The sequence below is a fragment of the Amblyomma maculatum genome, chromosome 8 (assembly GCF_055883805.1).
Source record: "Amblyomma maculatum isolate TAMU_Amacu chromosome 8, ASM5588380v1, whole genome shotgun sequence".
NCBI classification, from domain to species: Eukaryota; Metazoa; Arthropoda; class Arachnida; order Ixodida; family Ixodidae; genus Amblyomma; species Amblyomma maculatum.
In genome coordinates, this window is record NC_139351.1 from 11,763,535 (window position 1) to 11,907,713 (window position 144,179).

At 46.3% G+C, this 144,179-nt stretch overlaps 1 protein-coding gene and 1 long non-coding RNA gene across 2 annotated transcripts; both read right to left on the bottom strand.

Annotated features, from left to right (window-relative positions):
* Positions 1–45,853: 45,853 nt before the first annotated feature.
* Positions 45,854–87,454, bottom strand: LOC146180544 (chitinase-3-like protein 1). The gene is made up of 9 exons (XM_084577771.1): positions 87,409–87,454; positions 86,969–86,992; positions 86,621–86,779; positions 80,564–80,781; positions 78,101–78,195; positions 72,407–72,518; positions 57,044–57,205; positions 55,726–55,839; positions 45,854–46,057 (listed from the first exon to the last, which is right to left on the bottom strand). Exons 1-9 carry the CDS (start codon positions 87,452–87,454, stop codon positions 45,854–45,856), a joined length of 1,134 nt encoding a protein of 377 aa, XP_084433897.1.
* Positions 87,455–123,840: 36,386 nt separating this feature from the next.
* Positions 123,841–132,980, bottom strand: LOC146180545 (uncharacterized). Its single transcript, XR_014700091.1, has 4 exons — positions 132,876–132,980; positions 131,103–131,218; positions 127,962–128,140; positions 123,841–123,945 (listed from the first exon to the last, which is right to left on the bottom strand). It is a non-coding gene; the product is annotated as an uncharacterized LOC146180545 (long non-coding RNA).
* Between the last annotated feature and the right edge of the window lie 11,199 nt (positions 132,981–144,179).

Here is a 144,179-nt window from a genome sequence, read left to right on the forward strand (position 1 = left end):
CCCTCCGCTTTGGTAGTTTCCAAGAGGCGCTCCCAGAACCGATCCCCTTGGTAGAAGCTGTTAGGGTACTGGGAGTCCTCTTTCAAGAAGGAGGCGTATCCCCGGCCACTTGGACCCTGGCTATCGACAAAGCCAACAGGGTTTTCTCAAATGCTGCGCGTTTTGACTTGGCAACGGCCACCAAAGTCGCAGTGATTAAGAACAGCGCGCTTGCCTTCGCGCTCTACGTAGCCAGGGTGGCAGTGATGCCAAGACGCACGGCAGGGAGACTTTCCTCCCTAGTAGGTACCTTCCTCTGGGGAGGACAGACGGCCCTAGTGGCGCGACATCTTGTGCAACTTCCCCGTAATAGGGGAGGCCTCGGAATACCATGTGTCCAAACGGTTGCGCGGACTGTGCTGACCAAGCTAGTCGTGAGCCTTTTGGACAAAGCAGATTACCCAGGACGGCCCCTACTCTTATACTGGCTGAGCACTGCGAGGAGGGCCTTCACTCCTCAAAGACATTTGGGACCACGAGCGGAAACGCCGCACCCCATCTACCAAGCGGCCGCCAGGTTCCAGGAAACACTTAATGTAGAGCTGCCAGAGGTAAACGTAGAGGAGGTGCCTCCAACAGAAATAAGTGCCCTCATGGCGTGCACTCGCCTCAGCGCAGAAGAGGCGGAGCGAACCGATGCTAGAAGATGGAGAACATGGGCCACGAGCACAATGCCAGATCAAGTCAAAGACTTTGAGTGGCGACGGCGGTGGGGCGTGCTCCCGACTCGGGATCGTCTCTATCGATGGGGGGTTGTCCCCAACAGTCAGTGCCCGCAGTGCGGAGCACCGGAGATAGGCGATCATTTTGCTTTTGAGTATCGCGTATCAAAAGTTATGTGGCACCTAGTCTACCGTATGTTTTCGGTGCGGGGAAAACAACCGCGGGGTGCATTTGCGCGGCTTGTCGTGGCATGCACCTTTTTCCTGTGGAAAAAGGTGCAGGTCCTGTGGAAGCGCCGCTGCCTGGCGGAAGCATGCAGGCAGCCGGCGCGAGCCATGTACCCGGCGCTGCAGAGCCTGTGCCTTCTGCTCTGGGAATACCTGTCAGAGCGGCTCGAAGTAGACGGGGAGGCGCGGTTTCTGCAGCGCTGGCACACACGGTTCTTTGTTGTGAGACCAAATGGGCTAACCATGCCGACATTGTTGTATTGATGCCACAAGTAGTGTGCATTGGATCATAACATGTATGCATGTACATCCCCCCCCCCTTTTTTCTTTCCCCTTCTAGTGCATTGGGATGGAGAGAGTTGAGTTGTACTCTCTTTATTTTTGTATCTTTTGTATCCCTTTTTGTACCAATTGATATAAATTGTATGAAAGGGCAAGCAGACTCTGATATGGGGATAAGACTGTTAACGTAAAGTGATTTACAACATCTGTATTGTATCGACACATTATTCTGTATTCTTTACATAAGTGTATGTATTGATGGGTCCATATTGTCAATGTACTGTGCTTTTATGAATTTGGAAGTCAATAAACTTCTCTTTGTGTAGGCGACCTACCAGCCATACGCATCAGCGATTTAGTTGCAGTTCGCAGGCTTTTAGCTGATGAGGAACTAGAGACCGCTGTTCCCAAATGGCGAGCGTGGGCAGCTTGTCGGCTGTTAAATGAAGTGCGAAATTTTTACTGGCTTAGGCGCTGGGGCGTCCTCCCCACGAGACAGCGCTTTGCCAGATGGGGTATTGTACCCAATGACCAGTGTGCCAACTGCGGTGCTCCCGAGAGCCTCTCGCATTTATTTTTGAATGTGTAGTTGCGAGAACAATGTGGCGGCTCGCATAAAGGACGTTTAACTTGCGGATGAACTCCGGCGTCAAGCGCCGCCGCATCCCTTTTGAACACCATGTGTTCACTGTGGTTATTTTTGTGATCTAGCATTGCAGAAGCCATGCTCAGGCGCGCCGCACTCCCACCCAGCAACGTACCCAGCCTTGCAGAGGCTGCGCCTCGTCATCTGGAAGTATGTCTGGACAGTTAGAAACTGACGGCGAGGCGCGGTTTCTGCGGCGCTGACACACGCGCTTCTATGTTAGTACGGGGCAGCAGACTTGAGATACCTGTCGTACTTTATTAGACCCCCCTCCACGCCACCTTGTTTGCCTCTCTCTGGGCAATCTTGTTTTTAAGTTTATTATGTATAAGATACTGTTTTGTATAGGGCTTTGTTCTGTGAATAATGTGCGCTTTTTTATGTATGTATGTATGTATGTATGTATGTATGTATGTATGTATGTATGTATGTATGTATGTATGTATGTATGTATGTATGTATTATGTATGTATGTATGTATGTATGTATGTATGTATGTATGTATGTAAGTACAGCCTTTATCAAAAGTTTACAGCCCAGGGGGCCTACTTCTGAGATAGACTATGTGGCTCATAATGTATTCTCAGATTTACATACTTGCTGAAGGCAAGAAGATTTTTCGTTCCACCCTCTCCAATGGCTAGGACTTCCACAATTATTACAGAAGTCATATTATACGGCTTAAAGGCAAACCCTCTGGGCTGTAAACTTTTGATAAAGGCTGTATGTATGTATGTATGTATGTATGTATGTATGTATGTATGTATGTATGTATGTATGTATGTATGTATGTATGTATGTATGTATGTATGTATGTATGTATGTATGTATGTATGTATGTATGTATGTATGTATGTATGTATGTATGTATGTTTGTGAATGGCCGGTTAAGGTCTGGAAGCCGCAGGCGTGCAGTATCCGCGATGGCTGCAGACAGTGAACGGAATGATCCCTGCTCGGCTTCTGTCCATGACCAGCGGGCACCCTTCCGGAGGAGCTGATGGAGGGGTCGCGCCAGGTCAGCGCAGTTCGGGATGAAGTGGCGGTAGAATCCCACCATGCCCAAGAAACGCTGGAGGCTCTTTATGTTGGTTGGTGGGGGGAGCTGCAGAATGGCTTGAAGCTTCTCTTCATCCGGGCGAACTGTGCCCTGTTCCACAATGAACCCAAGAAGGTTGATTGTGCTTGTCACCAACTGAACCTTGCCGGGGTTAATGGTGATGCCCGCCTTCTGCATTCGTTGAAGGACATTCGTTAGATGAAGGAGGTGCTCTTCTAAGCTTTCTGAGAACACTACTACGTCATCCATGTAGGCCATAGCGTAGTTAAATTTAGCGTCTCCGAGCACAATATCAATTACCCGTTGAAAAGTAGCAGGTAAATTGCACAACCCAAAAGGCAATCGCACAAATTCGAACAGTCCCCGGTGGCAAGTGAAAGCCGTCTTCTCAATGTCGCAGCGATCAATCGGGATTTGCAGAAATCCCCTACTGAAGTCAAGAGTTGTAAAAAATATTGCTGACCCAAGTGAGTACATGACAGAGTCAACAGACGGGAAATGGTAAGAGTCTCGCACTGTCACAGCATTCAGACGTCGATAATCGACACACAACCGTGCTGTTCCATCCTTCTTAGGCGCGAGAACAACAGGAAACGCCCAGGGGCTTTTTGATGGTCTCACCGCACCGGTAGCCACCATTTCGTCGAGGGCCCCATCCAGCAGCGCTCGCTTTTGGACACTCAATGGCCTTGGATTGAATCTGATAGGACGAGCATCGCCGGTGTCGATCCTGTGGGTTAGTACGTTGACCTTCCCCGGAGCCTCCGTGAACATTGCTGCAAAGGGCCTGAGCATTGTCTCGATTCTGCTTTTTTCCGCTGGTGACCCCGTGAAGGAATTCAAAACGGTTAGAATACCACTTCCTGTGATATTGGCCGAATAGCCGTTCATGGCAAGCAACTGTGACTGTGGCTCAGCGGCCTTGGTCTTGAACTGAAATGCTTCTGTACCGGTGCTGTACCGGTAGGTTCCCTTACTGAGATCCATCACGATTCCTGCCTTCACTATGAAGTTACGGCCTAGTATGACTGGCCAGGATAGCCCGGGAAGGTGTTAGAAACGCTGTCTAATCTTTCGACCATTTAAAGTTACTGTTAGGCAGGCTGCTGAGGTTGCGGGTACTATGTGAGTCAACGCCATACGAAGGTTAGTGTTTACACTCCACAACCGGACGCGTTTTGTCTCACAGGAATTCTTCACCTGATCGCCGAAGACTAACACCGTAGACCCTGTGTCTAAAAGGGCTGGAAGTTCCCGTCCGGCCATTTTGACCAAGACCAGCGGGGTCTTGTCTGGGTGGCTTTCCTCAAAAGAAGTTGACGGGAGTGCACTCACCGAGTGTTTGTAGGGTTTCTCGGGGTCTGCCTCAACCATCATCATCATCATCATCAGCCTTATTATACCCACTGCAGGGCGAAGGCCTCTCCCATATTTCTCCACTTAACCCGGTTCTGTGCTAGCTGCATCCACTTGACCCCTGCGAACTTCTTAATCTCATCCGCCCACCTAACTTTCTGCCGCCCCCTGCTACGCTTTCCTTGCCTTGGAATCCAGTTTGTTACCCTCAGCGACCATCGGTTATCCTCTCTTCGCACTACATGCCCTGCCCATGTCCATTTATTCTTCTTAATTTCCACTAGAATGTCGGTAACTTGAGTTATTTCTCTGACCCAATCTGCACGCTTCCTATCTCTTAATGTTACCCCTACCATTTTACGTTCCATAGTCCTCTGGGTTGTCCTCAACTTAAGTAGAACTCTCTTGGTTAGCCTCCACGTTTCAGCCCATAGGTGAGTACAGGCAAGACGCAACTGTTGTATACTTTCCTCTTGAGTGATACCGGTAAGCTGCTAGTCATAATCTGCGAGTGCTTGCCAAATGCGCTCCATCCCAATCTTATTCTTCTTGTTATTTCGTTTTCATGGTCTGGATCTGCGGTTACTACCTGTCCTAAGTAGACATTTTCGCCTACTACTTCCAGTATTTCGCTACCTAATGTAAACTCATGCACCTCAAGCACCTCATGCATAGCAGGTGGTGATGATGGCACCTGGGTCGAAGGCCCCTGGGTCCGTTCAGGCCGGAAAGGTAGCGACAGGATCAGCTCTCCCGGTGGTTGGCCACATCTGTGCGGCCCGGCCGCTGGATGGTGTGATGACCAAAACACCCTCCTCTGCGTTGTCCTGAATCTGCGAGTCGTAGGACAAGTTGTGCCCGGGGGCGACACCCACTTCTCGCCTGATGGCGACGTCGTTGCACCTGAAGGTGAATCACACGTTGCACCCGGTGGTGACACCCACGTTGCACCCGGTAGTGACACCCACGTTGCACCCGGTGGTGACACCCACGTTGCACCCATAGGTGACACCCACGTTGCACCCGTAGGTGACGTCAACGTTGCACCCGGTGGTGACACCCACGCTGCACCCGTATGTGACGTCAACGTTGCACCTGGTGGTGACGTCAACATTGCACCCGGTGGTGACACCCACGCTGCACCCGTAGGTGACGTCCACGCTGCGCCCGCTGGCGACACCCACGCTACGCCCGGTGGCGACACCCACGCTGCAGGAGATCTCCGGGATTTGCGCGCTCCGACGTGGGGTGTCCCAACTGCTGCCACAAAAGGGGTACCAGCGCCTGCGTATGGCAAGAAGACACGGAGCCCCGTCTGACCTGTCACCCCGTGAAATCGGCTCGTCACCTGAGTAGACGCATCAGGGCTTGTGATTCCGTGCAAGTCGCCAGCCCCCGTACGGCAGCCTGGCGTCTCCAGGCTGCGTGCTGCCGATGATCCAGGTCACGCACAGGACGGCTCAAGGCAAGTCTCTGCAGGGAGAGGGGGTTTGTACTGGAGCTCCGCCAGGAAAGATGCCTCGATGCGGGATGCTTCTCTAGCCATGTCATCGAAGTCCGCGAACTGGCGACGCCGGAGATATGGCTGGTACCTTAGATGGCACCGATGTATAGCATGAGCCACCTTCTCTGGTTCCGGAACTGCAGGATCTGCCCGCTCATGCAGCTCTTGAAAACTGCGCAAAAACTCTAGCAAACCCTCGTTTTCGCCTTGCGTCCTGGTGTAAAGCTCGTCTTTCATACGGATGTTATACTCAGGCGGCAAAATCTCTTCTCGAAAACGGTCTATAAAATCCTGCTTTATTGTGAACGGCCGCTGTCTACGCCTCCAGGTTGCTGCGAAACCTATCAAAGCTACGGGAAGCACACGCGTGACCAGAGCGCTGTCCGAAATTGTCATTTCCATCTGATAATCGTCGATTTCATAAAGAAAATAGCAAACAGATTTCTTGTCGACGTATCCTTCAAACCTTGGCACGGCCAAATTCAGCCGCAGCTGATTATCGCGATACAAGGGAGTGGGCGTTAACGAAACTGCCTCGCTTCCTACCATTTCTCTGAAATGTGCCTTTGATTCAAGTAGCTCGAACAGGAGGCCAAGATTTCTGCTACAAATGTCCGACGGTTCGCTTTTCCTGTCTTCTGATTGCTCATGCCCGCAACCCGCATGTGTGGAAGGCCGAACTGCCTCCGTTAAGTGGGCGCTTGCACCCGGCAAGTCCGACATCGCTACGCACGAAACTGCATGAACCTCAAATTGCTACACTCGCGGGGCAAGCCAAAGCTCGAGCAGAAAGCATGTTGGGCGCCAAATGAAGGCTCCGCCTTCTAGAATACGGGTCCGCGAGCGATGGTCTAGCCCGTCAAGTGAAAAAACATGTCTTTCTTAAAAACACCGGTTTATTCCGGATCAACAGAAAAGTAATAAATATAAAAGAAACAGCATTGGTCAAAACTGCGCTGGAAACATGCCGTCGAAGTGCGCGACAATAGACTATGCAGAATAAAACGGAACATTGGTCAAGGCTTCACCGCTACAACACAAAACACACTGTGGCGCGGATAGGGCGCGTACAAAGCGTTGATTACGGTACAAAAGCATAGCTACTCGCGTGGCAGCACTCACGCTAACACTCCTAAGGCTTTCTTGTAGGCGCCGCTTCCGTCTTTGCCTCGCAGGACTCCGCTCCGTCGTCCGTGTAGTACATCCCACCGGCTTGGGACGCTGCCACGCCGCCGTTCTGTGGCCGGCCTCCCGGCGAAAAAGCCTCGAACCATGCTTCCGACGCGCTTATCTACCCTCTGTCTCGCACCGATAACATGCCGCCCCCACTCCGGGCAGCTCGCTCATGCGTACTCGCGCTGCCCGGGCGGACACCAACACAAACAGAAAAAAGCGCGCGCGGTTTGAAACGCTAAAAGGGGCTGTGGGGCCCCACAGTATGTATGTATGTATGTATGTATGTATGTATGTATGTATGTATGTATGTATGTATGTATGTATGTATGTATGTATGTATGTATGTATGTATGTATGTATGTATGTATGTATGTATGTATGTATGTATGTATGTATGTATGTATGTGTGTGTGTGTGTATGTATGTATGCATGCATGCATGCACGTACGTATGTATGTATGTATGTATGTATGTATGTATGTATGTATGTATGTATGTATGTATGTATGTATGTATGTATGTATGTATGTATGTATGTATGTATGTATGTATGTATGTACACACCAAATTGTCGTTGTGCGCCGAAGTGAGAACCTTCGAGTTGCAACTCGCGGCGGGTCAGTATCCGCATGGCGACAAGCTGGAGACGACGCTCGCTCCAAATGTGGTCTGCAAATCTGGAGGCTCTACTTAACACCGCACGCCTACTACACTCGGCGGTTTCCGCCCTCGTACTCAGGAGTAAGGCGGCCCCCAGTCTGGTGTTGCGGTAGCAAGACGCCCTGACTCCGCGAGGCCGCAACGCCTGAATACAGGCCGCGCTACGAAAGCGCCTTAGGCGGACGACAGAAGCTTTCCAGCACAGAGAGCTGTGCATTTTCGAGCGCGTCAGCTCCACATAAGAAGGTGCGAAAGGCACCAGACGGCACCACTGTGGACGGCACCGAGAGGGACTTCTCGGATGACGGGCCGTAGTCATCATGGCGCCGCCTCTCAGGCTGAACGGTCACAGAGGCCGCAACCTCCTCCTTCTTCTCACCTGTCTGGCGGGCCACCGCCCCTCACCCCCGGCTGCCAACCACCTTGCCTTCGTCTCTGCAGCTTGCCAATGGTGAACTGTGCGTGGCTGCGAAGTTTGTGTGTGTGTGTTTGACTGCAATTGTGGTTGCACAGCCGCAGGCTCCGCACGGCCCATGTCGCGGCCCGAGCTCTCAGCAATCAGCACTTCATCACCTCCTGGCCGCCCCTACAGAGCTCTTAGCTGAGGCTTCAACACCGAGCATCAACTCCCCGAGCGCCTCCCTTGTGCCCACGCGTTTATAGACTCAGCCCGACGAACTTTTCCATGAGTTTGTTATGCTCTCCTTTGTTCCGTTGTTCCTGCAACATATATATTGCAATCGGGATTCTTTCCCACCTCCTCTCATACTACCTGGACCTGGGTGGACTGGCTTGGTGTTGAAGGTGAAGAACAGCGCCTGCTCGACCAGCAGGTCATCGATGTATTAGGCGCCTAATTATTTCGCCTCAATAAAGTCTTATACTTCTATATATATATATATATATATATATATAGAGAGAGAGAGAGAGACAGATAAATGAAGGGGAAATGAGGGTACTCGTTATAATACATGAAGGAAAGAAGCAAACAGTAGGCGAGGCCAAGGAAAGCATTGGGGATTGTGCTTTATGTGTTTTTTTATTTTTATTTCGGTAATCACATTATTGTAATCTTGTTTAGGGGAAAGATAAACACAAAGTAGAAGGAAAAACAACGTGCCGATGGTGGGGACCGAACCCACGACCTCCGAATATCGAGTCCGGTGCTCTTCCAACTCAGCTGCATCGGCCGCTGTCCCACCTGCTACTTTCTTGGGTATTAATGTTGTCTGTATACGAACCTTGAGAGTGTTCACATATATATGTATATATATATATATATTTTTTCTTCCTCGTATTTTTATGATGGCCTTTTTTCGTTTTGCTTCCTTTACGCGCTAGGCTTTCGCCATATTAATAAACAAAGGGAGGTGCTTTATATTGCGCATTTGCTTCGAGTAGATGTTTTTTTTTTAGAGGAGTGCACCTTCTTGCACTCCCGCCGATGTCCTTTCCTTTCGATCTCGCTTTGATGTTGAGACCTTTTTTTTGTTAACGGACTCTCGGTGTTGGGGCCTGGACGTGATTTTCCTCTCACCAGCATACAGGGCATGTGCTCACTGTACATAAGACATAGATAGGCGTGCAATTGTCGCTACCGTTTTTCTAGATGCCGCTGGACTCCTTTTTTTAACCGCACTACGTGGTCTAATTTTCCGCAAACCATGCCCTATAGCCTTAGTTGCTATCTACAGAGCCTATAAACTATACAGCCCCTCCGTGGTGGTACAGTGGTTGGGGTTCTTGACTATTGCGCACAAGGATACCGGATCATTGCCCGCGGCCACCCAAGCGATTGTCCCGGACGTGGACAAGGACATTTGTCAATATCGATGAGATCCATGGCATGACGATGGGCGTGACTGGAGGGCTGAAGAAGAAGAGGAAGACAACAGCCTGCCTGCCGGAAGAATGAACCTAAATCCTTCAACATATCTGAACACCATTTGTTGAGCAGAATCGACATCCCAACAGTCATCACTCAAACAGTGTCAACTGCAAATAAAGGTCCTTCCCCTATCCCGGAAACCAATCCTGTACTGTGCGAGCTCTGGTCACTTTACCGCCGAAAATTCCATAATCGCTCTGCCACTTTGTCTACCTGCGATGCTTGCTTTCTATCGACTCGGTGTACCTAGTCAATCTTCAGTTATCTGTTCTCCGCATTGCACGCCCTCCCAATTCTCACTTCTTGATTTTATATCATCTTCATCAGCCGGAATATACCCACTGCAAGGCAAAGATCTCTCTCATTTTCCTCAACTTAATCCAGTCCTGCGCTAGCTGCATCCACCTGACACCTGGGACCTTCTTAACCTCTCTCACCCACCTAATTTTCAGCCGCCCCATTCTACGCGTCCTTTCCTCGGAATCTAATTGGCTACTCTTTTAGATCATCGGTTGTCCTCGCATCACACAACAATTTCTGCCAATGCCCATTTCTTCTTCTTAAGTTCGGCTCGAAATTCAGTAACCCGAGTTATTTCTGTAATTGTAATGTTCCTAGATGGAACATTGCACCTACCATTTTCCTTATCATAGTCCTCTACATTGTCTTCAGCTTAAGACAACCCTTTTCGTTGGCCTCCATGTTTCATCCTCGTTGGTGAGTACTGGTGAGATGCCCTGTTATACATTTCCGCTTCAGCGATGCAGGCAATCTGCTAGTCATAATGTGCAAAAAACTTCCAAATGCGCTCCATTCCAATCATATCATGCTAGTTATTTCTCTTTCGTTCTCCAGATCTGCAGTTACTTTCTGTGCCAAGTAGAGATATTTGCCTGCTTCTTCCAGCATATGTTACCTTTTTTTAAGCTGCTAGTCCTTCATCAATCTGTTCAAAATTGCCTTAGTCTTTTGCATATTATTCCTTAGACTTTTACCTTCCTCCTTCTCCTGTCTGGGTCACTAATCTTTCGTTGCAAATGTGATAAGGCAATGTCATAAGTGAATCACATATTACAAAAATAATCCCCATCAACCCTTCTACATAAGCGCTACCATATCATATATTTGAATACGCCTTCTAAAAATAGCACTGGATAGTTGGTGTCTCGTTGCCGAACACATTTGTTAATGGTTCGTTTATTACTTTCTCTACGCAAAGAAATGGTTGCTCTGCTGCCACAATAAATATCTTCCAGTACTTTCACATACGGCTCACCCACACTCTTATCTCCCTATGCCTGCATGACTGCTGAGTTCATTATTAATATAAACAGCGCGAACACGAAGACAAGGGACAAGAAAAAAGAAAGCCACAGTACATGCGCTGACTCACAACTAAGCCTAAGCCGTTTACTCCAAGGCCCAGAAAAACAAACATGAAGAAAACGAAACAGTCACGTGAAACAACCCCTGGGTTCACCTGCTGCATAAAAAATTACTTTAAAAAATCACTTAAAAAAGATACCTCTTTGCTTGAAAGAGCAAGAGACGTCTTGCTGACGCACTTATTGTCCGTTGAAATAAAATACGATTCCACTATCTCTCTCGTTATCTTCTCTTTGTGGCGATATAAAATCTTAACACTGTCAAACATACCAGAAACGTTTTGTCCTTTCCAATTTTCAAGTTATTACAGTGTTCCTGTAGTCTCTTATTAATACACCGTCCGGTTTGTTCTATATAACTGGCTCCACAAGAGAGTGGAAGCCTATACACAACACCTGTCTTGCATCCAACATATGGGTTTCTATGTTTCACCCCACATTCTTGCTTCTTCGCTTCTCTTTCCCTTTGAACAGCCGGGCAGATCCTCTTCATCTTGAGCGGGGCGGTCACTGCGACGTCCACATTATACCTCTTGATACATTTTTGAGGCCATGCAAAATCTAGTGCATATATGGTACCACTACAACCTTCCTCTTCCTCTCACCCATGCTGGGCAGGGATTTCGGTCTGTGCGTTCTTTTAGGGTTCTTCAGTCCCCGGCAACTGGCCTCAATAATAACTGACTCCCGATAACCGGCCTTTGCAATTCTCTTCACTTGTCTTTCAAAACTCTTGCCCATGCCGTGGTAACAAGATTTCTTCAACGCATTTAATAAGCAAGTGTTTATCATTCCATTCTTTACTAATTTGGAATGTCCTGAATGGGAGCCTAGCAACGGCTTCATCGATCTCGGGTTGTATTCCCAACAAACATGATCATCACCGAATTGAATCAAAATATCTAAATACTGTAACCGATCGTCTACTGGTCATTGCAGGAGACTCTGCCGTATAATAGTGTCTGAGATGTGGAGGCAAGCCCGCCATTTCAAGGATTGTCTACGACTTGTGTGTGAGTGCATGCATAGCAAGCAGCGTGCGTGTCGCAAGTACACAGAGTGGAGGGATCTGAGTGAAAGATTGACGGAATTCCTTTGGAAGGTAGTTCTACCTCTGCTTCCACGGAAAAAGAAGATGAACAAAGATCAGCAAGGCAAGGTATTGAATTTCGCAGGTGAAGATATACCTCTAGATATTGATAAGATGCTGAGGCTGGGTCCTAAGCATGCTTTTGAGCCTGGAGTTGATGAGGCTGAACAGGTGACCATGTCACGCTGTATTGCAAATAGAGTTGAAGATTCTGATAGGTCGCGGTGCATCCATGAGTGCTTGGAGGTGCTAGAGCACACAAAAGAAGGATTAAAGGGGAAACGGTGCCCTATTAATTATATTGCTAAATGGATGGCCTCAAGAGACCTCAGAGTTATACTATCAGATAAAGAAGGGTATTTTACTATTTTTTATGAGAATCAGTTTCAAGAAAAAGCCGAGGCTGCTGTTGAGAAGAATTTCAAGAGGTTTCCTATGAAAGCGACCATGATAAAAGAGAGGGCTATGGCTCTTCTAGATGATCTTGGGCTTGAACGGATACGTGAACAGGTGAAACAATGCAAGCAACTACATTTGGAAGTATTTTTTTTCGGGAAAAAACCCATAAACCAGATGTTCCGTTCAGAGCCATCGTATCTGAGAAGAGCACGTGGCAGCACCTGGTGTCCAAATATTTGCTGAAACACCTTTCCTCGTTGACTTTATCAGACCCTCTAAGGCTACCTAACTCTGAAGCCCTTGTCGTCTTCCTCAAAGAACACAACCCAAGAAAATGTGTCGGCTTCAGCATGGATGTCAAGGATTTATATTATAGCCTCCCCCATGACTGCCTCCTTAAGCGTGTACAAATGTGCATTACAGAAGACAATAATGAATGTGACTTCATTGACGCCTCAGGTGTTAGTGTTGAAAGTTTCCTTGAACTTTTGAGGTTCTACCTGGAATCCACCTTCATAGGCTGGAAGAACAAGCTGTATACGCAGAAGGCTGGAGTCTGCATTGGGTCGAGTGTTGCACCGGTCTTGAGTGACATCTTATTGTACGTGGACAGACACCTGAAGGATAACTTGGAGGGCTTACATTATTCCACCTTCAGGTATGTGGACGACTTTTTAGTATTAACAGACCGTGAAGGATTCAATCAACGAATGAATGACATTATGGATGTTTTTACTGAGTGTGGATCCGGCCTGGAATTTACTGTTGAGAAACCAGTGGACGATCGGTTACAGTATTTAGATATTTTGATTCAATTCGGTGATGATCATGTTTGTTGGGAATACAACCCGAGATCGATGAAGCCGTTGCTAGGCTCCAATTCAGGACATTCCAAATTAGTGAATAATGGGATGATAAACACTTGCTTATTAAATGCGTTGAAGAAATCTTGTTACCACGGCATGGGCAAGAGTTTTGAAAGACAAGTGAAGAGAATTGCAAAACCCGGTTATCGGGAGTCAGTTATTATTGAGGCCAGTTGCCGGGTACTGAAGAACATTAAAAGAACGCACAGACTGAAATCCCTGCCCAGCATGGGTGAGAGGAAGAGGAAGGTTGCAGTGGTACCATATGTGCACAAGATTTCGCATGGCCTCAAACATGTAGGCAAGAGGTATAATGTGGACGTCGCACAGACCGCCCCGCTCAAGATGAAGAGGATCTGCCCGGCTGTTCAAAGGGAAAGAGAAGCGAAGAAGCAAGAATGTGGGGTGAAACATAGAAACCCATATATTGGATGCAAGACAGGTGTTGTGTATAGACTTCCACTCTCTTGTGGAGCCAGTTATATAGGACAAACCGGACGGTGTATTAATAAGAGACTACAGGAACACTGTAATAACTTGGAAATTGGAAAGGACAAAACGTTTCTGGTATCCCATTGCCAGTCATGTGAAATAATGAAGAAGGAGAAGAAGAAGTGCACTCCTAAGTTTGACAGTGTTAAGATTTTATATCGCCTCAAAGAGAAGATAACGAGAGAGATAGTGAAATCGTATTTTATTTCAACGGACAATAAATTTGTCAGCAAGACGTCTCTTGCTCTTTCAAGCAAAGAGGGATCTTTCTTAAGTGATTTTTAAAGTAATTTTTTAAGCAGCAGGTGAACCCAGGAGTTGTTTCACGTGACTGTTCCGTTTTCTTCATTTTTTTTTTCTGGGCCTTGGAGTAAACGGCTTAGGCTTAGTTGTGAGTCAGCGCATGTACTGCGGCTTTAGTGTTTCTTGTCCCTTGTCTTCGTGTTCGCGCTGTTTATATTAATAATGAATAAGTACCAACTCGCCCAACAAAGTATCTTGGTATGACTGCTGAGGTTTCGGCTTAGTCTAATGCGCTCTCAAAGTCAACGAAGGCTTTTTATAGGGGCTGGTTATATTCCAGGACCTTTTATATTACCTGGTTGATAGTATGAACCTGATCGATGGTAGACCCGCTCCGAAAACCTGCCTGGTCGTTTGGTTGATTAAAGTCGAAAGTTATGTTCCCCCTTTAGCGGTTGCCTTATTATTTTGTACGTAACGGAAAATAAGTCCTTAATGCACCAGTTCTTATGAATTAAGATAATATTATGATTCCTGCTTGATTACAGTACCTTCGATGTCATCAGGCACCGCGTATGCAGGTTGGCCAGTGTTTCTTGCATGATATCCCCTCCGTACGTCCTTCAACAAGTGTGTACTTTGGCAGAATTTATCTGATATACTGTAGATAGAATACTTGTATTCGTTATGTTTGACCAGCCTAGTTTACTGTTTTAATGTTTGTCAATGCTATATTCTCACGTAGTGGTGACAAGGTCGATGACAGAAATGAAGGGTCGATGATTGCACTGAAGAAACTCTTTATTGGGCTGACTTGCGCCACCAAAAGAACTGAGCAACTCGGCGGCGGCGATAGCAACAAACGTGCTCGCCGATCGTCGAACAAAGAATGCTCGTCACACTCGTCAACGCTAAATTTAAAGGCTGCACAGAACAATATAGATAACGTCGCAAACAGCTGCCAGCACGGGCTGGAACATTGTGGAAAGACACCCGAGTGGCCGGAACCTTCGAGACAGATCTCGGTGCATCCTGCGCTACAAGGAAACTGAAAAAGGTGTGACTCGTGACCTCGAGCATTAACGAGCAAAGATTACGGAACTGATACGCGGTCCAGAATCAGAGTGATAAGCCTGTATGCCGGTGGCTGTTAAATAAACGCAGTTTTGAAGGTTTCGCGGCATTACTCCCCCCTTAAAAAAAACATCGCCTCGATGTTCCAAAACAAAGAATCTTAAACATAAACACTGCAAAGTTTAAACACCGCAGATTCTTTAACGCGCGTAATATGGCTTCAGTCGTACAACATGTACAATTTCTGGGCGTGCGCATCGCCGTTGTGATGCTGACGTTCCGTCGGGAATGACTTCATAGTCCAGTGGTCCGACGCGGCGAATGATTTTGTACGGCCCAAAGTATCGACGCAACAACTTTTCACTTAATCAGCGACGGCGAATTGGTGTCCAAACCCACACTTGGTCTCCTGGATTGTACTCTGGGTGGCGTCGTCGTAAATTGTATCGTCGGCTGTCGGTGCGCTGTTGGTCTTTAATACGCAGCCGTGCGAGTCGTCGGGCTTCCTCTGCACGCTGCAGGTAGGCGGCAACGTCAAGGTTGTCCTCGCTGGTTACGTGCGGCAGCATTGCGTCGAGCGTCGTCGTGGGCTCCCTGCCGTAGACAAGCTTAAACGGGGTCGCTCTGGTTGTCTCCTGGACTGCCGTGTTATACGCGAAGATCACGTACGGCAAGATGGCGTCCCAGGTCTTGTGTTCAGCGTCGACGTACATGGCGATCATGTCCGCGATATTTTTATTCAGGCACTCCGTAAGGCCATTGGTCTGGGGATGGTACGCAGTTGTTCGTCGATGGCTTGTATGACTGTATTCCAGGATGACTTGCGTCAAATTTGCCGTAAACGCCGTTCCCCTGTCCGTGGTGAGCACTTCTGGGCGCCATGTCGCAAGAGAATTTGTTCGACAAAAAATTTGGCGACTTCTGCCGCGGTACCATTTGGTAGTGCTCTTGCTTCGGCGTAACGAATAAGGTAGTCAGTGGCCACGATGATCCACTTGTTACCCATAGACGAAGATGGAAAGGGGCCGAGGAGATCCATCCCAATTTGTTGAAAGGGCAGGATTGGGGGCGGAATCGGGTTTAGTAGTTCTGCTGGTCTGATCGGCGGCGTCTTGCGTCGTTGGCACTCACGACACGTCTTCACGTAGTGGGCAACTTCGGCAGGCAGTCGCGGCCAGTAATACTTCTCCTGGATTCGACGCAACGTGCGCGCAAATCCGAGATGGCCTGCTGTGGGCTCATCGTGCAACGATTGCAGAATTTCCTGCCGGAGGTTTTTAGGCACTACAAGAAGCTGCGCGGTCTTGTTGTGTGCGAAGTTCTTCACTAGGAGGCCATTGCTTAACGCGAACGATGATAAATGTCGCTTGAACACACCAAGAGGGAAAGTGGTCTTTTCTTCTGAGTAGTCGGCTAGCGCTTTCAGCTCAGGGTCTGATCGCTGTTCTGCGAAAATACTGGCGCTTACCGGTCCCAAAAAGGCGTCGTCGTCATCGTCCTTCGGGGGAGTGTCGACGGGAGCGCGTAATAATCAGTCTGCGTCGGAGTGCTTCCGGCCCGACTTATAGACTACAGTCAAGTCAAATTCTTGAAGTCGTAGGCTCCATCTGGCAAGGCGGCCGGAAGGATCTTTCAAATTAGCCAGCCAGCAGAGCGCATGATGGTCGCTAACAACCTTGAATGGTCGACCGTATAGGTATGGACGAAACTTAGAAGTAGCCCAGATGATCTCAAGGCACTCCTTCTCGGTCGTCGAGTAATTGACTTCGGCTTCTGTGAGGGACCTGCTAGCGTAGATGATTACTTTCTCCTGTCCGGCACTCTTCTGGACGAGAATGGCTCTTCGGCCCACATTGCTCGCGTCGGTGTGAATTTCGGTCTAGGCGTTTTCATCAAAGTGGCCAAGTACAGGAGGGTATTGCAGGCAGCGCTTAAGTTCGTCGAAGGCTTCTCCTTGTGGCGCTCCCCATTTAAAAGGTACGTCAGCCTTTGTAAGCGGCGTCAACGGTTCGCCGATCCGCGAAAAGTTTCTGACAAATCGTCGATAATAAGCGCACAGCCCAAGGAATCGGCGCACAGCTTTCTTGTTGGCAGGTGGTGGGAATTGTGCGACTGCAGCTGTTTTCTCCGGGTCTCGGCGAATACCGTCCTTGCTAACGATGTGACCTAGGAACCGGAGTTCTTCGTAGGCGAAGTGACGCTTCTCTGCTTTTAGCGTTAGTCCCGATGACTTGATGGCTTCCAGCACTCTCTGTAGTCGTTTTAGGTGGTCTTCAAAGTTTTACGGGAAGCCAACAACGTCGTCAATGTATTCCGAACAAATTTGCCACTTCAAGCCTGCCAGGACTGTGTCCATTACTCGTGGAAATGTGGCTGGTGCGGAGCAGAGGCAAAATGGCATCACCTTGAACTCAAAAAGACCGTCCGGTGTGATGAATGCGGTCTTCTCGCGATCTCTTTCGTCGACCTCAATTTGCCAATATCCGCTTTTCAGGTCCATCGATGAGAAGTACCTTGCATTACAGAGCCGGTCGAGAGTGTCGTCGAGGCGGGGAAGCGGGTAGACATCCTTTTTCGTTATGCTATTCAAGCGGCGGTAATCAACGCAGAAGCGAAGTGTGCCATCTTTCTTCTTCACCAAAACGACTGGTGCCGCCCAGGGGCTGTTCGATAGCTGTATTACGTCATCACGAAGCATTTCCTCAACTTGATCGCGAATGGTGTGGCGTTCTCGCGGCGAGACACGATAAGGGCTTTGGCGCAGAGGTCGGGCGTGTTCGTCCGTTATTATGCGGTGCTTGGCCAGTGGTGTTTGTCGTATACCTTCGATGATGACGAGTAGCACTTCCTGTAGCTTCGAAGAAGATTTCGAATCTGGTTTTTCCTACTGTGGGTCAATGCTGGGTTGATGTCAAATGTGGGCTGACGGAATTGGTCAGGTGCGTCTTCCAGTGGTTGGTCTTGGAGGACGAAAACGTCTTTGAGGTCCGCTAATTCGTCGAGAGAAGCGATGGTCGTGCCCTTGTTGAGATGCCGGTATTCTTCAGTTAAGTTTTTTACCAGCACATGAGTTTGCCCTCTCTGGAATTTCGCGATGCCTCTTGCGATGCCGACACCTCGTTTCAAGAGCAATTGGATATTTCCTTCGACGATGCCTTCAGCGGTTTCGATGTCTGCGCTACCTACGCTGACTGCGACGCTTGATCGGGGCGGCACGGTCAATTCTTCGTCGAGGGCGTTTAGAGCGACGTGTTGCGTCGAAGGCGTTGTAGCAGGTATGGCATTGTCTGCAGAGAGCTTGATGAGCTTGTATCGGAGGTCGATGATAGCCCTATGTTCAATTAGGAAGTCCATGCCTAAAATCACGTCTCAGGAGCACAGCTGCAAGACCACAAAGTTGGTGGGGTAAGTACGCCTATTCACGGTTATTCTTGTAGTGCATCGTCCCGATGGAGTAATCAGGTTGCCACCTGCGGTGCGAATCAACGGGCCATCCCAAGCGGTGGTAACTTTCCTAAATTGAGAGGCTAACGTTCCACTGGATGACTGAATAGGCAGCTCCGGTGTCTACTAGGGCAGTGGCTCTACGATCGTCGACATCAACTTCAAGGCCACTTATTCGCGTCCTCGCATTACACGTGGGCCTTGGTGTCCGATCTCGGCTCCGTCGTTTCTTCAGGTAATGGCCGGGGCATACCGCTATTATTTCGCTGGGCGGCGGTGTCGGCTTGCACTCTGGTGGTGTTGTCGTCGATGTCGTCGTGTGGGGCGGCAATGAAATAGCTGCGTCGTCGTTAGTGGTAGTCGTCGGCGGAGGATCTTCGTCTTTTCGCCGTTGAGCAACCTCACCTCCAAAGGTTGCTGCCTTTAGTTTCCCCATACTGGAGCTATGCAAATAATGCTTGATAACCTAGACAGGAAAAGTAGAAAGGTAGGCTTAAAAATCAATATGCAGAAGACTAAGGTAATGTTCAACAGCCTCGGGAAGGAACAGCAGTTTACATTAGGTAGCGAAATACTGGAAGTAGTAGGCGAATATGTCTACTTGGGACAAGTAGTAACCGCAGATCTGGACCACGAAAAGGAAATAACAAGAAGAATACGATTGGGATGGAGCGCATTTGGCAAGCACTCGCAGATTATGACTAGCAGCTTACCGGTATCGCTCAAGAGGAAAGTATACAACAGTTGCATCTGAAACGTGGAGGCTAACCAAGAGAGTTCTACTTAAGTTGAAGACAACCCAGAGGGCTATGGAACGAAAAATGGTCGGGGTAACATTAAAAGATAGAAAGCGTGCAGAGTGGGCCAGAGAAATAACTCAAGTTACCGACATTCTAGTAGAAATTAAGAAGAAGAAATGGACATGGGCAGGACATTTAGTACGAAGAGAGGATAACCGATGGTCGCTGAAGGTAGCAAACTGGATTTCAAGGGAAGGAAAGCGTAGCAGGGGGCGGCAGAAAGTTAGGTGCGCGGAGGAGATTAAGAAGTTCGCAGGGGTCAAGTGGATGCAGCTAGCACAGAACCGGGTTAAGTGGAGAAATATGGGAGAGGCCTTCGCCCTGCAGTGGGTATAATCAGGCTGATGATGATGATGATGATGATGACTGGGGCTAGGAGACCGTCCTTGCACGTAACTGCGGCCCGGCGACGCGAATCGGGCATTGTACGGCGATGGGGAGCGTGACAGACGGCTTGGCGACGCAAATCGGGCATTGTACGGCGATGGGGAGCGTGACAGACGCCTTGGCGACGAGTGATCGCCGCTGCGCAGGAAGTCGTTGATTTCCTGTGATCGCTCGCCAGAACGGGGTTGTGGGGCGTCGACAGCGAAACCACGGAGGCCAATCCGCCTGTACGGGCAGTGACGGAGGATGTGTCCTGCCTCACCACAATGGAAACAGCGCGGTCGGTTGTTAGATGTTCTCCAGACGTCGTATTTCATGGGGCTTGGAGATCATTGGTAGACTTGGCGGGCGGGGGCCAAGGGGCGGTTTTCGGAAGCAGGATGGTAGCGACGAGGGCTTGGGAGGTCGCGTCGGGGTGCAGGACGACATATTGCAGCTGCATAGTCCATCGCTGCTGATTAATTCTCTGGAGCCGTCGGAGTCGTCGATTTAGCAACGCCCAGCGCCTGTTGAAATTCTTCACGGACGACGTCCGCGAGCGTCGCCACCTGGGGTTGTTGCGATGATGGCAGCATTCGGCGGAGCTCCTCTCGCACGATTTCCCGGATGAGGTCCCGAAGGTTCTCTCCGCTTGCAGATGCGCTGAGGTAGTGACATGAGTAGTCTGGTTGAAGTGGTCGCTCGTAGTGGCGCATCCGGGTGTCCAACTTCTTCTCGATGGTCGATGCTTCACTTTCAAATTCTTCCACAGTTCTCGGCGGGTTGCGGACAAGCCCCGCAAAAAGCGACTCTTTAACGCCTCGCATTAGGAATTTCACTCTCTCACTTTCGGTCATGTTAGGGTCGGCGCGGCGAAACAGGCGTTTCATCTCCTCTACTTAGACCAGGACGGGCTCATTTGGTAGTTGAATTCTTGATTGGAGGAGGGCCTGAGCTCTTTCTTTTCGGACAGAACTTGTAAAGGCCATCAAGAACTGTGCTTTGAATATCTCCCAATCCTTGAAAGAAGTCTCGTGATTTTCAAATAAAATTCGGGCATGTCATTGAAGAACAAAGTAAACCTGCCTGAGTTTCGCAGCGTCGTTCCAACCGTTGAATTCTGCCACACGGTCGAAGAGGTCCATCCAGCCTCCCGCATCTTCATCCGGTCGTCCATGGAAGCAGGGGAGCTCATGGGGTTGGACGAAAACAATCGGTACTGCAGGCTGGGGCATTGTCAGCGTCGATGCCTTCCGAGATCCAATGGGGTCAGACCGTGTTCGCGTTGTAGGCCTTGAAGTCGGCGGCTGGCTCGGTGACCTGTAGGCTGGTTTTCCAGGGCGACAGGAATAAGGCTGAGGTCTTCGCTTGAAGAATCAAGGACAGCACCTCCACCAGATGTCACGTAGTGGTGACAAGGTCGATGACAGAAATGAAGGGTTGATGATTCCACTGAAGAAACTCTATATTGGACTGACTTGCGCCCCCAAAAGAACTAAGCAACTCGGCGGCGGCGATAGCAACAAACGTGCTCGTCGATCGTCGAACAAAGAATGCTCGTCACACTCGTCAACGCTCAATTTAAAGGGTGTACAGAACAATCTAGATAACGTCGCAAACAGCTACCAGCACGGGCTGGAACATTGTGGAAAGACACCCGAGTGGCCGGAACCTTCGAGACAGATCTCGGTGCATCTTGTGCTACAACGAAACTGATAAAGGTGTGACTCGCGACATCGAGCATTAACAAAGATTACGGAGCTGATACGCGGTCCAGAATCAGAGTGATAAGCCTGTATGCCGGCGGCTGTTAAAAAGCAGTTTTGAAGGTTTCGCGGCAATATCAAGAATGATTATTCCTAGAGTTCGCTGCATGATCATCTGCTTTAGTTCAGCTCTTCGTTTTCCTCCTAGAAAGACGTATTCTTGTTAGATACGAGTAAGGTATTAGGAAGTAGGGATACCTAAAATATGAGCTCCATGCAGTTGTTATTCTCTTATTTATTTCCCTCTTTCGGTACGGATATGAGTTTACAACCGGCTGTAAGTAGATGTTTGCGTTTATAGTTTCAATGTTTGCTGTATATCGGTTTGTTGGTTTCTTCTGAGAGCTTTCAATGCTACTTTGGTTTTATAAATATTTTAGGACACCTATTACTTTGGTTCTAGTCTACATTGTTATGGTAGAGTCATGATCGGTAAGTCCTCTCAGTTAGGACGTGTCTGGTAAAAAGTCATTCCTGCTCAATATTCCCGGTGTATTTACAGCAGGTATACAAGTGAAAAGAGTTGGAAATGAAGTTCCAAAGAAAATAAATAAGGAATGCCAAATTTTACGATGACACTTTTTACTGTGCAGAGCGATCTACTGGCACTAAATGTTTCCGGCAGGCGCCATCCTTGCTTAGGAAACAGCTGCGGCTGAACTGTAGACAGGCTGCTTGAAAGCTTTTTCTAATTTAGGGGTTGTCAAACGCTTGCGTTCAAGTAGCGCCAACAGCCATCAATTAGTACCATGGAATCTTTGTAAGTCCTCTTGGAGATGAACACGTCCTGTTTTTTTTCTTTTGTTTAGTTAGCTATTCGTAAGCAGATAGTCTTCTTCCTTTTGGCGATCAGCTTTTCATTAAACTTTTACCTCTCAGTGATGCTCAAATCTATACACCCAAATAAAATTTAGCTGGGGTTTAGCTTTGGTTAAACCCGGTAGGTTGCGTAAGCAAAGCCGACGTAGCTTCTCTTTCTATTACTTCTTCTACTTCTTCTTTATTTGGGGGTTGCGTACACAGTCACGTGTCAGTTTGCTCAACCATTTTTGCTTATATATCACAGCCTGTTGAAGATGGAACGGGGCAATGGGGTACGTGTCTGCTTCGGCAAGTACTAGTGTTTCGGCGCTGATGGGTCTAACCTGCGAGCAGCGGCGCTTCGCCCTGTTCCCGCCAGCGCTTCCAAATGCCTAGAAAAAAGCGCAGTGACACGTGTACATTTTTCGCTTTTGGTTTAATTTTACTAACAAGGCTAATTCGGCTGCGGCAACTCCGCCTTCAGCTGCCATGCGCACAAGTAGACGAACTCCAGTACTTGTCGTGCTCATGTCGCACCTCCGCAAGCATAATAGCAGATACGGCAGCTAGTGGCGCTTGCAACGGGTTCTAGAACCTACTCAGCTCTTCGCACACGGAACTACGAACCAGATCGCGCAAAGCGTATGCTGCTTGAAAAATACGCAAGAGTCGTAAATCGCGGCACGCTGTTGTACCTTTTCCATTGTGGTAGCCTCGGCAAGGAATTCGTTGTCAGCTGAAGGTAGGTTGCGCACAAGGCCTGCGAATAGCTGCTCTTTTCCGCTACGCATTAACTGTCTCAAGTTTTGTTAGAAGGAAGGATCGGCTCGCCTGTAGAGGCATGTCGTCTTTCATGTACACCTGGACACTCTCGTTCGGCATCTGGAAGCGTGAGTGGAGGGCCCGTTCTGCATGTTTGCGGCAATCTGTGCTAGCCTCCAGCAAATAACGGAATTCTTGTCATGATGTTAAAACTTGCTCGTGGTCTTGGAACCAAGTACGGGTGCCATACTTGAGACTGCAGTAGAAATTCCTTAGGTTGGCAGCATCGCCCCGCTGCTTTAAAGCAGTGACACGTTGAACCTCAACGAACCAGTCCTGCATATCCTCAAAAATATTCTCGTGGAACGACGTGGAAAGAGAGGGTGTAGTTAAAGGCCGGAGCGACGCCGGCGACTTGCTGAGGTGGAGCACTAGGTATCATGACGGTGGCTAATGGCTGAAGCTCAGGAGACAGTCCCTGGAGCCGTCAACTGAAGTGATGCAATGGGGTACCGAAGGGTACACGGCTCGCGCGACGTCTTGTTGATGGTGCCCTTCTCATAGGCAACCAATTTACCCGATGCTTCCACCAGAATCTCACGTACTCGGTATCTCGGGATATCAAGGAGCTTTTACAACAAGGGGTCAGCCCAGCGGGAACGTCAGGAGCAGCACACACGCACAAACGACATTTCATTATCCTTCCATCTAACGTCATGCGCCATCTGGCAATGCTAAGTGGCAATATCAACATTCCAGCACACATTCTGTTTTTATCAGGTTCGTGCGCACCAGTCTGCCTTCTAGAAAATGGGTCCATGAGTCATGGTCCTGTCCGACGAGTGAGAAATCCAGTCTCCTAAAAACATCGGTTTATTCCGGGTAAACGGAAAAGCATTCAATAAAAAGAAACAACATCGGGTGCCACTGCTCTGGAAACGTGCTGTCGAAACACGTGACAATGGAACACCAAGAATAAAGGGAACGAGGTTCAGGACTTTACCACGGCAATCATGTCAATCAAGGCAGACTGAGGTCTCTCTAACCAGGCTACGCTGTCGTATTCCGCCCCTAAATTTCTATATGCACAGGTCTGGTTTGGCGCTTTCTCCTGTCTGCGCATTCTGCGAGGAACCGGAAACAATAGACCATTTCTTGATATTTTGCCGCCGTTTTACCATGATGAGAAAGCGGTACTTAGAGAAGCCGTTACAACAGCTGGGTCTTAATTTGAGCAGCCAAATTTTATTATCGTTCGGTGCCACCATGCTGGGGTACTGCCACAGGTATGTTTTCAACGCCATTCAAAACTTCTTAATAGAAACAAAACGTCTACCTGGCTAATATGCTTTGAAGTTTTAATCTGTACATATAAATTTTACTATTCTCCTACTGCGTGCGTTAGTATTTACTCTTATATATTTTGGTTTATCATATTTACATTTCCTTTTCTATTCCCTAGCATTTATTATTATTATTTTTTTTCCGATGTAGTTATACATCTCAAAATCTAATATCTCTGCACCCCAATTATTGGCCGATCCCCCTGTGTGGGTGTGTGCCATCACATTAGAGGAGAACAACAACAACAACAACACTGCGGAGTGAATACGGTGAGTTATTAGGCCAGAGCGCCAGTGGCGGTACGAGAAATTTGCTCCTCGCGTAGCAGCAACTCACACAAATACGCCTAAGCCATTTCTGCAGGCAAAGTTTCCACCTTCGTCTGACAGGTCTTCGTTTGGTCGTCCGTGAACGTCCTGTTGACCAGTGACGCTCGCTGGCCGCCCCTCGCTGGCCTCGCGCTAGGAAAAAGGCCGCTAGTCTTGCTTTCTATGCTTTGGCTGCCCTTGTTTCGCGCCGATCACCCCCCCCCCCCCCACCCATGTGGCAGTATGCGTTGCTATAGTAATTGTGAATTAAATGGTGCTTACATGCATCTGGCGCGTAATTCATCCCAGGAAAATGAGACATAGCTGCCCGCTCCCTTCAGGTATCTTGAGCAATAAACACAACAGGTACTCGATGAGACTAATATTCCGTAGGGCCTACCAAATCAGCGAGACTGCAAAAGTAGTCTTACTGCATTTCCACGCCTATCAGATTATTGAAACCTATGAGCGCACTAGTGTCACTGGCCCACATGTTTTAGAAGATACCATTGGACCTATAAACCCATAACGTATAAACGCAGTAATCATCAATACCAATAACACCAATATTCCGCCAGACATATAAGACCTGTAGTCTACAAGTACAAGCGAGATTGCAGTGTTCAGTATCAGATGTGTCTGCGTACTTGCGTCGTCAGGGGCTTGATCTATCGCCAACAAAAAGCATCATCTTGGTTTTTACACACAAGTTGATAATGTGGTACCTTTTGACAATTGATGGCCAAGAGATTCCTGACGTGACACACCATAAATTCTTGGTTGTCACTATAGACCGCGACCTTTCATGGTCGAAGCACATCTCTTTGCTCCGAAGAAAACAGTTTTGCACACGTTGTGAGATTTATAGCTGGCAAATCCTGGGGTCCGTCTGAACGTTATTTACTTCGTCTGTACCAGGCGCTTGTGATTGGAAATATAAGATATAGTGCGCCGGTTCTTTCTGGGAAACGACTTAATGCCCTGCCAACAGAGGAAAGCGCTAATGCGCGAACATTTAGGGTGGGCTTGGGTGTGCCCTGCAAGACGTAAATGTGCGGAAAATTTTATGAAGCCCGCGCCTGCACCGCCCGCATTCATGTCCAGCATAAGCCACTGTGGGTATATTTGCGACACTAAGGTAGGCATAATAACCACTCCCTTGGCAACATTTGTAGCTTGCGTCCAGATGCATCTTTTTTGAAAGCTATCAGGATGCAATGAATGGTAATACCTACAAACTACATGCCCCACCAAATTTCGGCAGTGCCATTATGGATAATTCCAAAACCTAACGTGCGTGAACATATTCCAGTTATGCCAAAAAAATTCCACATCGCAAGAGCTGTACTCAAAGAGTTGACAATGTCATATATCTCATCTATGCATAGTGACTGATTACATTTTTTGTCGACGGCTCAGTGTCGACCACCTCTTCAGCAGCAGCGTATGTATGCCTGGAAGCGCGTACAGTCAACGCTTGAGAATTATACATAAAATATCATCCATGGTAACTGAATTGGCAGGCATAAGCGAGGCCATCCGCTACATTGGTCCGCAGAAATCAAATAACTAGACAATATTCTGCGACTCGAAACCTGCACTACAGACTCTAAAAATGTACATGAAACCAAGTACATATGAACAGTTAGTCGGAAACATTGTTGTTCTGCTTGCTGAGGCCTTCCAGCGTGGCCACGCCGTCATGTTTCAACGGATCGCCAGTCAATGCGATATTGCAGGAAATGAAAGTGCTGATGCAGAAGCCAAGCTGGCTCATGAAGACCAACCTTCCATACACATCTCTTTCTCAAGGAATGACGCCGCAGCCTTACTGGTTCATTCAATGCAGTTTGTTATGCATCTACACTGGGACGATGCAAGCCATCAGCAGGACTCCATCTCTCAGATAGCACTTCACGTACCATCTAAAGTTATGCGACGTCAAGGAACTCTGCTCCATTGGTTACGGCTTGGAGTCGTGTACACCAAAGGCTACCTCCACAAGGTCGCAGTTGAAGCAAGCCCGATTGCATGAACTGCAACATTCCAGATACAATTTTTTCTATTATTTGTGAGCGTCCTACCTATAGTGACGCGACGAGGACTTTGGAAAATACTCTCAAGCAGTTGTACAGCAGCCCTCTCTCTGAGGAAAACCCTAGGTGCCAAAGCGAAACAAACGAATAACAGGTGCGAAATTGAGGCCCTGTTCGATTTTTTAAAATGAAACGGGCCTAGGTTCCCGCCTGTGACATTTGCGTGTGCTGTGAAGTGAGCGAGTATCACACGTTCATACGCGCTTGTGCTGAAACGTGTCAGTGCACTTTAAGCTTTTTCTGCTGAAGCGCCTCCTTTGCGACCTTCCGCGTTTGTGCCGATATGTGGGTTCAGTGACAAACGGTGCGTGTCCAAAACATATGTGGTACGTGGCGTTCTATAAGTGTGCATGGTCTCCTCAAGTGCGCGAGTAGCATACGTGTATGTGGTACTTTGAGGTTTTCTGGTCAAGTACATCTTGTGCGTTTTTCCGTGTTTGTGCTGGCATGTGAGAGGGCATTTCTGTCCAAGAAATGTGCGTCTAGTGGCGTTTCACGAGTGTCGTGAAGTGTGTGCATGGACTCCTAAATAACTCAGACCACAAGTGAAACCTCACTGTTTTTTACTTTCTCTTACCCTCTTCTCTAGTGTGTAGTAGCAGGCCGGGGTCACTTTAGCGCTGGCCGACCTATCCACCTTTCTTTTAATTAAATTACTCTCTCTCATATGCATTCAACATATACTCTAGCAGATCTATATAAGACCCATGTCAATAATCTGATGCCCTATCGGTTTTCTACTGAGTTTTTTTTTCACTACACTACAGAATTTTTGTTTGACACAGAGGAAGATTGTAAGTGTCTATTCTGTCCTCCTGGCATTTATTGTTAAAATTAGCAAACTTGCATGTTTCGTAGACACCATATTTGCATTTTTTGTCAGTTGCATAGATCATGCGATAAGAGCTCTTTCGAATATTCTCAAGAACTAGCAAATAATAATTCCAGGACGAAAGTTCCTCTGATATTGACATGTCTCTCCTCTTTAGAACCAGAAATGGAAAATAAGGGGACTCTCTCGTTGCGGGTGTGTTTGTTTAGAGGTTTTAGGTTGAATAAAATTCGTTATGCTCATTTGGAGACGCTATAACAGAACGTCAAGAACTCTCCAGGTCATGTGCTCCGCACCAAGAATCTAGCCCCGGCGAGCTGCTTTCGAAACGCTATATATAATAGGTGATGGTTGCGATAATGCCAAAAGCACCACTCCTCCCCCGCACACACACCTTCGTGCCATATATCTTAGGCGCAATTATAAACACAGCTTTACACCAATGTTCAGGTTTTTGAGAGCATGATTTTCTATGCGGAGAGAACGTCCCTTCTGACTACCTACAGCAAGCAATCAATGACTTCTTTGAAGCCAAGAATACCGAGAAAAACAAAGTAACATCTTTTCGGTCTCGGATTAGGAATATAAAACACAGATGAAACCGCCCGTAAGTTTAGCGCCTCCAATGTATTTTCACAGGAGCACATGGCACTTCACTTCTTGTCCTTTCTTTCACTGAATATAACATGCTGAATTAAAAAAGGCGCCTCTCGAATAGGAAAGGAAAGCGAGGTCTCTGTTTCGTTTAAAAAAGGCTTGCATGTGTTAAACCACCCCAGCACTTTAAGTCTCCACACCAGTGTGGAGAAATTATTGGGCTGCTGGAAAACAGATGACCACAGAATGCGTTGTGTTTTTAAACTTGAATCGCAGCGTGTTTTTTATCCATTTGTTGGTACGTCACATATGTGGGACAAGGTTCCCTAAAGGGTTCGTAAAACGAATACAGTGTGTCTTGTACACTTTAGCGCCTTAGCGTGGCCTCTTTCGAAAGACAGTGAAGACAAACAGGACCTTTTGCAAGACCTCAGACGTCGGGGAGTACATGCAATACGCAAGAGCACACTGTAAATCCGTGTCGGAAGAATTCGCTGAGCAACATTACTTTTGCACGGTGGTTAGATGCAGGTCTGTCCAATGTGAACACCCCTGTTCGCGCTTTTCGTCCGTTGACAGCGTTGTTCATTTTATCAGGGCATACATAGTGTTGTTGCTAGAATAAAGTAGATTATAAAGGGTTAAAAGAAAAAAAGGGTGGCCGATCTATAATTTAAAAAGTGAGCGATGGTGCGGCCTCAATAAATACATGAGTGCGGGTTGTTAGTGAAGAAACCCGCTGCTGCAGGGTGCCCAATTCTCCTTGGCTTCAGCGCCGGTTAAGCCCTTAATCGTGGAAGCGCTTTCTTCTCAAGGTTTCGGCGTTGCAGACCACAATGTTTTCGGCAGCATGGTTGAGGCCCCGTTGCTAAGACGTCATATTTCGTTTCGGATCTCATTTGGGCGCTGCCTTTTCCCTGAATTTTCCTGCTATTTATTGCGTTCAGCTTGCACAGTTTTCTTCAAGCGCGCACAAAGCTGGCGCGCTTTTGTCCCTATCGTTTTGTAGTAAGTCTTACAGCTGCTCTTACCTTGTTTATTCCCACATAATGTGAAACCAGAACTACATGTGACGAGAGTGAAAGATCATAAAGACGCAAACGGCAATTTTCCACTACAAGGGAGGCGGCGGCACCATCTTGCATCATTATGAAAGCGCACCATGCTTGCTTGGGTGCTTTCGAAATGCAGAGCTTTCCTCCAGCGACACCAGATACCCTCAATGCTCCCTTTTTGCTAGAAACTCTGCGTTGACGTCTTTTGCTCCCAAATGTCGTAGGACGCAGTTCTTGCTTTTTATCATGCGCGACCAAACCAAGTAAGCACTATCGTAGCACTATGATCGAACCTGCCTCGTCAAGAGAGGGAGAACAAGGCGCAAGCTTTATGCACGGTTTCAGCGCAAATGAGACTCCGGTTCAGGCGGGGAAATTTTTTAGAACGTGTGGGATACATTTGCACAACACTATGTCGGCACTACATTTCATTGTATCTGATTTTTCCGCACATGGGGGGGGGGGGGGGCAAAATAAAGCGAGCCAACAAAAACGAAAAGAACCAGAGCAAGTGTGACAGATACTGCGCCTTTTCCTTCCTATGAACCAATTATTATTATTATTGCCGCAATACACCCGAAAAAATTAGCTGTGGCTTAGCTCTGGTTAAGCCTGAGTGATTGCGAAAGCAATACCTCCCTAGCTGCGCTTGGCTCTGCTGGTGGTTTGGCATGGCTTCGCCTTTTGTGCAACTAAAGGATTTACTGAGGCCAGTTAAGTATAGCGCCCACAAATCTCTCATTGCTGACAATAAATGTTTTCCAATCCAAAAAATACTCTGGACACAACATGGTTTCTACTGTTTGTTTATTCCAATGAACAGGCTTTGGTGGTCCGTAAAGTAGTGACTCTCGGTCTGAACACTGGCAATTACACAGTCGTTCGAATGTCTATACATCACCAAGTCTAGACTGCTACCCCATTGGGTAGTACCCTCGCTCTGCACTACTCATAGACGATTCTTCGGCATTCAGAGAGTCCATGAAACTACTATCGCTGACTGAACTTGTAGAACGCCACCGGGCTCGCCATTCTACGGCATAGGCGCGTTGCTTAGCCAACCGCTCTTGCCTTTATTCTGTCTCCTCAGCACGGCGCCGGCGTTTGCGCGCAGCACGTCGCTCCAGCGAGGCCTTGTACAATTCCTCAGACATAAGCGGAGCGCGCTTGCGGCGCTCCGTTTATCCTCTCCTAGAGAGCGCCCTCACGCAACGGGCCGAGGAGGCCGTCACGTGGTAGCCGCCGCGCCGAGCGAATGAACGACTACGGCCGAAGAGACGAGTTGGGGCCCCTGCTCTCCTCTGGTCGTGACGTCACGCTGTCACATGGTAGCCGCCGGGCCGAGCGAAGGAACGGTTGGTTGGGGCCCCTGCTCTCCTCTGGTCGTGACGCCACGCTGTCACGCGGTGCGCCGGAGCGAAGGAACGACCTCCACCGATGGCAGAAAAGTGCTAGCAGTATTGCTTTCGCAATAAAAAAAGCACACAAAAAGCCCCGCCGTGGTGGTGCAGTAGTTAAGATGCCGGCTACTATTCCCGAGTACCAAAGTTCGAGCCTAACCGCCGGGGGCTGTGTTTCGAGGGGGCGAAACGGAGGAGCGTCTGGGTGCTGTGCGATGTCAGTGCTCGTTAAAGATCGCCAGGTGGACGAAATTACTGCGTAGCCCTCCACTACGGCTCCGATTTCTCTCTTCCCACTTTCACTCCCACCTTCCTCCCTTCCCTTTACGGCCCGATCCAGGGGTCCACAGAACAAATGTGACAGATACTGTGCGTTTCCTTTCCTGTGAACCAATTATTATGATTATTATTATTATTATTATTATTATTATTGTTATTATTATTATTATTATTATTATTATTATTATTATTATTATTATTATTATTATTATTATTATTATTATTATTATTATTATTATTATTATTATTATTATTATTATTATTATTATTATTATTATTATTATTATTATTATTATTATTATTATTATTATTTAAGCTTAGCAGTGGCCTAACTTGATTGAACCAGAAATTGAAGGTCGAATGATGGCTCTTTATGCTGTGAGTTTGGCATTCGTTTGCGGCATCAGATGACCGGGCGCCGGTTCGAGCGAAGGCTTCTGCAGTGCGCTTCTTGCACTTTCGTTCACGGGTCCGTTCCTGGTTCTTTGAGAGTTGTGATGCCCGTTGTTCTGGAGTTTCCGTATTCCTATTGGCTCGCCATCGCGGTCGGCCTCGAATTCGGTTTCTCTACGAAGTACATCCGCTGTGTAAGTTGATTCTGCCTTTAGTTGTCGAAGGTATTTACAGCATTGCAAGCTTCACTATCCAATGTGCTGAGCCCCTAATCAATGAGAATTATACTAAGTAATCGCGCAATCTTTTCGAATATAGTCCTCACAGAGCACGGTATCCAGCTGCTAGCCACAAGCGACCCTTCGAAGTAGGTATAAAAGCTCACCTTTTGCAAGCTGTAAGAATACGACAGCATGCACTAGCAGGAGGATGCTCGATTCGGCATCCAAGAACCCTGGAATTTTATTTCGTATCCCCTTCAAGCAAGTTGGTACCTTCTTTCAGCTTTGTTGCAGCATGTGTATCATTAACTCACACCACCCATCGACTTATCAGTGCGACTCCATATCATCGGCCAACCACCATTTGGCACATGGCTCAAGGTCAAATGTTGATGCGATTTATGCGGCTCACGTGTCAATACCGATGTCACTGTAGTTTGACTGCGAATGTTCGACCTTGACTTTGGCTAAGATCAAATACCGACGCAGGTAACTCGTCTATTGCTTTGAGTAGAGCTATCTCTGCGCAATTCAGTTCTGTGCGTTTTCTCACTCCGCGCCCTCGAGCTCGATACATGACGGGTGCCAACACCCAAGGGAGCGCTCCAAAACAAATAAATCACGCAATTATGCGGGGAATGCCGAGTGCGAGGACTTTCCCTTCTCGTCTGCCATTGTTAGTCGTGATACCTCGGCGTCCTCGTGTCGAAGCAGCCTATCCGTGCGGCGGTTGCTAGCTCATTGAACTACTGGCCTGTCGAAATAAGGAGTCGGGATTTTAGTGCGAAAGCATATCTTGGCTCATGAGGGACGTGGACAGGATTTTTGAACAGAGCGTGTTCTCATGAACTGTCAATAAATTAAACACAGTGTTGCGACAGAGTTTCTAACACGCGCCAACAGCAACAGAACAGCATCCCTGACCCAATCAAGAAAGCATTACATTATATCGCAGCAAGCGATCACGCCCCGTGTAAGAATGCAACACTATTGCGCTGTGCAGTCAACATTGTCATCTTCATAAGGTTCCATCTTCTGTGCTCCTCAAGTTAACCTAGTTATGTGCGTCATACACATAAGCCATCTGTGCGAAAGCGAGCGAAGTTCACGAGCCTAGTATCGGACGAATTCGCATGCTGCGTGAGCAAACTTTGCAAAGTTTCCCATTTCCGCACGTAAGGCCTAATTGCTCCTTGGCCGCTTTTTTGCAACGTTCTGAGGCTCATCGTCACAATCATTGCCCGGGCATACCAATTGCAGGACAAAGGTCTTTCCGACATGCCTCCTACTATTCTGCTCATGTGACAGCTGTCTAATCGCATTCGCCCGCCATTCTTTGTCCCCTGCCACGCCTGTCTTCCCTTGCAATTCAATTTATTAGCCTTGCGAACATCGGTCATCCTCCCTTTGCATTGCACGAACTGCCCATGCCCGTTTCATCTACTCGAGGTTTTTAACGTTCAGTTAAATAAGCTTCTTAGTCAGCGCTCGCATGCATAAGAAAATGATATAAAATTAACAACCCTTCAAGGGCTATCAAGAGCTCAGAGTGCTGTAAATGTTTTGGAAACTACAGGTTCAAGTCATTTTGCTAGAAACTATTCTTTTTTTTTTTATTACATAAACGTATGCAAAGTGCGAACACGAAACTGCCTTTGCGTGTGAGCCGGGTCATGACTGTGAACTTGGAGATTTTTTCAAGTCTTTTTTCTTTCTTCCTCCAGCCTTCAAATAAGGCCCTGAGAATCCATCTACCAAAAACTTTGCTGAAGAGTTCACTGCAGACACTGCTTTGTGTTGATGAGTTTCGTTTGTATGGTTTAACGTCCAAAAGCTGCTCAGGCTATTAAAGGCGCCTTAAACGACGAGTCCGGAAATTTTGACCACCTGTTATTTAATGTGCATCGACATCGCACAGCACGCGAGAGCCACTCCGATTTTGCCATTTTTTTCTTGTCTGACTTTTTAATCTGTTCGTTTTTACTTTATGATATTTCATTTTGTTTCTTTATTTTCGACTTTTATTTTCTATATTACTTTTTGTTATTTTTGTTTTGTTTTATATTATTCTGTTTATTTACTGTTGTGATTATTCATCAACATTAACTAGTAAATTTTATTGTTTTCAATTGCAATAATTACTATTTATTCTTATTTTTCAGATATCCTAGTATTAGTAATTGGTTTAGTGAAAAGGAAGGAGGACTATATCTCACACTTTCTCTGCTTACACCTGAACCTCACTGTAAGGGATAGTCATACTGCTACACCGCACTAAGATTTGCAGACACAATCATTGCTTCACCTTTAGCGTTTACATTCTACGTCCATGGTTTGGCCTTACCAATATAATATAAAAATGCTTTTGTATTATTAAAAAATTTACTCATTCATTCTTCAAAAAGAAATTGTGTACGTATGAGTACTGTACATGTGAGTATGCAGGGATAGGAGAGTGTAGAATTCTTCGCAACTGCGGACAGTTTGTGCTACGACAAAAGGTGTGTGCGCAAAGGCGTGTGCTGCAGCGCGAGACTAGTGCCACCTTGTGTGCGCGTTGTCTGCTCTATAACCCGGATCATTTCACGCAGTTCATTGTGCTGTGACGTCATCGTGCACGATTAGCACTTTAAATCCCCTTTTACCACCATTTTTCCCAGTAGTAGCATTCCTGGTTCACCTCACCGCTGGCCAGCATCTCCAGGTTTCATTCAATTAAATTGTTTTTAGTCGCTTTCTAATTTCGTCTCTTCACCTGTCGGACATTTTCTCATAATCAATAAAATTACTCTTTGATTCTGAATACGAAAACTATTTAATAAGCATGTAGTTCTTTCACCTCTATATAGGCGTTCGGTCACGTGTGTTTCAAGCACATTTATAGTGTTTCAAGCTGAAATGATTTTAGCCTCCATCATCGGCAAACTTGAGGTGACTTCGAACCAAGACCGAGAGCGACCACCCAGGTGCCGATTCTCCATCGTTCGGGCACCGATTTCTCTTCATCCGGGGACCGAAACCTGAACACCTGGGCAGCAAGTGAGATACAAGACGAGTTGTCTGCTTTGTAAGGCCCCATGCTCTTCCTCACTAAAGTGTGTTCCCTATTGCAAAAACCAGTGCCACTGGGAGCCAGCGCCCCAGCGCCATACCTGATTATGGTCCCAGTATGACGCTGGACACTGGGCGCACTGGGACGCTCCGCGCTGGCGGCACTGTTCGCCCGAAAAAAAAAAAGGCGTGGGATAAAAACTAAAAAGTAAAAAGGAACGAAACAAGTTAGGCACATAAAAAAACCTAAAAAAAAGTAAAACAAAAAAAAATGTGTGCACCAAGCGTGCCTCGAACTAAAGTCCCTAGGTACATACCAATCACTAGCTCAGCACGCTAACCACTCGGCCACGCCGAGAACTGGATTTGCTATAAATATTTTTGCGTTTTATGTCATGACCCGCATTTATAAGGTTGGGACTTCATGTTTCGCAGTCTACAGGCCATTGCTACCGCTCTAACAATTGCAACTTCTTGATCATTTTAGCTTGCTGTCTGCTCTCACGACTTGCAACTAATGTTCTGGGTGCATATGCGCGCTATTTTGTGCACTGGAATCATTATAACATCTGGAGTTTGACATCGCTGGCAAATTTACCAACGCCGGCTCTTGGGTGGTGCTCTGCTACCGTGGGCGTAATTTTCGCTGAACACGGAGCTTTAGTAGAAGCCTTCAAGGAAAAACGTGCGACCAAGCTTCAATACCGGCAAGCGCCGCAGCGATGACCGTAATTGCGTGTGACAACCTTATTTGTATGTAAACATTGCGGGAAGCGTTGCGATGACCGAAGGCTCGGCTGCTTGATACGCAGAGTAAGAAGGAGCGCAAAAGCTTGAGAAACACGCCAAATATTATGCATTACAAGCGCTGTATGTTGTTGCTTTTTCTCTCATGGACCCATCGCTCGGTAAACTACTCTCTTCCTCGTTTTAGTTTTTCTTTCTGCTGTTGATACTGGGCCATGGTGCAGGCTACGCTCGCCTGCGATTGAGCCCGCATTGAACATTTTGGCAGTAATCATTGTGTTAGAGTACCCTTAAGATCAGCTGTGAAGTTGGTTATGCATGGTAGCCCACATTATTCAATTCCAGCTTTAGTAGTGCGTTAATCGTCAGTCTGTCATGAGATCGAGGTGCGGCGATCGTTGTCGCTCTCGAAACGCTCGAAACGACCTATCGAAACATGGAAACTCTAGAAAAAAGATACTGCCTTTGTTTTCTTACAAATGCGCAACGACTTCGCAGCAAAAAGCGCTTGCTTGAACCATATTTTTCATATGCCCCCCGATGGTCGATTGAAAGTACGCTGTTGCCCTTTTGGCCCCTGAGGGATGCTACTCCGGCTGACGCCGCAGGCCGCACCGGCTATACTGGGGCACTGGGACCAGTGCGGCACAGCGCACATACAGCGCTTCTCCCAGTGCATCGCGGATGCCAGCGACACACCCAGCGTCAAAAGTCTAATCCTAGCGTTTTTCTCCCATCGCACCAGTGCAGCCAGTGTTTTCCCGTTACTGCTCCAGTGAATATCGCAGACCTCCAGCGTGCCCAGCAGATCCAGTGCAAAACCAGCGCGAAAATCTTGCTGGTTTCGCACTGGAGACGCTGGGTTTTGCAATAGGGTTGCTGGGCGAGTTGGTGACTGATCATGGTACAAGGAAATAGAAGAGACGGGACAAAAAAGTAGACACAACACGAGCGCTGACTAACAACTGAATGCATTAAAAGCAGGAGCGTATAAATACAATGAGCGACAGATGCGCAGGAGCGAAAAAGAAGGGCCACAACGTCAACACAAAAAAGTCATGCTGATTACTAAGAGTTACGATAGGCCAGCTCGTGGCGCGACAACAAAACAGAAGGTATTCTTGCGCATGAAGCCCTTTTGCGGGCGATGATTAGGGCTTCAAAGATTTCCCTGGTATATTTTTGAGCGTAGCAGTTCAGAACGATGAACTGTTAAAAGACATTAGTTGTGGTTCAGCTCTGATTAACCCAAGTTGAATTGCGAAAGCAATGACTTCCGCCAATGCTTTCTTTAGTCTGCTACATTATTCCCCTATCAAGCCCTATCAGTGTAAGGTACTACGTTATTGGGGGCACTTAAGCTCGTCCTTTAAGACTATGACGCGAGAGCGTAAGCTATCAGATCCCATATAAAATCACGCTTAAACCAACCCGTATGGACGTGCCTGCGTTTCGTAGGGGTAACAAGAAAGCAAACGGTTCTGGCAGGCTGATTCTGATATAACCCTCTCATATGAAAGGAGCGACAAGAGTTTGCAGCTCCTGCTCGTGGCATAGAGTTAACGTGAATTCAAATGTCATGGCAGGCAGATTCCACCGAGGGGAAGTGGCTTTCGATATTTAACCATTGTAATGATGATGAATTTCCATTTGATGTAATGGTGCTGCTTGGCCTCCACTGAATGTGGCGCTATATAATGGCTTCGAATTATTTTTCGAGAGAAAGTATGCACTGGTTTACTGCCACACAAAAAGTGGCTGCAGAAACTCACGACTGACTGGCAAGGGTATTGTTGCGGGAGTTTTACTGTCACGAAGCCAGACTAACACTGGCTGATCATGATGGCTATATATTAACATAGCCATATGCTCTTTAAGTTGTGATTGTGGATTCGTTTTGCGAAACATTGTGTGCCATAACCAGGCAACAAAGAAAAAAACGTCCAGCGTGGAGTAGTGGTTTGCGCGCTCGGCTGGGAATCGGAGGGATAGTGTTTCGATTCCAGGTGGAGAGATGTATGTATGTATGTACGTATGTATGTATGTATGTATGTATGTATGTATGTATGTATGTATGTATGTATGTATGTATGTATGTATGTATGTATGTATGTATGTATGTATGTATGTATGTATGTATGTATGTATGTATGTATGTATGTATGTATGTATGTATGTATGTATGTATGTATGTATGTATGTATGTATGTATGTATGTATGTATGTATGTATGTATGTATGTATGTATGTATGTATGTATGTATGTATGTATGTGTGTGTGTGTGTGTATCTTTGTTCAGTTCAGTTCAGTCGTTCAGTCGTGTCCGACACTTCGTGACCCTATGGACCATGTCACGCCACGCTTTCCAGTCTCTCACTATCTTCCTAACATCACATAACTTCATCAGCAGTGCCTCGAGGATGCCGTCTAACCATCGCGTTCGCTGCCTACCCCTTCTCCGGCGACCCTCAACCTTTCCCAACATCAAATCTTTCTCCAGCGACTCCTCTCTTTTCATCAGATGACCAAAGTAGCTGAGCTTTAACTTTAGAATTTGACCCTCCAATGAGCAGTCAGGGTTTATGGTCGACAATGTCGACTGATTTGATCTTCTGGCAGTCCAAGGAATTCTCAAGAGTCTTCGCCAACACCACAATTCAAACGCGTCAATTCTTCGGCGGTCAGCCTTTTTCACAGTCCAACTGTCGCATCCATATATCAGAACTGGAAAGACCATAGCACGAGTTATACGGATCTTGGTTGGCAGACTACTGTCTCTGCTCTTTACTAGGCAGTCAAGGCTAACCATTGCTCTCTTTCCCAGAAGCAGGCGTCTCCTAATTTCATGGCTGCAGTCTCCTTCCGAGGTAATCTTGGAGCCCAAGAAGAGAAAATCTGTCACAGCTTCCACTTCTTGTCCATTGATGCTCCAGAACTTGATAGGGCGAGACGCCATGATCTTTGTCGTTTTAATGTTCAGTTTAAGCCCAAACTTCTCACTCTCTTCTTGTACGGGAGCCGGCAAACGACGGGTTAAAGGGTCGTGACGCTGGCCAAGCGTCGATCCGTGGTTATGCCCTACTCTGCACTACCTCATTTGGGCCGTTATAGGTGGTTTGTGAGGCTTGTGCGTGCTTTTCGAGCGCACCCCGGGCCTTCTGGACGGCCCATAGTTGAATTCCCTTGTCTGTATTTTACACAGCACTTTGAAGTTTCGGAGGGTATGTCCTGGATGCAGCTTCGGTCGGGAAATGGCACAGTCCCACATGATGTGCCATTGGTCCGCCGGACCCACTTGACATACACTGCACATATCACTCGTGTAGATGTCTGGGTGGAGGACGTGTAGCACTGCCGGGGCTAGGAGTGACCCGGTCTGCATTTTCCTTAGAATGACCGCCTCCTCCCGACTAAGTGCCGGGTGAGGTGTTTTCTTTTGTAATTTAATGCGGCTGGTACATCCAGCAAACGGACACAAGCGTCACCGCGAGCCTAGAAAGGCCTAGAAAGGCCAGATGTATGCGATAAGGGACAAGGCGGGCAACGTCATCACGAATATGGACAAGATAGTCAAAGTAGCCGAGGAGTTCTATACAGATCTCTACAGCAGCCAAAGTAGTCTGGACCGTAACGAGATTGGCGGCAGGGAAAAGCAGACAGACGTTCCACCAGTGACGAAGCACGAGGTCAAGAAAACATTAGAAACTATGAAAAGAGGAAAATCAGCTAGAGAGGATCAGATAACTACAGATTTGCAAAAATACGGGGGGGGGGGGGGGATATCGTGCTAGAAAAACCGGCCACCCTGTATACGCAGTGCCTGGTGTCATCGATGGTACCAGAACCATGGAAGAATGCAAACATTATCCTCATTCATAAGAAAGGGGACTCTAAGGACCTTAAAAATTACAGACCAATTAGCTTACTGTCTGTTACGAATAAGGTATTTACTAAGGTAATCGCTAATAGAATCAGGACAACCTTAGACAGCAGTCAAGCAAAGGATCAAGCAGGGTTTCGGAAACGGTACTCTACTATCGATCCTATCCATACCATCTATCAGGTGATAGCAAAATGCTCGGAATATAACCAGCCCTTATACATTGCATTCATTGCTTGCGAAAAAGCATTTGACTCAGTTGAAACCTCGGCGGTGATGCAGGCATTGCGAAATCAGGGGGTAGACGAGCCGTACGTGGAAGTGCTGGAAGATATATATAGTGGCTGCACAGCAACTATAGTTCTTCATAAAGAAAGTAACAAATTCCCATTAAGAAAGCTGTTAGGCAAGGAGACACAATCTCTGCGGTGCTATTCACAGCCTGCTTAGATGAAGTATTCAGAGACTTGGAATGGGAGTAGTTAGAAATAAGGGAAGATGGAGAATACCTCAGCAATCTGCGATTTGCTGATGACATTGCCTTGCTAAGCAACTCGGGGATCAACTGCAAATAATGATTGATGACCTAGACAGGAAAAGTAGAAAGGTAGGCTTGAAAATCAATATGCAGAAGACTAAGGTAATGTTCAACAGCCTCGGGAAGGAACAGCAGTTTACATTAGGCAGCAAAGTACTGGAAGTAGTAGGCTAATATGTCTACTTAGGACAGGTAGTAACCGCAGATGCGGACCCTGAAAAGGAAATAACAAGAAGAATAAGATTGGGATGGAGCGCATTTGGCAAGCACTCGCAGATTATGCCTAGCAGCTTACCGGTATCGCTAAAAAGGAAAGTATATAGCAGTTGTATCTTACCTGTACTCACCTACGGGGCTGAAACGTGGAGGCTAACCAAGAGAGTTCTACATAAGTTGAGGACAACTCAGAGGGCTATAGAACGAAAAATGGTAGGGGTAACATTAAGTGATAGGAAGCGTGCAGAGTGGGTCAGAGAAATAACTCAAGTTACCGACATTCTTGTGGAAATTAAGAAGAAGAATTGGGCATGGGCAGGACCTGTAGTTCGAAGAGACGATAACCGATGGTCGCTTAGGGTAGCAAACTGGATTCCAAGAGAAGGAAAGGGTAGCAGAGGGCGGCGAGAAAGTTAGGTGGGCGGGTGAGGTTAAGAAGTTCGCGGAGGTCAAGTGGATTCAGCTAGCACAGAACCGGGTTGATATAGTCAGGCTGCTGCTGCTGCTGCTGATGATGATGATGATGCTCCCACTAAGCGGGGGCAACATCATGAGCCGGTTGCTCGAGAGCAGTTCATGAAAACAACAGGTCTCGCTGTGGTGATATGTGGTATTTCGCGAGCGCTTAGTCTGCATCGGCCGATGGGTTTTAAGTTTGGCTGAAGCCCTGCTGGAAGTGAAAAGCCCTTTTATGATGGACTGTGTAGGATTTGTTTTAAAAGGCAAGTATGATTTGGTTTGGTTTGGTTTGTAGGGTTTAACGTCCCAAAGCAACTCAGGCTCTGGGAGACGCCGTAGTGGAGGACTCCGGAAATTTCGACCACCTGGGGTTCTTTAACGTGCACTGACATCGCACAGCACACGGGCACCTTGCTTTTCGCCTCCATCGAAAAGCTGCCGCCGAGGCCGGGATTGAAGTATGCTAGAGAACTACGTCTTGCGGGAAAACAGCCCAAATTATTATTGTGCACACGAGCAGTTTCAAATTTACAGTACTGGCACGAAACTGCGCTACTTTTATGTGCGAAGTCTAAAAGGTGACACTCTTATGAAAGGGACCATTGAAAGGGACTTTGTATGCCAAGGCGGAAATTTAATAATAATAATAAGATTAATTCGTTCACAGGAACGGAAAGGCTCTGTATCTGTCACACTTGTTCTGTGGACACATAACCGCACCGTAAGGAAGGGACGAAGGTGGGAGTGAAAGCGGAAAGAGTGAAAGTGGTGCCATAGTGGAGGGCTCCGGAGTAATTTCGATCACCTGCCAAGGCTGAAAATATTGTTTTGTGCAGAAATATGGCTCTAGAGAAATCAGCGTAGGGCGGCAGTCCTCTTCTGTCAAGCTTAGTGAGCAGACATGGGGACTGACAGTGTTACTCTGCTGCCTCGACTGCATACGTGTGGTCATCATGGCATGATAGATGGTCTACCGCTGTGTACCTTTTTCTTATACAAACTGTTATTGAAATCAGACAAGTTATAAATTTCTATACTCTGCTCTGCATACGTGTGGTCATCATGGCATGGTAGATGGTCTACCGCTGTGTACCTTTCTCTTCTTATACAACCTGTTATGGAAATCAGACAAGCTTAAATTTCAAAGTCAACAAGGCCAAAATCATTATGCACGGCGGCATATTGCGGAATCTCTAAATAACAGCTTGAGGGGTGAGTTGGCGCAGAATAGCACACAGAAATGTGGCGCGACAAACACAATCACTTAAGAAGAAAACAGAACACAGGTGCGTGGATTGATGGAAAAAAGTTAAAGGAGATGTGGCATATAGTGAACAGACAACGGTTTTTTTGTGGCTATGTAAGGGTTAATAAGAGGTGCTTTGGATGGACCTGCCCTACTGCACAGGTGACATGCTTTGGATGGACCTTTCTTACTGCACATGTGTGGTGGTTTTTTGCTAGTGTGTGTCTGTGTGGTGGACTGTGACTGTCATGCTTAGACGATGATTGTGTTGTACTGGGACGATTAGCTAGGCTACTAACTGCTTGATAAAGAAGAGGTGTGTAGAGATGTACTTGGGTGTACAAAGTGTGATTGTCATGCTTGGAGGATGTCTGTGCTCTACTGGGATGAATGTGCTACTATCTGCTTGGCAAAGAAGACATTTGTGAGTATGTACTTGGGTGTAGAAGAGGATGTATTAGCTGAGTGGTAAAGAGAAAGTGTCTGTTTAGTGCCATATTACAGTTGGTAGTATTTTTTGTGCGCATGCTGTGGAGAATAGTTAAACAATGAAGTAATTAAACTCTACGCAGCACTTCACTCCTTATCTAAGAGAATGCCGCAGAAATGGGAAACTGCTCTGGGCAAATAAATATTGCTACATTTACGGAAGAATGTTCAAATCTGTGCAGTGAAGACTTGTATGTTGTGCCAGACATTTCTTCTAGGATAAATTCATTCATTGTGCAAGCGCCTGTGTAAGCACCAGCGAACACATCGAACACTGATAGAGAAAGTCTAGGTGCAAAATTCAGTGGAGGCATTTGGATCTCTCTTAAAGAGGTAAGGGAAAATTGTTTCCTGTTTTTATCCATTGGTTTGATGCTTTTTCACAACTTTTCTTCTTTCCGTCTCCTCTTTTTTTTCTTTTTACTCTTTCTACTTTTTACTCCTTTAATTACTTTCTCTAATCTTGCTGGTTTACTTCTTTCTCTCATCATTTCTTTCCTTTTTACTCTTGCCTGACAATTTTCGATGTTGTGAAGCAGTTACGAGGCCTGATATTAAAGCTTTGCAGCATTTGTGCACGCTTTAGCACAATATTTACTTTTTTTACGCAGTTTACAGAACAGTGGTTGTTATGACGTCGGGTACTATATCGATGTCCTTAGCTATTTAACGTAGAGTTGACTTTTTGCCTTTAACTAATTACTCCACATGAATTAAATTTTTCACGCAGATACATTTTTCAGCCACTGCCTGATGCAACTATTCTTTCTGTTCATCAATGAATTCATTTTTTGAAAACAACGATCTGACACACCCCACAGACGCAAAAATCCTTTCCACACTCAAGAGCCTATAAAGGCCATGAAGCAAACAAGCTATGTGCTCACTTATACTGTATACTTACTATATACTATATTTACCATATACTTACTGCGAGAACTTCATGTTTATCAACTTGTGCTTTAGGGTAGGATGGACTAGAACCTAGGTGAGTTTTGCACAAGCAAAAGTTTAATATAACTCGGACGAACCATGCTAAACACAAACGTGTCTAAGCTGGTCAGTGTTGTTTGAATGGATGTGATCAGTTAAACCACTCATTATGTGCTATTCAGTAACTCACGACAGCACTATTCCCTCACAGCTGTGCAGTGAACAAAAATGTTAATGAACTTGCCAAGTAAAGTTCTATCCTGTGAAGCACAACCTACATCTGTCTTGACCTGTTGGATAGGTTTCCCGAAAGACAGATCAATTTAGTAGTCGTGCCAGAAAGGAATTTTAGCACTCAGGGAATGAAAGCCGGAATTCGACGGGCACTCCTACTGCCGCTGCGTATTTACTTACCGAGATAACATATTTCTTCAGTGTACTACATTGAAAGATGTCATGCACTATAAAGGGAGAGCTTCGAACGATACTGTACAAAGAAAAACGTTCACGTCTATCCTGCTTACCAAATGAACGATATGAGCAAGGACTGACGCAGGTGAGGAGAATCGGTATAGCTTTCCAGGAATGGCGTACGTGGATTAGTAGGGAGCTGCGTTGCAGGTGGGGTGGTGACTGCGTGGCTTGTGGACTGGTTCAATATTCTTACAATGAGAATTGTTGCGCTGTTTCATGCCTGATATGATCACATTTTGCGACAGGCGACGTAATATTGCCACTACAAAATGAAAAATGAAAATGACTCTATCCCGTGAAGTGAGAAGCGCAACTTATGCCCGGGAGACAGAACTATTTTTGAACACCGCTGAATGGGAAATTTTCACATGCGAGCACAGGTATATGGTGTATGTTCCGCGCCTGAGTACCAGCGTGGATGAGCTTCGTGAGCACCTCTGGTCGACCTGCCTTTAAACCACAGGTCATGGATACATTGCCGTTCATGTAGCGATAATAAATGGAACAATCCAGATAACGGATGTGAATCGCATAAAGATTCTAATTCGGAAGTACTTCCGGGGTGTACGAAACTGCGTGGAGGTGCCTGGTGTTTTGTGCGCATTTCATAAGCTCATTGAACAGTGGGTCCTCGCTTCTCGCGGCTGTTCGCGCCGAGTTTTCATTTATAGTTTTCCCGCTTGCAGTCTTATCGTTTTCTGTCTCTCTTTTCAAAAAGAAATCAAAATCTTGGGCGTAAACAGCAAACCTGTCTACTTTATTGTCTATATATGCATTGTAGAGCCTCGCGGCGGTGGCTCTTTGTGGTTAGAGTGATTAACTGTTGAGTAGGGCAGCCTCGGTTAGATTCCAGCCGTGGCTGCAGAGTTTCGATGGATGCGTAATGTAAGGCGCCAAAGTTTTGTTTCATGTCAGTTCGCGTTAACAAACTGCAAACTGTAAAACTTATACAAAGCCACGGCCTCCCTTGTAGCCGATTCGTAGGTATGCCGAGTTTCTGGGCTCTAGTATTGCTACCCTCGACTTACTAATCGTGCTGAGGATACTGATTTATGTAGAGCAAACAATTTTGAATCCATTCAGGTCAATTACTATGGTAGCAAGGCATTCCCATTACATCCGTGAACACTTCTGTTTAACTCGTCTGCCCTTAGAAGCACATTGCAGACCATATGTAGCTGCATATACTGTGGCTGAATCATTGCCAAGTTGGAGCCGTTCTTAAAATTCTGCTGACTGTGTGCCAGCCTATATAGTGATTTCATACGCAAGAAACCGTAGAAACCCTCGTAACTTTCCTTTATATTATAAATATTTGATCCTGCAGTTTAGAATGTGTGTTGTTGTTGAAAGCGGTTAAGGCTAACTTGGCTTCTGTGGTTCAGCATTTTATTGGACTTCAGTTTCCAAATACATTTTTATTTATATTTTTCTCTCTTTCTCTCTTCCGATTAATTCAATGAAGCACTTTTTCGTTACATGAAATTCCATACCGTTACAATAGTTATCATTAAATATGATTGCTTTTTATTTTTTACATCAGCGTTCTTTCCTGTGTGTTCTTAGAGTGTAGCCACCAACAAACATTTAGATTGAGCGGCGTTGGCTACTCTAGCTTAAAATTCAGGCACGGTAAACACGAAGTGCTGAGGAGGATGAAAGTAAGGCGATAGAAACCAGGAGGGGAGGAGGAGGAAATAAAAGTACGAGAGTACCGTGGAAGGATAGAAGTACCGTGGAAGTAAGTGGAGGAAAGCGGAAGATCAGGGTATGATGACAGTATCTGAAGATGTGACAAAATGAACAAAGATAGGACGAGAGAGGTGGAATTTGCAATGCTTCATCTGCGACGGCAGCTCCTGCAAAACGCTTCTGCCGAACAGAGGCTTGAATCCGCTCTTTCAGGCTTTGCGTCCCGTATGCATACACCTATCGTTCTAATACCACAGCAGATGCGCTAACAAAAGATGCAATTTTTTTTTCCAAAAACACTTTCAGGCTTGCGTTCGGGTACTGTCTTCGCTACTCATCTATTGCTCTTAATACAGTGGAGAACATTATGGATAGGAATTTCAATGGACAAATATCCGTTCCGCATTAAAGCTCGACCTCTATTACACGGAATAAAAGCGGTTTGAACTACGCTGGTAGATTTAGTATGAAAATCACATTACTGTGGACCATGTATCTCGAGGTAGAAAGATAACACTTCTTCTAAGGAGGTGCGGACGCTACATATAGCGTCCCGCAGTAATCCAGCAGAAAGGTCTCTGTCCTGAAAATTTTCATCTTCGCAGCGCTTGTTTTATTCGCGACCAGAACTGCCAGCGGTCGCCTGCCCCTCCAGCCCGTCCTGCCCTGGCAGTGAGCGGTGGTAGAGGCGCATGGCGTGCTTGACGCTCTGCACCAGCGGGAAGTGCCTCTCGGAGCACACGGCCCGGATGTCGTCCTTCTCCACCTGAACCAGCATCACGCACAGGTCCGGGTACTTGCGCAGCGCCAGCCGCACCTACGTCATCATGCAGCAGACAAATGCCAAGATGGTCATGGGGCAAACCAAAAGTAGGGCATTATTTTGGCATAAACGCAACTGCACTCACAAACAACATGTGAATTTGCCGGACGTCACGCTCAAGAACAACGTCTATACGCATCTTGAGCCCATGGCCAAACTTTACAAGGCGTTGAAAATTTGCTTTAGGTCGCAAGAATGCGGAACAGTAATTTGCGCATAAACTCACCCCAAACTACTCGCACACCTTTGTGTGATTGCTTCATATGCGAAATATCATGTGCAGCCGAACATTGCCAAGACAGTATGAAAACGCGTACACAATCTTAAAGAATGCAAAGAATTAAAACAATTCAATAGCCGCTAGATGCCGCTCTTACGAAGCTCTTATTGCTCTATTAAATAAACAAATTAGACGACCTGTAAAATTTCTGCTGGCGTCTCTCATAGCCTGAGTCGCTTTGGGCCGTTAATCACAAAGAACCAAACCAAAATTCTTGTTTCTCCTTATATGTGCGTTGGGTCTCATCTCGGAGTAAACGTTTGAGGCGCCTCATGACGAAACGAATGCATGGCTTAACTTGGGCCAGATATAGTAACTAAAATAGTAATAACATTACGGATACCGGGAATCTAAGTTACATCGAAAAACGCTTCAGGCATGTCGTCGCGCAGGTGTGTCGACGCGGGGCTGGTGGCACACTACTGAACTGATGAACAGGTTTATGCGGTCTGACACTGCTGCACATATCCATGATACGAAATGCTCCGACAGCTGGCAAGGATTTATACAATACAAATTGGACGTTTGCCTAGAGTAGGCGCAGGCATCTTGGGTGACATGATGGTGATTGTAACATAATTCAACGTTAGCAAGAACTTTAGCCACGATTCTGACGTCATTGGCGATCATTTCGAAGCGTGATGCCGATGATGCGACAGGACAGAGCCTAAACAAGGAAAGTGAGAACGATATAGAATTCTATTATGCTGCTAAATAAAGCATGTCTTGGTTGCCCATACCACTGAAAGCAGGATGTCATTCTTCACCATTGATAAATGCTCCCTTTTTTTTCTTGGGAAGTGAATCATTGTTTTAAAGGGGACTTGCCATGGTCATCCAATATGTTACACTTTTGTAGTCTGCCAGATAATAATGGACCTTTTTATTCAATTTCTGATATTTGAGCGCCGTAGGCGCAATACTTATTTCGAAATAAGTGGCTGAAGTTGATACTGCGAAGCTCCTCCCACCGATAGCGGTCGCCACGTTGAAATGCTTGGGGACGTCAAAGAGCGACACCGGCCAACGCATCGTCTGCTGCTATGCCGGCGCCGATACTGTGCTATGTTCGTGCTTGCTAACATGAATAAATGCACTCAGCATAGTTTTGGAAACGGAAGACAGACTGTAGCGAAGCGTTATTTTGTTCTTGCCAAGCCATCCACCTTCGGCGCGGCCGCCGCCATCGTCCGATGGCAGCACTGACCTCACTGCCGCAAACAACGCCGCGAGGGCCATGCCTTCCGCGCGAGCCGTCCGGCGAATCCCTTGCGGCAGTGTAAGAAAACAATGTTAATTTTTTTTGTAACAATAATAGGGTCTAGAAAAAAGAATTTCAAAACATATGCTTCCTATGAGTGACGAACCATACGGTAGAAGTTTTTGCTCACAGCCGGTGCGTTGCCCGTGTTCTTGTACGCTAGCTCTGCTGAAAGCGTCGCGGAAAATAATCATTTCAATTACTACTAAACAGTGGGGATTAGAGTAAAGAACTTTCATGGCCGATTAGTCCATTTACTAAAACTTCTCGCTGATCTATAACGGAGTGCCGTCTGCTGTGGCTTCGCTGCGAAGTAATTTAGGCCTAGAGGTGAATAGGGAGAAGCAGACAGCCAGGGCGCTGTCGTCCTTCGCGATCGCGGGAGTCGTTGCTGTGAGCTTGAGACATACGGTTCTGTGAGCCTAATGAGCTTGTGGTGGTGGTAAAGTATTTATTGTGAGAACCAGGGTACATTACAAGGATTGAGGTGGTTACTGATCCCGACTGGTGTATGTCAGGCCGTCCCTGGCAGTGACCGCTTCAGCCCAGACAACCAGCATCTTTTGGCTTCTGGGTCCGATCTGGAGACCGCGATATCCCAACCCTCTTGGTCCGGAGGCCCCACTGGGGCAGTGGCTTGAATTTTTCGCATAAAAACATTATGTGATTGAAGGTGGCTTTAGGTGCGCCACATATAGAGCATGTGGGGTCATTCCGGCCTAGGTATAGGGCAACCAAGCTGGAGAGGGAAAGAATTTGACTTGTAGCTGTCGGCAGATTATTTGATAGGGTTTTCAGAGAGAGGTGTGAAGTAGGGGATATAAGAGTCGGTGTTCTCGGTAGTGAAGTGTTATGTCATGATAGGTGAGCAGTCTGTCGCGCATGCTTCCCCCCAGTCTTCGGTAAGCCCCGTTCGGTTGACGTGCGCTCAAGCAGTTGAGTGGGCTGCCTCTTTACCGGGGTTGCCTGCATGACCTAGTACCCAGACGATGTGAATGGGCCGGTGAGCTATGGAGCCAGAAGTTAAGGTTTAATGGGCGACTGGGTGTATTTTCCCTCTTGAAAAATTTTGAATGGCTGGTTTGGAATTGCTGAAAATGAGTGAGGCAGTGGAAGAAGAGATGGCCAGCGATATGGCTGCCTCTTCGGCTTCTTTCGACGTTTTTGCTTTGACAGAGGCAGAAACTCTGTGATTGAAGTTATAAGAAATCACACTGATGACATATGCCGTGGGGTGACTGTATGCTGCCGAGTCTACGTAAGCCGCTTCGGTGTCAGTCGCGTGTGCTTTGTGTAACGCCTTGGCTCGAGCTTTTCGTCGTGCCTTGTGGTGAGCAGGGTGCATATTTTTAGGTTGGGGTTGTGCGGTAAGGTTGTCCCGGATGTGTTGAGGGACTAGGTGGATGTTTTCAGTGGGTGAACCAATTGGTTGGAGTTCAGCGCGGCGAGGATAAACCTGCCCGTCTCTGTGGGGGAAAGTCTGTTGGTCTGGGCAGTACGATGAGCTTCCACTATTTCTTGGATTGTGTTGTGTACTCACATGTTTAGGGGGCGTATGGTAAGAACATGTTTTAAGAGGTAAAGTACGGTTTTGTATGCCTGACGGATGAGTGCGCCCACTTTCTCTGTTTCTGCCTTTATAAGATAGAGATACGGGAGTGAATAAACCATTTGGCTGATGACGAATGCCTGTACAAGGTGCCGGAGATCGTGCTCTCGCATGCCTCAGTGCCTATGCGCTATTAGTTTTATGAGTGATAATTTGATGGGTGGTGATAGTCAGTTTCAAGAAAGTTTGTGTTGAGTTAATTGTTTTGCAAGAACATTCCCGGAACTCAAAGTTTGCTAACCTCGGGTGCTTGGGGCCCATCTATGGTGATGTGTATGAAACCATGTTTTTGCTTGGTAAGGTGGTGGTTTGGGTGGAGCAACAGCAGTTCGGATTTGGTGTGGCAGCACGCTAGGCCGATGGATGCTGCTTGCGTTGCCACTACGTCCGCTCCTGCTTGGAGTGTCCTCTGTTTCCTACATTTCCCGTGGTTGCCCACAGGGTAATATCATCCGCATAGAGGGTGTGATAGAGGTTTGGGATTTGTGTTAGTTTGTGAGCAATCGGGATGAAGGTCATGTTAAATAGTAGGGAGGAGAGGACTGAACCCTGCGGTCTTCCGCGTTTGCCTAGTCAGAATGTGGGGGATTCTATAGGACCGAGTTTGAGTTCCGCATTGTGGTCGCGGAGAAAGGCTACAATATATGAGTGGGTGCGTTCTCCTACACCTAGGTTGGAGAGGGCGTCAAGGATTGAGTCATGTTGTATATTATCAAATGCTTTGGTGAGCCAGTAAGGCTCTCGTGCGGTTTCGATGCTGCGGATGTAGAACTTCTTCGGAAATTTGAAGCATGATGTCTTGTGTGGATAAGTGGCTTCTGAATCCCAGCATCATGTGTGGAAAGAGATTACGAGTATGCATGTGGTTGTGTAATCTGTTAAGGATTACATGCTAGAAAAGTTTGTCCATGCATAATGTGAGAGAGATTGGTCGGAGGTGGGTTATGTATCTCTCCGGCGACTGGTTTGTAGCTTGCTGTCACAGAATAGGCGGCATCCATTAATTTGCCCTTGTTGCATTTATACACACGCGGAATTGTTGTTATGTAAGCCTCATATGTTCACGGGACCAGTATATGTGACCATCGGTCGGGCGCGCAAGAACGCGTACGTGCACGTTGCCTCGGAACAGTATAGCTTTCCCTGTGTTAGCTACAAGTCTCTCCATGCTCGAGCAGAGGAGTATACGTGCTGCCTGTGTCGTACGTTCCCCACTCAAAGTCACCCCTACTAGTTCCTTTGTATATCCGTATATTCTTTTTTCCCCTGTCAATGTGACCCCCAGAAGAACCGAAGTTGGGGGCGTGCGAGACTGTTGTTTTTGTTGTGCGTTATGTTTTCAAACCTAAGATGGCGGCCATGCAGTGCTAAAGTGTGGTGTGTATACGTGCGCCTTCCTCTGTCAGTGAACTACTTCGTGCGCTCTAAGTGTGTTTTGTTTCGGACTCCGACCCTGCGCACAAGGCATCGTCGACAAGGGTTTAAAAAGGAGCCGCCGAGGCCCCATAGTCAATCCACCCAGTTCGCTCCAGAAGAAGGAAACCCGAGCTGCCACGTGCTCCCGGGGGGTAACCGAGCGCCGCCGCTGGCACCACATCCTCAGATCGCAAGCTACACCGGCAGGGTCGTCGCCTTCGAGTGCCGCCCATCAGCGCCGACCCAGTGATGGACTGCCGCCGCGTTCCCCGGTCAATTGTATGTTCGAAACTGCTCTGAACTTTCTTTCTCTTGCTGTTACTTGAATTGTTACTTCCATCCCGGAAAAGCATGACCCTGTATACTTAATTTGAAGTATTTTTTAGATTGTTTCTTCGCCCATGTCATTGCCTTTTAGAATTTTAATTGCTGCCTTCTAAAATGTTTTGTGTATTCCTCGTTCTGAGCCTATAAACCTCCTCTTATTGTTGTTTCAAGTCAACGCGTCTTCGTCTCATTCTCCACGTTTGCTTACTGGCTACGCCGAGCATCGAACGACCACACCCTTCTTTTGTCATGTCTCGGTGATGACCTCCGGTGATTACAGAGTGCGTGACACTTGAACTTAAACAAAATGAGTAATTAATTGGAGAAGGTATTTACTTTTGCATAACAAGTCTTTCACGGGGTCAAATTTAGTGCCGTTTTCAAAAATTAATATAATACTCATTTGCAGTTTATGACCAACACACATAAAACAAATTATCATATGCTTTATTCTGTTTTAAGGAGAGTTCACATTCTTCATACTCGCGTATAGGGTTTATTGACATTGGCTCCAAAAAGCACGCACTTCATCATCAGTTCGGCACTAAACTTTCCAAGCCTACACACGAACAGTCAGATTTCCTGTGCAGTGAGAATTACTTTACAGTAACGGCACAGCGGGAAAGGTTCGGAGCTTTGCAGGCGTTGTCTAGTAGGGCCAGGGTACACTAATTCGTCATTGCGACACTGACACGCGCAAGCTGCTGAAGACGTGGACAAAAATATAGGGCAGATTTCACTCATGTGTAAGACTGATGACACAGCAATCTTGTTTGTGTTTGTCCGACTCAGTTATCTATGGTTATACTTCGATACACGTGATTTCTACCAGTTGTCGATAGCTCCTCCTTCTCCCAAAATCAATGAACACTCAGTCATCAGCGAGTAAAAGTGTTTATTTTAGTACCATCATTCATTCGTGTGGAAGTTGGCCATGGACATTTACAACCGCTTCAGCCATGCCCCCCCCCCCCTCCCCCCCCATCCCTCCTCATCCCCATAAAGCCTACGTGAGTTGCGACACCGCGCGCAATACTGCAGTGGCGGTGGGCGGAACCATCAAGCACGCCACTGTCAAGCTCTGTTGAAACAAGTCGAACGACGGCGAGCTTGAGACGGAGAGCTCAACGCCTTCATCCTTTAAGAAAGTAAAGTGCGTCATCGTGGACGAAATCAGTATAACGTCACGCAGACCAGCTCGACGCGATCGACCTTTTATTATACCACTCGATTACGTCATGTCCCCAAGGGCGTCTGCGGTTGCATTAGTTGTCGTCTGCTCGGAAGGGAGCGTCAGGCGTCCGTGGGTGACGTCACTACTGCTACCACATGCGGCTGTGCATGATCCCGGAAAACCCACCTGCTTAAACAGCATCGCTTAAAAAAAAATGCCGATGGCTTAACTCTGGTATAGTTAGCGAGAAGAGCGGAAGCTCTAGTTAAGGAAAGTTAAGCACTGTGTTTCCTGGTTCTGTGCCGAGCCGCTCTCTCACTAGGCCCGGCCTCCATGGCCACAGGGAGCGACTACTTAAGTAGCTGCGGCGCTTATATAGTGCATGGGCGGAGGGGCGACGACTGCGAAAAAGCAACTGCGGCGGCGCATCACGGGGTTAGACACGTGCTTAGTGACATGATCAGAGGAGCGGTGGATCCCGGCGCGGCTGTGGAGAGGCTCGCGAAAAAACATCAGGTCTTTCTTCTGGATTAGAGTTTAAAATACATGTTTCCTGATGTTCAAAGTTGCAGGTCGAAGAATAAGTGCTTCGCTCTTTAAAAAATTACTATACTGCGCTTAAGTCTGCTTAAGAGTAAAAATGGCGGAAGCTAATTTGTAGGACTGTTTCCCATCTGCATCGTTATTGTAATTTTCATCATCATCACAATAGCTATAATCATTGTTGTAACTAAATGCATCCTTAATTTTATCACTACTACCATCAGTATCATTATAACTATGCAGCATCATTATCACTAACTTCATCGTCGTTGCGAGCGCTATCATCTCCATGTAAGAAAATGAGAATTGCGATCGCTTTCTCTCGGCTGATGATAGGAAAGATAGTGCCTCGATTCCTGGTGGAGACATTTTTAAATACTTTCGTCTTCAAATAAGCCTCATAGTGCCGCTGCTACGCTACGGAGATTCTAGGCACGAGAGCTTAGTGCAGCTCTAACCGAGTATAAAACCATATCACCAAAAAGAAAAGACAGATATTCACATGCCTTAACTTCCTGATAAAATGAACGGCGGCGCAACGACGGCACTAACAAGAAAGAAAAATAACTGTTAGTGTCTTTGTTGCACCGCTGTTCAGTTAATCATGAACTAACTCACCTCTTATGCCGTTATTCTTGATTTCCTGCAATCCGCGTTTTTTATTCTGAACCACTGACCAATTTTCTGTACTTGGAACAATCTGAGCAGTAATTCACTCATCTATTCTAGAGGGAAGGTTTTTTTCTATAGCATAGAACCTGCCACAACTTTAGAAACTAACCTGAAAATAATCTGAAGAAACGCTGCTCTGCCGAGAGCCATACTGCCCGTTCAGCAAGAGCTGATCCCGAAGGCCCGCAGGATGACAGAAGTTATCGGAATCATAGACTTTGAGTGCCACCCACGCCTTCCGGACCACCAGTAACTCTACTTATAAAAAATGCTTTCACTAGCACCATCTAACTAAGCCTGGTGAGGCGAAGACCAACAAGTAAAATTTTTGCATATGATCGGCTTTACTCCATTATTAGTATTCCTAAAGGTGGTGCATACTTGTAAATGGGGAGTCCTTACTTATTAGCATTCACCAAGACGTAGCTCTAAAGCTACAAAGAACAGTACACAACCCTGGACTAAATGTCTTAAATGACGGAGAGTTCTTCCCAGCAGGAGATTCGAACCTGGCACGAGTGCCTGCGAGGAGCAGTTGCTGTATCATTTTTTTTTTTCCTGCAAGTGCCAAGCTTCCGTCATTGTGGCTATGGTCGGATGCACACTTCACTTCCGGCGCTTTTCAGCCATTTCATTAACTTATTGGTGACTCGAGTAGTTGATGCTAAATGCTCAATGGGGCTAACACGAGCGAGCCGTCGCAGTTAGACCGCTTTTCAGAGCGATGAACCGTTCAAGCAGCGGCGCCAGGTTCAAGGCATGGAATGGAAAAATTATTCAATTCCAAAGTTTCTGCTGCATATAGAGATCCCATTTCGCATTCATATGAATGTTCTTGTGTGGCTCCTTATTTATTGTTAGTCACCTAATTTAAATTAATTAAATTATGGTGGTAGATAGAACGAGTCTGCTCAGTTGGCTTATATACTTATGCTTCTAAGGTAAGTAGATCTTGCGTGAGAAACAGTCATGGTGATATGCAGCAGAAACATGGTCCGAGTCAACTTTACACTACAATACTGACAGAAGGTCAGGATTGCGAATGATAGGTATTAGCCCCTCTTGCATAATAATAACAGTTGTATAAGACTTTTATTCTGACAACAACTTACAGGCTGAACATGTCAATGTTTTGCGCTACTTGTCGACGCTGTTATTTTCATTCAATGCGAAGGAGGTTTAGGTGACAATTTAAGGAAAAATATTGGAACCCGACTGCTGAGCTGCCGGCTAGTGAAATGAGCGTGTAGTGGGTTAGGTTCGTTTAGGAGGAAGGACAGTTGGGATAGGAGTGGTCGGAACTATATTGATAGAGGAAGGGGCAGGAGGAGGCAATCAGCACACACATTTGGGTGTGCCGAAGCAAGCCTCCGGTACTGTGAGTGACGGATGAGGCGGTAAGTAAAGGCGTTTTATCAAGCCGAAGTTGGATGGTAGCCTCCTAAACCGTGCGCTGAAGGAAACTGAGAGGGCTTGAGCCAGTAGATAAACAGTGTGCGGTTAAGAGTCCCGCGGCGAGTGGATACGGACCAACACAGTGCGTGCCGTCGCTCCCTGAATGCCCAAGAACGCCCAAAGAGCCCCGAGAGGTGCTCCATGGCCGCATCACGACGAGCGACATTGAGTTGTAGGCGCATACGGGACCCAAGGGGCGAGGAGAAGATTGTTGTGATCCGGTATGGGTGGAAAGAGGTACTAGCGGAGGCTAGAATGAAATGAATGCCCGGCTGAGCTAGTAACCGCTGACCTTAGCTAGGAAAGGAAAGGCGGGTACGCTTAGAGTCACGAGAAAGTTTCAGTTAACAGAAGAAATCCAGAAAGGAAGAGGCCCATGCAAATTAGCATAGCGGTAGAGGCCGAGAAAAGGGAGTTTTAGAACAGCCTTGTAAATGCCCACGATATCGGTCTGAATGTGTTCAGTTGAGTGTGCGTGAATTTCATGTGTGTCACAAGGCAAGGCAACATGCATTGATTGAGAGGGCAACTGATTAAACATAAACCTCGTGGGGATACGAGCGCCTTCTGCTCAAATGGCGAAAGAAGAGGGTTACCCAGGTATAGGTGGCAAGAGCTTAATGGAGGGCTTGTTTTATGCGAATATCCTTATTAAGGTAATAGTGTCCTCCTCCATATCCTTCCCTAAATCAACGCTTCGGCGCTCGCGGTTGGCTACCGACACCGTAAGCCATCTTGATGAAAACCCTCAAAGAACCAAGGAGATCCGCAGTCTCTCAAATATGCCTTTTTGTCACAGAGCTCTACTTTTGTCATGATGTCTCCAGTTTCAATGGAAGCAACGGCGTTGAGTGCTGCTTCATTGTAATTGATCAATACTAATAAGATGATGACGCACATCAGAGTAAGTGAAAGAATCGCTAACCTTTGCCGCGATGGTCTTCTCGGTGTCGTAGCCTACCCATGTCCTGCCACTACGCGCGTAGTAGCCGATGGCGGGCTCAATGTACTTCACCTCGTTCCAGTGTCTCTTGCAAATCTGAAAGCAAGAGGTTAAAGAGGCTATGAAACAGACTCAGTTTATAGACCTGCCTACAATATCTACCTATTTCTTTTAAAGCAATACTCAAGCAATCGTTGGCGAAATAAAACCACAAAAATTTGTGGCACCGGGAACAGGGGCGCGTAAGCTCAGCCTTTAAATGCGACATGATAACTTTGATGGCTCCCGTCTGCTGCAGCACTCGTTCGTCCTCTTTCAAGCAGCACATGCACTCTCCTATTTGCTCTATTGGTGACTCTAATGCTTTAAACATACGTATTACCACAGAGCCATAAGCTACCACACTCTGAAAAAAAAAACCCGACACAGATATAAAGGACGTCTCTTCTTGCCTAAGATCACTGTGTGTGGCCGGTTATCTAATGGTACCTAAGAACTCGATCTAACTGTCACCCTTCCTGCTCAACGAGGCGTCTCGAGTGGTTGCTCCTGTTAACTCGGCCATCTTACGCGGACTCGTGACGTAACGCAATTCGTGGATCAGTAAGTGCTTGGCCTTGTAGCCTGTCAACCATAACCCATCCAGAGGCATATTCGTGATTTTTCGCTCAGGTCTGTGACAACCCCAAAGACAGGTATTCCGAAGAACGTAAAGCTGTGAACGGTATGTTCCTAAAATGGAATTCTCATCAGGCTGAAGGAGACACTTTGGGTGAAATATAGCAATAGCGATAAACGCCCCATCGCCAAGAAAATGCAGCGTAGGCGTTGGCAGGCGCTACCAACGTTGTGGTCTCCTTATATATGGCAACAGAACCTTCCTGAAACCTTGGATTCCGAGGTAGAAATGCTGTACTGCTATATAAGCATGCGCGTTCGTGTAAATTGGGTTCAAGGGGGGGCTGCATATTTATGTTGGTTGGTCTTGCTCCTATTGTGGAAAATTACAACCGCATGCCAACTAGGACGTGTGAGATATATATTTAGGCGATTATCTAAGTGCATGTGCGCGAACGAAGATCAGTAAGGTGAGCAGGCAGAGGAAGCCAAAGCTACTAATGCTCTCGCGTCACACCCTCAAAAAGGGAGTTAAGTGAACAGGCATCTTTACCTATGGTTGGTGCTTTCTGTCACTCATAGCTACAACAATCATTGCTGCTACTTTCATTAATAGCTTGTGCAGAGGCGCTTTGGCGCCTGAATGCACTTCTGATACAAAGAAGGCCATGTGTGCACTTGCCTCCCCGTACGAGGTGTCCCTGATGTGCTTCGCCGCCGCCCCGAGTCCATGCTGTGCGACATCCCGCAGTTCGAACTGGTTTCCACCCAGAGTGAGCGTGAAGCACAGGTGGGACTTGGGGGACCGGGCTGCTAGCTGGGCTAGCTTGTCGATCTCATGACTCTGCGTGTGTCCAGGAAGAAGCAAGCGATGAAAGAATTAAGACGATGACCGATACAGAAATATCAGATGTCGAAAAGACGCCATCACAAACGTCGCCCTGTGCGCAATTTCCCCGCGTGGACGGGTCTTTTCGGCTGGTTTTTCTGTTATCTTACGCCAAGCGTCCGAAATACTGTGTTTCATCAGTACAATGGTTAAAAGGAGAAAGTAGGAGCAACACTACTTAGTTCTCGGTCTACACCTGTGTTCTGAACATTGTCTTCTCGGTCCTATATCATCTTTTATTACTGTTGAAAAATAATTCACGTGCACCTGGTGTACCAAACTTTTTTAGCGACTATGAGAGACATCGTAGCAAAAGGCTAGAGGTAAATTGGCATCTAGTGGCTGGCTTCCTGCGGCCTGATACGTAAAGATCGCCAAAGCGATCGAACAACTGAGGTGGAACGGATGTTGTATCACAGGTGACGTCAAGCCTAAGTAGAAAAGGAAGCACTGCAAATGGCTTCGAGCCCGATGCATTCGACAGATATTATGCCTCTCGTAAGAGTTTATGCGCTAAAATTACAAGCAGGCACTACCGAAATAGGGTTGAGATCAGCAAGGAACTTCGGTATGTGTTATGACACAATGCTTTAGAGAAGTGTAAAGCCGTAACATCAACCCCGATTTCTCGCAAGCCTACAAAATTGGTGTACATGCGAGCCCATTTGCGCCTGCGCTGTTTGCATCTATGGCGACGGTATAGTAGTGTACGGCTAGAAAATGCAATGTTGAGACATCCTATTTGCTTTTTAGTGCGAATTAATCCGGACAAGCTACCAAATAACTTCCACAAGATATTCCTCGTATGTCATGTGGAGCAACTGTTACCATGATAACTGCTCACGAAGGCGGGCGTCTGAAGGTAGCGTCATGCTCCTACGCTCCGGTGTCAAGTGGCGATGAGAGGTGACAGGTATTCGGCGAACACTGTTATAACCGAGCGCCTCATTGGCTGACATCGGTCTTCGAATTTTTGCGTCACTTTGAAAGAGGCGGTCACGTAGAAGACGATAACGGAGCCATCCTGGTCTTTAAAGATAAGATGCAAGCAATCGCAGCAATCATGAATTTCGTAGGGTATAGAAGCATGATTTAAGCCTTGCGAATAAACATCAGTTACATGCGCGCTTTCCAGTGAAAAGACGACCGCACACATCGGCTCGTATAGGATTGGCTAAAAACTTGCTGTTAAGCTAGCTTTGGTGACTTGCAAACAATTTTAAAAGCGAAAGCTTTTACTTATCGCTATGTAAATTCTTTGCCGTGCGCGTGTTTGACCTTCAACCGAGGGGTAACCACGTAGATACTATGACTAGACTCAACCACCGCCGCCGAAACAGACATCGCGCTCGTTCTGCCTAGTCATACAACAAACATGACGTCACTCAAACGTAGCTGCGCAGGAGCTCGCTCTGTCTATATAGCCTCCAGTGCTGTTGCTGCAAAAAAGGGAACCCAAGGGTCGCAGCATGGCGCTGCAGGCGCCAGTGAACAGCAACATCTCCGACCGGCTCCGCGTAACCAATCGAACAGGCCGACGTGCACTCCTACTGACTTGCGTGCGTCTGCCCAGTCTACACGTGACAGAAACTGGTTCCGCGTGCGCTTTCTAGCTTGCTTGTGCTGTACGTGAGGCCGCTGTGAAACATTTTCTTGGTGTGCGCTCATGTGGGTTAGAGAATTGGTATTTTGCGCCTATCTCGTTAGTCATTTTATTTTTTCGTGAGGAAATAATCACGCGGTATACGTTGTGAAAATTAAATGGATACCCTAAACGAGTCTGCGGCACGAAAGTGTTTCGCTTTTTCGTGTCATCATACTGTGGACGCTTAGTTCGCCGTCGCTTGCCTCCTCCGTCTTCGTGCAGTGGTTGAATTTGTTTATTACAGTTTTCTTTTTTCTTTTCGTAGTGATGTACTCGCTTTGGCTCCAAGCCATGACCTAACGTCCATGATTAGCTGTTCCCGTATTCTGAAGTAAAATAAATGCGAAAACGTATTTTACTGATGTCGTTGCACGTGAATGAACACGGGTAGCTGAAATTTGAAAATGACGTTTCTAGCGTTTGTCCAATTCGAGAAAGTGGTGGTGAGTTGCACGTCCGCTGCTTTCAGAAAACTCGACGTACGCGATCGCCCGAGTTCGTACTGTATGAACAACTAAGGACACGGCGTCATTATTCAATAGCGTCCGCAATAAAACGCCCCAGTTGTTCTCGTGGGAAGGGTTGAACCAGATTGCCTGCCAGATTGCCTGCCTTACACTGCCTGAGAGTTGTGCCGCCTGAACCATCCAAGACACGCCGCATGGTGCCGCGTGTCGATGAGTGTCAGTATAACAATGTGCGCATTTTTGGTTTCGTGGAGTTGGCTGCGCTAGTTAAGTAACCGACCACTGGGCACAGCTGTGTCTCTCGAACCATATGCAAAGGCGCCCGCTTGTTGGCTCCTTTAAAAGGGCGCCTCGTCTCCTCCTGGGCATTCCTGCGCAACGATTAAATAGCGGGAGCGATGCGATGTGACCAATCTTGAACAATAACCGTACTTATTTACGAGCCCGTCATCACAGTTCCCGGGATGGCATCTTGCCGGAAGAGGAGCAATGCACCGAGCACGCCTCTGTTGGGCTATTTAAATAAGGCTGCGCATAGCACTAAACGGAAGAGATTACAGTGATTAGGTATTATATATTAAGAGTAAATTCTTCACCCAGGGACAGGTGCACAGGGAACAACTTTAAAAACGCTGAAAGGTTTCCGTGTCTGTGCTCATCATAAACCTGTTAACTTCTTTCTGAATTACGGTCCTTCGCTGCTTGCGCGACCACCGCCCTATGACCGAGTGCCTGAAGCCGACGCCTTCATCAACACCTGGCTGCCCTGTAATCTTAGCCTGTGCAGGCTGCCTTAATTTATAGTTGTGGTTAGCATATTTACCATATGGAATACTCTAACAAATCCGAAGGCCTCCAAAACAGTTTTTCCCGCCAACTACAGTCGTTTTTGGATAGTTAATCTCAAGAACTACTACCAGGACATCGCTTCCGTACGCTTAATGCGGCACCACCTTTGTGCGGTCACATCGAAGGGTTGTAAACTCCAGAGCTGCGCTCCTTGCTACCCTATGTGTACGGCAGAACTTTGCATCAAGTGCCCCTGCCAGTTCCGCCTTTGAAATTGCACGCGCTGCCGGTTTACAGGTGCGCAGTATGTGCAAATCTATAGTGATTAAAGGGCCGCCGCGACGCTCTCCCTTATTGCTGCAAGCAATGTATCATTCCAGTTGCTTCCCAGTTACAGCCCTACTGCATTTATATTTTACTTGCATAAACAATCGTGGTACCTGCCTCCAGTTGCACTGCACAACCAGTAGAGGAATGCGTTATCTGAGGCAAGCAACACGCAAGGGAGGCAAGCGCGATGCATCCCCGCTTTTAGGCAGCCGCGACACCATTTCAAGCATCACAGAACTGCCCAGCGAAGAATATAACCGACACGCGGTGCTGCCGCCGGTTGTCTGCTTCACGCGCCGTGGTCGAGAGCAGCGAGCGCGCGCAGCCTCTGTTGCACGGTCACGAGCGCTGCTGAATTTCGCCGCCAGGGGTGGTTGGTTTGTTGGTTTTTGGGGTTTAACGTCCCAAAGCGACTCAGGCTATGAGAGACGCCGTAGTGGAGTACTCCGGAAATTTCGACCCCCTGGGGTTCTTTAACGTGCATTGACATCGCACAGCATACGGGTGCCTAGCTTTTCGCAGGGGCGGAGCGCATGGTGTAGTCGCGCAGGAGCGCAGTCCTGGCCAACATCACTTAGATTACAAGACCTGTTCAAGCTTATGTGACGTCATCGTAGTGAGATCATACTGAAGGTCAGCTTAACTATACGCGGTTGCGTTTATTTCAACGCTGCTCTGGAGCTACCTCTTGAAGTTTTTAGTGCTAGCGCTGAAAAGGGTTATATTTGTGTTACCTTTATTATCTAATATTGCCAGTTTTTTAAAGTATATGAGAAGTTTGACACAATCCACCTGGCATTCAATGACAGAAATGAAGTTGGGAGGAAAATTTCACCTTCATTCAGAGTTACTTGAATAAACATTAAGACAGGCATAAAATTCATCTGAGAGCACATTTACTGTTAGATGGATAGATAAAGATAAAAATGGTAGGCAGAGATATTATTCAGAACGGTGACCTTGGCGACAAAAAGTGTAGCTTGTCGTGAATACGAGGTCACTTTCACGAAAGTGCTGGTCACAAACATGTAACGTAAATATAAGAAAAGCTGCTTAAGCTGGAATCAGCGATTGCCGTGTGTATATTGCTGCATTCGTGACCCGGACTGAAAAACCTCTGTTGACCTTTGCTTCACAATCTAAGCTCATCGAAGTCCTTGTTGATGGTGTTCCTGTCTCTGCCCTTATTGACACTGGTGCCCAACTCTCTGTCCTCCGTTCCTCGTTTCGTCGTCGCCTGAAAAAGTCCTGACGCCAGCAGTTTCGCCCACCGTTCGTGCCGCCAATGGCAGCCCTGGTGTCGTGCTTGGTATGTGTACCGCCCGTGTAACCATTGCTGGTCGTCACACACCAGTGTTATATACCGTGCTCCAGAAATACCCCGATGACCTGATCCTTGGCCTTGACTTCTTGAACACTCACTCAGCCCTTATTGACTGCTCAGCCGACATTCTACGCCTGGACCTTCCTCTCAGCTCTGAAGACCTCTCCACGCCACCTCGCCTCCGCTCAGCAAAATATTCCCGCCTTCCTCCGGTAGCGGTTGTTTATATTCCTATGTGCCCTTTCCCGCCCGTGCCCGATGGAGACTACCTGGCGTGCCCAATTATAGACGTCGTCCTGCAGCGTCACGGCATCCTCCCACACCTCATCGTACACGTATCTGACAATCGCACCACTCTCCCAGTCCTAAACTTGTTTGTCGACCCTAGTCCTCTCCGACGGAATATCATTAGCTGAACTGTCCCCGCTAACCGACTGTGAAGTTTCAGCCCTAACTACCGACCCTCCCTCTGCACCTTGAACAGGAATATCATTAGCTGAACTGTCCCCGCTAACCGACTGTGAAGTTTCAGCCCTAACTACCGACCCTCCCTCTGCACCTTGAACAGCCCCTACCGATCATATGTTGTCTCCTTTACACCGTGATCCTGTTTCCAGCATGACTGTGGCCGACCTGCAACCTGATTCTGTCGACACGCTCTACAAGCTGTTGCTTTCATAGCGACATTTTTGATTTTGGTGCCCGACCTCTTGGCTAAACGTCTGTTGTAGCCCACCGCATCGACACCGGTGATGCTGCTCCTGTTCACAAGCGACCGTACCGTGTCTCTCTTTCCGAGCGCCAGGTGATTCAAAGTGAAATTGAGAAGATGCTGGCCGAACTCATTGAGCCTTCAAACAGTCCCCGGGCGCCACCTGTTGTGCTAGTCCAGAAAAAAGATGGGAGCTGGAGATTCTCCGTCGACTATCGCCACCTTAACAAGTTGACCAGAAAAGACGTCTACCCTCTTCCGCGCCTCGACGATGCACTTGACTGCTTACTTGGAGCCAGCTACGTTTCCTCCGAGACCGCGAAAAAACAGCATTTATCACTCCTGATGGCCTCTACCAATTTAAAGCCATGCCCTTTGACTTATGTAACGCCCCTGCAGCTTTTGAACGGATGATGGATTCCTTGCTGCGCGGCTTCGTTACTTAGACGACGTCATTGCTTCCTCGTCCACTTTTGAAAGCCATCTTTCTCGCCTTTCTACCATCCTCGAGCTATTCCGGCGCGCAAACCTTCAACTCAACTCCAAGAAATGCAGTTTCGGCCATCGGGAAATCAAAGTTCTTGGCCACTTCGTGAATGCTGCTGGTGTCCAGCCTGACCCCTATAAGATTCGTGCCGTTCGTACATTTCCTACACCACGTTTATATCTAGCGATGTTCGAAGTTTTCTTGCTTGTGTTCTTTTTTCCGTCGTTTCGTCCAAAATTTCGCAGCCCTTGCCCGCCCTCTTACCGTCCTACTGAAAAAACATGCACCTTTCTCTTGGGGTCCTGACCAAGCAGCAGTTTTCTCTGAACTTATCGCTGCTCTCACCAATCCACCCGTCTTGGCCCATTTCAGCCCTTCGGCCCCCACCGAACTCCGCACTGACGCCAGTGGTCACGGCATTGGAGCTATCCTCGCTCAGCGACACCACAGCTGCACCAAAGTGATTGCGTATACCAGCCGCCTACTATATAGGGCAGAAATTAACTCTATCACAGAAAGGGAGTGCCTAGCTCTTGCTTGGGCTATTGCAAAATTCCGCCCTTATTTGTTTGAACGACCCTTTACTGTTATCACAGACCACCATGTATTGTGCTGGCTATCTTCACTCAAAGACCCTACTGGACGTTTGGAACGCTGGGCGTTAAGATTGCAAGAATTTCCGTGGTCTATGTCTGGTCGGCTTCACCAAGATTCAGACTGCTTGTCCCGCCCCCCTGTCAACTCCCTCAGCTCTACGGCCTGTGATATTGACGCATGCGTCCTCTCTTTATCGGCCTTTCCCCACATAGGCGATGAACAGCGCTTGGACTCTGAGTTTCTTTTCTTTGAATCTTCTGGCCACCTTATTCTGTGGCTTATTCAGAAACAGAAATCTAAATAGACGACCAGACGGACCAAGCTAACAACGAATACTTTTATGTACAGGCATGGACGGGACGAGAGTAGAACGAGCAAGTGGGACGATGGCAAAACACAAATTGTCAAAAAGTCACCAAGTTGTTGGATGGAGAAGCCGGTGCAGACGCTCCAGGTAGTCAGAGTTTTGAAGGGTCGGTGCAGTAGGGCCTCGGCAAGCCCAGCGGAAGGCTAGGCCACCGGACGGGGCCCAGTAGAGGCAAGAGGCCTCGGGTTGCCTTTCCGCGGCCGATGCGTCAGGCCTCCCCGAAGTGCCTGGACCCAGCACGGCGCCGAACGCTCGTGCCAGCGAAGAGCTGGCGCTGTGGCACTCCCGGGCCCGACCACCGTTCCGAGCTTCGTGGACAACAGAAGAACAGGACAGGATACGGCCGGCAGGCCCCAGGTCTGGATCCCCGGGTCAGGCCTGGCAGGCCTCCGAGCTCCTTGGACAGCCGATCGGCTCCGCTGCTCGCCTGTTCTCCCCTGCTCGTGCCTCGCGCTCCTCGAGCCAACCTCCACGTTTTTCTCCTCTTCTTTCTCCAAACGTGATTTTCTTTCTTCGTCTTTTCTCAAATTATCATATGTTCTTCACAAATATGCCCCCCCATTGAGAAGTTTTTTTTGTTCGGGAAAAAAAAAAACTTGGGGCCATGACACTGATGCACTCTTTCGGAGGATGACCGCACACCACAACACTGCTGCACCCATCACTGCACACCCCACAGAGTGGCCACACCATTGCTATTGTCTGCTGAGAGTCTGAGTCACTCGCGCACACAAAATAAAAAACATTCGTACTAATACAAGTAACATTAACACTCAACACTTTTCAGAAGAAATAAACTCTAAGAAACATACTATGAACAGCACGACGACACCTCCAGAAGCTTTGTACGAAATGTGCTCTAAGACGATATATCTCCAACGGCGTTGGAAGACAGCACAGAGATTAACATTGTCTCCCGTATCATTCTCGATTCAACAGTTCACTATTCTGTATCGAATCTCGGCTCCCCAGTCCACTCTGGGACCAAGGTTCTTCACTGAACCTTGACAACAGAGTTTTCGACTCGACGTTATCAAGAACTACGAACGATGAAGCTTGTAGGGCATTCACTGGCTGGCGCTCCTCCTAGCTTTTTGTGTTAATGGACATGCGTCCTAATGGAGCGTTCCTCAGGTTTCCTTTCGGGACAGTCCTCTGACATGCATCGCACGACCTCACAAACCGCTTAATGTCAGCTTGCACCCCTGGCCAGTAAAAGTCATCAAGCACTCTTGCGGTAGTTTTTCTGACACCCTGGTGGCCGACAAGTGCACTCCCATGTGCCTGCACGAGGACCTGACGGCGCAAAACCTTCGGAACGACCGCTTGTTTAATTGTTTTTCCTGGATAAAGTTGATAGGTCCGGTACAAAATGCTGTCACTTAGATGGAAGGTGTAGGCCATCTGCCCTTTTCCGTGATAGGTTTTCTTAAGCTTCCGACGACACACGTCTAAGCTGGCGTCCTCTTCTTGCTTCTTGCGAAAAACAGACCGGGATAAGTGGAGTACGGTTTGAGTGGCATCCAAACCAGTCCCTGAAACTTTCGTCGCCAGAACCTGAAAAGAAGCACTGGACCAATCATCCCTGGCAGGTATGCTTCTCTGGCCCGTCAAGACTGTTGGAGCGTCGGCGAATGGGACGCTTGCACCCGGAACGTTGCCGATAATTACGTCATATAATGGCGTCGGCAGGCACCTAGCAATAGCTTTGCCTGTGAAGTATGGCGACTTGATAATAACCTCTGCCTCAGGTGCTTCGATGTCAGAACCATCCGCTAAACGTAAAGATGCTCGCTCACCGGTACATGCAGCCTCGGGCACCAAAGCCTGACGCACCACGATGCTATTAGAACCAGTGTCGCGCAGCACCGACACTGCTTGTCCGAACACTTCTCCATGCTCCACTGGCATGTTGTTAATACTCTGAGATGGACTAAGAGCCGAATCGTCCCTTCGAACTTCTAGGCATGTTGTTCCCAGCTGACGACCAGGGCGGGAATCTCGAGGGGACGTGCAGCAAGCAGACGTCTCCAGGTCATTTGACTTTCCGTATCGACACAACTGGGGTTTATGCCCAGATTTGCGACATAATGTGCAATATGGGGCTGCGTCCTGCGGTTTCGCAGAATTCTGCTCAGCTCTATCTTTAAAAACCGCGACGTTAGTCTGTCGCTGAGCCTCAAGAAAGTGATCGGCGGCCTCAGCAATCTCGTCCACCGTTTTACAATCACGTTCTCGCAAGAAGAGAACTAAACGATCATGATAGCTGTTTAAAAACTGCTCAGCCACTATCATGTCCCGAACCATTTCAAACGTGCGACCTTGTCCTCGCATCTCAACCCAGCGGTCAAAAAAACTTAACAGCCTTGTGGTGTACTGGGAAGCTGCCTCACCATCTTGCGGCTTGCTTCCACGAAACTTCTCTCTGTAGCCCACAGCCGTGAACCGAAACTTCCGAAGTAAGGCAAGTTTCGCTACATCGTAATTGACTGAGTCCTCAGGAGAGAGTCGTCCAAAGACTCAGAGCTTTTCCGCCAAGGCACAGACGCAAAGCCGTGGCCCACTTCTCTTTCGGCCAGCCCTGTCCAATGACGACATGTTCAAAACGCTTCAAATACGCGTCCAAATCATCCCTTTCCTCATTAAACAGTGGAATCAATCCATGAGGACTAATTGGGAAAGACGGAGCTGGTACGGTACCGTGCTCATCGCTTCCAGAACTAGGGGCGTTTTCTCCCAATTCCGCAAGTCGTATTCGCAGCTGCAAATTCTGGTTTTCTTGCTCCAAGCGCTGCTTCGTCGCTTCACGTTCTACAGCTCTCTCTTCACGTTCTGCAGCTTTGTCTTCCCTTGCCTTTTGCAATTCTTTCTGAACCCACTCGCGCAACTCGACTCCCTGCAAACCTATACGTTCCTCTACCGCAAGCAACTCTGGTGCACTCATTTTTCTCCTATCTCTCGCCGCGGGAAAATGCTGCTTGGCCGGCCTGGTCCTGCCGTGGACGCCAAAATTGTGAGGTTCTTTTCTTTGAATCTTCTGGCCACCATATTCTGTGGCTTATTCAGAAACAGCAATCTAAATAGACGACCAGACTGACAAGCTAACAACGAATACTTTTATGTACAGACATGGACGGGACGAGAGTAGAACGAGCAAGTGGGACGATGGCAAAACACATTGTCAAAAAGTCACCAAGTTGTTGGATGCAGAAGCCGGTGCAGACGCTCCGGGTAGTCAGAGTTTTGAAGGGTCGGTGCAGTAGGGCCTCGGAAAGCCCAGCGGAAGGCTAGGCCACCGGGCGGGGCCCAGTAGAGGCAAGAGGCCTCGGGTTGCCTTTCCGCGGCCGATGCGTCAGGCCTCCCCGACGTGCCTGGACCCAGCACGGCGCCGAACGCTCGTGCCAATGAAGAGCTGGCGCTGTGGCACTCCCGGGCCCGACCACCATTCCGAGCTTCGTGGACAACAGAAGAACAGGACAGGATACGGCCGGCAGGCCCCAGGTCTGGATCCCCGGGTCAGGCCTGGCAGAAGACGAACCGCTCCGAGCTCCTTGGACAGCCGATCGGCTCCGCTGCTCGCCTGTTCTCCCCTGCTCGTGCCTCGCGCTCCTCGAGCCAACCTCCATGATTTTCTCCTCTTCTTTCACCAAACGTTGGTTGGTTGGTTTGTGGGGTTTAACGTCCCAAAGCGACTCAGACTATGAGAGACGCCGTAGTGGAGGACTCCGGAAATTTCGACCACCTGGGGTTCTTTAACGTGCACTGACATCGCACAGCACACGGACGCCTTGCTTTTCGCCTCCACCGAAAAGCGGCCGCCGAGGCCGGGATTCGATCCCGCGTCCTTGGGCGCAGTAGTCGAGCGCCGTAACCACTGCGCCACCCCGGCGGGGTCTTTCACCAAACGTGATTTTCTTTCTTCGTCTTTTCTCAAATTATCATATGTTCTTCACAGACTCTGCGCTGCGGTCTATTATCGACCGTCTGACTACTGGCCAGTCTCATCCTGCCCTCGCCATGTTCGTACTCCAAGGGGACGCATGCTACCGCCGCAATATGCGACCTGACGGCACTGAGCTCTTGGAAACATCTGCGCTCCACCATCCTGGAAGAATTTCATGATGCTCCCACCACTGGTCATCTTTGTGTGTCCCGCACGTATGACAGTGTACGCCGACGTTTTTACTGGCCGGGCGTTTATCGCTCAGTTTAACAATATGTGGCCGCATGTGAGCTGTGCCAGCGTCGGAAAAAACCATCCCCATTGCCATCAGGACACCTACAGCCAATACCCCTCCCGACTGACTTGTTTTTCCGTGTTGGTGTTTATTTGCTTGGACCCTTCCCGGTCTCTGCGTCGGACAACAAATGGATCGCCGTAGCGACCGACTATGCTACGCGTTACGCCATTACTCGCGCGATCCCAAGCAGCTGCGCTATAGACGTCGCTGATTTCCTCCTCCACGACGTGATACTATAACACGGTTGACCCTTGTGAACTACTCACGGATCGTGGTCGCTGCTTCTTCTCCAGAGTGGTTGACGAGCTACGTCATGTGTGCACAGTCCGCCACAAATTTGCCACCGCCTCTCATCCTCAGACCAACGGCCTGCCAGAACACCTCAACCGTACGCTCACAGATATGTCATCAATGTACGTCTCCGGCGACCATCGAGATTGGGACATTAATCTACCCTTTGGAACATTTGCCTACAACTCTTATCGTCATGATACCGCTGGCTACTCTCCCTTTTATCTGCTCTTTGGCTGACACCCATTACTCCACTTCGATACATCGCTACCCACTACTGATGCCGCCACTAGTACTTACACTCGTGATGCCATCTCCCGCGCTAAAGATGCTCGCCACATTGCTCGCGATAGGCTCTTAGCCTCCCAAGGCTCCCAGCAATCCCGTTATAACAGTCGCCATCGCGATGTGCGCTACGCCCCAGGCTCTCTCGTTCTGCTCTGGCTCCCATCACGCCGGGTAGGCTTGGGCGAAAAACGTCTACCATGCTACACAGGCCCCTACCGTATCTTCCGCCGAGTCACTGACGTCACACATGAAATCGAACCTTTGAACCCGAAGTCTTCTGCATCACAAGCTTCTGACATTGTGCATGTGACACGACTCAAGCCGTATTGAGAAGAGCATGTTGCCGGGCTAGTTGGTGATCCATTGGGTAAAAAATTTTGCGCAAAAAACACAAAGGACAAAGAAGAACACATAAGCGCTTGTCAAACGTCTTATGTGTTCTTCTTTGTCCTTTGTGTTTTTTGCGCAAAATTTTTTACCCAATCAAGCCGTATTATTCACGCCTTGCTTCGTTTACCTAGAACGCACCGGGACTGCGCTTCTGCGGCGGGGGTAATGTTATGTGGTGTACCATGCTGGCATTCAGCAAGTGAAAAAAGAAGTGTCTGGGTGTGTGAACGAAGACGACGCTCAGTGTTGATTTGTGCGGCTAAGCGGTGTCCAGCGATTTCAGAGTGATGTGACCCATCGGTGCGTGATTTCCACTCGTAACAATATTAACGCAGCGAGCAGCTAACACGGCTTTAAATCGGTCATTTACTACGGCAAATACGATCACGTGGTCGCTAGAGAAATAAAATTGCTTCCATAAGAAAATAATTTAGGTTGCAAAACAATTTTGTTCCGCACTCAAAACAGGGCGAATGCGATTAGATTATTAGGAGCTGTGCAGTCCAAATTGCGTGCTCGATATAGGCACGCCTACGCTTTAATATACTATGCTAAATCCCTGCCGGAGTGGCGCGGTGGTTAGGGTGCTTGACTACTGTTCCCGAGGAAGCGGGATCGAATCCCGGCCTCGGCGGTCGATTTTCGATGGAGGGGAAAGCAGGGCGCTCGTGTGCTGTGCGATGTCAGTGCACGTTAAAGAACCCCAGGTGGTCGAAATTTCCGGAGTCCTCCACTACAGCGTCTCTCATAGCCTGAGTTGCTTTGGGACGTTAAACCCCATAAACCAACCATAAACCACACTATGCTAAATCAAATAGTGGTGAATAGGAGCACGAGTAGTATAAAGGAAACAAGAACGCTTCCTTACCACAGTGCACTTCACCGGTAATAAGGTTTTCCACGGCACAGCCATTGTCCACGCTGCATTTTGAGCTGCGTCCGAAGGAAACTTGTACACTTGTGCTTTGGATCCGTTGGCATAGTTAGAGCAACATATTAGCGCACAACACCCAGACATTGTAGATACCTTGCTCACAAACGCCTATGCAGCACAGATTAAGAACACAGCAAACACAGGCTGAAAACACGCACACTCGGACCGAGTCGTTCCAGATCGCCTTGCGCTCGGCGCCGCCGATCTATCCCCAGATCTCACTGTCGTGACGTAGGACTAGTGGAAAGGGGGACTTGCGCTGGCCTTCTCTTAGTCTAAGTGGTGTTGCCCTGGCCAAAGCTGGCGTGCTCGCGCATGGGTTCTTCTTTGTTTGATTCCGCCATATCTTTTCATGAGGAAACCCGGGAACCAGGGCTGGGCAAGATACTTCAAAAAAGTATCTTCGATACCGATACTCAATACTCTGAAAAATTGTATTTTCGATGCCGATACAAGATAAGACCTGAAATCGGGTTTCGATACAGAAAATCGGTACTGTATTGTAGATACTTCGATGCCTCACTGAAATTTCAACATAATAAAGATCATAATACGATTAGCGACATCAGGAAACTGTACCGTGCTTTCTGAACCCTTTAGAGCACTCCTACAGCGTAGTGTTTCTGAAAGGGATTAAACGAATATGCCAGCATGGAGGTATTGAAGCTCATCTGTTTACTAGCTGTCCCTGCCAGAACTTCACATTGAATTGAAGCCAGGGTTGCAATGAAGCAATTGCTTCCACAAGCAATCTAGCGGAATATTTTTTAAGCTAATGCTGTTCACGCGAACCGACCTATGAGCACTTGGCTATGCATACAAATACGTCTAAATTTTTTCTGTTTATTTTGTTGCTTTTCATTTCATACTACACGCTGCTTACCCGGTGGCTCCTGCGTAAATTTCCACACTAAAACGTTCAACCCGACTGCGTTTGGAGAACTGAGTAGTTATATTGCCATTAGTGCGACAACAAATTTTTTTAAGCTCTGCATATTGTTAAAGCTAGAGGGAAAACAAGAAGAGAAGAGCCAGGAAAGAGCGCAATGTGGGTGTGCTAAAAGTCACGACAATGAGAAAAGCCTCTCTACGTAAGCACACGAGCACACCGCAGTGTTTTATTAGGTGATTATGCCTTTTATCAGCTTGTAGGAGTGAACCATAGCTGCGCTGACACAAGCATCCTGGAGGTCGTTAGGAAACTCGATGTTCACTACCGTCGCTGGAAAACTACGACTGGTTGTGGATAAAATATGTCCTTTTTAACAGAAAGTGGCTGATATGGTGTCAATCAATTCGCATATTTGAAAAAGTACGGTTTTTTTTTCAAGATAGAAATATCTTTACAAGATTTATTCAAGGTAGGCTTAAATGTTGTTCTCAAAACAAAATGTTTGACAACGTATAATTTGTTACTGAACTGTGCTGGAAAATTGCATTCATAGCTTTCATGTCATGCATACCAAAAAATCTTAGGCGTAATATTTTTTTCCATAAAAACCGTCCAGTGGAAGCCTCTTCCCTGTGCAGTTACAGAGAATGCATTTGTTTGCAGTCAAACGCAGTGAACTGGCAGAACGGCGGTTAGCCGACTGCATTATGGCGGACTGAGGCCTTAGAAGCTCCTGTAATTGCCGCCAAGCAGAGCTGGCACGCGGAGCCCAGAGCTCCGACAGCACACTCGGGACGCTGCTTGACGAGAATCAGTGCCGCAAAGACGAACGGACGGACCGACGGAAGGGGGGTGGGGGATGACGGCAGAGGGTAGGAAGAGCGGGTACAGCAGTGTGCGTGACCCCCACTGCATGTTTGCCTTGTGTTTCCGCTTTGTTCGTATCTTTCTGTGTGTCTGTTAACGGCTTAGCATATTCATGTGACGCACTCGGTACTCAGATGTAAAGCACCTTGTGAGCACCATTGCCAACTTCAGTTTTAAAGAAAGGGAATCTGGAAATATGGTTAACATTGAGCGCCGGGCCATAAGTAAGGAACTCACGCGGTACTACAAGCCGAGCTGTCTCAGGGCCTATACTGCCGTCCGAGAGAGTGCCGTCAACCAAAACTCTCACAGCGGTTTCAATATTTGAAGTTTTTTTAGCATCGAGTATCTTCAAAATACACGATACTTTAAAAATGTATTTTCGATACCGATACTGCGATACTTTCATTTTCAACATACGATACCTAATACCGGTACACAAAATGTATCTAAAGATAGATTTAGTGGCAGCAGTTTAAACTGCTCAGCTTAAGGGCACTGATTTATATATGCAGAAAAGTAGTGATGCACCTACCAGAAACTGTGCGGAGGTGCTATTGTCATACTTTTTGTACGGGTTGGTGAGCGTGGTGCGCTCATCCGTGTGTCTCACGTAGCTCGTCTTGAAGCTCGCAAAGTCCACCAACCTGCACGCAAGCAATACACGATATTGCTAGCAGCATCCTATTTATGCGTTCTTTGCATGAACCCGCTGGACATCGAAACTTCCAGATCGAAACATTGCTTTTATATTGAAAACAGTAGTTGCCCCAATAGATCCAGCTAAATTGAGCAGAAAAATGACATTCGAACAAAAATAACGGCAGAAAATAAAGACAAATCAGCGGGAAATCCTAAAAGGAAAGATTAAAAGCGCAACAAAAAGACGCTTACAAATAGGCACAAATAGACGCACAGGACAGGCACTGACACTTCAACTTCTTTCTCGAAACACCACCACATACAAACTTTTTCTTGAACAACCAAATGCTCCCACAGAGTCAGCAACACATGCATAGCAGTTTAGGCCTACCCTACCTTACCAAAATTCAAAGGTCAACTGACTATGCTGCTGACTATGTGGGCGCATTTGGCCGTTCAAGAAGAAGTTTGTATGTGGTGGTGTTTCGAGAAAGAAGTTGAAGTGTCAGCGCCTGTCCTGTGCGTCTATTTGTGCCTATTTGTGAGTGTCTTTTTGTTAAGCTGTTAATCTTTCCTTTTATGTACAATGCACCAACTAGCCCAGCAATTGGTTCTCCGCACAATAGACAGCTTCTGATTACGTGTCAGAAAATAGAGTTCCCTCTCACTCCTTGCTTATTCTGTACTTCAAGCCACAATGTGTTCCAAGCGGTAGGGGAGGCAGCATAAAAGCAGTAAAGTTCAATTCTTACTTTTTCGCCATAAGACGTGACAAGCTGAGCAGTAGCGCATCAAAAAAAAACGTTAAATAATGCTTTATTTTCGCATTAGCGTATATGTATTGCGTACGTATAGCGTATATGTGTATAGCGTACGTATAGCGTACGTGTATAGCGTATATGTATTGCGTATATGTATTGCGAGGGCACGGCGGCACTCTTCCGAGCATCATGTTTCACCATGTCTGGATCGCTGTGCAGGTTCTTTTTTTCGTGCCGCCGCCGTCAAGCTTCAGTCGACCTGATTCGCCTGGTTTGTCAGGACATGCGCTATGGGTTCCTGGATCTTCATGCAGCACGTGGAATCAACCGCTCTGGTCACAAGACTGCCCTACCTTTATCATCGCAGAAAACAGAATACCGCATGGGCTTCACTGCTCAGTGACGTCAACAGAATACGCCATAAAAGGCCCGGATTCTTCGCATCGCCTCAGAGGGCACGGCGGCACTCTTCCGAGCGTCATGTTTCACCATGTCTGGATCGCTGTGCAGGTTAGATTTTACAATCCGTTTTCTTCTATTCGGACAAATTCTCGTGCGCTCGTCATGCTGCCGTGCCCTCGGCGATGTGCTCAGATTGCTATTGAGTGTTGGTGTGTTTTGTTACTCCTGCTTTGTGGCGATGTGGAAAGTAATCCCGGCCCCAACGTCACAGAAAAACTAAATGCCATCCTTGACGAACTTCAAGAGATGAAAGGTGCTGGTAGAGTACGTGATGCTACCCTTTCCGAACTAGATAAAAAGCTTACCAAATTAGACGAGGTCTTAGAGTTAACCAAAGCGAATGAATCTAAAATAAAAAAACTCGAAGAAACGATACACCATCTTGAAGAAGCATTGTTGGCTCAGAATAAAAAACTTGTTGATTTTGAGGACCGTGCTCGGCGGAATAACCTTTTGGTTTTTGGTATTAAGGAAAGCTCGAACGAAAATAGGCAGGATCTAGAAATCAAAGTTGTCCGCCAGGTTTTCGAAGAAAAGCTTAGCGTCAGTGTAAGTTCAGTGGAACGCATTCATAGAATTGGCAAGCCACGAAAGGATCATACACGACCTGTGATTGTTCGCCTATACAACCACAATGAAAAGATAACCCTGTTTAAGAACTGTTCAAAACTAAAGGGTTCCGGCATATCAATTTCTGACGATTTTTCTCAAGAAACTTTACAGATAAGAAAGAAACTGTGGCAGTCCGGATTAGCTGATAGCGGTCCGAATGACAAAATGAAACTTGTTCAGGACAAGTTGTTTCTAAACGATGATGTATATGTATGGGACAGTGATAAGAACAGCAAAGTTTTGTTTCGCAAAAGTACGAAATCAGATGATTGACGTTCTCAGGCTAAAGAGAAGCCTGCGCAGAAGCTTCTTCGAATTGTTTGTTTGAATGCGCAAAGTGTGCGCAATAAGTCAGAAAAGCTTGAATGTATTTTGCTCTGATATGATCCCCACGTGGCCATCATCACAGAAACTTGGCTTCACGATGATACCCCGGATAACTGCGTATTTCCACCTTCATATATCTGCTATCGAAAAGATCGCGAAACAAAAGGTGGCGGTACTGCAGTCCTTGTGAAACATGGGCTTTCATTCTTTGCGTTACCAGAAGTTGACAATGCTCACGAAAGCGTATTTTGCAAAGTTGAATTTAGCGGCAGCACAGTCATTATTGCGGGTGTTTACAGGCCACCGGGATCCCCACCAGAATTCTTACTAAAGCTCTACGACCATTTAGAAAAATACCGTGATAAAAATATTATAGTGGCTGGAGACTTTAACCTTCCGGCTATTAATTGGGTGGAAATGAAATGTGGATCAGTTGACGCCCACAGTTCTGAAGTGTTGCTTGACATGCTACTTGCATATGACCTCACCCAAACAGTTCTTGTCCCAACACGAGTGACAGATGCTGCTTCCTCAATTTTAGATCTTTTACTTTGTTCTAACAGCATTCAGGATCGTACAACACAGGTTCACGATGGTATTTCTGACCATAGCCTCATTTACTTTACCTGCGGTTTTCCACGGGGTTCGGGATCTTGCAAGCCGAAACCTGTTTTTGTCAAGAATTACTCAGCTGCTGATGATCTCCAAATTACGCATTATTTAGAGAATTCCCTTTTTTCGTTTCATGACGACGACATTGAAGCATTATGGACTAAGTTTAAATCGTGCTGTCACTATTGTATAGACAAATTTGTTCCTGAGAGATTGAAAAAGGTTGGTCGAAGGAGCCCTTGGGTAACCAGAGAGCTGCTTCAGTTAAAGCGCAGAATAAAACGCCGTAGAAAATTGAAGCGAATTAATGATGATGTAGTTTCAGGGCTAAAAACAACCCTAGAATATAACATGCGAGAATCTCGAGAACGCTATTTCACTGAAACTCTTGGCAGGTTCGCTTCAGAAAGCCCCCGAAAATTCTGGCAGTTCCTTGGGAACAAGGCTCATCGGCGGATTGAGCATGTAGCAGTAGGTGGTAATATGGTTACAGACAGCGGGGAGATAGCACAAATATTCAACTATCATTTTCAAAGTGTATTTTCAAAGTCAAGCAAGTGTTGCGAAGGTGTTCCCGCACCTAGTGAATCACGCACTTTGTTCATATCCTTGGAGGGTGTAATTGAACTGCTACTACGACTAGACGCGAAAAAATCAACAGGTCCGGACAAAATTCCCGCCATATTTCTTAAAAGATACGCGGAGCTTATGGGCAGATTTCTCGTCATAATTTTTAATAAATCCTTAGAATCTGATAAAGTACCGACCGATTGGCTTCTGGCTCGTGTAATCCCAGTTTTTAAGAAAGGTAGCCTTCTAGAAATCAGTAATTATCGACCTATTTCACTTACGTGTATTTCTTGCAAGGTGCTAGAGCATATTCTGGTGAAACATCTAAATAATTTCTTGGATAAGCACAGTATTATAAATAAAGCGCAACATGGCTTCCGAAGGGGCTTTTCTACTAACACGCAGTTAATTGTAACCATTAATGAATTTGCTAAAGTTATAGATAAAAACGGTCAGGTAGATATAATATTTCTGGACTTTTCAACGGCTTTTGACAGGGTGTCACATAATAAATTAATCATAAAGATGAAAGCACTGTGTATACCTCCTGAAATAATCAACTGGGTAATATCTTACTTGACAAACCGAAAGCAGTATGTAGAGGTAGACGGAGCGTGCTCTGAACATTTAGACGTTTACTCGGGTGTGCCACAGGGATCTGTACTAGGACCGGTCTTATTTAATATTTACATAAATGACCTCGTCGATTCACTGAATCCAACGGCATCAATTAAGCTGTTCGCTGATGATTGTGTCATTTTTAAAACCATAAATTCTCTTTCTGATCAACTTGAGCTAAATGATAATCTAAAATTGCTAGCAGAATGGTGTGACAAATGGGACATGATAATTAATTTTGACAAAACTGTTCACATGTGCCTTACCAATAAAAGAAACAAGCTGGAATTTCTTTACAGCATGGATGACAAGATAATTAAACAAGTTGAGGAATATAAGTATTTAGGGGTTACAATTACATCCAGGCTTAAATGGACAGCGCACATTGATAACGTGTGCTCTTCAGCTCGTAAAAAACTAGGTTTATTAAAACATAAATTAGGCAGATCAACAGCTGCACTGAGAAACAAGGCGTACAAAGCCATGGTGAGACCCTCTTTGGAGTACGCGAGCATTGTGTGGGACCCTCACACAAAGATAGAGATAGAAAAACTAGAAAAACTTCAAAGGTTGGCCGTTCGTTTTATTTATAACCGCTATAAACGCCGAGACTCTCCATCTGCTATGTTAAATGACGCAAACCTGGAGTGCTTGAATGAACGCAGAAAAAATTTGCGAATTAAATTCCTTAATCGCTTATATTTTTCGAAACTAGGTATTGATCCACAAGAATACATAACTAAACACTCGTCAAGGAAGTCTCGTCATAAGCACAAGCACTACATAGAACCTATTTTTGCTCGCACAGATGTGTATAAATTCTCCTTTTTTCCTCACACGATCTCTGATTGGAATGCACTGCCGCATGATTCACCACTACTTGTTTCCGACGAGTGACTGCATCATTAATTGACACTGTCTGTAATTCGATGTATTGTTGACTTTGTGCAGCGTTTCTTTCAACTAGGGTAGTCTTTTGATGCATGATTTCACCCCATTTAGTTTTGTATAAGTATTCATTGTTCGTTTTTTTTTTCTTTTTTGTGCGTGTTCTGTCAATACCAATGCTGTCAAGGGTCAGTTTTTTTTTGCACTTTCTTTTGTACCGTGCCTCTCCTGCTTGGACCATGTTTGGTCCGCAGTATGTGATAAATAAAAAATAAAATAAATAAATACTGCATTTGAGATACCAAGAAATACAGCATTCATTGTAGTGATGTAAACATTGCCCGCAAGGTGTTTGGGAGTGAGCGTCCGCAGCCTCGTCGCCCTTTCAAAGCTTGTTTATATGTTCATTGTATTTCTCAGCCTACTTCGAAAAATTGATCTTAGGAGTCGTTTGCTTCTGTATCAGTTCAGTGCAGCTTAGATTTCTATGTTTCTTTACACTGACTTAGCAGAGGAGCTGCATCCGCTGAAAATAAGTAGAAAAAATCAAGGACCTAAATATAGTTTTTAGTTGTATCCGTCCTATTTTTAATCTAAGCCAAAGTGAATAAATGTTTTCATCATCATCATCTCTGACAGTTGTTTTTGCTTTGACCAATGCCGCAAGGGCTGCATCAGTAGAGAATGACTAAAGCGGCTTTACCCATGCGGATGGCATTCGTGTTGTTATTTCGTACTTAAGAATCTTCAGCAGATCGCTCTCCACGGCCTTCTGCGTGCGGTCGATGCCGATGGTGAGCAGGTACTGCCGTTTGAACGAGTCACGGAGGGCCTGCAGAACGAAATGCGAAACTAAACCAATAGAAACTAAGCCTCAAACTTTTATCCCTTCTCGCCCAATTACAGAACATGCTTTCATTTATGACACTAGTACAGTTTATAAATTAAACCACATAAAAACTGTCAATGCCTCAAACGAGGCAGACTAAAGTAATTTACTTTTTCAGGTGATGTTAAAAGCGAGAAATCAGTTCAGTAATGATTTTACATAACAGACAACATTACATAGAAAAAAGTGGGAATTTCAGAACGGACCGGCGACGGGTTTGTAGCGAATAAATCAAGTAAATCATCTCAGATTATTCAACTAAGATATATTTCATTATTTGTACTACCATTGATCTAACACCATCCAATCCAACTTGCGTTGAGAAACTCTTGCTTCTTTTCGCGCAAAATTATATTATAATGCACCGTATACACTCATGACGTGTTTCAGCTAGAAAGATTTATTAGCCAGTGATAGGTACTCTTTCCAAAAATTATCCAAACGAACAGTTCAACCGCGGTCTGCCGGCCTTTAGAAAATTCGAATCAATCGACTCCTCCTATAAAGGCGCCGCTCTCTCGTGGAACCCTTGAGATGCCCTTCCATCATGTGCCCACTGGCGTTTACTGCTGACGACGGGAAAATGGCGACATCGCCGATGGCTTTTTCAATCAATGATGCTGGTGAAGATTTAACTTTGAAAGCTTGGCCTACGATTATAGTACTCAGTAGGGCAATGTTCGAGCGCAGCAGTTGAGGTATTTGAATCATAATGCTACGCGTTACGCCATTACCCGCGGGATCCCGACTAACTGCGCTACAGACGTCGCTGATTTCCTCCTCCACGACGTGATACTACAACACGGTGCCCCTCGTTAACTACTCACAGATGGTGGTCCCTGCTTCTTCTCCGGAGTGGCTGAGGAGCTACTTCGTGTGTGCGCCGTCCGCCACAAATTAACCACCGCCTATCATCCTCAGACCAATGGCCTCACAGAACGCCTCAACCGTACGCTCACAGATATGTTATCAATGTATGTCTCCGGCGACCATCGGGATTGGGACATTATACTACCTTTTGTAACATTCGCCTACAACTCTTCTCGGCTTGATACCGCTGGCTACTCTCCCTTTTATCTGCTTTTTGGACGACACCCATTCCTCCCCTTTGATACATAGCTACCCGCTACTAACGCAGCCACTAGTACTTACGCTCGTGATACCATCTCCCGCTCTAATGATGCTCGCCGCATTGCTCGAGACAGACTATTGGCCTCCCAAGCCTCCCTGCAATCCTGTTACAACAGTCACCACCGCGATGTGCACTACGCTCCAGGCTCTCTCGTTCTGCTTTGGCTCCCATCCCGCCAGGTGGGCTTATGCGAAAAACTTCTACCACGCTACACAGATCCCTACCGTATCTTGCGCCGAGTCACCGATGTCACATATGAAATCGAACCTCTGAACACGAAGTCGTCTGCACCACGAGCTTCCGACATTGTGCATGTGACACGACTCAAGCCATATTATTCACGCCCGGCTTCGTTTACTTAGAACCCACCGGGACTGTGCTTCTGCTGTCCCATGCTGGCATTCAGAAAGTGAAGAACGAAGTGTCTGGTTGGGTGAACGAAGACGACGTTGAGGGTTGAGTTGAGCCGTTAAGCAGTGCCTGTCGATTCCGGAGTTGTGTTGCCCACTGGTGCTTGATTTCTACTCGTAACGATATGCGACAGCGTAGAGAACATGCAGTAATCATAATCTAGGTCCCGGTTGAGGATTATGACTGGCCTGATCCTGTTGTTCTCGACGCCTTCATGGCCCGCAACGCAATGAATTCCAATCTCTTGCTCCGGTGGATGGTGACATCTGCTTTTTTTTTTGCTCACCACTATATCGTCCATTGCCAGAACTAAAGCTTACAAGAGGAGACAGATACTGTATTTCTGTTGTTTTCCGTTTGGAGTCGCCCGCAAAATATTTCAATTAGATCATCTTAGTCGAAACTTGTCAGCTCAACATAAGGCAGGTGTTTAGGAAGTGAGAGGAAATCTCGGTGGTAGAACTCTACCGTCTGTCTAACATTTAGTTTTCCTTGCTTTTGTCTCGTATTAGGGAAGAAACGTCGAGAACGCTACACCTTTGTAAAATACAGGAATGGCAGAAGCTTCACTTACTAATTTGGTAAACGATCGGTCAAAAATTTGTTTGAATAACCAATATTTTCTACCAAAAACCGTTAAATATGAGCCAATACTACCTACAGAGCAAGTTGTATCGTTTTAATCGGATGCAGCCTTGCATAACCGAAAATTGCTAAACGGAGACGACAATTTGCGCTCTAAAATAAAGCGCCTTGAGGTTTGCGTACCGTGATGATGTTGGTGATGTTCTGGACGTTCCTGGGCAGCAGATCGAGCTCGGCCAAGTGCAGCCCGTCGACGCCACTGCGTTCGAGCCATACGCGGGCGTCGGAGGCGAGCTTCTGCGCAGGCCAGCTGGTGTGGAGCATTGCCTTCAGCTCCACCGAAAGCAGGAGGCGCACGTCGCCCGCCGTCTCACGCACATGCAGGAACTTCTTGAACGCGCCTGCGCAGGGAGTGCAGCGTAGCCATGGTTACAAATCTCGTCTCTCGACTTTTTGGCAATGCATTTAAAGCTACACACGGAATAACTGAGACAGGAGCCCCGACTGGGGCGCACTGCAATCCACTCCAAATGCCCATAATGCCGCATTGGCATTTCTCGCTCTACCCCTCTATTCTCTTCTCACGAAGACACGCTATCGCACGGGATATTCCTATTTTACTTCAAAACGAAATGCGTTGGCAATATTTAAAATAGATTTGTAGCCTGCGACAAAGGAAGATATATTAATTGATTTGTGCACATACCAGCCTGAGAAGTCTTTGTTAGGCTGTGTGAGGCGGCTTGAGACCACTAGTAGGGAAAGCGGAAAGGAAGGAATGAAGTCATTAACCCACTCTAAATTGGGATCGTTCCAGTCCACAAGCCCAGGCAAGTGCGTGTTTTCTTAGCCTGACGCAGGGAATGGGTGAAAAAAAAAACTGTACGGAAAATTCTTCGTTCACCGTAACAGTGGTGCGGGCAGGAAGTTAATTGCTTCCTCCTCGCCAGTTATGCGCCGCCAAGGGTCGCACGCTGTCCCCTTTCACTACCCTCCCGCCTGCGTGGGTTGCTTGCGTTAGCATGGCCCGGAAGAAAGCTGGGGTGGAGTTTTTTCTATATGAGCAAAAAATGCTTGGCTTGGCTGAAGTATACTACTAATTCATAAAGCGGTTTGAAAGTTAAAATTCAAAAACAAAATAGAGCTACATTTGGTGCCTGGAGAATTTAAAGACAGTTTTGCTTGCCCATATCCGACATTTTTTTTTATATTTTCTGTCTTAACTTCGACATCTTGATAAGCTGGAAGATGTGCAAGCTGTTTGTATGTCACCGCCATAAACTAGGTAGTTAATGGACTTTTTATAATGAAACTCGTGCTTAAAATACATCTTTGAAGTGCACCCTTCTCCTGAATGAAGTTTCATGAGAGGATTGAACGCAAGCTAAGTTGAAATGAAAGTCTTCCATGAAGTTAAATATCTTTCCACGAACATCTAGGTGTGCCCAATCTTGCATACGAATGCAGAGTTTCCACGTATGAAAGAGAACTGAACAAGCGTTAAGGGAAAACCTCAATTCTAACCAAAGCGAATGTCGCGACAAGGCGACTTTGTTTGTTCCACGCAGAGCGATTTTTACTGACAGGGTTTTCATACAGTATATAGCTTCAGTTGCATATAAATTTAAATGAAACTAATTATTTAATCTCCAGTCAGGAATTAAATCTCTAAAGGTTGGAAAATACAAGAAGCGATTTCTAATACTTAAATTTAGAACATTGCTAAAAGGCATAAAAACGTCGACTGAAAATTACACTACCCTAAATATATTTCCTCTGCACCAAAAAGTCTGGAATGAGATGACATATTGCAAGGGTAGTACAATTCATTGCAATTGTGCGCCCCTTTCCAAAAACATAAGCCTCGTGGTGTTTTTAAAACCCGTTTCCTTCTTACGCTTCTCAGTTTGGTTCCCCTGTAGTGAGGAAAACGATGCAGTGTGAGCTTTGTGTGGGGCAGTGAAGGACGAAGAGGTATAGGTGGATAGCGAGCGCTCCGTTGCACACACTGCGCTTAGCGCTCAGACCATCGGCCACTGTAAACAACCCTTTTACAAACCGTTCAATTCATTTCTTCTCATATAATGTCCTGCTTAGAAGGTATTGCTTACTCTTATCCGTCATTACCTTTTTTTTTTTTTAAATGCGAAAGCCTTTTTAGGTGCATTGCGAATATTTCGAGTCTACGAGGTGTGTCCGCACGATTCCCCGAGATGTGCTTGCAAGAGGCTACAGCGAAATTCTGCGAGATACCGCGAGATGTGTCAGTGAGACGCCATAATAGGTCTTGACGTCGACATAATTCCCCGTTTCTTGAAGCTAGGCCTTCATTCACGTATGTCGATGAGAAGAGTTTCGAGACACCGATATCGCTGACGACGAATCCAAAGAAAAAATTAAAGCAAAAGTGCAATCCTGCTATTTATTATTCGTCCATCCTTGATTTTGTCTGACATTCTTAGCCTTAATTTGCTGGTACTTCCCCACTTCCGGGAAGCTGTTTTCAAGTATTCAAACCAATTCCGGAAAGCTCTTGACAAGTATTCTGCTGCAGCTCTGTTCGTATTAGGTGTCTTTGGAATGCCTTTTCCCTTCCAGGAGACAACTGCAAGCATCGAACCTGGATCAGATACCGATTCATCATTTACCACGGATTGTACTTTCAGTTCTCCTGCCTCCTCTTTGATTTTTCAGGTGACCGAAGCACACCGGTTCCAGTTTCATAGAAGTTCTTAGCGAAGGAGACGTTCTTTCATTACTTAACCTGCTCATCTACCTCCAAATCCCTCCCTTCCTCGCTTTCTTTATACGACAAAAAGAGCACATAAATCAAGCCAGTGATGACCGCTCTGTCCAGAAGAAAACAAGTCCCCTCTTAAATAAACGGTGGCTTGGCTTGCGAACTGAGGCTGTCTAGTTACATTTTGTAGCCATCGTTTTCCTCTCCTTCTATCCAGAGTCTTCAGATATAGCTTTTTTGCATTTCGGAAAAGACGAGCTGAGAAACTGTCGACCACGTATTGTTTTGGTTAGCCAGACTGGCGAACTTCAAAAATCTCACGGGATTCCTGTGTAAATATCAGTCGAATATTCCGGAGCCTTTCGAAGGATTTGGCGAGGCAGACTGTGCGCGTTGTTTGTGTATTACTACAGGTAGTTGCCAGCTTTCCATGTTTGAGAACAGGTACAATTATAGATTTTCACAAGCCTCCGATATTTTTTCTGTCATCTGTATTTTAGTAAAGACTTTAAGAAGAGGTGTTCACCATGTTTACAACGATGTGCTACCAGCCAGTAATAGATCTCATGAGGGCCACGCGTACTCTGTTTACCGCGGACAGTACTCTATTGAGAAAACCTTCTAGCTGGCCGACTTTGTAAATAAAGCAATCGGCCGTTAGGTTCAGCTTTCAATGACGTTGTCCTTTTCAGAATAACTTTTGTTCGATGCGTTGAAGTGATTAGTTCGAGTAAATGGTCGCTATCAAAGGGATTATATAAAATATCTCATATCAAACTGCTGTCGCTTGAGGGTGAATTTAAATCGGTCATTTTCCATGATCTCGGTGAGATGTACGTAGGTTACCAGTGTTAGGCAAACCAAGATTTTTTACTTAATATGAAATTCTCGATTCTTTTGCCTCGACTGTCCCTTTTCTAACTTGCGCAGAATTAGAATTGGCATTAAACTCTCCCACTATAAAGAACTGCTCCAGCAGCAGGAGTAGAAGATCTAAATAATGTGCTGTAACTATAATGCGCAGTCGAGATGTATTCAACAAACTTTATTGATATGAATATACAATATATGGCGGCTGCCACCTTTCCTAATTTAGATTTGAATTGATGTTCCAAGTTTCGGATACAGTTTTAAATTATGATCATACCCCCCTGGAGAGTGTGCTCGCTGCTCTGGGTCACGGCGAAAGATTTGCTGTTCTTACGAAGTTTGTTAGATTGTGACGGTGTTCATCTTGTACAAACATAAATCAACAAGGGAGTGCATTGCTAATATGTCTTTCTTTAACATTACTTAGCTTACTGGGGTGTCCCCAAAATTCCATTGTCTTTCTGTTTTCCAAACAGGGCAGGTGCCAGAATATCCAGAGTGGCTGCCCTCAGAGTTTATACAAAGGTGAGGTTAGACATCAGTTATCTCGGGAGAAGTACATTTGGATCAAGTTATTCGGCTTCGAAAGCATCGTGCGCCATAGCCATACTTCTGACAGTTGAAACAGTGTAGTGGGTCCGCGGGTAAGGGGTATGCGGTCGGAAGCTCATTCTTGTGTACCCTAATTCCACAGGGCTATAGGGAGCATGCTCGATACGAAGGTAAGGACCAGGCGCTTAGTTTCTATTTCTTTGCTGTCCCTGCATATCCTGATTAGGTAAACATTGGTCAAATTTTGATATTTTAGCCCGTTAAAAAGATATTCGGTTAGTACTTTAGGCGATTATCAGAAATGACATCAAGAACAGTGTTTAGTAATCTGAGGGGTCTAACGACAATGACTCCAAATGCCCCGATTCCAGATAGTTATTTTTTTTTTTGCATTCGCTGCTGTAAAGCAATATAAAAATAGTTCTCTATTACTAGCTGGCTTCTTCATAATTTACCTTTGCCCTATAGTGTCAGCTACCACCTAAGGTCTTTGAGCCAATGAACGGCGAGATTTGTCCCGAGTTTTTCAGCATGTTGACCAGTGATCATGTGGATGCTTGGAAACATGTTTTTATCTTTGAAAAGGTACAGCGCTGCGAATCAGGAGCGCACCCATATCAAATAAGGACGATTTGTTGAAAGTTCAGAGCAAGCCAGCAGAAAGATATGTTCTTGGGCCAGGGTGGCAGACAACCACCACTAGGCCCAACATGGGGAGAAACATGAACTTGCAAGAAAGTCCTGCTATCAGCCATATCCTGACTGTAACCGAAATGGTGTAAAGCAAGGTGGTTATCCATAGGTCACCCCTCGCCGCAAGAAAAAACGTGAACAATTAAGAAATGGATTAGGAGAGGAAAGTGAAAGGCCGAGGGGAGGGCAGGAAAAAGTGACTGTATTGAGACGCGCGGTATGAGGCAATAACGCAGTTACCAAACTTTTGTTCAAACGTCAAAAACTCTCTATTCGCTCCGTGTATTGCGACATAATTTTAAGGTTATTTACCTTGGAATCCTCGTTACCTTTAGCTTTACTGTCTGAGCCCGTAAATATAGTATATGAGCGGACCGAATCTTCAGTTCGAACAACTGTTGAAGCAGACAGAGTGATGCGTAGTGAACAACCACTCCACATAACTGAGTGAACAGGAAGGCGCCTGACTGAAGACTGCATTAAATTTAACGTTGCTTTGCACACGTATGCGATTTCCTCTGCTAATGACAAATGCACAGTTGGATCTCTCATCACGAAGATTGTCGTCGCAGCGTGGGCAATGAGAAAAGTATGTCATTCAAGGTCAAAAGTTCTGGAGCCAAACATTTTTCTCGTCAGCAGTAAAATGGAGCCTTCAAGCCATTATTAAAGGTCAAATGGCACTTAAAATGCTAGGCAATGATTTATTATCACAGCAAGAAACAGTCGCATAGCATTTCATGGCCCCATAGTCTTTACTGACGCCAAGATGGCTTCGCTTTGCTGATGAAATAGAAAACCCGTTGGCTTCTGTACTTTGGACCAAGAACTAACGTACTTTACTCAGTGCCCTGTGTGCCACATCGTAGCAGGGATTTCCGTTTCGTCTGAAGAGAGTACGAGTGTTGTTACCTCACATTGATGTTGCCAAACGCGGCCGTCAATTGTTCAGTAAGATGGAGAGTCTTTTCTGCGCTTTCGCCCTAGAAAACCTAGCTCGTACACTCATTTTCAGCACTTCAAGTGTTTCATCGAAACTGCAGCTGTATAAGTTTGCTGCTGAAGTTCGTTCTGCACCTCAAGACAAGCTCTGAGCCTTGAGCTAAAAAAAGGCCACAATGTCCCCGTAGACTCTGTTGACAAATATAATGGCGCAGAAATTAATGGTTGTCATATAGACAGCTACCTGATGAAGTTATAGCTGCAACCTTAACTGACCTCGCAAGGTGCAGGCACTATTAGGAGTAGGCGTTCTTATTGAAACCATGAATTAGATGATGCTTCATATATAACTACAACGTTTTCGCCCCTATACAGGAGGACGTTGCATTGTTTCAGAGCAAATGCAGGCCGAAGGTAATGTTGCATGGAATGATCGCGGGCACCTGGGTCGTAGTTGTAGAGCACGTCATTGCCGCGTGGCGAGTGCGGCCCCGGTCGGCTGGGCACGCTGGCGTAGATGAAGTGAGAGCACACGCCATACGGGTAGATACCCGCCCGGTACCGCGGAGAGAACCGGCACAGCAGGTTGGCGTTGGACGACGCTGCTGGAACGTTATCGCGCGGATATTTAAAGGATACGTGATGAATTTTAAAACAACTCTGAGGCAACATTTGCAGGGTGTACACTCAATAAATATACATTGTACTCCCTAGTCAAACGAGTAATCATTGGTATCAAACCTATTTTTAAATTATACCCAATTGTGAGGCACCATTAGGTGTACACTTGCCTGAGTTCTTGCTCGGTGCGTTCTCTGTACACGAAAAAAAGAAGAAAGCGATAGTTTTATTCGCACTTTAATGAAACATGCGCTTACAGGTAGTAACAGACTATATCTGTGAGCATTCCCGAAATGCGGCAACATCACTGACAGTTCAGCGAGCTCTAGGGAGGGTACAAATGCAACTCTGTAGAAGCCGACGTGCAATAATGAGCAATCACGTGACTGCAACGCCCTCGCTCAAGCCAATTTGGTGTCCATTCGTACGACTAAAGGACGCAGTGTTAGTTATCTCGCACTAAAACGGAGTGAAAAATTCTAAAATCTTGACTACTCGTCTGATTCGATGCTCGACCTGTGTATTCTGTATAGAGTGGCCTTATATCAAAGCTCTCTGTTCCCCGTGCAGCCAGCGCTCTCTTCAGACTTCTGTTTTGATGTTTACGTACGTTTGTCGCTGGCACTGTCCTCGAAGGCCTTCCTTATCGCCGCCATGCTCTCTTCCTGGGCGTCTGCGAGTTAATGAATGTTAATGAATTTGATGAATGTTAATCTGTGTAATGAATTTCAGGCAAGGTGGCCACATTAGCCAACTCCCTTTTAAATCAAGAATGAACCGGGAGGCTCAGACCGTTAGGTAAAAATGAACACAGTTATTTTTTTTTTATTTTTTTATTTACCCTTAAGGACTTTTCGCGTTAGGTGCCTTGTGCATGAGCTGATCAAACCGAATCAAGAACAAAGCACTTGTGGGACACAAAGAAAAATTCCTGAAATGAAATGCTTTTCAAAAATGATGGAAAAAAACTGCTTACTTGCATGCTCGATCGTACTGCCAGCGACGCACAAGCAGCGAAAAATGTCCTTTCAGGCTGTCGACTTAAAGGGGCGAAGGTCAACCCTACACACCTAAGGCACTCTAAAACAGAACGAGGAGCTCCCTTAACCAATACCGTAGAAGTAAAAGAATGAACGTGTGCCAATAAGAACCCTCCTTAATTGTGGAAGCCAGCTCAAGCTAGTAGTAGCCATTCATGAAATCGAAGTCGAGTTATGTTAAAACTGTACGCAATACAGGAAGCACGATATTCCTCGGCTCCGTACTGGCCAAGCATCTTGCAGGTGATTACCACATCCTTTGAAAACCATCAGCACGGCCATGTAGTTTGGCTTCTTCAATTCGCACGATTCATTTATAAAAACTTAAAGCGGGGTGGGGGGGGGGGGGGGGGGAGGGTGCAGCGCGTTTTCAGGATCATAATTTACTGCACTTCTACTGGCGCTCCACCCAAAGCGGCCCCTTGTCACGTATCAGCCATGGTTGTCGCTGGTATGATTACTATAGCCCGCTAATCTGAAGTCAGCATTACATGAAAATTTCTTTCCGGTGGCTTGATTTTATTCAAAGTATCAAATTTACAGTGCCACCTCTAGGGCTTCCCCTCCACTGACAAGACATTGCCTGCGACGTCATTTCTCCATCTACCTTTCAAAGTCATAAAACAAATATGGCCTCGAATAGGTTCACGTCCACAACACTACAGAGCTATATTCTCGCCGCAATCGATCATATCCCGTATTCAGTTGCCACTTTGTGATGATGTACGCTGCATGTCATCGTCTTCATTGAATTCAATCCGTGCGCAGTGGGTCCAGAAGACATCACTATCGCATTAACTTCTTTCCTTAAGTTTACGAAGCTGACCCAAAACAAGTTTGTGCGCAAGGTCCCCAAGCGCCCATTTCTCTGTTATTTTCCGAAGCCTTACCAATATGTCATGGCCTCGAAGCGAAAGGCAAAATAACTAAATCAGATGCAGTTCTTTAGTAACCCTGTGGTATTTGACGCCTATGTACGACTTCTATCCGTCGACAGCATTTTATCTGGCTTCTGAACCAAACTAGTCTGACGCTTATCTGAGCTTTTACCGGTGCAGCAGTGTCAATGAAAGCCTAAACGTGTGCAATTAGATTAACACATAATACACGACATGATAGTACGAAAATATTTATGAAAGCCCAGTATATAAACTTCTCCGTGATATATATTTCATAAGCTACGTAGAACACTTACAATCCTCTGGGATTGAGATGCTGGCCTCAGCAGAAATGAAAACCGAACTAACGCTCTCTACTTACCTTCGATGTGCCCGCCTTCCTCACTGTTGAAGTTCTTGAGCCGAACTGAAAAGACGAAATAGACAAAACTCGGCTCACGTGCTCTGATTGGTTCTTAGCCAATGAAACTCACACCGACGCTTGGTAAGTAGGGCAAGGTTCAGTTGCTAAAAAAAAAAAAAATAAACCTGTAACTGAAGTGGCTCACATGTACCAGTGCTGTACGGGAGTTAATACGTTTTAAGCTTTATCTGCTATTGAATATTCTGCTCTAAGCTTTTCTCCAATCGTGTTCTGGCAGTATATGCCCTTGCATTGGGAATTGGAGCACATTGAAACCACACCCGGTTGAGAAGAATTCGAGCCACAACATACAGTGTTAGGCTGAAAACTACTAGTGAAAGTGGTGGAATCGTTCAAGTCACAGTTAACTCAGCGATTGCAGCAAGTTTATTGAGGATATGGATGTTTTCCCTCCGTCAGTTGTGCAACAGGTAAAAACGAATATTATGTATTAAGAGGGTCACACAGTGACTAAATGCGTCCGAACTACTACTGACGCGACTAATGAGTCCAAAAAAGGGTTCCTGGGAGCGAGGCTGGTATCGTGGCAGTTTACGGACTCCGCTTGTAAAGCTGGTTGCATACGCACAAGGTGGCCCTACCATAGCCATCAAGTTTAGATAATGACAACCGTTTCTCCTTTGGGAGATGCCATTTTCCATAGATGTCTGGCACGGTCATTACCTTAATAAGCACCCACCTTAAATTAAGCTTCTTCATCGAGCCATAGAATATATAGGACAATTTCCCGTTCCAGATCGCTGTAGATGTATTACAAGATATCGAGCGAAGCTGTTCATTAGTGCACTCACCTTCCTGTTGGGTCATGCCGGCGAAAGAGAACAGCGTGGCCGCCGCAAGCGCCGTGACGCAGACTACAGTGAGGAACATCCCGTACTTCCGCTTGGCCATCGCAAACCACCAGGACACCTGGTAGTCCAATTGTCCACTTCACACGCGAAACACACTACTTGTCTGAGCTCTCTTTTAGCTTAGCCTGTTCCACCTTCATATATTCCCGTGATTTGGCCGCAACTTCGCAATAAACTGCATTCGGCCATCAAGCATGGTAATATGTCTTTTAGTGTTGCTTCCCTTGGCGCTTACCTCTTATGTACAGATTTAGAGAACAATCCATTATTAGCGACATACTATGCAGTACGGCGTTAATGTTATTGCTTGTTTCCTTTGTCAACTGGCGCTCCGTAAACGAGACTTTAGTAATCATTACAGCTTTTATGCTATGACACTAGTCACGCCTGCACGCGATTGAGATCCATCGCGGCAATGGAAAGAATTGAGGTGCGAATACCAGTTTCATTGCAAACGGACATTGAATTGGAGGCGGTGACTAGAGTAATAGTCAAACCTCTTCTCTGTCAATGCTTCCAATCCCGGGTTTCTGAATTTTCCTAGGCAGGGATGATAAATGTCTATCTACCAGGGAAGCCGCGACGTTGCAACGTATTTGTGAGAGATATCGAATGCATGGCTAGCCGAGAAAACCGAACCTTGCAGGCGGTACCACTACCTCAATGACCAGCCTAGGTGTGATGCTTTTACACTTATGGATCACAAACTCGACCAAGAATCTGCTTAGCATGTACAGGTTCAACACCAGAAACAGTTCGTTTCAGATTTCACCGGTTGCATTGTCGAACGACCTCGCACCAGGATAAGTAATGAAGCGGGCTGCTATGGCGGCGGCCAAATGTCGAGATTCGGAAGAGTGGCCGCAGTACATGTCCATCAACAAATTGCGAAAATCAATAATGAAAATGTCACGCTAGCTGTTGCCAGTTACGCACATGGTGATTTCACTCTTTGGACCGCTTGGAAACATTGCTGGCCAACCTCCTATGTACACTCCTCCACGCACTATCACCATCATTTAAGCTGCAACAACTGTCGGCTGTGGAGAGCACTGAGGCGACGTGCCACATATAGATCCCCTAACAAAGTACAGTAAAATACCACTTGAACGAACGTCACTTAAACAAAATATTCAGTTGTACGAGCTTTATTAATTTCCTCCGCCGAAGCTCCATTGAACGCTATGCAAACGCCCTTCATTTTAACGAAATTCAATTGTTGCTCATTTTAGTTCTACGAACATTTTCTATAACGTCATCCTGTGTTTCCCACGTCATACTGAGTATTTCAACTAGAACAACGTGCACATTTTACTGAATATTTTGAGAAACATATTTTATTAGCGCGTGACGAAAGCTGGCCGTCATTTAGCTCTAAGCTTAACTGGCTATCTAAGCAAGCGTACAAGATGCTTGTAATCAAGTAAAGGCCGTACAAGCGTACAAGATGCTTGTACGGCCTTTACTTGATTACGCATGCGAAATATGGGACCCATATCACAAAAAATCTGTCTCTAAGCTTGAGCAGATACAGAGACGGGCGCTACGGTTCATTTTCTCCCGGTATCGATGATTGGATTCAGTGACCCCTCTTTATGCTCAAACCGATGTGTCTCTTCTTTCCCACAGACGAAAAGAAAAAAGACTAACTTTGTTTTATTGTGCAATGAATGGTTTAGTCCTGGTTAAGAAAGAACGATACATAAACGAAGCAAAGAGGCGCGTCACTCGTAATAAGCATAATAAACACGTCCAAGTAGAAAAATTTTTTAAGGACTGTTTTAAATACTCTTTTTTTCCTCCCACATCATCCGACTGGAACAGCTTTCCTAACCACGTTGTGAACGCTCAATCCCGAGAGCAATTTGCTACCCTTATATGCAAATATTTAACGCAGGAGTGCACATTATTTGTACATTACATTGACTGTATTTTATGAACCGTGTTTTATTGACTGTACTTGCTGTTTTATCGTACTGGCCTGCGTTTATGAATTTTGATGTCAAACCCACTCCTATCTTAGTCCAGATGGACTGATAGTATGTACAAATAAATAAATAAATAAAATAAATAAACAAGCCTGTATCCAGCGAAATCACAGTTATATTTGCATGCTTTTTTGGACCCACAGTCATAGCCACCCTTAGCCACAACTTCAGCCCTACAAAGTTTCTTAGCTTCAAGAAAAGCGTACGTATGCATGCTGGTTAAATGTGATCTGCGGAAGGAATAATCTGGTTGGAGGAAATGAATTGCTGCCCAGCAGACCGCTGTGCCGGACGAGGCTCACGGGAGCTTGCACACAGCGACCGAGGCCAAGACCACTGCAGTCCTAAGTTCAAAAGTGCTGCAAAATTTCAATTCAGCGAACTTTCACTATAACAAAGATTTTTCTAAGGTCCGTTGAGGTTCGTTCAAGTGAAGTTTCACTGTATTACCTTTGCTCTTTTCTGCCCCTCGTAAAACGTCCTCTGTTTCTCTCGCCGAGCAATAGAGTGGTTGAGTGTCAGATGCACACACGTATTTTCTGCACAATATAGCGAGGACAACAGATGAGAAAGTCAATCTAATTGTCATGTATGCATTACGTTTCCTGACGTTCCTTATATCGTACATCACCGATAATGCATACTTTGGGTTCGCTGTGAATGCATCCAAAGTAGATGACGTCAATCTTTTATTCACTTGAGCCGGCTAATAGACGTTGCCTTTGTAATACTTACTCTCTAAGCGCTTTAGTTGCATCAGCACGGGTATTCTTGTCGCCTGAAAAAAAAGTGGGAAAGATATCTCATAAAAACGATTACCTGCAAGTTATGCCCTAAATCTTTCTAACCGTGTACGTAAAAAGAACAAATTCCTTTCTGATAAAGTGATGTTGAGGTGGTCTGAAAGGATCTTTATTATATTACCTCGCAAGGGACTTCCGTTTTCTGGTTTACAACATATCACCAGATTAATTTTTTTTGTTGAGGAAACGAACCTAATTTTTTGTGCTAAAAAACATTTACTTCCTCGCACTGGACATTTAGCTCAGCGCTTTCTGATGTTTGTGCCGCGCTGACAAATATTACAGCCCGACTAATGACTCAGCGAGTCTCGGCGAGGACAAGAACTTTCGCATGCGATGCATGCGTCAATGCATACTATAAAAATGATTAAATATTTACAGATCGTGAGCATAAATGTATGGCTAGCCTATGAATATGCTGGCCATTATGAAATCGAAGGCTTGACAAAATCTAGTCTGATCGGGTAAATTAATGTTAGAATAATTGTCGACCAAAGAGTTTGCGCTTTAAATTTTGACATTTGGTCCTCAACATGGAACCTTCGTACATTTAACCACAACCGCTTTGACGGCGGTCCTTTTCATTAGGCGTGTTTCCCTTTATGCGCTTCGCCGAAACGCTCCGGGCTATGGAGGAATATGTCGACCTGCGTGTCTTGGTTAAAATCTTTACAATCAGGGCACTGCTGCTTAGGATCAAGCGCTGCAAAAATGATTTGTTCTTTTTTTCTCACAGACATGGCTTAGGTAGTTAGGGCAGCCAATCGTCTTACTTGAAATGATAGCGCACCTGTTTTTATGCTCAGAATGGAACAATCGAGAATGCGCTTTAAAGGTCCGCTGTCCACCCTCGGGTTGAAAGTATTTTCTTCCCCGGTGACTGTGAGACTTCGCCCCCAGAACGCAAGACCGCAAAATGTTTTTGAAAAGAGTAGCTAATAACGCAGTTACAGCCACCCCAATCACCCGATTCTGTCGTGTTTCTTTCCTTCCGTTCCCTCGCAAAGGTTTTTCACTCTCCTACCCGGTCGTCTAGCCTCCGCAAGACAAATTCCCCTTCCTCCTCCGCGTTTGGCGGGAGGTGGTTCGTGGCACTCCGCCTGCGCGAAAAAAAAAAAAAAAAAAGAAAACGAGGGAGCGCGCGCCTCTGGATTCGGTCGGTCCGTGGCGAGGGAAAAGCGCGCAGCGAGCGGTAGACACCTATCTTTCACCCTCAGACAGCGAGACGGACCAATGGACGTCGTTCGCGGGAAGTACGTTATTACTGTGGCTCGACGGGCCAGCGCAGGAAACGGGGAAGCTGGCTTCCCGAAGGAAAGCATGTGAGAGCTTTGATTTGTATTTTCGTTGCTTTGCGGCGCGCGTGTCACTGTAGCATTTTGCACAGACTATCTCCGGTACCTGATCGAAACACTGGGCTCCTTCGCCTAGAAGGTCCTTCCCTGGACAGTGGCCCTTAAAGAACTATAAACCGCAAAAGCCTTCTCTCACAGTGTTTCTAGAATTACGTTCAAGCTTTTGTGGCCTTCTTGCAGCACCACGGAACAAGCACACTGGCGCGGGATCATACGCAAGAAATTGCAAACGGCTTACATTCCAGTCACGAAATGGAAACAAGTTGGAAAACGTTGACAAATAATTTGCAGTAACTGCTATAAGGCATGGACGTTAGCATACACTTGATCGAGCAACAGCTTTTCGGTGTGCTCTGCATCGGATCGTTTGTAAGCGCCGCACAAAAGGAGCGGGCGGTGGTTGGGGAAAGGATTCACACCTACAAGAGCAGATTACCGATGCTAACACTGCACGCAAAAGAAAAAATAGATCAGGCACGATAGGCCTGACTTCCTTACCGGACATGCCGATCGTGCTCTTCTTCTTCTAATAGCGAGATATGTTCACGCGCATTGCGGGCCATCGTCTTTTTTCGCCTCATCAAATGCCTGGGTAGCTGTATTTTCTTCTACGTCACAGTAACTCGCTTTCATGTAATCACGAAACGTGCAGGCTAATCAAATACGTCCGCTCTGCTCCTTCTGTGACTATCAAGTAAAAACAATTCAAAACACACACATGCGCTGCAACATTCCCCATAAACAAGTACCCAATTTTAAATGCACGGCACTGGTGCACGCCTGCAGGCCACTTACTCGTATCTTTTGAAAGAGCGAGTTTATCCGTCCTTTGTCTTGTTTCTATTGGAGTGAAATCCCTATTTGCTCTAAAAGTGTATCTGCCGGATGTGCATACATTTCACTTACATTTTCCCTTGCGTAGCCGCAGAGGAATCTACTTTCGATGAACTATATATACGGTAAAGCAGTGTTGTATTATCTTCACCAATAAGGAGAACCCCTCGAGAGGTTTTGAGTTCACCATGATGTCGGTGGTATGTCCCCTCATGACCTTTGACCTTTGATCTTGACCATTTCCATTGACCTCCTGGTTCTAAGGCTATGTGTAAGGGTGCTTCGTTCGCATCGCATGATGCGCCATCATGGATAGCTAGTATATAGGCGTCTCTAAGCCGTGTTTCCCCAATAGCCGAAGAAGAATAAGAGCCCTTTGGCGATAGCCGTGCAAGCATAAATGCGTACCAATAGAATTTATGTCTTGAATAGGCTGAATCTAAGCTCTACCCTTGTAGCAACACTTCCAGAACTGTTTATTAGAAAGCGGGAAAAGTGTAAGAGAGCATGGGTAAAGCGGGCTACCAGCAATAGAAAGCGTGGAGCAGTCGCCATTGTAGTCTGCAAAATAAAAAGAATAATGGAAGAGTATACAATACACTCACATATCTGCCCGAGTTTACGTACAAGGTGCAAAGTGGAGCGGTGGCGTAGCGGTAGAACATCCGCCTCGCATGCAAGAGGACCGGGGCTCAAATCCCGGTGCCGCGCAATTCTTCACCGGAATAAAAAAAAAAATCCGCGTGTCGATGGAATTGCATAAACAGGTTTGGGGTGCGACCTGATGCCGGTGAACACCTCCGGCAACGCACTCCCTCACCAGAACAGGAGCTGGCCACCCTGGTGCAGTAATTGGCCGCAACCTCCTATGATACGCTCCATAAAACCAAGGCCCTCAGTCACCAGCGGCTGCGGAACAACTGACCACGGCGGCGGTCAGACCTGTGACGCAGCAGGGGGTGCTAAGAAAGCCTGGCTCCGCTGGACAGGCCGCCATTGGAAACTGACCCTGGCAACGTTTAATGCTAGAACCCTAGCTGGTGAAGCAAGCTTAGCAGTGCTGTTAGAGGAACTAGAGGGCATGAAATGGGATGTCATAGGGCTCATTGAGGTTAGGAGGCCGAATGAGGCATATACTGTACTGAAGGATGTTCATGTACTGTGTTATCGAGGCTTACCGGAGAGGCGACAACTAGGAGTAGGTTTCCTTGTCAATAAGTATATAGCGGGTAATATAGATGAATTCTATAGTATTAATGAGAGGGTTGCCGGCATCGTAATTAGGCCTAATAAGCGGTATAAACTGCAGGTTGTACAGGCCTATGCACCTACATGCAGTTATGATGACCAGGCAGTTGAAAGCTTCTATGAAGATGTAGAATCGGCAATGCGAAACGTAAAGACGCAGTATACTGTACTAATGGGCGATTTCAATGCCAAGGTAGGGAAAAAACAGGCAGGAGACAAGGCAGTAGGTGACTATGGCATTGGTTCTAGGAATAGCAGGGGGGAGTTACTAGTTGAGTTTGCAGAGCGCAATAACTTACGAATCATGAATACCTTCTTCAGCAAACGGAAGAACCGGAAATGGACATGGAAAAGTCCTAACGGAGAGAATAAAAATGAAATCGACTTCATAATGTGTTCAACCCCCGCCATTACGCAAGATGTAGAGGTAATCGGGAAAGCGTGATGTAGTGACCACAGGATGGTGAGGTCCCGAATTAGCCTAAATCTGAAGAAGGAACGCAACAGATTAGTAAGAAAGAAACCCATCAACAAATTAGCGGTGAGGGGGAGGGCACAAGAGTTCAGGATCTCGCTACAGAATAGGTTTTCAGCTCTAACTGAGGATGGCGACATTACCCTAGAGGCAAGGAACAATAATTTCAGAGATATCATTACTGAGTGCGCAGTAGAAGTAGGCGGTAGGATAGTTAGAGAGGATACCGGCAAGCTGTCTAAGGAGCGCGAAAGATTTGATTAAGAAACGCCAGAGTATGAAAGCTTCTAATCCAACATACAAGATCGAATAGGCAGAGATATCAAAGCTAATCAATAAGCGCAAGGTGGCCGATATAAGGAAGTATAACATGGAGAAAATTGAGCATGCTGTTTAGAACGGGGGAAGCCTTAAAGAGGTAAAGAAGAAATTGGGCATAGGCAAAAACCAGATGTATGCAATAAGGGATAAGGCGGGCAACGTCATCACTAATATGGAAAAGATAGTCAAAGTAGCCGAGGAGTTCTATACAGATCTCTACAGTAGCCAAAGTAGTCAGGACCGTAATGAGATTGGCGGTAGGGAAAAACAGTCAGACGTTCCACCAGTGACGAAGGAAGAGGTCAAGAAAGCACTAGAAATTATGAAAAGGGGGAAATCAGCTGGAGAGGATCAGGCAACTACAGATTTGTTGAAGGACGGGGGGGATATCGTGCTAGAAAAACTGGCCACCCTGTATACGCAGTGCCTGGTGTCATCGGCGGTACCGGAACCATGGAAGAATGCAAACATTATCCTCATTCACGAGAAAGGGGACTCTAAGGATCTTAAAAATTACAGACCAATCAGCTTACTGTCTGTTACGTATAAGGTATTTACTAAGGTAATCGCTAATAGAATCAGGACAACCTTAGACTGCAATCAAGCAACGGATCAAGCAGGGTTTCGGAAACGGTACTCTACTATCGATCATATCCATACCATCAATCAGGTGATAGAAAAATGCTCGTAATATAACCAGCCCTTATACATAGCATTCATTGATTACGAAAAAGCATTTGACTCAGTTGAAACCTCGGCGGTCATGCAGGCATTGCGAAATCAGGGGGTAGACGAGCCGTACGTGAAAGTGCTGGAAGATATATATAGTGGCTGCACAGCAACCATAGTTCTGCATAAAGAAAGTGACAAAATTCCCATAAAGAAAGGTGTTAGGCAAGGAGACACAATCTCCCCAGTACTATTCACAGCTTGTTTAGAGGAAGTATTCAGAGACTTGGAATGGGAGCAGTTAGAGATAAGGGTAGATGGAGAATACCTCAGCAATCTGCGATTTGCTGATGACATTGCCTTGCTAAGCAACTCGGGGGATGAACTGCAAATAATGATTGATGACCTAGACAGGAAAAGTAGAAAGGTAGGCTTGAAAATCGATATGCAGAAGACTAAGGTAATGTTCAACAGCCTCGGGAAGGAACAGCAGTTTACATTAGGTAGCGAAATACTGGAAGTAGTAGGCGAATATGTCTACTTAGGACAGGTAGTAACCGCAGATCCGGACCACGAAAAGGAAATAACAAGAAGAATAAGATTGGGATGGAGCGCATTTGGCAAGCACTCGCAGATTATGACTAGCAGCTTACCTGTATCGCTCAAGAGGAAAGTATACAACAGTTGCATCTTGCCTGTACTCACCTATGGGGCTGAAACGTGGAGGCTAACCAAGAGAGTTCTACTTAAGTTGAGGACAACCCAGAGGGCTATGGAACGAAAGATGGTAGGGGTAACATTAAGAGATAGAAAGCGTGCAGAGTGGGTCAGAGAAATAACTCAAGTTACCGACATTCTAGTAGAAATTAAGAAGAAGAAATGGACATGGGCAGGACATGTAGTGCGAAGAGAGGATAACCGATGGTCGCTGAGGGTAACAAATTGGATTCCAAGGGAAGGAAAGCGAAGCAGGGGGCGGTAGAAAGTTAGGTGGGCGGATGAGATTAAGAAGTTCGCAGGGGTCAAGTGGATGCAGCTAGCAGAGAACCGGGTTAAGTGGAGAAATATGGGAGAGGCCTTCGCCCTGCAGTGGGTATAATCCAGCTGATGATGATGATGATGATGCTTGTGTTTGTGGAAAGAGATCCAGTATAACAGGAATAAATAAAGTTGGCCTCCAGCCTGCAACCGCGGAAAGTCCCAGCTGAAGTGAGGACATAGAAACGGCGGGCTAACATTTTTTCTGGTGGCACTTGTGCATGAAACGCCCTCCTGGTCGTAGATATGCATCTCTAGTATTGCAATACGTTCGCGCTCACTATCAAGCTGTCTGCTTCTGCATGAAGCTGGCACGACATACTTCGCGGATGCAAATACATTCGTAGGAACATGCGCGGCTCCATGAATAAAATCAGCAGAAGTCCACAGTTGGTGCGGCGTCCATTGTAAATCAACCACGTCGACGAAGCCGGCCATATCAGCATAAATCGACAAACGGTGGCTATCACGACTCGCGAGTCCCTGAGGGAGCGCTACCTATGTCCCGTCAATGCTCGGAATGAGCAGCATGCACCATTTAAGGCTAGAATATGAATGAGGGGGTGGGGACAACATTGTGCCGTCCCTTCGCAATCGGAAATAACCATATCGGTTCCGCCATCGCCGCTCCTTAATAGGTTCTGTTTTGGCGCTACTCATGCCTTAGACGAAGTGTCCCTCTCTATCAACAAGCGGGGCTCTTATATTCGTCTATCTTGGTGTTCTTAAAGGAGTATAGACACCAAATGTCGGCGACATTTTTCTTTTTGTTAGTGATGCGTACGACATTCCTGTATGTCGATACGCACGCAGTTTTTGCCTACTATCACTAAATAATCTATAATGAAATTTTCTTTTCTCGCCAATTCCGGTTTCTGCAGCCAGGAGATGGCCGTGACGTCACAATCAATTCCTGACGCGCAGCAATGAAAAGAGCGATATAATCGCTGATTCTTCACTTGTAGGGATTCTTGCTGAAGGAGCAGGCTGGCGTTATCATTGTTGCTAATTCAAATGACGCAGGAATTATTATATCGCTGTATTTGCATCTTTCAAGTGACCTAGACATGATGACGTTGCAGCCATCGCTCGGCTGTTGAAACCGCAATCAAAACAGGCGAGAAAAAAATGAGTAATTATTCAGCAGTCATAGGCGAATGTGATGTGGTGATCCGTGTACAGTAATGTCTTACGCATCATAACAAAGGAGGAAACACGAAACCAAAAATTAGGTGCCTCTAGTCCTTTAAGTACTCCGCCACTCCCTGACGGCTGCGCCTTCTTTTCGGATACATGCGCCGGGAAAATTCTCCAGGGCAGAAGACGCCCTGCGCTTACGTGTATGGTCTAGCATATTAGTCGCTCGTGTCGCTGCACAGGCAGTGCCAGATGCGTCTGGTTGGTCTCGACCTGGGTAACTTGGGGGCTTGAAAATACCCGGCTCGAGACCGCTTATTGCAGGCAAGTCAGGAAGCTTCAACACCGTCCACGACAGCTAGATTGAACACGGCATAATAGACATCTCGTCATCGGAAGTGGCTTCGAAAGACTTCACATCGAACTTGATCGCTGAGCTCACCACCGAAGCAGAATCATCACCTCATCCTCGATAGACACCAATACTTCAAAATGCTCAGGCGTGTCGTCATGAGCCACAGAAAAATCTGGACCCGAGCAATTCCGTGACGGGGAGGCAGGAAAAGCAGCGCCTGGCATGTAGGACCGAAGTAACACGCAGGTCTCCGTCGTATGCTCACAGCCACAGCACCAGCAAGTTGTCCTAATGCTCACATTATCATGTCTAAAGGCTCCGCAACGGTTTCAGCTTAGCGCCGCACAAGGCGAGCCGTAGTGACCCTCCGCACTGAAGCGGGAGTGCACGTGCTTTATGTCCCAGTACTCTAGAGTGGCACGGTAACCATCAGGAAGTTTCGAGGCGAGCGAGTTATTTCAAAGTTCGCTATGAGTACCCCATTTAAAATGTGCCTCTTGGATCTGAAAGTGACCTGAACATAGGACCCGCCTTCTCATATGAAGCAATCGCAGCAGCCAGCGCATTTGCACTGGCGCACGGTGATAGAGCTTCCTCGTTAACAGGAAGTGCCGTATGTTCGGATATCTAATTTAGAATGACGGATTATGGGGTTTCCGAAAACCTAATAGGTGGCGTGTGGTGAGAATCATGAGATTAGCGAAATTAAGGACAGCAGTCCCAGATGATACTGGCGGTGGGCGTGGAGGATATTGATAGCGCCATGGTTGCCTCCTTCTCCTCACCTGTAGAGTCGATAAGAATTGAGTCTGCATTGAGACGTTTCACGTGGTTCTCTGTGACGGCTATCGCTTTGCAACGGCCAGCTGTATAGGTGGATCCATCAAGACAGGCTACAGTGGCGTCTTCTTCATATTGTCTCGTCCATCATCTTGCAAGCGTGCGTAATCGACCAGACGGCGTCCCGGAGTCGCGGACCACCAATGTGCTGCAGGTTGCTCCCGCAACCTAAACTACAATATCAATTAGGCAGTCAGTCAGAACAGCTTGTGATCACTAAAATAAACATTGCGCCTTGAAATGGCGCTGGATTCGCGCTTCTCACGTCATTCTGCAGCTCGTTGTCCAGGCAAACAAAGACGGATTGAAGCGCCGGACAGCAGCTCGTAGACAGGACTCCAGGGGACGCGATGACCAGGATTTATGAGTCAGCCTTGCAGCGCTAAATGATAAATTCTAAAGCAACTGCCAGTATGTTTCGCTTGGCCATCGTCAACTATAAAAAGGTCGCGGAGCTCGGACACACTCAACATCTCCCGTTAACGTGTAGATGAAACGTGAAAATGAATAATTCCACAACAGTGTGGGAAGAGTCGCCGATGACCATGGCCATTCTAGAAAAATCACGAGAAACAGTTCAGAATTATTCTCAAAACAGACGCATGAAGAGGCAGCCTCTATGATTATACACTCTCACCGCCTTTTTACCCAGTCTCGTCAAATCGGGAAAGTCGGAAAGTATCTGAGTCACCTGCGGTGGAGTTTCGCCATGTTTCGGCGAATACCAGTATGCCGCTTTTCACCTTTCCTACAGGAAAGTTGATTGCATTTAAGTTTGGTACAAGGCTGCGGACGATAATAAGAAGGATGGAGAATGGGCTGAGCTTTGTCTTCTCGCAGGGGCTTTATAGCAGCTTTGGAGATCGGGGAGGGACCTTCTTTGTAGGGCGAATATCACGCGTGTAAGTGGTATTATTGATTACGATTTCATTGCGGCATATCCTGCCGCAATTCGTATTTCGAATACTTTTCGAAATTTCCGAATGCAAGTAACTGATCCCTGGTGAAATCAATAAATTTTGTGAAATCTTTAGATAGAATCAAACCTTATTTCTTGATTTGTTAGCGCTAGAGTTTTTTGTTTAATTTTATGATGCGCGCAGTGAATAATTATTGGCTTGTTTTGTTATCATAAAATCTTTTTAAGCTGTTTACTCTTCTAATCTCTGTGATGCTCAATCGCACAGGTAACTTATTGTTGCTTAATGATGCAAGCAAACATAATCGGTCAACATATTCGGTCAGTTTCTATAAGGCGAAAAACGATAAATTTCAACGGCGGCCCATAACCTCGGAGTTGACGAGCTTCGACACAGTGTTCGATGCTTCTAACGCATGCTCCCAAGTATCGTTGTTATTTTTATTAAATTGTGGCAATTTTGGACAATAAGGATCTGATATCACCCAGCGCTCTAACTGTGCTAACGTACTACGGATTGTTTGAGTCCATCCAGCAGCAATGCTCGCCAGCACCGAATTTCATGTAAGGCTGTCATAATGTCGACAGGTTCCTGCGTAATGAGGCCGCTGTCGTTCTCAAAGTCACCCGCCAAGATCAGCAGCTGACACTTGATAGCGAAGCAATCTGATGCAGCAAACTAAAGGCTCACCAGCACAAGCAACAGTGCCTAACTGGTCCGTCGAGTGGATAATTTGGTAATTAATTGACACGAAAAAGAGGCGACGCAAGTGTGTGGATGCAGTCGTCGCTCTATTGCTGCCGAACCTACTAAATAAAACATTTTATGAACAGTTCAGTTCCTATCGTTGACGGGTGCTCACCAGCTCCAACTGACGTATCGTCCGTTGCTCACAATACAGCTTCTTGGACCCATTTCTGATCATAACGCACATCGATGATCTTCAATCAAAAATAATGTTCCACTCGAATTTTCGTTGATGACTGCATAATATACGTGAACCTTTGCAATGCTCTAAACACCTTAAACATCATAAGAACTCTGGTAAAATCAGTAACTGGTGCACATCGCGTCTAATAAAGTAGAATTTTGTAAAATGCTGTGTAAATTGTCTTTTACAAAAGAGGTTTCCTGTTTTGACGTAACCGCTCTAAGTTTAACCTTTGTGCTCCGGTCTCTCGTATTACCTTGATGTATAACTCACCTTCAGCCTTTTCTGCATGGCTAGCCCAAAAGGTAAAATCGTTAAAGCATCGCCCACCATCGGCTGTCTGAAACGTATACTCCAGGACGTAGCATTACCCACCCTAAAGCATCCACATAAGACGCTTGTTCGTCACCAACTTCAATTCGCCTCACCCATCTGGTCACCGGGCCAAACCTATAATACCATCCCCCAGTGTTTTCAGAGCCACGCGACAAGTCATATAACCAGAAGAAGTGACTGACAGTATAGCTTGGCTAACAAAAGGTCAGAGATCTCAGTCTGCGCACTACAGTTGCGTAGGGAGGTCGCTCTCCTTTATCTGTTCTATAAAATCATACCAAATAGTGGGACAGAAAAATAACTCAAGTTATTGATATGATAGCGTCATTTTGCTTATGAGAAAACTTTGTAAATGATATTCCAATGATCCATTTTAAGTACGAGGTGATAGTGGTTTACGTTATTAGGGAAAATGTCATTATAGACAGTTTGAACCCAAGATCCACTGCATTTTGTTGGAAGGATGATAGAGGGAATTAGGTTTAAAGGTTGTAACACATTTTACACTAGTATTACCTGCGGGGTATAAAATCTAGGACAACTGACAAAAAACAAAGGAGGCCGGCTGACAACTAAAAACTTACAGGGAGCGATGGAAATGTGATTCATATATCTTTAGATACGCTTGGAGAGTGAAAAATGGTCATCTAGCTAACCGGCTTAAAGCCAATGAATGGATTGGAGACGAAGCCTAACAAACAAATAAAAAATTGTCAGAGCTAAGATTCCTTCTATGCGCATCATTCAGCTTCTGTTATCTGAAATCTGCTGCCAAAACCTGTTGAGGGGTTAAGGAATCGGGCTTAGGCCGGAATTACAGAAGTGCAATTGATTTACAGGAAAGTAAATGCAGATCGGGAAGATGAAATAGGATTAACCAGGAGAATAAGATTAGGGTGGAGTGCATTTGGCAAGTACCCGCAGAGTATGACTAGTAGCTTAACGGTATCGCTCAAGAGGAGAGTATATAACCGTTGCATCTTACCGGTAGTCACCTATGGGGCTGAAGCATGGAGGCTGAGGAAATTGTTATAGTTAAGCTGAGGAAAATACAGAGAGCTATGGATTGGAAAATGGTAGGCGTGACATTAAGAAACAAAAGCGTACAGATTGGGTCAGGGAAGTAACTCGATTTAATCACATTCGAGTGGGAATCAAGAAGAAATGGGCATGGGCAAGGCATGTAATGCGAAGAGAAAGTAACCAATGGTCGCTCAGGATAATAAACCGGATCCAAGGGGAAAGTAACAGCAGCAAAGAAATGCAGAATTTTAGGTTGGTGGATGAGATTAGAAGTTTGTAGGGATTAAGTGGATGCAGCTCGCACAGGACGGGGTTTTTGGAGTAATATGGGAGAGGCCTTCGCCCTGCATGGGTATAGTAAGGCTGGTGATGAAGATGATGAAATCTACATTCGCTTTCTCTCTCTGCTCTTTCGAGCAGCAATTACATCCGAAAGCCTGTCAGAGACTGCGGCGCGGCACTGCTGTCCAAGCAGATGCAGCGCCCATTCAAAGTATAGCTTGCATATCGTTTTGTATCGATGGGGACGTGATCAAACGTAAGTTCATGAAGGGGACACACAGCGTGGAAAGTTGTGGCTGTTCAACACGTGAAGTTCCAGCCTGCGACAGCCTGCTATGACGGCATGGTTTCCATATTTTACGGAACACCGTCATCATGTAATAACTATGACACCGCTGCAGGCTGAAAAATGGCGTGTTAAATGTTAATGTGTTATTCAAATTAACCAATAAGCCAATTAAAGCCATTCAATTCCTTCCAAAGTCCGCAGCTTCAACCAGTCCACATATTTTGGCAGTAGATGTCATATGGTAATGTTTTACTAGGCGCATAGCGTGTGGAAATGACGAATGTTTGTTCGCTCTACTCATCTTCATATCAGGCTTATCAGATTGTATTCTGGGGGATCTATCCGACAATTAATTTATGTTTTTGAAATTAAGCCTTGTGCACCTATGTCTGTCAATCTATTGAAAAAGGTGGTTGGTTTGAGGTTTTTGATAATTAGATATATTCATGGAAACCGACTCACATTCCATGTAAACCGACTCGCATGGGGAGGGTGGCTGCTCCTGGCCCTACAGGGCTGAGAAGTTTAGGTTCCTGCATTTGCGGCGGGAGCTCACCTGCCATCGGCGGTTGTACCTGTTGTAGGCAGCATTAGTGGTAATTAAAACATATAAATGAAAATGTTGCAGATGGTAATTGAAAATGAAAGCAAAGGTTGACACTGGCAAACAGTTGGCATGATTGGAATAAATGTCATCATGGACCAAATTAACTTGAGGTATAAGAGAACTGGCTTGTCAAAGAGGGCAAACTTCTACTGACAACGGAGTTAATAGCGACTGCACACATACAACCTACGGTCTTTGATATAAAGACCAATCTGTACAAAAAATAAATTAGGAGGGGTAATGAAAATTGTTTGTGAACACGATTGGAAATAATATATTTTAGAATGGACTGGACCGTCAGTTGCCGAAAACGGGAATCCAAAGGAAGTACCCGAGCCTTAGAGTACAAGACATTTAATGCCAAAAAACTAGGAGGCCCAGGCAACGCCGCAATGCTTGCTGTTCAATCAAGAGAAGTGGTCGAAGTGTGTAAGCCGATGAGCCTGTAAACAAGACGCAGCCGAATTCCAGGAGAGGGCGCACATAAAGTTTATAGATCATAAAAAGGGTAGATCGTCTTATACCATATCTCATGAGGCTGATGCGGCGCAGTAAACCAAGGCACGCTCCCCTTTTCGCTTAATATGTTCAATATGAGGTCTCCAGCTCATTGTACAATCATAGATAACGCCGAAGTACTTAAGACTTCTCACCTGAACTGAAGGTTCTAAATGTGCATGAAAGAGAAATAGAAACAAGTTGACTGACCGGAACGACTAAAATGAAGAATTTATTGACATTTAGAGTAAACATTGTCTAACCAGGATTCAAGACCATTTAGGTATTTCTCTAAGCCATGATATAAGATAAGTACATCTGCGGATGAAGAAAAGAAGGCAACATGGCCTGCGTAGACGTACACGTGAACATCGTGTCGCAAAGGTATTGAAGAAAGAAAAATATTGAAGAGGGGACCGGACCGAACCTTGAGGAACGCATTTCGAGTGAGAAAATGTGCGAGATGAAAGACCACCCTAATTGTAAAAAATCTACCTGATAAACATTCTTGAATCCAGGCGACTATGTGTGTAGTTCGGAACTTGACAATTTATCAAATGAGAAATTAGTAGTCTGTGATCAACACTGTTGTAAGCTTTTGACATAATCTAAAGTTACTAGAGCAGAAATTTCACGAGACCGACTAAAACGAATTATTCTGTCCAGGTCAATGCGACTAGACCATATTGACCACATGGACGGAAGCCAATCTGTCTGAGAGTGCAGTAAAGCCAGCGCGAACTGTGCAGCAACAGGAACGCTGGTCGGCAGTGAACAACAACGTTTATCGCCCAGAACCGAGATTATAAATCCTCTCGTGCTGAGAGAGTTACAGAAGAGGGAGAGAAGCGTGCCGTGAGCAGCAGGAACGCAGGCACGCGGCTGCCTTCGGCACAGGAACGCAGGCACGCGGCTGCGTTCGGCACAGGAACGCAGGCACGCGGCTGCCTTCGGCACAGGACCGCAGACACGCGGCTGCCTTCGGTACAGGAACGCAGGCACGCGGCTGCCTTCCGCACAGAAACGCAGTCACGTGGCTGCCTTCCGCACAGAAACGTAGCCACGCGGATGCTTTCGGCACAGGAACCCAGGCACGCGGCTGCCTTCGGCACAGGAACGCAGGCACGCGGCTGCCTTCGGCACACGAATGCAGGCACGTGGCTTCCTTCGGCACAAACAAAAAAAATACAGCATTTCTCCTCCCTTAAAATTGAAACCGCTGTACAGGTTTTCTTATCCTGGTGGATCGTCTGAGCGTGGGCCGCAGTGGGTCAGCTAATTCTGACGAAACCAGTGGACGCTCCGTTGTTGCTGGAGATGGTACTTCACTCTAGTCGGTTGTTGACGACTGACGGCTTTGTTCTTACTCCGATTCAGTGGTTCTGGGCGTATGCACAGGTGGCAAATCCGCACTGGTCGCATTGTCAGGACCGCCTCTATCTACGCGCTTGCAGTTGCCTCTACAGACGCCGTAACTGGCGTAAACTCTTGAAGACGGCGGACTTGGACAACGTGGCGCTGCACTGCTCCGGTTGTCGTGTTCACTGTTATCATTCTCACCCCCGACGTGGTCCGTACACTCTCAGGCACCCATCTTTGGCCGGCGCCATAGTTCCGCACGTATACATGGTACAGTCGTGAGCGTCCGCCGACGAGTCCGCGTCTCTGGGTGGCAGACGTGTGTCCAGCCGGAAATGTAGCGGGTGACCTTCCTTCTCTTTGGGGGGTACGCCTAGTTGAATAGCAAACGCATGAGGTTGTCTTCCAGCTGTTTGTCTCACATTTTCCGCAACCCGTTCTTCAGAGTCCGAACCGCTCTTTCTGCTGCTCCGTTAGACTGGGGGTGTAAAGGCGCATTACGCAGGTGCACGATATTGTTTCTCGATACAAAAGTGGCGAATTCCTGACTTGTGAATTGTGGCCGGGCCATTATTGGACGATTGTGCGCGGCACACCAATCCGGCAAAACACGCTCCTTAGGCATCGGATTGTATTAGCTGTATTCGCGTGCTTCAAGGGTACTGCTTCAATCCACTTCGTGTGGGCATTAACCACCATAAATATCACCTTGCCATCTAACGGCCCTGCAAAATTGATCGGAATACGAGACCACCGGTCCGCTGTCTTAGGCCAACTCACTGGTGAGGCTGCCGTAGGCATTGGCAGGTTTTAAACGCAGTTGCGGCACTGCGCAGACAAGTTTTGAATGTCCTTGTCCCGGCCTCGCCACAAAAACAATGAACGGGCGACTGCATTCATTGATGAGGAGCCCTGATGGGTTTCATGTAGCAGCTGCAACATACGTTCCTGCGCTTTCCGCAGTATCGCTATTCTGTTGCCCCAGAGATAAGACGGTGAGCCCAGGATAGCTCCAGCTTACGATCAAAAAACAACAACAGGTCTCTCGCCATTCCTTTAGTCGTTTTAGGCCATACATGCAAAATGAGTGTGTGACACTAGCTAACTTCAGGTTTCTGGCCGTCAGCTCCTGCAATTCGTGCGTCGTCACTGTACGAAGCTTCTTCAAGGGATTCTAATGAAAGGACATACTCCGGTGATTCACCCTCGGTCCGTGGATCCGTAGTTGGCGTTGGTAGCCTGCTAAGGGCGTCAGCTGTCAGCAGCTGTTTTCCTGGTACGCACTGTAACTTGTACTGGTAGCCATCCAAGAATAGTGCCACCGGTGGCGCAGTCTGACGGTCATGCCTGAGCAGTCCCACCAGCGGTTGATGGTCGGTCACCAGGGTCAGCGACCTGGAAGACAGTCACGAAAGCGAGAAACGCCAAAGATGAGGGCTAGTGTTTCTCGCTTTAGCTGCGAGTAGTTTCGCTCTGCTTTTGTTAGTGTTCTGGAACGGTACCCAATTGACATGTGCTCATTTCCTATAGAATGAAGCAATATTGCGCCCACACCATACGGAGGTGCGTCACACTCTAATTTTGCTCCTTGTTAGGATCAAAATGCACGAGAATTTGTGCATTCTTCAGGCTTTGTTTAGCTCGCTCGAAATCATATCATCGTAAATAAATGTCTTCTCCTCCTCCTCAAAAACCGACTGTTGAGGCTGTAACCACACCCAACGGGTTCTTTTTCCCATGAGTCGATATAACGGGCTGAGCACGGTCGACATATTCGGCAGAAACAGTGCGTAGTGCGTGAGCATACCAAGGAACGAACGCAGCTCGCTCACGTTACTTGGGCCCGAGGCTTGCATAATGGAGTATACTGTTTTGTCGATATTGTGTAGACCTTGTCGATCGTTACGATGCCCAAGTTAAGTCACTGAAGTCTTCCGGAACTTGCATTTGTTGGCCCTAAGCGTGACACAGATTAGGTATTCAGCTCTAACCGAGGACGGCGGCATTACCCTGGAAGCAAGGAACAATAATTTCAGAGATATCATTACTGAGTGCGCGGTAGAAGTAGGCGGTAGGATAGTGAGAGAGGATACCGGTAAGCTGTCTAAGGAGACGAAAGATTTGATTAAGAAACGCCAGAGTATGAAAGCTTCCAATCCAACAGACCGGATCGAATTGGCCGAGATATCAAAGCTAATCAATAAGCGCAAGGTGGCCGATATAAGGAAGCATAACATGGAGAAAATTGAGCATGCTGTAAAAAACGGGCGAGGCCTTAAAGCGGTAAAGAAGAAATTGGGCATAGGCAAAAACCAGATGTATGCGATAAGGGACAAGGCGGGCAACGTCATCACGAATATGGATAAGATAGTCAAAGTAGCCGAGGAGTTCTATACAGATCTCTACAATAGCCCGAGTAGTCAGGACCGTAATAAGATGGGCGGTAGGAAAAAACAGTCAGACGTTCCACCAGTGACGAAGGACGAGGTCAAGAAAGCATTAGAAACAATGAAAAGGGGGAAATCAGCTGGAGAGGATCAGATAACTACAGATTTGCAGGACAGGAGGATATCGTGCTAGAAAAACTGGTCGCCCTGTATACGCAGTGCCTGGTGTCATCGACGGTACCGGAACCATGGAAGAATGCAAACATTATCCTCATTCATAAGAAAGGGGACTCTAAGGACCTTAAAAATTACAGACCAATCAGCTTACTGTCTGTTACGTATAAGATATTTACTAAGGTAATCGCTAATAGAATCAGGACAACCTTAGACTTCAATCAAGCAAAGGATCAAGCAGGGTTTCGGAAACGGTACTCTACTATCGATCATATCCATACCATCAATCAGGTGATAGAAAAATGCTCGGAATATAAGCAGCCCTTATACATCGCGTTTATTGATTACGAAAAAGCATTTGACTCAGTTGAAACCTCGGCGGTCATGCAGGCATTGCGAAATCAGGGGGTAGACGAGCCGTACGTGAAAGTGCTGGAAGATATATATAGAGGCTGCACAGCAACCATAGTTCTGCATAAAGGAAGTGTAGTGTCACACCAACGCTCGGTGATTGTCGACGATGATAAAGACGACGAGCGTACGTCGAAAGGCGCGTGCTAAAGAAAGAAGACGGCAGACAAAAGACGAAGACGCAAGAGACTGACGCGCTAGTTAAACGGTCGACCTGAACACCGACCTGGGCTTCAACGCACCCTTACATTTGGTGGAGGCTGCTCTTCGTTCCCTCCTCTCAAGCTGGAGCTTCGCAGCCGCACACTCGCTCCGCCATCCGCTATGCCTGAGACAACAAGCCAGACCGCCATTCCACACTCAACTGATCCCACCGGTTCCCCTACCATCCTGTGCTCTGGTGGGCTTCGCCAGCGTGACCCCAGCTTTTTCAGTGGCGCCGATGACCAAGATGTAGACGATTGGCTATCCTCCTACGAACGCGTAAGCGCCTACAACAAGTGGGACGACACCACGAAGTTAGCCAACGTCCTCTTTTACCTGACCGATGTAGCAAATGTATGGTTCCGCAACCACGAACCCGACCTACCCACCTGGTCGGCCTTCAAAACAAGCTTTTCCGAGGTGTTCGGCCGCCCCGCTGTGCGCAAACTGCGCGCCGAACAACGCCTCGAAGCCCGCGCTCAGAATCCCGATGAAACGTTCACCAGCTACATAGAGGACATTGTGGATCTTTGTAGACGTGTTGATCCTTGCATGTCCGAAGCTGACAAGATCACCAAAATCGTAAAGGGAATCTCCGACGATGCATTTCACATGTTGACGGCCAGAAACCCCCAAACCGTCGTCGAAGTGGTTCAGCTCTGTCAGAGTTACGACGTCCTCAAAAGGCAACGAGCTTCTACCCGGCGTTCTCTCGTGAACGATCGGTTATTCGTACCTCCGACAGCAAGCAGTCTCACTTCTGAACCACCTTCCCTCCTTCCTGAGATCAAGGTCTTTATACGGGAGGAAGTGGCTCGTCAACTATCGCTCCTTCCTGCTTCTGCCGCAACCACCCCATCGATAGATTCTGCACTTCGACGCACCATCCAGGAGCAAGTTGCAGAAGTTTTACCGCCAAGTTCTCAAATTACGCCTGTGACAGCCCCGTTAACGTACGCCGCTGTCGCCGCCAGACCACCACCCTGCCCTGTCGCGTATGCTGCGCCGTTACCACCGCCACCACCTCCGTCCCGCCCTTATCTGCCTCCTCAACGTCCGGTCAACAATCCATGGCGGACCTCCGACAACCGCCCAATCTGTTATTCATGTGGCGTTCCTGGCCGCGTCGCCCGGCTTTGTCGCCAGCGCACGCAGTCATACCGCAATGGCCCCCGCCTGTACAGTTACAACTACAGTTCAAACTTTGAACCTTCCCCTCCCCCTGTCCCTGCTGGCACTTCTACGGACTCATCTTATCCTGACCGCTCCTCCCACTCCTCCCGTCGATCGCCGTCTCCCCGCCGTCGTTCCCTCTCGCCGCTGCGCCGTCGCTCTCCTGCTGGCCCGGAGGAAAACTAACAGCCGCAGTTCCGGAGGCAAGAACTGCGTTTTCCTCTACTTGTGAAAGTCCTCCGTCTTCCCCGACCAACGTTATCGAAGTGTTTGTTGATGGCGTCGCAGTTCTCGCTCTTGTGGACACTGGCGCCGCTGTGTCTGTTATAAGTGCCAACCTTTGCCGCCGACTTCGTAAAGTTACGACGACTGTTTCGAAATTGTTTCTCCGAACTGCCAGCTCACATCGCATTCAACCGCTTGCGGCGTGCACAGCTCGAATTGTCATTCAGGGTGTTTTGTACGTCGCCGAATTTTTTGTGCTGCCTTACTGCTCTCACGAACTGATTCTGGGTTGCGACTTTCACTAGTCATCATGCCATTATTGATTGTGCCCGAGCCAGCATCGAATTGTCTCCGCTTTCACCGGCCGCCTCGTCTGACACACCGCTCTACGTCGATAAGATAACTGTGGCCGAAGATACTGACATCCCCGCCTGCTCTACCGTCCTCGTGCTCGTTTCCTGCGCCGGCTTTTCTGATTCGACAGTTCTGTTCACTCCGACTCACGCAGCTAATCGTCGCCATTGCTTAGTCCTGCCTTTCGCCCTTCTGACCTTCTGTGGCGGCTACAGCGCCATATACGTCTCTAACCCGTCGCCTTGTCCGTCAACGCTTCTTCGTGGAGAACGTCTTGGTCATGTCGAGTCCTTTGATGACGCTATGACATCTGCCGTCTCAGAAGACCCAACCCCTTACAGAAGTAACAAAATTCCCATAAAGAAAGGTGTTAGGTAAGGAGACACAATCTCCCCAGTACTATTCACAGCTTGCTTAGAGGAGGTATTCAGAGACTTGGAATGGGAGCAGTTAGGGATAAGGGTAGATGGAGAATACCTCAGTAATCTGCGACTTGCTGATGGCATTGCCTTGCTAAGCAACTCGGGGGATGAACTGCAAATAATGATTGATGACCTAGACAGGAAAAGTAGAAAGGTAAGCGTGAAAATCAATATGCAGAAGACTAAGGTAATGTTCAACAGCCTCGGGAAGGAACAGCAGTTTACATTAGGTAGCGAAGTACTGGAAGTAGTAGGCGAATATGTCTACTTAGGACAGGTAGTAACCGCAGTTCCGGATCATGAGAAAGAAATAAGAAGAATAAGATTGGGGTGGAGCGCATTTGGCAAGCACTCGCAGATTATGACTAGCAGCCTACCGGTATCGCTAACGAGGAAAGTATATAACAGTTGCATCTTACCTGTACTCACCTATGGCGCTGAAACATGGAGGCTAACCAAGAGAGTTCTACTTAATTTGAGGACAACCCAGAGGGCTATGGAACGAAAAATGGTAGGGGTAACATTAAGAGATAGGAAACGGGCAGAGTGGGTAAGAGAAATAACTCAAGTTACCGACATTCTAGTGGAAATTAAGAAGAAGAAATGGACATTGGCAGTACATGTAGTGCGAAGAGAGGATAACCGATGGTCGCTTAGGGTAACAAACTGGATTCCAAGGGAAGAAAAGCGTAGCAGGGGGCGGCAGAAAGTTAGGTGGGCGGATGATATAAAATATGGCCCTTGCTTTTCCACTTTCGTGGGGCAGATTTATCGTAATGACAAAAGCTCTTGTTGCGCGAACCAATTTGCTGAACTATCCAATTGCCTCCCAATTGCCTGGTTAAAGAGTTGGAGTGCGCTTGCGGCTGGGTGCCAGTGGGTCCTTCGCTCTGTCATTTCTCACACCCCCACTATGCAGCGCGATCTTCCTAGCACGGCCTTCATCGCGCATGCAGTTCCGAAAGTAAAAGGTCGATCCTATGTGCCTTATCGCAAGAAGATCTCGCCTCATCAAAGGCAACTTATTTTTTCTACGTCGTCGATCGTCATCTCGCCCGGGAACGTAAACAAACTGGGTTTCCTACGACGACTCAAGCCTCCCGAGCGAGACGTCGGGCAGCGTATTAGCAAACCATATCCCGTAGACGCACTGGAGCGGACGACGCTCTCAGCGAGTTAAACGGCAATTGTTGCTTAAAGGTCTCTCTGACCACAACCAAAAGATAACATACACACACTTTAATAGCACTGTGGGACATCAGCTGTGTCTAAATAAAGGCACTATGCTTTTTTGGTTACTTTGGTGATTGGACAGCTCTCAGTCCGAGTCTTTACACCGAGGCATTACATTATTTTAGAGAATAATAACCAGCCAAGGGACGAGGACGAAGAAAGATGATGTACAGTCTTTGTCAAAAATATACGGCCCAAGGGTTTCGCTTCTAAGTCATATAACGCAGCGCCTGGTCGGAATACTGGAATATGAATGTAAGCAGGAGCAGAATGTGGACAAGCTTTGTCATCTATAAGATTTTGAACGCCAGTGTTGTGATACGAGCCCCGTTACGGGGCTTAGAAGGAAAACCCCTGGGCCGTATACTTTTGACAAAGACTGTACATATGGTAGCTGGACTAACAACTGTGCTTTATTGAAATAATAACATTTCCCAAGAAAACTTGCAAGGCATACGCAGCTCGACGTCCAACACACAGCAAAAGGCGACAAAAAACAAAAAGCAAAAAAAAAAACAGCAACACTTCGGAGATAGCCAAGGCACTAAGGTGTTTGAGGTAAAAAACTGATTTCTTTGTGCGTCAACGATATGCATGCTGGGCTAATACAATTATCTCCTTGCATACTTATGTGAGAAGCTTCATGAACTTCGCCCTATACATTACCCTTGCCCCTACCAAGAAACGTGACATTTGAAAAAGCGGTTAGCATCCGCAATCCCTGCAATGGCGAGACAGATTAGCTCCGCTGGTGTGTGACAAAGAGTTGTGATGCTCTCGCAGCCTATCATTATTACACCGGCGAGTTTAGCCGTTGTAAACTTTTTCACATGTTAGAGGGATCTTATAACACGTGTGGCACAAGGAAGATAACAATCATCATGTCGCTTCGAGCACACAGGGGCCTTAGATCTGCCATGAGCAACACGAGAACAAAGACTTGATAGTTTGCAAGAAGCAGAGAAGACGACCTTAACGCCTTGCCTCGCCGCAACTTTTTTGATATTATGGGAAATCCCATGCACATACAGCATGACCTCAAGTTTCCTCCATTCGGCTGCAGTAGGCTTGGGCACTTTTCCATGGCCCCTCTTAATTCTTTGTAGCAACGATTCTGCCACAGCATTCAGAAGTGATTTTCGGAATCCTGCGGCCAGCAGCCGGCCAACCTGGTTGCCAAAGCTAATCTTTATTTGGTAGTGGCAACTTTTCTCCAAAGCACTGCGAAAGCAATTCATAACAATGCCTCTCGTATCGATTTTAGAGTGAGCGGAGGTGTACGGTAACAAAGCTTTCTTGCTTCTCGGTAAAAAAACACCAGCAGACGTGCCTATCGTCAAGAAAAGTTAGTTGAAGTTCTAAAAATCTAATTTTTTGGTCATTGGGTAGTTCGTACGTAAAACAAAGGGCGTTAGTGTAAGCCTTAAAGGCCTTCAAGACATCAGCAACCTCATGAAAGCAGTCATTCGGGGAAAGTTTTAAAATTATCAAAAAATCGTCAACAAATTTAAAAACTTTTCAGACGCGTTTATCAAGAAGAGATCCTTGTAGTAAGTTGCAAAACTTTGCTAAAACGATGTTGCACTGTAATGGAGCTACACTAGCCGCAATACAAATTCTCTTTTTCTGGATAAACAGAGCGCCGTTAAAAACTACTACGGTGGATGAAAGGTAGGCTGTCAGCAGTTCCAAAAAACACAACAGAGACACCACATGCATTTTGGAAGGCAATCACGCCCTTCTGTTTAATCAGTTCACGCACAGCAACAAATAGTTCGTCATGAGGGATGCTATAAAACAGGTCTTTGATATCAATAGAGAAGCCGCAGTTGGCTCCAGGTAAGCCATTGCCGAGCACCTGAACCACTTCAGCCGCGTTCACAACGTTGAAAGGATCCTGCACCGCGAGAGACTGGAGATGTCGCTGTAAATACTGGCCCAGTGACTTCTGTCAAGTATCAGCTTCTGTTACAATGGCTCGCAAAGGGCAGTCTGTATTGCGGGTTTTTGCCGATAAAAACATTTGCAGTTGTTTTCCTTTGCTAGTTCTCACTCTCTGAGCCAAATAATCCAACTTGTTGGCTTCCAATGGTTTTAGAGCTACAGTTTTCAATTTTGACGGCTTGCGGTTCATAGGCTGGAAATTTCTATCAATAGCTGTCACGGCCTTCTCACCAAACGTGCTCGTGGGTAAAAGCACAAACCCGCCCTCCTTGTCTGTTTGAAGAAGTGTCAAGTTATTTTCGATGAAGTGGTCGACAACTCGTTGAAAAAGTTTGATGCTATTCATCCGTGGCTTCCTATCTACCAAGTGTAGAACGTCAATGCCTTCAGACAGACACCTCTGCTTCTCTTCTTCGTCTGCTACACGATGCACCGTGGCGAGAAGTTCATAACTGGTGACTCTTGGCTCCATGCTATACATGGGTCCATGCTGCAACAGCTTATCAATTTATTTAGGAACTGAAGCCCCTTGCAGATAAGTAACTGATTGTCTGTGCAGCTTTGACTGTTCCTTTCGTGGCAATTGCCGCCGCAGCTGAATCTAGTACACTTCAGTAGCTTGAGCCGCGGTACGTCGGTGTTCCTGAAGGCAGCGAGCCACAGAAGGTGCGCTATGTCCTGTAAGGCACAACACTCGAAGCCAGTCATGCAGGAATCTCACCTGTCTCCAGCACTCGGATTACCAAATCTTAGTCACACGTTTCCAACGTCCTGAAGACGGCTCCAAGAGGCCAAAGGAGGCCACGAGCCCCTTGGGTGCCAAATTCACTTTCAGGCAAAGGGAGAGAGCACGCGCTCGGCATGTGAGGAAGGCAATTGGGCTAACGCAAATACGCTGCCTGACATTCTGGAGAGTTCACACTTAAAAAGATACCCAGAGAAGGAAAGCAGTGAAGGAGGGTTGAAATCTGGGTCAGTTGGTACATTGTCTTAGAGAATAATAAACAGCCAAGGGACGAGGACGAAGAAAGACAATCTACACACGGTAGCTGGACTAACAACTGTGCTTTATTGAAATAATATTTGCAAGGCATGCGCAGTTCGACGTCAACACACAGCAAAAAGCGACAAAAAAATAACAAAAACAGCAACGCTTCGGAGATAGCCAAGGCACTAGGGTCTTTGAGATAAAAAAGTTATTTCTTTCTGCATCAACGATATGGATACTGTGCGAATGCAACTATCTCCTTGCATACTTATACGATAAGCTTAAAGAACTTCTCGCTCTACCTTACCCTTGCCCCTACCAAGAAACGTGACATTTGAAAACAGCGTTTAACAACCGCAATTCCTACAATGGCATTACAGCATCAAATATATCGCGCTACTTGTGTTAGCAAAAATATCTTTCGTAAGCCCGACCTAAGGCCTATTAAACAAACCCTGTTGCACCTGGCGGCAAAGCCATGCGACGAGCTAAAGAGGGCCGAATAGCAGACGTCTCTGGCTCGCGCTATTCAAGCACGCTAGCACACCACTCGCAGTGCCGCGAAACAATGAATGAATGAGTGAAATAATTAATTAATAATTATTTATTTATTAATGAATGAATGAAGCCTTTATTTGAATGAAGGGATAGATCTCGGCCGCTGTTTCGGCAATTAGGGAGTTAGGAGGAATGGGAGTGTAGCTTCGTCTTCACGGTTCTTCAAAGCTGTTGCTCGTTTCTTGCCATGCTGCCGATCTGCGTGCTGTAAGTCGATCTCACCCTTTCTCACACTACTCGAAGCAGGCCGCTTTATGTAGCAATGGAATGTTGTATTGCGGTGCTTGATAGAATCTGATCTGCTAGGATGGGCATGTCGTCGTGTGGAATATGCGTAACTTTGTTTCTTCGTCGTGAAAACGACAGACATTGCCACATAAAAGGTTTTAGGACTGCTGTATAATGTTTGTGACAATAGGTGTATATGTTGTGTATAAGTATTTCGTGTCTTTCGAGAACCCACTAGTCAAGTATGTGTGGTGTGTAAGATGCGTTTGTTGTTTCTTTGTTGGGAAATATCTCTTGTGGCGGAGTGACCCCTTTCGTGTTGTCAAACACCGGCTTTGGTGTTACTTCATATAACCTAAGCTTGCTGTCTTGTATTATTTTATTGCGTACAATTTCATAATCGATAGGCCAGGGGAGTCAAGTGAGCATCGTGTGCTAAGAATTTAGGTCTATCGGGTTAAACATGCAGTTGGGATGAGGGGCGTTGTATTTTTCAGCAAGCCCACCCACTTGTGCGGCTTGCGCGGCTGCGTTTCCCCCGTCCTTGCAGTATGTCCTGGTGTTAATATAATTTGAATTTCTTTTCCAACTTGCCGCATTCGCTTCAGCCTCTTTCTGATCTCCTTGGCCACTGTGTCGTCTGTAGTTGGTGCCGACAGCTCTGCAATCACTGCATAAGGATAGGTTAAAATTCGATATCCCTGCAGCTATCGTAATGGTGTTTATGGCTCCTCATATGGCAAGCCACTGGGCGTGTAAAATTGTTCCTCCAGGTTGGTGGCCTGTGTGCTGTCCATTGTTTTGGGTCGCTGCACACACACCCATGCCATCATGGCATGGCATGGGACAACCGAATAAACACTGGTCCGAGGCCCCTGGGGACAGACAGTTCACCCCCGTGGGAGGTGCCGGTAATCACACTAAGGCCACAACGACATATTATTAAGCGGAACGGGGTGACTGTAGGCACCTTTCAGAGCATAGAACGGCCCTCACAAGACCTCTGAATACAGCAGACATTTACACTGACGCTGCAATTAGAAACGAAAGGGCGAAAAAAAAACTGCAGACTGATTGAGCAGCAATCTGCAGTACGTGTCAGCACAGTGGTATATCGCCTCATAGATTTTCTCCGAGCTCTAGCGATCGGCGCCGATGAATCGGTGCATTTCGAATCATCGTGGAACGCGATGAAGTGACATTGACAATTTATATACAGTTTCGCTAGTGTTTTTGTAGATTTTTTGCTGGCATCAACGAAATACCTACGGATAAGCACGTGGAAACAACAATACGTACACAGCTCGGCTTCTCGTGTCACGCGCAAATTAGATAGGCGCACAAATAAACAACTGCCAGCAGTGGCAGCTTAATCTTAGCGTATTTTAATCTCGTGCTAAGAACGACATCACCAAATGCCTGTAAGGGAGCGTATATCCACCGTCTTGGCATCAGCTCACCGCGCAATCAACCTACTTAGACGTAACTGTAAGCATGCACTCTCACACATAAAAAAGATGTCTTTATGTTGCACTTATCCGCACCAAAATTGAATACCCTTCCACAGTATGGGATCGTGCACAAGCGTACCTCATAACCAACATTGAATTCCTGCTAAACCATGCTGTTCGTTTCGTGTTTTCCTTTTACTCACGCTTCAGCAGTGTCATAGCATTTAAAGTAACGTGCCGAGTTGGAAGAACTCTTATATTGACATCCTCGCCCCACCTTATTGTATAAAGTGCATGGACTGATGTCAAGCCTCTATGATAACTTCTTTTTGCCACCCCTTCACACTTCCGGCGCTGGATCACAATAACGAGTAAAAGCCACAACTCGTCGGTCATATTTTTGCGCAAGAACATTGATTCAGCGAAAAAAATAGTAAACTGGAATAAGTTGCCATCACTTATCACTAGTGAAGGTAACTTACTATAGGTTCAAAACATTGCACGAAAACGCTGTGTAATAGCTTATTTAATATAATCTATAGTAATGTTATTGCTTTTTAGCTATACTTTGGTATGAAACATGTTGGGGAAGTATAAGTAGTTCAAGTGTTACTGCTCTATTTCCTATGTATGTGTTCAGGTGGCCCCCTCTCTGTAATACACTAGCAAAAGGGCCTTTGTGGGTACTGGAAATTTAAAAAAAAAATCAATAGATTGGTTGATTTCGCCACCTTAAGCAGGCGTCCCGAGATCTGCAGGCTACTGTAGCGACACTGTGCGCTCGATCTTGGAGCGCGATCGTTACCAAAATTGAGCCTGCTGCGTGATCGCTCGCCTATGCGGCTTTCCCTTTCCGAGTTGCAGCTTGTTGCACTTTTTGAATAAGAATTCGGTATCGGTATTTGTATCCCGACCGGTTTGAGGCGACTGGTGCAGTGAAGTGATCGACCTGGCACCTGTTTTAACATATTTTCAAATAAACTCAAATTCTCCGGCGACAAAGTTCGCTTGCTGGGCACTCATTTGGTCAGGTGCTTCCAAGAATATCACACCTAACTACTTATCAAGGCATCCTTGAATATAGGTATACATGTATACATACGCATGTCGAACCCAGAATATCTTAATTGCTATATTGATCAAACAATTAAGGAGTTGTTGAATTTTGAATGCAGAGGTCCCAAGATGCAAGCCACATTTGCCGCAGTGGCAGGGGAGTGAAAGTGTCGGCAGGGGGTCACTGAATGTATTCGTGGAATGGTGTCAGGCGGTTTTGTGTAAATGTGAAGATACCTACTGGTATGAATGAAGTGTGCGAATTGTGTGAAGAAATAGGTTGGCGAAGTAGAAGCGAAGCAGCAGCTGAAGAAGAACCGAGCGCCATCCTCTCCGTACACCAAACGTGGTCGAAACGGGTGGTGAGCTTGTGCGCCGCTAGTCAGGCGGCTGAATGTCAGTTGAAGGTCGAACTATGGCGCATGCACCATTCTAAAGAGCTTTATTGTTTCAGAATTATTTTAATAGTTTGTCCTACCTTTCACTTTTATGCATGTCTTAATCAACCAAACCCAAGTAGCGGCCACGGGCAGTACACTAACCCTGTCCTGGACTGCGGAGATTTTTTCCGCTTTTCTTTGTCTTCTTTTTTTCTGGTCGCCCCAACCTGCAAGCGAAATTCAATGGCTACATGCACCGCTATTTCTGTGAAATGTCATTTTTTGTAATCGATATTTATTGCCTCAAGGCATCGGTAGGGTATGAGATGAAGGATGAATAAATTATTAAATGAATGGAAAAAGGTTGGCTGATTTTATGAAGTCCAGAAGTGAGCGATGATGATGTTCCTGCGTTCAAGTGACATATATTGGTTGCTGAAAGGCCAGCTATGCTCAGGCGCCGGATTCGTGTTGGTTTGAGTGCTGGTCAGTCCCACAGCAAGTGGTGGATGTCGGCCAAATGTGATTTTCCTGGCTACTATACTCAATCATGTGTTTGTCAACATACCATTCATACAAGCGCCGGGGTGCCGCTCCTGGCCCTACGGGGTTAGGACTGGTAGGTCACCGTCACTTAATTGCGACGGGGGCTCGCCTGCCACCACAGGTTGTACCTGTTGTAGGCCGTCATTGCACCCGACACCACTACGCTACGAACGACGGCTGTTGCGACACGCGTCTTTCTCTCTCCCTCTTTTTCTTTTGTATTTTCTCCGCTGCCTTTACGAGGGAGCGGTGGTGGATGAGCTACAAAGCCCAGAAGGCCCATGCATTTTTTTTCTTTTTGTTACCGTTGCAACAAGCTTCACTAAGCTTGGTAAAGCAGTCATGAGAAGAGCCTCAGTTTGACCTTCAAGTTACCTTGACAAGTACCGTGCCTTCTTTTCTTATAAACCTATTTAAGATTGAAACATAAGCTTCCATACGCGAGATCGAGCCTGCCTTCACGCCGCACTAATTCTGATATTTAAATTACCTTCAGTAATTGAGAGTAGTTGGCCACAACCCTGTCGGAAATTTTTCTCATGGTGGTTATGATGGAACCATGATCATGGTGGATTATGGTAGTGGGCATATGGTCGTTATGGTGGGCATGGTTGTTATGGTGTGCATGGTCGTTATGGTGGGCATGGTTGTTATGGTGGGCATGGTCGTTATGGTGTGCATGGTCATTATGGTGTGCATGGTCATTATGGTGCGCATGGTCGTTATGGTGTACTACATGGTCGTTATGGTGTGCATGGTGGATAGCAAGGTAGGTATGTACAGCCACGGCCGGTCTCGAGGGAGAGAGTGCGCTCTTTCTTCCGGCATCCTCAATAGCCGCGGGAGCAATGGGAACGTTTTTCCTCGAGTTACGCTCTCCACCGCTGCAAGGCACGCGACCTGCTCACTGTTCGCTCCGTATCTGCTTCAGCGGCGCCGGGTGGCTTCTGCCTGGTTTCATGTTGTCGCTCGCGGGTTTCATGGTGAGTGCAGCCCCAAAATGAAAGAACACGGAATAGATGCTGCAGCGGCATGTCGTCAGTGTACTATCGTCAGTGTACTATACACGTGAACAGTCATTATATAAAAAAACACTGTCGCTCAGCGGACGCTCGGAAGCATATATGACATACATTGCGGCATGTTAGCTACTCTTGCCCATTTCAATCCGAATTTTTTCCAAGCCTGCACAAAAATGCAAAAAATAAAAAATAAAAAATCAGCAGTGATCACATTGAAGCTTCTTCAAGGCTAACATTACAGCAACTCCTCTGCAACAGCAAAACCGTCTTTCAGCGCTAGATGCAACACCATCCATATATAGCACCGAAGATGGAAATAATTTCATAAAAATATAATGTGAGTTACATAATGCTTGCATGATATAAAGTATTAGCATAACAGTCAAAGTAGACTCTAAGGTTGAGTTTTTAATGTTATTATAATTTATATATTAGGAAATGTGTTGTATTTAAACATTATTTTAAAATGCTGTTTTAAAGAAATTTTACATATTATGCTTATAAAAACAAAGGAATGGTTTGATATTCATGACACCACTTGTGCTGTAAGCGGTAAAAAGAGGCTAATAAATGACGCAGCTGGTGATACTCAATTGCAGTGGCTGACAAACGAGTTCACTTGCTTATAAAGCACCCAAGAAACTTCTAAAGCATTAAAGAAGGGAACTTTCACTGAGGAAATGTTTCAAGGAATTCTGTTCATCACGAGTCTACTGTACAAGTTTTAGAATACCTCCTGGGGAATGGTGTCGGCTCCGCCCTCACCAGGAAACTCAATAGCGACCCCATTGAGGCTCTCTTAGGGAAAGTAAGGCTAATGTGCGGAAAGAACGAGATGCTAGACGCAAGGGCCGTAACAGCGGCACTTGACCACGTTGTCAAGACGGAAGTTTCATCTTGGAGCAAAATCAAGGCAGCTTTCGTCAATGCCGAAGAAATCATTTCTGCTTGGCCGCAATCAGTAACCGAAGAAATGAAGGAATTGTGGTGGCATCTCCTGTCATCCCATTACCCACTGTCACATATTCAGGTTTAGCTTACGTCGATGAATACATTGATAAGTTAATCAGTGACTTCGGGTGTGACGCTTGCACTATCTTGAAACTAGCTAAAGAAGCAGCCTCATGTACACGAGGACAAGAATTATAGTCAACACCGCTTTTCCTTCGTTGAAGGACAAGGGGTGTTGACTATATTTTATTCCTCGTACATGATAAATCTTAGACGCTGATTATGGCATCTTTGTATAAACCAAAGGAGTGAAATGTCAGGACCTGCCGGTTGCATCTGACGCGGGCTGGACAAAGAGCGAGTGCGTTTCCTTTGCGCATGAACGGCGGTAGCAGAGGCACAGCAGTGGGGCGGTGGCGACCCCACCGAGGTGCGGCGGGAGGTCAAAACAGACCCCACTAGGTGAGGCCGTAAGAGAAGAGAAGCACGCTCTCCCTCGAGACCGGCCGTGGTACAGCACACTGAATGGTGTGTCATCTTGTGTACCACATATAGTTACAGTTCATTGGTGAAGAAAATACAGAATGCTGGTAGTGCCCCTATTTTCCCTGATGGCTAAGGAGCCGATGCTGTATTTGCTAACCTGCTAAGTGATATACTGAGCATGCAAGCTTACAGCTTCTGTGCATCCAGGTAGCAGCAGAAATGGCTCACCTACTGAAGCACGCACTGAATAAGCAGCATATAGAAAGTCGAGCTCAGATTCCAGCTTTATTGGAATCATCGGCAACTGAGATTTTCCTGCGATGTCCTTGGCCTCAATGAAGAAGCGCCGCAGATGTTGGCGGCATGACTGAATTTGTACTTCATCAGGCACATCTGTTTTCGGATGTTTTGCTATGTACTGCATCAGACAATCTGAAAAAAAGAAAACATGTATCTTTTCAATTCTCCTTCATCAGCCCATGCCATACACAAATAGATCTTGCATATGGCTATGCAAGTGGTAGTACACAAAAATAGCAAAATGAAACATGGCAGTTCCATTTTGACACAGTCCTGTAGCACTGTGCATGTTAGAACAGTGGTTTTCAGCCATTGGACCCCTTGAGATGGGGGGGAGACGTTTCGATAGCAGGTCACACAAATTTGAGTCAAGGCTATAACTTAGCCTCTAAAAGGCATGCACGTGATAAGCCACACCATGGCCTGCAGAGGAGATGGGGGAGAGGCAACATGCTGGCACCGGTGTGCATGCTGCTGAAAGAATTTGGCTCCTCGCAGCACTGCGCAGCTCGCTTGGTAGATGCTTTGCATAGATGCCCAGCCAGCAGTGCAGCCCAAGTTTCGAGTTTCAAAGATGCCGGCGTCAACGAACCTGGTAAACTGTAAACACTCTCTCGCTTTCTACCTCTCGAACAAGCTCTCAATTTCTGTAGTCCTGAGTTTATTTCGCTTTGAGAAACTGCATTTTGCTTTCAACCTCCATGCTTAACATTTTAACCCACTGCAAAAAATTATTGATGACCTAGGCAGGAGAAACAGAAAGGTAGGTCTAAAGATCAACACGCAGGAGACAGAAGTAATGTTTAGCAGCCTCGGGAAGGAATAGCAGTTTACCAATAGGTAGCGAAGTACTAAAGGTAGCAAGAATATATATACTTAGGACAGGCAGTAAGAACAGATCTAGACAACGAAAGGAGAATAACGAAAAATATGATGGGATAGGGTAGATTTGGCAAGTACTCGCAGATAATGACTAGAGCTGAACCAGGATAATTAGAATTATGGTTCCATCAAACTCGTGGAATATCCCGTTGAAAACTCCATGCAAAAGTATAAGGAAGCTGCGTCGTACATCGAACTCCAATTTCACTGGTCCTTCCCCAAAGACTATCGCACCACCCTGGCAATTTGATGCGCGACGTTTTTCGAGCCACGCGCGGAAGGAATGAGAGAGAACAGTTTGACGACGGCTGATCTAGAACAGCGCCGCGGCCTTTCCCCAAAGACGCACGCCTTCAGCCCACCGCCGTGAAGTGTCACTCATGCGGTTAGTACTTTATATTTATATCTGGGCCATAGCAGCCGCTTCTTGATGGATGGAAAAAGCAAGGTGCCCCTATGCTGTCCGATATCAGTGCACATTAAAGAGCCCCAGCTGGTCGAAATTTCCTGAACCCGCCACTATGGTGTCTCTCATAGCCTTAGCCACTTTGGGACATTAAACCTAAAGAGCCAAACCAAACTTACATCTCGTGATATAACAGGTAGAAAATGCAGTGAACCATATTTTTTGCATAAGTATGTTTAATTGCTTAACTATTGTATTGGTCATAACTGAAGGCCAAAGGGTTGCTGAAATATAGTCACAAAACAGTTCACTTCTGCCTCTTTATTTGGTATTGTTCATTTCAAACATGCATTCCATGTTTGTTTTAATTTAACAGAACTTTCTATCTGCTTTTGTATACCATAGCTGAACAGTTTGCACACACGGGCAAGACAGCCAGCAGACATTAGGTGCCGCCCCTTGGTCAATGCAAGGTGTGTCATTACAACTCAGGCTGCTTCAGACCAAGTGGATCACCACCACTAGTCACATTAGACTATTCCAGCAGACACTCAAAATTATGCAAAGTTAAGGCTGGTGCACAGTCTACAAAATTCCATATCATGCACTAGGCAGAAGCTGATGTTCAAAAATGCTGCATAGGGTCAAAAGAAGGTGTACATTAACTTAGCCTGACAGCGGTGCAGCACTCTATGACAGAAACATCTTCACCTCAATCCACAATTTATTGTTGCTTGACAGAGTGAACATCTTTTTTTATAGTATATGGCTACGCAAGCTAAAGTAAGTAGGCTGGTTGGTTTATAAAAGAGCTGTGAAGAAGGGTCTAGGGCAAGTTGGAGTTTGCAAGCTGAGCCAATATTTTGACAAGAGAACTTCTCATCTGGGCAGTTCAATCATTACTGCAGGGTTTAAATGCACCTTTGCTTCTGTACAAAAGCCAGGTAGGGAAGAGGGAGGGCTAGAAAGAACTCTGAAAATCAAGTACCACCAGAATGTCATCCTTCTGAAGACCACGAACGAATTCACTGCGCAAAAGGTAGCAGCAGTTACCTCGTTATTCATTCAAGCCAAAACTCATATCATCCAATCTTGCATGATGGCCCCCGTGAATTCGTACCGGGACTAATTCACGAAACTGGGAAAGGTCTTTCGGAAACCGAACATTTATAAACACTTCAACCGCGGCATGCGACGATCCTTTCCACTTGCATGATGAGAAAGACCAAGTCAGTGCTAATAACGTTTGAAGGCACCCATGTACCTTGACAAATTTTGTTCTGCCATGTCTTGTACAGATGCAAGCTTGAAGCAGGGCTAGGAGTGAAAAAATATTTCCTTCGGTATCAATTTCTATGAGCCTGCAACCTGTGACAAGGTGACCTAAAACGAAAATAAAGAGTGGCAGCAGCAGGATAAGCTACAAGATAATCACCTGAAGCAGGTTGGATTATGACACCTGTTTCTTGAAAGGGTACAGACAGGCATCGTAAAGAGATCTAACAAGATATATGGCCACAGGAGAATACTGAGCTTTCCAGAAGAGGGCAATAGAAAAAAAAAAGCAAATCAGAGTAGACTACACCTGCCTAGTGAGACATTATCTGAAGAAAAGAATTCAAGTGGAGCCAAAGCAGTGGTGACAAGGAAACGTGTTTAGAAAAACACTTGCAGCTTTGCTGTTGTCTGAAGAAGAAAGGGGGGGGGGAGAGGTAGTGGATTTTACACATGCTGATAATAAACTGTGCAATTAATGCTTTATGGGAGTGTTGTCCCTACTAACTATAGTGCAGAGGGAATGTATGTAAGGAATTCTAATTTTCCTTTCAAGATATTTGCACTACAGTAATCCCTCGTTATAACGATATCGTTTTATTCGAAATATCTTTCGGTCCCGACCCAAACGCATTCATTTTAAGCCGCATTACTCGAAGTGCACGAAGAGCTTGACCCGCTTACAGCGAAGTGGCGAGCGGAGGCATCGCCGAGCGGCAGCGATGCTTTTGCGCATACAGGCGCAACAGCATGAGGCAACAATCCCTGGAGATGTGTCATGCAATGGCAATGCCAATGCCTGTTGTTGCTGGTGGCGCACACCGCACGGAACGATGGGACTCGGGACTGCGCTACTACACTGCGATGCCGACTTCCACTGAAAGCAGTGACTTTCTCTTGCTCCTTTCGAAAATTAACAATATCTAGCCACACTATCTTTTTGTTTCCTTTACTACCCTACCAAGCTTTTACTGAATTGTCTCAATGCACTCATATGCACGCATCAGACGAAGGGAGCATCTGCAGGTCCTTCGCTCAAACCGGACTACGAAAACAACCTCCCCCCCCCCCCCCCCCAAAAAAAAAGTCAGAAGTTGAGTACCCCTTAAACCTGCTTTAAATGCTGAGTCATTATCTACCTTGAATTATACCTTTTTCTGCTACTGCCACTTTTTATTTTCGTTTTCAGGTCACAGGGTTCACCGGTTCCAGGCTCATAAATTCATACCCCGAGGAAACATTCTTTCACTCCTTGCCTTGCTTCTTTCTTCTCCCTCTCTAGCTTTCGTTCTTCTGAGGCAAAAGTGCATTTAAACCCTGCTAGTTATGATGGTGCTACCCAGACAAGGACAAGTCCCCTTGTCACAACACTGGCTCAGCTTGCGAACTGAGGCTTCTCCTCTACCCTTATTCAGTGCTCTTTCATACTCTGAAGCCATCTTTCTCAAATTCAGCCTTGCTTGGTTCATGGGGTTTAAAGCACCAAAGTGGCTCATGCTAAGATGATCTAAGTACTAAGTACATATCCTAAAATACTGAAAATATATTTAGTATAATAGAATTTCTACTGGGAAAGTTCACTTACTTTTGAATATGTCGACTAAAATGGCATGGTGTGCTCCATGGTAGTTGAGCCTGCAATGTAGCAACAGGCTTCCGCAGTTAGGCTCTGGACAGCAGCTCTTTCACGCATCCAAGGTGTTCCAGCAATTTCCAGGACCAAATCGGTGTTTAGCGGCACAAGCAGCCCAGCCATAACCACACCTGCAGTTATAAAGGTGGCTCTCAGGCACATTGCAAGAATGATACAGAAAACTTAATAGCTTGAAAATGCCATGCACAGTGGGTTCATAATGTAGCAGCTTTTCTATAGGCATAGCTAATAATGTGCACTTACAATGCATACAGGAAGAACCAGAGATTATTCTGACAGAACAGTGCAGTAACCACAATAATAACACATCCTTTCTTTATGGCCATTCCATGTTGAATGCATCTGGATGCTTGACCCTCTCAATGTTTTTTTTATAATTTGCAGCATTTACTACAGTCAAAAGCCATTTCCCTATCTAGGGGTTAAAGATCCTATCATGTGATAGCCTTTTGAATTTTTCTGACTACTGTCCGACTGTATTCATGGAAAACTCAGTGGCTATGCAGTGAAGGCTACACAAGAAAGGGAAAGAAATAGGCTTTTGCCCCCATACTGTCGGGACAGCAAAAAACCCGCACCATCCTTTCAACCTCCCCTCATCACCCCTCCCCTGAACAACCCACTGTCAGTGGCATGGAGACAAAGGCTGGACTCATTCCCTTTCTTGTGTAGCCTTCGCTGTCAAACACAAGAAAGTTGTCAGGGAGTTAAGTGTCCACAAAAATAATAAAAACCTTTAAAATTTCTGAAAAAAAAAAATTGTATATGAGCCGTACTTCTATATTATGCATGAAGAACTTGTCACTGCAAAATCATTCATTATCGATTTATTTTTTTTTTCAGTTCAAGGTGTCATCTTTAAGCTTTTAAAAACTCAGCTCGAAATATCTGAGTATTATGAAATCTTTAGCCAGAACATTTACTACTCCAGGATGATCTAGATCTGAGCTAGTTGTTTCATGTCAAAGTTGAAGCTATAGCCTAACAGAAAAAGACACAAGGAATACGAAAGTACATGAGGCTGACTAACAACTAATCTTTGTTCAAAGATGCAGAAGAATATGAAAGCAAAAGGAAGAGGGTAAAGAAGTGAAGGGCGTTAACACGAAAAATGCACTCAGTTGTCACAATGAAATAAATGAAGTCAATGCCGCAGGATAAGAGCAGAATATAAAGAAGAAAATGTATGAACATGGGTGCTGTAAAAGGCCAACCTGGAAGAGATTAAATCTAAAACCAATGCGTGAAGAAATGTCGCTAAACACAAGCGACGACAACAAAAAAAGGGGGGGGGGGGGGGAAGAGGTTGGGGCGGCTAGAGGCACAAACAAGAAAACCAACTTAGTCAAACACTAGGGCACTAAAAAATTGTAGGACTGTCCAAGACATTTCTGCTCTTTTTCAGTAGGTGCCACAGAGGCCATGCTAATAGTCATTAATTGCCACTGCTTCCAGCACGTTTTGAGTTACCTGGGTGACCTTCCTAGCCAAGCAGGTCAGCTCGTGCACCAGTGGGCAGATCCTGTGGGCTTGCAATGCTTGCAGTGCTGAGATGTATGCCCCCCTAAGCGTTTTAATGTGCTCAAAGGTTAATAATATTGAAAAGGTGCCCAGGTGCGATATGCGTGGTTGTGAAGTGGTGTTGGCTTCAGGTTTCCCATCTAGTGTGGTAAAGTGTACGTAAAACAGATTGGTAGGTGCTATAATGAACGAGCAAAGAAGCACGCAAGGTATTCCAACAATGCTTCTCGGGAGGGGGGCATTTGTCTCAACACTGCAAGCATTGGGAGCCCACAACAAGAATGTGCAGTGAATGCAGGCAGCGCTGGAAGCGGTGGCAATTAATGACTACGGGGATCTTCATCAGCACTGTCTTGTGGCACTCGTCGAAAAGAAGAAATACCTCGGACAGTTGTACAAGTTTTTAGCACCCTAGTGCTTGACTAAGTTGGCTCTCATTGGTGTCTCCAGCCATCACCGTTCCACCCACCGCCCCCCCTTTTGTTATCGCGGCGCTGGTGTTTCAGCCGCGTTTCCTCACATTGGTTTTAGCTTTTAATCTCACGCACGTCATTTTTTTTGTGTTAATAATGCCCCACATTCCCTCTCCCTTTCACGTTTATATTCGTCTGCACCCTGGAATAAGGATGAGTTGTTGGTCAACCTTGTGTCTTGTTGCCTTCCATGTGAGTGTGTTTTTCTGTTAGGCTATAGTTTCACCTGTGATATGTACTATTCGGGAAGAGACTGTTTCCCCTCAGTTTCAATAAATAACTTACATGAAAAACACCAAACGTGCAAGCATTCTGTAGTGTACTGAGTATTCAGATGAAAATTACACACTAAGAAAATTACATGCGCACACAGAAAACACGAAGTTTGCTTAGCAATTTGACATGATGTGTGACTGCTCATGCACATTTCAGGTTTAGAATCAAAGCTCATGAAGTCATGAACCTGAGAATAAAGAAGTTTGGCCTTAAAAAGCTGAACTGTAGCCAGCATATGTATTTGTCATTCAACTTTATAAACACCATGAATCCACATTCGCTCCTCCTTTCCTAAACTTTGTTTCAAGCAGGAAAAAAAAAAGGGAGCACGAGCAGTCACACACAGCATGTAAGGTTGACTAGATAAGCAAACTGTAACATGTTCGGCTGCAGACACGAGCAAAATGCAGTTGCAGCGTAACAGCCTTGTCAAGAGTGCACTCCCTCAGAAAGTCGAAAACAACTTGTATCAAACTGCACTCCAGCTGTCGTCAGCCACCACAAATATGCTAAGGCCTTGTCTCAGCTCCAGTGGCCAACACTTTGCAATGCCTGCGTCAGTTCAGGGCACGCTGTTGAGCATTCGGGTTAAGCATGCTGATGGCCCTAACAAAAGTAACATGAGTATGTCTATATTAATCCAGTAAACATACATGATGCAATTGAGGCTCACAATAACACACCTGTACAAATAACAATGACCCAGCAAAACAGCACTGTCAGGTCAGCTGGCACTGTACCATGTTACAGACTGGAGTAGCGATGTGCCCAGAAATGAAAGTAGCATCCATGCAGTGCAGACCTTGAATGGCTGGAAAGTGCAGCTTCCAGCATGAACCATGCCTGCAGTCTTTGTTACACAAAGATCCAGCTATGAAGCTTGGGAGACGGACTCCATCAGATGCCAAGTTTTAACACCTGCATGAAGATGTATGGTAAAATTGGTGCATTTTTTTACCTTTATGTCAGATGAAATAAAACTAAACAAGGCAATAGCTGCACCTAAAGGTATATTTCATATGGCAATAAAGTTTTTCTAGTCCTGCAGCAATATCAGTATGCCAGAGAGACAACGTGCTGGGTCGATAAAGAAAATTAACCTCAAGCAAGATAGTTAAACGCATTAGTACTGGCTCCCTACAAGGAAATTCAAATTTCACATTCACACAGAGGTTATTACAAGACATTTTCAGGCTGCTGCGTGGCGTACTACTAATGTGCCGCATGGCCTTAAACTTGTTTCCCCGCATTAAACTCTGAACTGTGAATTTTTTCTTTTGTATCCCTGTATGTGCCAGAGCACCGAACGAAGGTTGAGAGGATGCCTCAGTTTGCAAGTCGAGCCACAGTTCTATAAAGAGGACTTGTCTTCATTTGGGCAGCTAGACGAAGACAAATCCACTTGTCGAAACGTTGGCTTGGGTTAAGATCTGAGGCTCCCCTTCTACCCCTGTTCAGTGATCTTTTAAACTGTGCAGCCACCCTGTATGTGCCAGGCATTTGTCGAGACCTTACCGCAGTTGCTTAAGTAGTTTTCTACGCTCTAAACGCCACTTTCTTGAGATTAGCAAAATCTAATAGTTTGTTAACTGGAACCAGCACACTACACTAATGTTAGTTTGGCACAGTCTTAAAATAAATTAATCTCCAAAGATGAACGCATAATTAAATTTTGTGCTATTTGGTTCAGGCCTTTGTCATAATCCTTTTTCTCAACTACCGTTATTTTCTACGTATAATGCCTCGTGTAAACCTGCCCAATGCCCAGAATTCCATGTTTCAGTGTTTGCCAATAAATATATACGTAGTGTAGCAACAAATCATTACCACGAGAGTGCACCCGTCAGTTTATAGTACACAGCCACGTGCCAATGCTAAGGTGCATACTATGAATGAAATTACTACGATTATTAGGATAATTTTTCCAATTATAAACATACGAATTCTGAAATATGTTAGCAGTAAATAAAACACAAAGTTCTGGTAACCGCGGTTACCAAGTGCCAGCTGGTGCCAGCTGCAGTTGTATTGAAAACCTACCGCTTCCATAAAATCATTGCGGAGGTAGCCGACTCACCATTCCTTCAAAATAAAGAAAATGAGTTCACGTCCTGACAAAATATTTCGTCCTCACCTTATATCGAGTCGAATTTAGCACGCTGCTTCTCAGTACGAGCCCTCACAAGCCGCCGAGTTGTAAGCGTTTGGGGCTTATATGTGGCTATCGTCAACGCGGTGTTCAGAATCGCTCACTGGGGGTCTCTCAAGAAGCGCGAAGCAACAACTCATGTTCCTGCATAAATAGATACGCGCTGTAAACTAGCTGTGGCCCTCTCCGTTTTTATTCTTCATACGCTGTCAAAATCAATCCCTGCTCATTCAATGTAGCCCACAACGGTCGCTCGAGAAATTGCACGTGCATTTCACTCCGCGACGCGCGATCCAAAGTCTGTAATTTCCACATTTGTACAATGCGCTGTGTCAGATTCGCTTTTTCATTCTTGCGTCCAGTACCCTAGAGCCCAGCAAGAATGGAATGCGAGCGGAAAATCAAACCAACGGGCAAAATACTCACCGGCTTTGCTAGTGATGACAGCACCGCGCTCGTCCTTACGTCGTTACTTTGCTCCGAAGACGCTGGACGTGCGCCCGGGAAAAGTGGTTGGTTGGTTGGTTCACAGGAAGGGAAAGGCGCAGTAACTGTCACACTTGCTCTGTGGACACCTGAACCGCGCCGTAAAGGAAGGGAGGAAGGTGGGAGTGAAAGGGGAAAGAGAGAAAGGGGAGCCGTAGTGGAGGGCTACGGAGTAATTTCGACCACCTGGGGATCTTTAACGTGCGCTGACATCGCACAGCACACGGACGCCACTTCGTTTCGCCTCCATCGAAACGCAGCCGCCGAGGTCGGGTTCGAACCCGGGAACTCCGGCACAGTAGTCGGGCGTCTTACCACTGCGCCACCCCGGCGGGGCCCCGGGAAAAGTGGCCATCTTCAGATTCAACCGTACAAGTAGCGTCTTTGCCAAAAGTAACCAGGCTGCTCCGAAGGCTGGCGGAGCAAGCGCGCGGCCGTGTGGCGGCGTTGCGCTCGCTGTGGCTTATCGGTGTTCGTCAGCTCCGAGGGTACAACAGCTGACGTAACTTCGCACGCTCACTCTCGCTCGTTGGATGATAAAAACTAGGCGCGTATGATGTGCCGGCTGCGGTTTCACGTGTGCGAAGCTTGGTTCTGCCCAGCGAGGGCGCTCAGTATAGCGACGGGGCTATTCGCTCTTCTCGGCAACTGCCTGAAGCAGACATGTCACATTTCTCGCTGTATAATTATACGTGCTTGTGTTCTGTAATCCGCTGCTGAAACGCACCAGCAGAATTGCGCTTTCCTACGTGTTTGATGCGCCTCTGCATTAAAGAATGATAACGCACTTCGAAATTTCAACATGCTTCCTTCAAGGTGCCTTGCGTAGCGCCACATTACGGGTCGTAACTCCGATACAAAGATATGGTAAAGCTTGTGAACCCTTTCAAGCCACCTTACCTCTCTTTTAGACTTGCAAAATTGTGTTAGCCCCTTGGGGTGGCTGTTTAAAATTATGTGCAATTATTGATTCTAACAAAATTTTTGCATTTGTTTGTTGGATTGAGTAAAGAACTAAAATGAAACCTTCCTCACGCTTACGCATTATATGCACATGATTGCTTTATCGCTCGCTGAACCCTTATTTCAGGGCGATACTGTCTGGCAAACCTAGCACATATTCGTCCTAGAAACGAAGAACAAGAGCTCACGGGGTCTGCTATTACCTGCTTTTCTGTTTTCCGCAGTTGCCGAGAAGAGCGAATAGCCCCGTCGCTATACTGAGCGCCCTCGCTGGGCGCAACCAGGCTTTGCACGCGTGAAACCGCAGCCCGCACATCATGCGCGCCTAGTTTTTCTTATCCAACAGGCGAGAGTGAGGGTGCGAAGTTACGTTAGCTGTTGTACCCTCGGAGCTGGCGAGCACCGATAAGCCACAGCGAGCGCAACGCCGCCACACGGCCGCGTGCTTGCTCCGCCAGCCTTCGGAGCAGCCTGGTTACTTTTGGCAAAGACGGTACATCTTACAAGCATACAAGCTTACGAGCAGTGTATTTGCGAACAGCAAAGCTGCGTACACAGAGAGTATCGCGGCTGCCGCGGCCGTTGCGCCCACCTACGTCGCAAGCCCATTTTTCGACCACATTTTTCATGACCGGTTCGCCAAGTGGCCGTTAAGTGTCTCTTACTCACTCATCTTTTTTTTATTTATTAACTTCTCCAATGACTTAATATTTATAATATTACGCCTTTTTGACACCACTCAATATTTTAACATTATTTAAAAGCTAATGGGTTCAAAATTAGAAACAATTACTATTTCTCACTCTGTTTCTTTTATTTTATTGTATGGTATGCAGCGCTAACCGACAGCGGTAAAATTATGAACTAAACTGCAAGCTACAGACGGCGCGCTTTGAGAGGGATAATTCTGTTACGGTGGGTTTGGCAATCCCCGGTCAGCTGATTTTTGATCGCACCCGTATAAAATGTGTAAACGTTTGTGATGCTCTGAGTGCAACGTCGCAAGTGACAACTGAAGCAACCTGCCTTGCCGTCGGAACACCAAGAAGCTTCATGGCGTGTGACAAGCTGTGTACGTGCGCGTGTGCATGTCGTGTCAAATGAGGCTATAGTCGTGTACGATCAGCCTCAAGCATGCCACGCTAGCCACGCGAGAAGCATCTGTTTGTAGATAATCCGTGTTACAGCGCGCGAGCGCACGTTTCGTACGATCGGCCACAAGCGTGCCATTCATTAATAAGCCGATGCGAGGAACCCCCGTGTTTGTAAATAAATAAGCCGTGTTTCTACGTGCCTGTGTGCGTGTCGTGTACGATGGGCCAAGTGCGTCACTCATCCATAAAAGCGAAGCGAGAAACGCCTGTGTTTGTAGATTGGCACGCAGCAATTGTATGTTGGGAGGGCACAGTGAAGCGGAAACAGCCGTTTCGAAGCTTTCCTCGAGTGGCTGTCTCGTCTGGAAGAAAGTGCATGAAGCTGTGTTCGGCATTTGGGCTTGGAGCGGCGAAGATCGCACCTACTGTTTAGAAAAAAAATTAAAAAAAAACCCATTGGTACGTTTGAAATTTTGTATTCGCTGCCGGGAGGCAGTGTACGTAATTATTTATAGCTACATATCTTATTGAAGTAGAATTACTTCACGGAAGTGGTTACTTGAAGGCGGAAAAAAAAAAAGAGTTCAGCATCAAAACGATTCCTTTGTAGCTTCATTGGTTTGTAATGTTCGTGTATTCAACTCTGTGCCCAGGGCAACAGCAGCAAGTGTGCATGGTGGGCAATGAAGATCAAAACTGCTGACCGTTTAGGCCACACTTGTGTGGATCCAAGTTGGAAATTGAGCCTTAAGCGCTTACTAAAATCTGAAACATCGTGAAAGCTGTTTTGCATGGTTGCGATCATACTTGACAAGTCTGGCAATCCACTACCTGCCTGCTGGCAACTTTTGGAAAAAAAAAAACAGTGCATCGTGAGAGTATCATTGGAAAACTAAGTTATGCCAAACAACTGACAGCTGCTAATAGTATTAACCACTTGTAGTTACCCAAGCTTACCGATTTCACGATGTTTGCAAAAGTGGAGCTATCCATTAACTTGCGATGCAGGATGAATAAGCAAGCACTTGGTTATGAATGCAAGAAGAAATTTCGAAACTGTAGTGTGCCATTAGTTCATTCATTGATCTTATGCTTTCTTACACAATTCCCACTTGCACTGTTTCTCCTATTCCTTGAAGTTCAGTTTAGAAAAAAATTGTCAGCTTGTTACCGCAAGTATGTCATTAGGTTGGCTTGACCTTCATAATAACACATTAATGTCTGCTTTTAAATTACCTCGTAATTCTGCTATACAGGTAGATGATGCCTCTAGGGTGTTGAAATCAGAAATCTGTGCCCCTAACTTGAAATATGGCCTGATCAAACTCAATCATTTCACATGCCGGTTGACCCTTTTCTTTGCTTCACAGTCACTATATAATTATTATTATTACTATATTATTAGGACGCTATATTATTTGCATAGTCGTTCTGTTCGCACTACCAAGGCAAGAGCAGAAAGTCTACTTCATAGAAGTGAACTGTGGGGCTGCAATTATGCTAACAAAGTAAAGGACAGGACAACAAAAATATAATGAACACAGGTTGCCAAGCTCACCTTTGTTTTTTAACCTCCTTTGCTCTATATGATTACTATGGTCAGTGATGTGTGCAGTATAAAGTGAAAGTTTGTACAATTCCCAGATACAAGGCATGATTGCAGGGTTTCGAACAGAAAGGAGAGTTCCTCTTTGCTGCGCTTAGCTCTCTCTGTATTCAGAAAACAACTTTACTGCATTGTTTGTTGTCTTTTCGACAGAGGCACTATTGATTGCAATTCAAGTTATCCAGCGAGATTGTTTGATTAGCTTTTAGGCACATATTTTAATTCAGCATATGGCTGCATTCTCACTCTTATTCTGTTTAGATTATAGATGAGAACGAGTCGGTGGCGGAGGGCTATATGGGTGCTGTAATGCTTTCAACAAACGTCGAGTACAACCGCATGCATCTGCCTTTTGTCCTGTGCCTTATTTTGGTACGGTGTAATGCAGGAAATGTAATTCACCACAAGTTATAAAGCACTATTAGTTATTTCTGATGGAATTCTTGAGACGGTATTTTCTCGATAGTTGGTCATCATCTTGTGAAGCAAAAAAAAAAAAACAGGCCGTAGCACAATTTTTGAGCTTGGCTGTGCTCACTTTGTCTTTGTGTTCTTTTCTGTGTCCTGTTTTTTAGCTCTGCTTCTTATGATGGTGCATACTTATTTCATTATACTTAGAATTATCGCATTTTTTAATATATTTATTGACCTGATGTTGATCTGCTAATTGTCATTTTTTGCAAAAAGCACTTGGGTTCTATGCAGTTTAGAGGGCTTAGGTAATGCATTACAGATTTGTTGAATCAATATTTTAATGTTCAGCTGCAGCCATGATGAAACCTTTGATCCAAACAGCCAGAACACATCTGGCTGATTGGTATAATGCATAGCACATATGACATCGATGTATATGAAAGCTTTACAAGTGTGAAAGTATTTCAGGTTCCTCCTTTTCAAGTTGCATTTTGCCTTCATGGTTAGTCGTTTTCTTGTAGACATTTTATTCTTTCAGTAACTCTTAGAGAGCTGACAGTAGTCGTAAAACATCACTGAAGGAACAGAAATGAGTTCTGCTATTTCCTTAAATTGACATCATTTCATTAGGTAATGTCAGTGGAGCTCTGGAATGAAGACCCCACTCATAGGCTGAAGCAACTCCTTGTGTTTTTCCACCTCCTCCTTATAGCTGCGTTTATTTTTGATGTTCAGGAAACTGTGACATGGTCGCTTATCATACTTGTTCTGATAACATTGCTTAGGACACTTATATATGGGTAAGCAAAGATGTTCCAGCAATAAAATTTTGTATGGGATGAGTTCTTCAGCACCTCCAAGAATTTCTTTGGCATGATTTTTATTAGTGTAGTGGCCATGATGCATCCACTTTTCACCAGTCATACTTAATCAGACAGTTTTGAGTTAGCTTACAAACAGTACTTTCTATTTGTTTTGTATCTGTGAAGTGTTAAATTGCAGACAAAGCAAAATTAGATGTGTGCATCTCTCACTTTTCAAAATTATTGAACAACTTGTATAATTATAAACTGGCAAAAACTATACAGTGTGCCCCAAGGATAAATTGCTGTGGTAAGCTTCTCACCATGAGCATCAGCATTTATTGTAGTCTGAATAGTATAAGATTGAAAACGCATTTGTTTTCCTCAATGTCTTCATATATACCTTGTGAACATGAAAATAGCGTTCAGCATTTTATGCTGCCTGCCGTAATGCTTACTGAATAAAATATATTTCGACCTCTAATGCTCGTTGCCAACTCTGCAAGAAAACAACCTTTCAAAAGTGATTCTGGCTTACATATTTTCAGCGGCCTAGCATTCTTTGAGAAATACTTGTTTCTGACAACAACCATCCTCACTAAGCCATATGACATCCCATTTCATACCCTCTAGTTCCTCTAACAGCACTGCTAAACTAGCATCACTAGCTAGGGTTCTAGCGTTAAACGTTGCCAGGGTCAGTTTCCAATGGCGGCCTGTCCGGTAGTATTGCATCGTACCTGTACTCACCTATGGGGCTGAAACGTGGAGGCTAACCAAGAGGGTTCTACTTAAGTTGAGGACAACTCAGAGGGCTATGGAACGAAAAATGGTAGGGGTAACATTAAGAAATAGGAAGCGTGCAGAGTGGGTCAGAAAAATAACTCAAGTTACTGACATTCTAGTAGAAACTAAGAAGAAGAAATGGGCATGGGCAGGACATGTAGTGCGAAGAGAGGATAACCGATGGTCACTCAGGGTAACAAACTAGATTCCAAGGGAAGAAAAGTGTAGCAGGGGGCAGCAGAAAGTTAGGTGGGCGGGGGAGGTTAAGAAGTTCGCAGGGGTCAAGTGGATACAGCTAGCACAGAACCGGGTTATAACATTAGAGAAATATGAAAGAGACCTTCGCCCTGCAGTGGGTATAGTCAGGCTGATAATAATGATGATGATAATTATTCCTGTTCTGAAAACCCGAAACATATTTTTCTTTTTAACTATACTCGTATACATACCTCTTTTAAAGCGGGTAAGTAGAACTACATGCTACAGTGTCATTGCCTTGTTTGAAGACAGCATAAAGCTGCTTTGAACAATGCTGTTACTGTTTACATACTCAGCATATGGCTTGGTGGATTTTTTTGCTTTCATATTCCATATGCCAACCATTATTTATCTTTGGGATATTACACTGGGTGTTACGAAGTTTCTTGGGACAGGCTTATTTCCTTACTTTTTCTTTTATCAGCTCATATGGCACATGCATCAGCAATCTCGTTGCAGCTAATCCCAAAATGTATCCTATGGCTACAAAAGATTTTATGTGGCTGTTACATCATTTAAAATGTCCCTATGGAAAGTGTTACAGGGTTTTGCTGGAATGTAGTGCTCAAATTAAGTGCACTCTCAGAGAGCCTCTGTATGAATTGTACTGTTTTTGAGACTTCTGATGAGGGTCAGCATAACATTCACAAGGAGAAAGAGAACGGCAGTACATGCAGTGTTGTTTTCCCTAATTCCATATTATGTGCCACTTCCACTTATATGCAGCTAGCTCAAGCATATGGAGCTTGTTTCACGATGTGGACACGCCACTACAGCACATACCTTTGATCCTCTGCACTTGGAGCTATTGCTAAGGCCCGCGATTCTGCACATTGTGCCATAGTGTATATATCTTTATTTTTCCTCTTTTCTCCCTATCGCTCACCTCTTTGATTTCGTCTTCTGCTTCCTCACTACGCATTTATTTCTGCCGTCCCAATTCAGGTGCTTCAGATATCAGATAGCAGATACCGGGGCTGACAAACGCCTTTTCCTTCCTTTCGGATATATAATAAACTAATTACATACTACTGCTACTGCACATGTGCTAGAAAATTGCTTTTCCAGCCGTAATAGGTACCTCTGACAAAATTTGCATTGCATTCATTTTCATAGCAGAGGCTGACTACTGTTCTCCCTGGAAGCGAATGTCATGTCTGTATACATGAGCAAGGCGCAAGCTGAGTAGCTGGGCTTTCATTTTTCTTTCGATCGCGACGCCCCAGTTTTCTCGTCGCGGCGCTGCTATCATTTCCTAGCACAATCGAGCGCAGACGCGCAGACCCCTTGATTTGTGCCAAATGCGCATAAGCACCACCACATCGCGGTGCTGCAGCGTAGCTTGCGAGATGCGAAATTGCGTGGAATTTGTGCAACGCGTACACATGAAACCTGCGGCAATGGCTGCGTGAGCGAAGGCTCTTCGGCTTACTTTCACCCGAGCTGTATTAAACTCTATATAAAAGATTTTGCGGGAAAACAAAGCTGTGTGCTGGGGCTTCGCCATGTTTTCCCCAGTTTACAAGCGAAGCTTACCTGAAACGGATATTTCATGTTTCTGACTTTCCACGGCCGTGTAGCTTCGCTCACAGCGTGCATAGACATCGCGGCGGCGGCGGCGGCATACGTTGACTTAGCTATGACGTATAATCTTTTATAAGTGAAGTTATTTGTTCTCTTTGAAGATAAAAACGTCTTCCGAGGCCAGTCCTCGCGGATGAACGGTCGTTGAATGCGGCCGGCACGCGATTATACAAGCACGCTGTACAAGGCGATGTGCGAATCGTAGGCACTGCCGCTGTCGTTTGCGTGGCTGCACACCCGCCACGCACAACCGGCCAATGCAGACATCAACCTGATTAGTTTGTGGGAAGGCAGATGAGGCGTGAAAAACCAGTGAGCTCCTCGTCGCGATCGCGGCTTCCGATGTAGCATCCGATGTACTACATTCGAATATAGCCTGCACGCTCGCTTGCGGGGAATAAGGCGAGCAATAACTGGTATATTTGTCGAATGTACGTGGCTTTAAGACATTCTACTACGTGCACTTTAATGCTCAAGAATCGACTCGATACGTCGGACATACCTATATACTTCGTTCTACCACACCGCCATATGGTGCGCTATGCACGAGATGAGCCAGCCAAGTTGGCCGCCATTCTTCATTACCGCCCACCTTGACCACCTTGACACCAAGGCTGCCCCACGATGGCCCCACCGTAGGGAACCATAACCACCGTATCCACCACAGAAGCAAGATCACACACCATGCACACCTTTTGCTACCATCGCCAGCATGGCGCCACGAATTCAGTCGGGTTTTTGGTGGTTAGGGTGGAAAATGGTGGCCATGGTTATTTTTCGGTGGTTATGATGTGGGCAGTATGGTGGTCGAGATTGACCACCATAAAGCATGCCCATCATGGACACGAAAAAAACACCATGGCCACCGTTTTTCCACTCTAAATACCATAAACCCACCACAAAACGATGGTGGTTTTATGGTAATCTACGGTGGGATTTTCGATAGGGAATACGTTCTTTACACCCAAAAGTATACTGCACCTCCCTTTCTCCAAAACCTTGCGTTAATGGAGAGGGAGCCCTCTGATGTGCTATATCAGCGCACCCTAAAAGTGTATTCACACCCCGAACTGAATCGCTAACCGATCGGGCACTGAGTGACTGAAAACCTTTGTTGAGCAGAGGTAAGTGAAGGGGTTGTGTAGGTGGGATGCCTAGTCCGGGGCTCCAGCGGCTGCAGCTGATATCCGTGCGCGTGTCAGGCACCTGACCTCTTGTGCGAGGTCAGCCATCATGCGGCGAGCATTCACACGACAGTAGGAGAACGTTAGCAGTGGTTTATCTCGGTTAAGCCAACTTGAGTTATGGAAGTAACAGCTGCATCATTACGCTTAGGATAGATTTTGGCTATGCGCTGAGCAACGGCCGGGCTCTCCCCTCCATAGTTGGTTGATTCTGGCCTACCTCTCGGAGGTTTATCATGGCACCCTGGGATGCTGGAAAAACAATGAACACAACAGACGACTTAAAAGCGGCTGACCACGCTTTAGACACACTTGTAGAGCAATATTCTGAGGAGCTGTGCAGATCCAATTGGGGGCAAGTATGTGATAGCATAGCCGGACAACTGTCCACCAGACACGCATGGCAACTTCTCGACATCTCATTAACCCTACACGCACCACGTCAACAACACAACACCACGTGGCACGCCTCATACACGAACATATTGATGATCCCGGCGCCCTCCTAGACACACTTCAAAACACATACACCTCTCCGGGAGCCCCTACACCTCTACCCCCGTATACAGGAAAGCCCAATTCGACACTGGACACAGAGTTCGCGCGGACAGAAGTCAGAGCACCCCTCTTCAGTCTCTGAACAAACTCCGCACCTGGTGTGGACCAGATCACAAACATAATGCTTCATAATCTGGAAGACCAGTCGATCACAAACATTACGGCATACTTTAACCAGTGCTGAGTGGAGGGTTTCCTTCCACAGTCCTGGCATCATGTGAAGGTTATATTATACCGAAACTTAACAATTGCACTCTAAAACCTTCCCCTTATTTGCTTATCTCTTGCCTCGGGAAGCTCTTCGAACATGTTTTGTTAGCGAGACTTACAACAAATATGGCAGACAACAGCATGGTGGGATTCCGACCCCATCTGTCCGTACAGGACGCCATGCTGCAACTCAATCTCGATATTTCGGTCCCACTTCTTCCTTGTCACACCAAGGCAGTCTTAGTTTTGGATCTTTCCAAATCTTTTGATCGCATCGAACAGCAGGCGATCATGACTGCCCTATTGAATATACTGAATATAGGTGCACAAACTTATACTTATATTCGAGCATTCCTCACTGACCGCACGGATGAGGTACACATCGGCCGTCTTTTTTTCTCCTCCTACACGATTCAAAGTGTCGGCACCCCGCATGGGTCCGTCCTCTCCCACTATTTGTTTAACGTCACCCTAATCCCCTTCACCCAAAAACTGTCAGACATCCCGCATCCGAAACACACCCTCTATGCTGACGACATCACTCTGTGGACCACTGATGGCAGTGATGGCGGTGTAGCATACACCTTGCAGAAAGCAGTCACCTTGACCGAAAATTACGCAAGGAGCATCGGACTGTCTTACTCCCCAGATAAGTCTGAACTGCTGCTCATCCGCCCCGAGAACCACCATTCCCCCCACTCCCCTATTACTATTGAACTGAATGGGAGCCCAGTACCGGAGGTTGAACCCTGCCTGCTTTGGGCCTACACATCCAGAGCAATGGTAAAAACACCACCGCCCTGAAGAAACTCAGGCAGGCTGCAGGTGCGATATCGCACGTCATCCGCAGAGTTTCGAGCCACCATAGGGGCATGAAAGAGTGCGACCTTTGTCGCCTCATCCATGTCTTCGTCCTCACCCGTGTGCTTTACGCTACTCCTTACCTTCAACAGTGTAAATATTACATAAACGCTTTGGATGCCTTGATCCGCAAGGCATACAAGGTCGCACTTCACCTTCCCCTCAACACACCCAAAGACAGATTGCTAGGCCTGGGTCTACACAACACGATTGGGGGGCTCGTGGAGGTCCACCGACAGGCCTAATACGTCAGACTCCCGGAAACATCCACTAGACGGTATATCCTACACTCCCTTGGAATCAGGATACCGGCTAACGACCCAACCCTTCTCTCCATCGCTCGACACAACCACCAAGGACTACGTATGGAGCCACTATAAAAAAATATGCATCCATTCCACCATGATCAACGCCACAGAGCCGTGCAAAAGCGCTCCACCGATATTATAGCGGTGAGTCAGACGCTGTATGGTTGGACGCTGCATGCACGGGTGATGAAGCGACCGCAGCGTGGTGAATTCCTCCTCATCCCCTCTCATCACATTACCTCTCCCCCAGACACCTCCCCAGATGCTGCAGAGGAAGCTGGCATTGCATTAGCCATAACTCGCACGGAAGCCCAGTACATTCTACCTGATTCAAAAACAGCAATTCCAAATTTTGCACGAGGCCGAGTGCATGTCCCTGCTTTTAGCATACTGGACTCACCCGATGCACCCTTCCCCGCCATGTGGAGCTGATATGGGTACCTGCGCACTCTAGGAATACCGGAAACGATGCTGCCAACCTTTTAGCTCGAGGTTTTTTAAACCGAGCTCAGGTGGCCTCTAATCCGGGATTTACCAAGGAGCGCATGCACTCGTTCAGCGAGCTGACGCAGGCCTACAGAGCCTCGCGCTAGCTCTAACCCTCACCCCTTCCTA

Bases quoted from the DNA above. Each gene is read 5' to 3' on its own strand.
- LOC146180544 (XM_084577771.1), bottom strand. From the start codon at position 87,454: ATGGCGGCGATAAGGAAGGCCTTCGAGGACAGTGCCAGCGACAAAC. The intron at 86,780-86,968 runs GCAAGTGTACAC...ACGTTCCAGCAG, and splicing joins CGCACCGAGCAAGAACTCAG to CGTCGTCCAACGCCAACCTG. The intron at 46,058-55,725 runs GTTAGCGATTCT...ATGATGACGTAG, and splicing joins AGAAGACCATCGCGGCAAAG to GTGCGGCTGGCGCTGCGCAA.